General features: G+C 37.5%; 5 protein-coding genes, 1 long non-coding RNA gene, 3 other non-coding genes and 6 pseudogenes across 27 annotated transcripts in view; 8 read left to right on the top strand and 7 right to left on the bottom strand.

Moving 5' to 3' along the window:
* RIMKLB (ribosomal modification protein rimK like family member B) overlaps positions 1-10,323 on the bottom strand; it is a 36,095-nt gene extending 25,772 nt beyond the window's left edge. For 9 of the 15 annotated variants that reach the window (XR_005655269.1, XR_005655261.1, XR_005655262.1 and 6 more), the window contains exon 1: positions 9,988-10,317. The gene's annotated coding sequence lies outside the window, so the exon portion shown is untranslated. Of the gene's footprint in view, positions 1-7,734; positions 8,563-9,987 lie in introns of all 15 variants that reach the window. The other 6 variants (XM_039874267.1, XR_005655268.1, XM_039874266.1 and 3 more) reach the window with 6 other exon arrangements.
* A 6,079-nt stretch (positions 10,324-16,402) lies between these two features.
* LOC120611751 (uncharacterized) lies at positions 16,403-17,809 on the bottom strand. Its single transcript, XR_005655276.1, has 2 exons — positions 17,612-17,809; positions 16,403-17,455 (listed from the first exon to the last, which is right to left on the bottom strand). It is a non-coding gene; the product is annotated as an uncharacterized LOC120611751 (long non-coding RNA).
* Positions 17,810-18,930: 1,121 nt separating this feature from the next.
* LOC120611779 (5S ribosomal RNA) lies at positions 18,931-19,049 on the top strand. Its single transcript, XR_005655293.1, has one exon. It is a non-coding gene; the product is annotated as a 5S ribosomal RNA (ribosomal RNA).
* A 10,293-nt stretch (positions 19,050-29,342) lies between these two features.
* Positions 29,343-41,390, top strand: MFAP5 (microfibril associated protein 5). Of its 5 annotated transcripts, XM_039874260.1 has the most exons (10): positions 29,343-29,431; positions 29,579-29,715; positions 30,230-30,289; positions 31,311-31,346; positions 33,855-33,899; positions 34,224-34,256; positions 34,703-34,738; positions 37,484-37,571; positions 38,140-38,213; positions 39,465-41,390. In XM_039874260.1, the coding sequence occupies exons 3-10, from the start codon at positions 30,232-30,234 to the stop codon at positions 39,575-39,577; spliced, it is 483 nt and encodes a 160-aa protein (XP_039730194.1). In that variant the 5' UTR covers positions 29,343-29,431; positions 29,579-29,715; positions 30,230-30,231; the 3' UTR covers positions 39,578-41,390. The 5 variants fall into 5 exon arrangements, with proteins under 5 accessions (XP_039730194.1, XP_039730195.1, XP_039730197.1 ...); XM_039874261.1 differs by lacking the exons at positions 29,343-29,431; positions 34,224-34,256 and having other exon boundaries at positions 29,465-29,715; XM_039874263.1 differs by lacking the exons at positions 29,343-29,431; positions 34,224-34,256; positions 34,703-34,738 and having other exon boundaries at positions 29,469-29,715.
* A 7,788-nt stretch (positions 41,391-49,178) lies between these two features.
* LOC120611812 (uncharacterized) lies at positions 49,179-49,296 on the top strand (annotated as a pseudogene).
* Positions 49,297-56,244: 6,948 nt separating this feature from the next.
* Positions 56,245-56,363, bottom strand: LOC120611817 (uncharacterized; annotated as a pseudogene).
* Positions 56,364-62,398: 6,035 nt separating this feature from the next.
* On the top strand, positions 62,399-62,516 carry LOC120611798 (uncharacterized; annotated as a pseudogene).
* A 14,144-nt stretch (positions 62,517-76,660) lies between these two features.
* On the top strand, positions 76,661-76,778 carry LOC120611822 (uncharacterized; annotated as a pseudogene).
* A 3,518-nt stretch (positions 76,779-80,296) lies between these two features.
* On the bottom strand, positions 80,297-90,684 carry APOBEC1 (apolipoprotein B mRNA editing enzyme catalytic subunit 1). The gene is made up of 5 exons (XM_039874331.1): positions 90,492-90,684; positions 84,861-84,888; positions 83,373-83,770; positions 82,347-82,465; positions 80,297-81,895 (listed from the first exon to the last, which is right to left on the bottom strand). The coding sequence occupies exons 1-5, from the start codon at positions 90,505-90,507 to the stop codon at positions 81,746-81,748; spliced, it is 711 nt and encodes a 236-aa protein (XP_039730265.1). The 5' UTR covers positions 90,508-90,684; the 3' UTR covers positions 80,297-81,745.
* A 4,152-nt stretch (positions 90,685-94,836) lies between these two features.
* GDF3 (growth differentiation factor 3) lies at positions 94,837-100,610 on the bottom strand. Its single transcript, XM_039874330.1, has 2 exons — positions 100,090-100,610; positions 94,837-95,760 (listed from the first exon to the last, which is right to left on the bottom strand). Exons 1-2 carry the CDS (start codon positions 100,352-100,354, stop codon positions 94,931-94,933), a joined length of 1,095 nt encoding a protein of 364 aa, XP_039730264.1. The 5' UTR covers positions 100,355-100,610; the 3' UTR covers positions 94,837-94,930.
* On the bottom strand, positions 96,177-96,284 carry LOC120611770 (U6 spliceosomal RNA). Its single transcript, XR_005655284.1, has one exon. It is a non-coding gene; the product is annotated as a U6 spliceosomal RNA (small nuclear RNA).
* A 12,768-nt stretch (positions 100,611-113,378) lies between the features above and the next one.
* On the top strand, positions 113,379-113,497 carry LOC120611820 (uncharacterized; annotated as a pseudogene).
* Positions 113,498-113,584: 87 nt separating this feature from the next.
* LOC120611769 (5S ribosomal RNA) lies at positions 113,585-113,703 on the bottom strand. Its single transcript, XR_005655283.1, has one exon. It is a non-coding gene; the product is annotated as a 5S ribosomal RNA (ribosomal RNA).
* Positions 113,704-126,120: 12,417 nt separating this feature from the next.
* DPPA3 (developmental pluripotency associated 3) lies at positions 126,121-128,645 on the top strand. The gene is made up of 2 exons (XM_039874329.1): positions 126,121-126,336; positions 128,198-128,645. The coding sequence occupies exons 1-2, from the start codon at positions 126,255-126,257 to the stop codon at positions 128,467-128,469; spliced, it is 354 nt and encodes a 117-aa protein (XP_039730263.1). The 5' UTR covers positions 126,121-126,254; the 3' UTR covers positions 128,470-128,645.
* Positions 127,844-127,961, top strand: LOC120611814 (uncharacterized; annotated as a pseudogene).
* Positions 128,646-144,179: the final 15,534 nt, after the last annotated feature.

Here is a 144,179-nt window from a genome sequence, read left to right as displayed (position 1 = left end):
CACCCAATGGCCACTCCTGTTTCCATTGGAGGACTTGGGGCTGGCCATCCTTGGTGCCCAGGGCTGCTGCTGCAGTGGCTGCTTAACTTTTTAAGGCTACTCCTTTGGAATTCACATCTAACCATATCCAAGAAATGGTCATATGAAGACTCTCCAACCCCAAAGACAAGAGGCTCTGCATCATCCCTACCACCACCCTCATGGTCTGGCCAGCAATGCCTTCCTGTGGGGCAGAGGGCCTGGAAAGGACCAGCGGGCCTCCTCTGATAGCCTCCTCCTCCCCTACTATTTTAAAACATCTACTCTTCCCTTTTTCCCAGTAACATAAAGAAAAAGAAAAAACAAAAAAGTTTCTAAGCAGTCAAAAGCAAACAATAAATTTATGCAGTCCAGGAGCCCAAAAGTACACCAAAATGATAGTCCTGCATCTTAAGAAAAAAAAAGTTCAAATTATAGTCACTATTTTAATAGAGAAAAGAGTCCCCTGTAAAATAAAATGGTTCCTTTTTTTCCCCTCTGACATTTAACGGAGTAGGTTTGGTTACTCAATAAGTTATCTGTACAAGAAGAGCTTATTGAGGGTGGAGCTGAAGGTGCCAATTCATCCACATGGCTGCCATACCAGAGCCCTGCGGCACCAGGGCACCTGGGAAGAGGAAGACAGAATTAGAAGATCCTGTGATGTTGGCGTGGGAGGATTTATCTTGGGGACTTTAGGATGCTGGTTCCACGATGTAGGTATAATTATGCAAAACTAAGAATATAGGAAAGAACTGCCAAAGAATTAAAAATAAGATTTTATATGAAACTATCCACCTTGATCCTGAAAGAAAACAAACCAATGCCAACAGCAGCAACTGAGCCGTCTTGAGCATAAAAAACTCAAATACAACTCGCTGAAGTTAGTGTGAACAAAGTAGAGATCGACTATATAAAACATTGTACGTACCATAAGAAAGCTTTCAATCAAGTAAAGTATATGTAAGTTTAAAAAAAAAAGTGTTCTCCAATAGTATAAGATAAATAAAGCATTTGCAAATGTCTACATATACACTACAGTATTTCTCCTCTTAGAACGTAAACTCAGATCAACTAATTTCTACCCTCTATTTCCCAAGTATCAAGGAAAACAACGTATGTGTAAACATCAGATACCAAATAAACACTATTGATAACTACTAATGTATATTTTTTGAAATGAAGAGAAATTCAAAGAGAATTTCCTTTTATATTAGAGATAGTTTTCCCATGCAAACTTCTGGATAGGCACACCATTAAAAAAGTCACTGTCATCTTCAAATAGTCTAGGTAAGGCTAATTAAATGTGAATCATAAAGTGACTCATTCACTTTTCTTGTGAGGCCCTTTCACAATAGTAATTATTCTGGTAAAAAATCACAATCTACCATCTGAAGATTATTCAGATATCTCTTACTATTAGGAAAATTCTTTATTCCAGATAAGACACAGCATATGAACTCAGAATCAAAAGACTGAAAAAGAATAAAGGGTAGAGAAAAAAAATGAAATACTAATACACAAACTAAATTTACTCCGTTTGGCAATTCCTAGAGAATGCTTTCAATGACATCATTCTGTCTTGGATATGAAATACAGAAGTTGGAACAGGTTTATAGAAAAAAAATAACACGTGTATCTTGAGTTGTACACTCCTTCAGGCTCTTTTTCTGTGACTTTTTTCCCTTACAGCTTTCCTTCTGTACATAATCCTCAGGGCTTCATTCTTAAACCCTTCTCTCCTTTCTCTAGAAATGTCATCCTCAGCCAGGTTTCAACAATTATCATTGAAACCTGAATATCTCTCTCACCAGCAACTCTAAACTGAATTACAGATCATATTTCTATGTGCCATTAGGCATCCCTAATTAATGCCACCCACTACTACCTCGGTTGAGAAAGTAAAAATATGAATTTTTATTTTTAGTCACCACAAACATGCTCCAACACCTGGATTTCCCATTGTGATGGTTAAATTTTATGTGTCAACTTAGCTAGGCAATGGTGCCCAACTGTTTGGTCAAATAATAGTCTACATGTTACTGTGAAATACATTTTGTAAATGTGATTAAGATCTACAGTCAACTGGCTTTGAGTAAAGGAGATTAGCCTCTATAATGTGGGTGGGCCTCATCCAATCAGTTGAAGGACTAAAGAGCAAAACTAAGATTTCCCAGAGAAACTCTGCCTGAGTTACCAGCCTACTGGCCAGTCCTACAGATTTCAAATTTGCCAGTCCCACAATCGCACTAGCCAATTCCCTAAAATTAATAGCTTGTGCACGTGCACTCTCTCTCTCGTGTCATGTAACTTAATAATAAAACTGTACCTTTTAACGTCAACTTTGTGATACTTCACCTTTTAAGCAAGAATCTGTATACCAAGGCTTTTTCTCTCAGTGAGTTCTACTGTCACCAATTCTTCCCAACTGCTCCCCTAAACGCAACACATAATTTGGTATATGAAAGTTTACTCTCTTTCCTTTTCTTTACTTTATCCAAAAGTCTGTCAGAAGTAGATCTGACTTGCTGTTTAAGGTACAAAAAATAAACATTAAGATGAAAAGCTCAGAAGAGTCTCAGAAACACCCAAATAATAGTGTTATTCCAGTTACTCCATTACCCACTAATAATGTTCATCAATAAATGATCACAAAAGAATATCCCTTTGAAACCAGGTAGTTCCTATATAAATCATATCCTTTAGCTAAGATGCCACTTAAAATAATATTACTGTTTTTGTGTTCTAAGTTTATAAAATGTCATTTTCTTTACTACATTAACTTGAAGGTAGACTGGAATGCTGCGAAAGCAGCAGCAAGGGGCTGGATATTAATCAAAACTGACTACACCAGGGACAGAAAAGAAATGTATAACAGTCCTCATGGTACTCTCCTTATACTCGAAAGAGGATGCCTCAAAAACAGACCAAACATCCAATTTCTCAAAATTTGCATAACACATCCACTCATACACTCTCCTTCTTATAGCTCTTTCACCTATGATACCCTTTTTAAAAAGCTATATACATGATCATAGGTGAAAAATAAGAAGATAACGATTTTCCTAACCAAATTCAATATGGTCCCTTTACCAAAAGACTGAAAAAAAATAATGGTAAAACATGAGTGTTTACACAGAAACCGAAAAAGCAATGAAGATAAGGAAATATTTTGGAATATATAGACAAGTGCCTATAAATTCCCATTCCTACAAAGAAATACGTGCAGCATAAAGGCAAAACAATGCATTCAGGTAAAGTTAAATACATTCTCTATTTACAGTTCGCAAAATACTTTCCACATATATATTCTCATTTACTGTCATATAATTATGTGAGGAACAGACATATATTATCCTATTTTAAAGAAACAGCTTGCCCAAGATATCACAATAGTAGAGGAAAGACTAGGAGTCAGGTTTTCTGAGCTCTTTGTACTACACTTAAAGATATCGAAGAGAATCTAGATAAGAAAAATAAATTCACATTTTGAGTGGGTATATGTCCAAATACTGTGTTAGGCAGTTTATTTTTATCTTCTCGTTTAATCCTCAAAACCATCCCTGACACATTATTGTCTTTATTTGGCAAGTGAAGCTGTTCTAGAAGAAAGGTTAGTTAACTTGTCTAAATTCACATAATGAGAAGGTAGTAGAGCCCAAGTGACTTCAAGTTCCATACACCCTATGGCAGAGATCCCCAATTGCCTCACAATATCCATTTTCTATGTACTCTTTAGTAATAAGATATCTGACATTAAGCTAAGTATAATGCCATGTGTGTATCCCTTAGGCTTTCTTACAAGTAGATATGGTCATATAACTAAATCTTGGCCAATGAGAGGTGAGTGAAAGTACTACACTGCAAATTCCAGGAAGCATACTTAACTTATTTCCCATTTAGGAAAAAAAAATGTACAGCTCACTGACAGCATTAATTTAATTTTACATAAACACACTCTTTGAGAGTGAAGCAAATCTGACTAGTTTTCAATGCGAAAACAGAATATAAGAACTGTTCTTAGGATTATTTCTAAACAGAACTTGTCTCTGATCCTAATGTAACAAAAAAATGTATACATAAATCAGATTCATCAAATGAATCTCCGGCTAATGACTATTTGAGAACGATGTTAACATCACACATAGGAATACTATGTTTCCTAAGATTTGACATTTTCAGTGATCGAGAATTACTGTATTTTGTAAATGGAAATACCACTACTAAAAATAGAATGCTATAAATAAAATGGTGTCATTTGTTTCCAAAGACTGATATACTAGAGCGATGTGAAAATATAATAATAAAAGTGAGATATTTCGTGGCAAACTTTGGGGATAAGGTTAGGGCTGTAATTTGCGAGTTATCTCGGCGTAAATGCTGCAGGTGCAAGCACCACTCAAGCCCCACCAACAAGTATTCTTGGAGCAAATTGGAAATGGGTTGAGTGGTGTCCTCTTCCTTGGCCCTTCCTCCACCTTGCTACCTGGAATGTGGATGTTATGGCTTCAACTCTACCAACCAATCATCTGGATTATGAAGTCAACTCTAGGAAAAACAAAACTTCACGTTAGAAGAACTTGAATCCTTAACAGTTGTGTAGAGACATGGCCTTGGACTGCCTACTACCTCTTTGCAAGAGAAAGAAATAAACTGCTATCCTGTTTATGTCAATGATATTTGTGGATTCTTTATTATAGGCCACTGATTCTACCATATCTTGCTCAAAAACTAAAGGAAATTATTTCCTTCACATCGAGGTATGCATGTCAACAAGTAATGTTTGTAAGTGAGACTTTATTCTTATATTCTTATACTAATAAGATCATCATTTTACATTTGATCATTTTATTTTTAAGCTCCTTTTCACAACATCCCTGGAGAAGTATTTGTATATATCTCCCTCAAAAAAAGCAAACTGTTCAAAGTCAAAAATCACTTGTAATCACAGAAAACTAAGATTCTAACAAGATAACTAAGTACACAAAACTAAGCATTCAATTAAGTAATACATTCAATTAATATTTGACTGTCTACAATGCACTTTACCTAAAATACCATGGTAAACAAAACAGATGCAGTCCCAGCCCTCACAGAGCTAAAATATTATCTGATTGTTAAAACATTACGAGTAAGAAAAGATGCTCAACATCAATAATCACTAGGAAACTGCAAATCAAAACCATGAAACTATTTCGCACATAGTAGGATGGCTATCAAAAAACAGAAAATATGTGTTGGGAAGGATGTGGAGAAACTGGAAGCCTTGCAAATTGTGAGTAGGAACGTAATAAAATGGTGCAGCTGCTATAGAAAACAGTATGGTGGTTGCTCAAAAAATTAAAAATAGAATTACCATATGATCCAGCAATTCCACTTTTAGGTCCAAAAAAACTGAAGGCTGAGTCCCAAAGAGGTATTTGCACACACATGTTCATTGCAACATCACTCACAATAGTTAAAAGGTGGAAGCAACTCATGTCCATCCACAGATGAATAAATAAGCAAAATGTAGTATATACAGACTATACCTTAAAAAGGAATTAAATGCTGATACATGCTACAACATGATGAACCCTGAGGACATTATGCTCTGGTATCTAAAGGAGTCAAATTCATAGAGACAGAAAATAGAATGGTGGTTATCAGGCGCTGAGGGTTAGGGGAATGGGAAGTTATTGTTTTATGTATAGAGTTTCAGTTTTGCAAGATGAAGAGTTCCAGAGATGGATATGGTGGTGGTTGCACAACAATATGAATGTACTTAAACCATTAACCTGTGTACTTAAAAATGATTAAGATGGTAGATTTTATGTTATATGGATTTACCATAATTTAAAAAATATTGAAAAGGGGAGTGAAATGTCATGAGCAAATTAACATGCAAATTTTTACACATTTTCAATTAAAGGGTGAAAAAATGTTAAGTTTCCTGTTCCTTAGTTACTAAAATTCCCAATAGAAAGTGGTATATAAAACATATTAAGCTTAAAAACATATAGTTTTCTTTCAACAGAAGTTTATATAAAGTATCTTTAGAACATGGCACAAGATTTGAAAAATGTTCCTGAGACACAATGTACAGTACAGCTCAAAGTTCATTACATTTGACATGTTAAATGTTGGGCCAAATTTTCTTTGAACATTGAACATTACTTTGAGAAAGAGTTGGAAAGCTATTATTAATATACTCAAGCTGAAGGCTTTATATTTATAGATATAGCTAAACTGATAACTCCAAAGCATCACAGAATTCCAAGGTTGTTATTTCGGCAAACCTGCATGAGTTTTCAAGATGCAGTTCTGAAGATATATCAAGGTCTAAAATGCTATCAAATATGGGACAGCAGAGCAGTAACAGAGAACTAGTCTCATATAGCAAACCCATGTTCTATTTTGGAGAACTTATTCCTAAGAACCAGAAGCCAAGAGCAAGTATCATAAGGAGAGAGAGAGGAGGGGAAGGGGGTAGGAAAAAGAATAGATAAGGAGCTGAATAGATTGAAAACTTTTAAGTAAGAGGTAGATTTGGATTTTTCTTTTTTTAATCACAACTTGGTAATGATGTATTACCACTTTAGAAAAGTAGTAAAAATGAATTGGGCATATCAACGTTTATACAAATTTGTTTTGCTAATTCATCAATTCACAAATTGGTTCAAATTTTATATAAGAATCTAGTAGACTCCTCCCAGACAATGCTGGGGGAACTGACAAATGAAAAGTACAGATATCAATAAAATTAAACTATAAACTCAATGAAGACAATCCCTGTTTTATTCTCTGCTGTTATCTCTAGCGGGCAACACAGAACCTCACATATGACAGACAAAAGTTAAGGGTTAGGAGTTAAAGGGGTTTACTATATTAAATCATTAAGAGAGCATCAAAAAAACCATAGCTATTTTCAATATTAAATACCAGGCAAATGTGTATCCCATATGATCTAAACATGGCTGTCAAAATTGTATTTCTTATAAAAAACAACCAAAGCCTAATGCTACTTTCCATCATCACTATACAACTGATCCTGAAATAATTAGCTTTGCTAACAATTAACGGGCAAGAGGTACGATAATTTCAGTAAAAGGTGGAAAAAGATATAAACAGGGTTCCATGCAGACCAGGCTTTAAGGGAGTAGAGCTGGCGAGCTCTGTGGCTTTTGTCCTCCAAGCCAATTTTAAAAGGGGGGGTGGGCGGGGGCGGGCATTGGAAAAGAAAACATTGGCAATAACGCCATGGCATTTAGTTACTATGAAGCCAAAAGTCAGTCTTTCTTTTTTGCAAACCTAATATATACACAGATACATATGGCACATGAATCTAAAATACATTATGTACGAATATTTTTGGAGGTACTACATTATTTCTTAACAACCCTTAATATGACAAGCAGGAAAATTCCCAAGTAATGAAAGACAATTTCCCCAACATCTGTACCTAATCTCCCCTATTCAGCCTCTTGAAACGACACATGCCAGTACAGCTAACATTTAAAAATATTTTTCATTGTTCCTATCACAATCTACTCTCTCAGATTTTAAAATAACGTATCTATTACAATTTCTAAAGTCTCTTCTCATATGCTTATAACTTAATCCCATTTGCAGAGAATACTTTTTAAACTAACCTGCCATAAATTCTCTCTACAAATCCATATCACTAAAGTACCCCCCAAAACAGTTGTCAGCAAGCAACATACAATAAAAACTCACCCTCCTTACTTTATGTTTGGTTTTCTCTCACTCTTCACATGTTGTTCGTGGGTATAGAAGTTCTTCCTCCACCCATTTTCTCTCAGTTTAGGTCTCTATGCCTGCTCCCCAAGGGAAGATGATAAAGGCTACTTCCCAAAGTGTGGGACAACTGGTTCTGCTCTGTCCCCTTCCCCCAACCCCTTCCAGGGTTCATGTTGTTCAGTCTTTCAGCTCAAAGGGTGGGGAGAAGTTTTGAGAAATCAGTCCAGTGACTTACCCCAGTAGCAAATCCCAGGTGGATACAAATTGGGCAAAGGAAGAATTGGGAGATATTTTAAAGGACTTGGTTCATCCTGTGCCCCAACAAACTAATGCCTGAAGCTTGGTTGGTGTTCATTGATCATAGGAAAAAAGAATATTCACTTTAGTGTGTTTCTTCACAATATAGCTGAGAAGGGGTAGAGTTTTTAAAAGATGTTGCTGGCAATTTCCCTCTGGAGAGGAAAAGGGAACTAAATGAGAAGGAAAAATAAAAAGGATAGTTTCTTCATGTCACTCTCCCCACCACCCCCAGATGCTATCAATAGGGACTCTAAGGAAACATGAGAAAAAATTTTAAAAGCTATCCCCACAGAAACTAAGATAAGTGGAATTTTAGCTGGTAGCCAAAAGTCTAAAGGTTAGATATGCAGCTCCTTGCCCCCTGCAGGGGAAAAGGCGGGGGAAAAAAAAAAGTGGCTCTTGACTGAGTGGAGGATTGTAAGTGACTGAATTTGCTGTTCCCCTTCTTGGCTCTTTTTTCAGAATCACAGACTGCCCCCCTCCCTGAAAAGCAGACTCCAGCACCTGGTGGGGGTAAGAGAAGACAAGAGAGAAAAAAAGGGAGACAGAAAAAGATAAAAACATCAACAGCCATGTTGCCAAACTAACAACTAAATCTATGACATGAAAGAAGGAAATTAATAGCACTAACCAAGATAGAAAGGAATAAACAAGATTACCTCAAAACAAAATAGGTCTCCTCCCCTTTGACACACTAACCAAATAACGCACGGTAACCATTAGAAAAAAAAATTTAACTATGACTGTTAATATTTTAAATTAGTTTTTTGTTCTAAAATATAAACGTTAAATCTCCATAATTGGAATTTCAGAGAGTGTTTTATTCCAAATGAATATCTTAAAGTATATTGACAACGAATTGTTTAAAAAAAAAAAATACGTTTAAACTACCTAATGTTGTGAAAGAATTAAAATGAGATTTAAACATGTAAATTTTAATTAGTTATTAAAATGTCCGTAAATATAATATGACAAGCCTACAAAAAAGGAATATCTTCCATACTAAGCTTCCCGTGTACTTTCCATACAGATTGAGAATTTAATCCAACTCAGCAAAGATGTGGGAACAATTTCATAATTAATGGGAAAATAATAGCACACAAAGAATTTACATCGAAAATATATTCACCACGGTTAGTGTAACTTCACTCATAGAACAGAATTAAAGACCCATCTCTTCATAAACACAAATGGGATAAAATACTGGGATTACAAATCTGATATCAAACATAAGGATAAATCAGTAAATCTGAAATTACCCCCTTTTTGGCTTTTTTAAAGGGGAGCAGGGGGAAGTAAGAGTTGCAACAGGGTCAAATGCTTTAAAAAAAAAAAAGTCAACCAAAATAGGCAATGATATTGTCACCCTATTCTTATTCAAAGGATGTCAAAGGAAAGAGGAATCACTGTCACACTCTCTAAAATTTACACGTAAGGGGGAAAACATGGAATTAAAAACATCACGACTGCAGAAGGAACACCACATCCTCCTCCCTCGGTCACACCACAGGAATTTGTCTAATGGAAACAGGGGCAGCAGAGATTACCACACTCTTGGGGACAGGTTAGCACAGCGCATTCCCAGGGCTACCACACCCCCTCACAACAGGAAAACCGTACTTCACGCCCGAGGTCGCTGACTCTCCAACACAGTCCTCCCAGCCACAGGCACACGGCATCGTCGACCCCTCCCAGCATACCCGAGTCTAGGTTCTGCCTCGCTCCCCACCGTCACAGCTCTGAAACGACCCCCGGCCTTTCCGGGCCCGTGGCAGGAGAGCGCACAGCCGGGCCCCCACCCCGGCCGAGCCCCCCGCTCGGCGCCGAGTCCATTCGGCCGAACCCGCCCGCTGCGGGGAGCCGGGCGCGGGGCCGACACGTCCCTGCCTCACCCCCGACCCTGGGCGAGGGAAGAGAGCGGACGCTCACCTGGCTCGGGTGGCTGCTCCTTAGCTCTCGGCCAGCGGAGCCCAGCTGGGGCCTCCGGGGGAAGCGCGGGCTGCGGGGCGGGCTGACGGTCCGCGGAGAAGGGGGAGGGGGTCGGGATGCCGGGAGCCGCCTCCTTCCTCCTCCGCCACCGCGGCTCCTACAGCCAGGCCGGGCGCCCTCGCACACTCGCCCACTTTCTCACAGCCTCGCGGTCGCTCTGGCTCGCCCTCACCCCACTTCCACACACACTCGTTCCCACACGCACTCACGCCCGGCCGCTCCTCGCTCCCTCAGTCGCCCGGCGTGCGCGCGCGCGCGCGACCCCGCTTACACACAGCGCGCGCGACGCCGGCGGAGGCCGCCCCGCGCTGCCCCAGAGCGAGGCGCCGCGTGCAGAGCCCGGGCGCGCGCCGCGGCCCCGCCCTCCAGACGCGACTGCGCGGCCGACGCGGGGCGGCGGATGGTGGGGCGAGGGGCTCCGTCAGCCAGCAGGCCCCCGCAGAGTGGCTCTAACATCTGCAACGGGACCCGCCCTCTAGGCTCCCGGTCCCCGCCGGCGGCCATCGCCGACCTCTCGGGTTGCGGCGAGGCGATGGGGCGCGCGCGCTGGGAGGGAATCGGGAGCGCGAGAGCGCTTCGAGGACGCGCTTTCTCCACCCGCTTCCAAACCGTCCTCACGGAGGAAGGGAAACGGGTGGGGGTGCGAGGTTTGTTTCCGTCTCGAAACCGCGAGATGAATCCTTTCCGTTGCACACCTTCCCCGCCCTCACATTCCCTCCTCGGGCCGCATTCATCCACACTTTGAACCCTGACGCGAGCCCACCGAGCCGCTTGGACGCAGTGTCCGCGCCTCTGCCTCCCGCCCAGACCAGCCCACCTCCCGCGCAGCCTTTTGGACGGCCTCCGCCTGGAGTCCGGGAGGCAAAGATTTGGGGACAAAGATTACTATACTACTACCAATAAGGTCCTTGTCCATGGTACGAAGTATAGACAATGCTTCTGTATACCGTGAGGCAAATTTTTAAACTATATATTCTCGAAGCTTTCAAGATAGTTTTTAAAGATAGAGGGTAGTGTGGTTGGTACAGCCAGCTCTAACACTTAGAAACCAGTGTAAACCTTGGGCAGATTAGTTACTTCGTCCAAGCCTTGAAAAGAGAATATTCCAAGGTTGCTGTGAGAATAAAATGAAATTCTATATCTAAGAGCATGTGTAAATTCCAAAACTCTATATGTAAAAAAAATTATAGTCCAAAGAAGGCTAAGTATATGAATATGTTCAACTACATAACCACTCTTAAATTTTTCTAGATCATGAAGAATAAAACCAAAGGCAACCCCCGTCACGGGGCTACTTCACGTGGAAGATCATAACCAAATAACCCGAGTCCTTTATTACCACCAGAAAGCCCAGACGTGAGATAATATCATGTCCTAACCAGTTTGCCTTTTTGCGGGTCACATCCTTCACAGTCGCCTCAGCCTACAAATTCTTTTCAGTGCTCCTTTCCCAATCCTTTGGGTCTGCTTTTTCTGGACTGGATCAGATTTCTAGTTCCACTTATATATGTCATCTTCTGAATTAACTTCTCCGAATCTTAATCTGCCTAACTATAAAAGTTAACTATAAAAATATTTTATAAAGACTATAGAAATAGTTATCTACTTTCAAGGAGTATATGAATTAGAGTTTATGAAACTTAATGCCTGGCACAAAGCAAGTACCATTTCTGTGTTCACTGCTCTAATTATATGTTATGCCACTGAGAATAACCTACGATAGTGAACTATTTTCACAAAGGTCATGTTTAGAGGAACACATGTGCCATATGATATATTACCTTCAGAAGAAAGGGGGGAAAGTTTATAAAACAAATGTTTCAATTTACTTTCACTCTGGTATGCTGTCTCCTAGAACATAAAGTACAGTATTTCCAAACTAAAGACAAAGAAGAAAAGCATTTTGCAATCCAGGCAAGCTTGATCACAGAAATATTAACACTATGAGAATCTGGCAAAAGATACATAGGGAAATTGACACAAGAAAAAGGTTGCATGACGCCCAGCAGAGGACCAATAACACCTAATCTATCCTTCAATGCCCCTGGTTAAGGAACTCAATTCATGGTAACCATGCACTGTCCAGAAAAAGCGGATGGTATTGGCGAAACTACAGATAGGGATTATTAACCCACTGGCCACTTGCCTTTTAAAAAACGCTGTCATTCAATGTACTGTCACTAAAAAATTTATAATGTGTACAACAACATTTTTCACTTAAACTACTCAGAAAACTATATTTTTTTAAAAAGCCAATGATATTGCTTAGATTACTATTATTATATAACATTTACACAAATAACGATCAAATTCCTACTTCATGTTTTTGTGTGAAGTAATGAGGAAACCGAAATTATTTTTAGCATAATGGGAAAAAGCAAGGTCCAGAGACTCAGTTTCTTACACTCAATTGTAATCTTTGTGCTTTGATAGTTGATATGTTTAGGTAAGTATGGACTCACATCTCCTTTGGGTAGCAATGTATGCTCAAAAGTATTTTAAGTAGCTTGTCTTGATATAATCATGCACCACTCATTTTTAACCAGTAAATTAATATTCTTCAGGACTTTCTGGGATCAGTTGAATCTCTTCAGAAGACCTATTATAAGTAACCTAGCATCTCTGGAGTCAGATAAAATCCCAGCTTTATTTGCCAGTAGCATGGGATTGTTGCTTAACCTCGATAAGCCTGTTTTCTCATCAACAAAATGGAGATTAACTACTTCATTAAGTTACAAAGATTAATGAGGCAATTCACATATAATGTCCTACATAGTAAGTGCTCAATAAATATTGCCAATTCCTAATAGAACAAAGAGTTATAAATATTTATTGTATGTCCCTATTTGTGTGAGACCAACCATATGGTAATATCTTTGCAATGAAGTGCATACTGTGCCTAAAAACACGTCCAGATTTTTGCTCTTATTCCTAGACACATTCGAATCAATGGAGAGCTTTTTAAAACTGATAAAATCAGACTATCTGGAATTGGGATCCAGGTATCAATATTTTTTTAAAGATCTCCAGGAAATTTTAATGTGCAGCCAAGCTGAAGACCAAGGTTTAGATGAGAGATGTTAGAATAATTAACTATATATGACAGTATTGAAATGTACATGTTATCTAGACATTTCAATTAACCAGATTAGCTGGTTAGAATATGATAGCTAGATTTGCAGCAAGAAGCATTTTTAAAGTTTATTTGTAGACAATATGAAAATACTAGGGGAGAAACCACATACAAGTGAGGGTTCAATGAAAACAAAATCTCCCCCATAAAGCTGCCCAGGTCCAACCAATCCCGTGTCTCTGATTCTCCTTGTGTCACCTTAGTGGATACATACGTCAGCCAGAAAAGCATAACTCACCCATTATACACACCATCTGATGCAAATCTTTTTCTCCTGGATTTAAAGACAAGGAAAGAAGCTGGAATTTGATCAAAACTAAAGGCCTCAAAGTGGTAAAGAGGAGAATTATAAACAAGAATGAATCCAGGATTGTTATCAGTACCTAGAATAGTATTCTTTATAGGGTATCTAATGTGATTATTATAAATTCATGTGGCTGGAGATAAGGCAGTGAGTGTCATATCAAAACCTACACTAGCAAATAAGGGACAGTATGGGCAGCTGCAGTAGATCTAGCTCTCCCCACTGCTTCCTTCCCTCAAGCCAGCCGGCTAGAACCAGCCTGACAACAAACAGTTTTCACAGTTTGAATAGCTAAACACTGATCTAGCCTTTCTCCACCCACATCCCTCCTCCTTTTCCTCCAGTCCATTTCTGCACATAAAACTGTGTCCCTCTCTAAGTATGCTAAGAAAATGCCAATGCCAGACACAAAGGAAGATGGGGTGGGGAAAGGGAAGAAAGACCGCACATCGGTTGCATCAGAGAGGGAAAGGATTAAAAAAAAAAAAAAAGACTGAGGAGTGATGTAGGTTTTCTTTAACTGTTTCTGGTTGTTAGTAATACTTCTTTTTTTCCCTACTACATAGGATTAACCTGGTATGCTGGTTTAAAATGCAGTTTACTTGGCTGTCACCATGACCTTCTGAATCAGCCTGTGTATCTCCATTTTTTGAGCCAAATTCAAAGTTTATGGAATCAGCCATAAGTTTGCATTTTTAACAAGCATTCCAAGTGATTCTTACATACGTGAAAGTTTTGAGAATAGTGTCTTCAAGAGAGAATTATTTGTAAAATGCTCTTTATTTAAAGCACTCAACATTTATAAACTCATTTTAGCCTCAAGCAACCTTGTCAGGTTGAACAAATACCGTTAGTACTCTCTGACAGAAGAGAAACTTGAGATATTGGGATAAAATCATTGGTAGCAATTTCCTAGTCTCCTGATTCCTGGTTCACTGGAATACCTTAAAAATATATCAAGGGGAAGAATGGAAGAAGAGAGAATGGAATAAGTAAACGTAGAAGGGCAGTGTGCTCTCTTCTAAAAATTAGAGGAACCATCCAGTAATAAACGGATAAAAAGAAAACAAGGGCCCCCCACCCCACCCAGTGCAGGGAAACATGACTGAATTGGTAGACATTTCAACCACAAAAATGATGATATTCAAACCACACAAGGGCTGTGTAGATCCGTCACACATCTTTAGATGGCACCACCAGCACCTTGAATAATTAACAATATTTACAGACTGAATGAAAGAATGCTGGAAGCATCTTAATGAACTGCACCACCATAATTGCCCTAATTTGTTTTGCTGTCTTTTGCACATTGAAGAAGTTAGACTAGAGAGCACTGTTCATTAGTCTAAGTTCATTTAGTTATCTTTAGTGCAAAGAAACAGTGCAATTTATATCTAGTCAGTCCAAATTTTTACATGCCCTATTTCTTCATTTTGTTTTTAAATAATTCTTGCACTTTTGGTTTTCAAACCCATATTGGTCATTGAGCTAGAATTTTTTTTAATTTTCCTTTTTTTCTTATTTAACCTTTCTTCCATCAAGTCCACCTAAATCCCCAAACTACTCTTTCCTTGATGTTTCTTCTCTCTCTCAGCACCTTTGAGTTGGGGTTTCATCCTAACAGCACGATATAAAGTCAAAAGAGATAGTAGAGAGAAAGAAAGGAAAAATGAAAATCTATGTCGAATGACACAATGGAATTACTTGGCAAATTTCTAATATATTTGTTTCAGTCTTTCTTGCTTGTTTCCCAGAATTTTTCTGGACAATTGGAGCAGACAATTTAGACCAAGATAGAGGATCTGTACTACTGGCTTGCTGAGTGAATAAATGATAAATGAGGAAATTACCACAGAAATATTCGAAATATATATAGTTATGTAACTGTCCCCAGTCTTATAATAAACCTAAAACGTCTCAGAACACAGAATGTTCTCAGAGCTTTTACATATATTAAACAGTTTAATACTACTAATAACCCTACTGGGTTTGAGTATCTTCTTTTTACAAATGAGCAAACTGAGGCACAGAGAGGTTAAGTAACTTGTCCAAACTCAGACAGCTAGCAAGTAGATAAATCATTATTCAAATCCAAGCAAAGTACATGCTCTTAACCACTTCTCGTAATCCATCCAAAGACTACAAAATTGATTTTGTCTATAGTTTCCCCCCACTTCTTAGTATATAAAGTTTTATTTAGATAGCAATGCCTGCTGTTTTCCTTATGTCTCCAATACCATATACAAACATTTGAAAAATAATAGTACATATATAGTGGAATGTGTCACAAAGGATCTAAGAGTCAATTAACCAAGTATACCTATAAAGATTCAACAAAGTTATCCAAATATATAGCTTCTATTTTGATTAACAAAGTACAAATCCATTTAAGTCATAAATGAATTGCTAAAATCATAGCTATTTATCATGCTTTTTCTCAAACTTCAGATACTAACAATACAACTACTATCTTGTGGGAGACTGTGAAATGTTCTGACGTTTAAAAAGGGATCCACTGATATGTTGGGACAAAAAGGATTGAGCAGAGAAAGCAGGGTTTAATGCCTAATAGAGAGGTCAAAAGTAGGTCAGTGTCCCTGGCAGTCACAGCTGGTAGAGAGTGATGTCATCAAGAATTGGGGTGGGGGGCAGGGGAGGTGGAATTTAAGGTGGGAAAATAGCGAGACATTGATAGGGAGAACTGTAGGGCAAGAGAGGAGGAATTTACAGAGGCGGGCTTAAGGCAGCCTTTTATAGGCTGATTACAGAAACAGCTGAAGCACCACTTCCTCCTCCCCTCTCCCAGCCTGCTCTCTTCCAGGCCTCGTTCCCTACCTCTGTATCACCATCAGACCTCCTCCGCTGGAGACAAAGACACTCAAGAAAGGAATGAGAAGAAAGACAAGCCTAAAAAAGAATTATTTCGATAACAGAGAATTTTAATCAAATCCAGGGAAACATGATGGAGAGGAACAACAATGGAGGGAGACAGGTTTTAAAAACAGTACAAAGAAAAAGAGGCAAAGATGGCTAAATGAAACAAAAGACATTCATGAAAGGAGCAAAAGTAGTATTGGAAATATAATTCTAATAATTTCTAATTACTTAGGTTTAAAAAATGAAATGAGCACAAGCTAAGAAAGACATAATGGTTGAGATTTGAAATCATCAAAAATATGTAGTGTTGTGGCAACAAAGCAAAACTGGAATGCTCCCAACTAAGACTTCCCTCCCCAGCTCACATCCAACTTCAAAGTTATGCTGCCTCTGTGTTTATTCGTCTAGCTCTAGAAGTTCTCATGACGAAGTTAAATCTTCATTCCAGTTATGGGGGTCTCTATTAAATTTTGTTAATAATTATAGTAGTAACAATAACCATCCTTGGAACACAGAGATAGTGTATCTCAACACCCCCACTTTTGAAATATGCCAGGCACGTCACGTTATTTTAATCACCAAAAATAAATAAATAAATCTTGTTGAATTAATCTGATCAAAACTGAATGTCTTTCCATTATGTCCACTAGCTCTCCTAAACAAAAAAATATATTTTTTTCTCATCTAAGAACTGTTAACACTCCTTTCTAGATAATTGTTAAGTTTTTAAATACCCCTGGTGTAACCAAAACATGCCCGTAATATGCATGTCAAGATAAATCACATCTAGAAAGAAATAAGAAAGAAAAACTAGAAACTATCTCACCAATGTATCAGAAGAAATAGGGTATATAGTGCCTATCTCTGGAAATGTTGCTTTTCTTTCCCTCCTCTTAAATTTCTTCCTTTTCTAAGGGAGGAATTCCTATTGTTTATCTTCTGTTTTCTCTTTTCCCCTTTCTGCAAATCTCCTTTTTCTTTTCTCTTCTTGCAACGGCTTCTCTCTTTATTTCCATCTGATGTTGCCCCCGTATTTCCTTCTGACTTTGTTGTGTCTTGACTCAGTCAGCCAGACTTCCACTAAACTTTCAGAGCTGGAATCGGAACAGTGCATTTGGCAAAAAGTCAGTCACACATACCACACAACCACAAACAAACACTCTGACTACAAAATCCTTTCAACAATATAGTCCCATTTCTCACAGTCAGCAGTTCACGCAGACTCATAATCTGAAATAAGCAACACATACATTCACATACATTCTGCATGCACATGGCCTCTGCAGTCAGCTCACAAAGACACAATATCTGCAGAAAGATCCTGTAGGCAGCATGCACAGACTGCATTCTCCACCCCTTTCATAAGCTCTTCCTGACTGGCTCTCCCAGCTACCTCCTCCCCTCATTCTGCCTGGCAATGACTCCCCTCCTTTTCCTGCAGCTCTTGAAGTCGTAACTGCAGTGCCATCCATCACCCTCCCAACAGATTGTCAGGCAAAGCAATTGTTTCTTGAAGCTCTCTTTTTCCCCTGACTGGGAACTTGTTCTAGCCAAAGGACAGTCAGAATAGAATCTCCTCCTGGAACACAATAACGTAGGTTGGTCCCTAGTGCCCTAACTTGATTCTGCAGATTTTAATTTTGACATGGAAGGCTTGGGGAGAAGGCAGGGAAGAAGGAAAGAGAAGAGAGTGGAGGAAAAATGGAAGGAAGGAAGGAAGGAAGGAAGGAAGGAAGGAAGAAGGAAGGAAGGAAGGAAGGAAGGAAGAAGGAAGGGTGGGGGAGGCAGGAAATGGAGAAGGAGGAATGAAAGTAAAAAGAGAAACAAAGATAATAAAATTATGAAAAATTATAACAGATTCTTGAGCTTTTTGTTACCCAATAAGTTACTGAAGTGACCCCAGAAGTAGGACAGAACATTCTTTGAGAAGGTTAATAGGAGAATCAGTGATAAAGAGAATAATCTGGTAAGATTGTACATTTTGAAATTTCCTAGAAAGACTAGACATCTCAAAATCTGCCACAAAGAAGATTTAAACTAATTTGTATTTAGTGACGCATGGAGAGAAAGTACATTTGACTTTCAGTTAAAACAACAGATGATTTGTCCCAAATATTGCAGTATGAGATATACTAAAAATTTATCTGTTGTTTATCTGAAATTCAAATTTATTTGCCCATCCTGTATTTTATCTGGCAATCATGTCCTCAGGGAATTCTAATGCATGCTGAGTTTTGAGAAATACTGGTATAAAGTAAGAAAGACTACATTTACTTTAAGACCTACTAGAGGTGGTTTCAAAGTGGAGATTCTTACCCCAACCACAAGCATACCAGACTGAAATCCCCAAAGAAGGAGCTCAGGAATCTTCATTTGATATACATAGGATGGTTTTGATGTGCTAAAGTTTGATGCCCACCGACTTCCCCACAATTTTTTCATGGAACTCTCCCTAAATCTGCATTAAAAATTATTTAATTAGGACGTGGTTCCATAGTGTAGCAGTTAACACATCTGCTTTACACGCAGAAGGTCCTGGGTTCATGCCTCAGTGGAGCCACAGTCCATGGTCTATGGCCATGCTACCCTGAACAAGCCCTATCCCGTCTGATCTTGGAAGCTAAGCAGGGTCGGGCCTGGTTAGTACTTGGATGGGAGACCACCTAGGAAGACCAGGTGCTGTAGGCATAAATAATAATAATAAATAAAATAAAAATTGTTTAATTAAACAGGGAGCCATTAGATTGAGGTGGCTCTGAAGCCATGGTGGTCTACATAAGCAAACCCAAATCTAAGCCTATAAGTGACTCGAGGTTAGGAAATCAAAAGCTAAAGACAACCAATCACAAATAGCCAACTAGGCTGTAAGCTATAGCCAAACAAACAACTTCCTTGCTTTCGACTTTTGTCTATAAAAGTCTACCTCTGAGCTCCAGTGGGTCAAATGCTCCTAACTGGTTCCAATTTGGTGCTGCCCAATTCTAATAGATTTTTGTTCAAATAAACTCAAAAATTTTAACATGTCTCAGCTTATCTTTTAACAGTTCCGGTGTCAGGAGAAGGACCAGGAGAGCCCCCCGCAATGACCCCAAGAAACAACGAGCAACCAGGTGTAGGTACCGACATAACCAATTGAAAACTCTTGATTTCTTGTTGCCTCTGATAGTTTGGGGTAAGTCCCTCTTGGATCCTAGCCCCCCAGCTTTTGTTACAAGCTGACCAACTTTATTTGAGCATTTCTTTTTCGACCCAGAGTCTGATACAGTCCAACTTAGAAACCAAACTGAAAAAAAAAAAAAAAAGAAGTAAGAAGCCAAATTAGGTTGGGAGTCAGACTGAGTCTGACTTAAACTGGATTGGGTCCAATGTGAGGCCTCAGGTGAATAAAACTTTGTACTAAGGCTGAACACGCAGGTTAACTTTACAAAAGATAATTTTGAATTACAATGGCCACGGTGGGAAACTTTTAACTTGGATCCATTTTTGAGGTGCCCTAGAGAAAAGGGGGTCTTAGCCAAACACTCACTATAAAAGCAGAAGGAAAATTACGTTTTTCCCTCTACAGTTTCTAGTGACCAGAATGAAATTCTCTGGGACATCTCATTCTCTCTAGAGCCTGCAGATGAGATGGGATCCTGGGAAAACTGGCAATAAGCTGGCAAAGGGTGAGAATTCTTACCAAAGTCAGTTCTCCCAGATTTCTATTTGCGGTGCCTAGTTGAGAGAGGAAGGTAAAATTTCATGTTGCCCCTTCTGTAGGAGTCCAGAGCAAGTCACAAGATGTGCCTCTGTGGTATGCGGGCTCGAGAGAAACTTGTAGTTTCTAAAATAACTTAAATTAAGTGCCTTATCCATAATGAGATTATAAGATAATGCTTTTGGCTTACTCATAAGGGCAGGGCAAATGAACATCTGATCTTCCTGCAATGACCTTCCTTTCTGAAACCCTAAGGTGCCTCACCTCATCCTTAGCACGGTATGTACCTCATTTTAACTCTATCTGTCCATGAACTTCTCATGCATGTGGAGTTCCCATACATACGTATGTAATTAAATTTAGTTATTTTTCTCGTTAATTTCTGTCATGTAGATTTAATTATCAGATCAGCTAAAGGAACCCTGAAGTGTAGAGGAGAGCTTCTTCCTCCCCTTCCCAAGTTCAAACTCTTAAGAATTTGGTTTTGGAATACAAATTCATTATGAATTCTTTCTGTCTCAGGGACAGCTATTGCCTTCTCGTTTGTCTTATTTTTTATCCTGAGAACTTGACTTGGCCTTCTGCCTGCTTGGGCCATGTAGGTTGTCAGTTCTTGTATGTATAGGCATTTCAACTGTCAAGTTGGAAGCCCCCAAAATATGACTGGACAAAGATGTAGGCTGCATGCATTTGCAACTAGATATGGGTTATACTCAGTTTGCAGCTTGGGTGCTACTAACTGTTGCCAGCATCTCAGGAGAATTGTCTAAATCTTTCTTTTGCTGTCTTTGGGAGTGCTTCTGGATCTTGGGAGAATAGTATCTTTTGCACCCTCTATCGGGATGCCTCTGGCATTCAAGGGGCTGTTCAGTATTGCCAAAGAATATTTACTATTTGTTGTAGCTGAAACCTAACAAGATATGTGAAAAGATTTTTTTTTTTAAGGTTTGTCTATGGTCGGAAGTTGGCTCACTTGGAAGCTGGTGTTGAGAGCCTGATAGGAACTTTTTTAAAGGCATTCGTCCCTAAGCAAAATGAAACTATGTACTCAGAGGGAAAGAAAAACATTCTGAAGCCATTATGGAAGCATTTATGAAAAAAAACAAAAACAAAAAAAAACATTCCAAAGACACACAGCTCTAAAACATGGAAATCTTGATTTCCATCTTCACTGGCAACCTCTCTGATATAAAGAAACAAATTGAAAACAACGTAGTTGGAGTGGTGGGTCAGCCTCTTGATATCATTTAGGTTGCAGCCCAATTGTTGGAGGAATCAGAAACAACTGTATTTGCCTTATAAATTGAATTCTTACAAGAACGGAAATGCAGCTTTAGAAGCAATGCAAAGCCACCCATTCTTTTCACCGATCCCCAAACTTCCCTATTCATCTCAGAAGGCTTGCAGATATTATAAAAGATCTAGATTTAGGAAACAAAAACCCTTCTTGGAGAAACTTATTTCCTTTCTCTGTGGCTTTTAAATGTAAAAGTTCTACCTGGGCTTCTCTAGAAAACCAGATCCATCTCTTTGAAATACTTCTGATCAGCTGGCTACAAATCTAGGTTTCTGACCAACCCCCTCCTTGAGTTTAATAGTTTGTTAGGACAGCTCACAGAACTCAGGGGAGTCCTTATTATTACCCATTTATTATAACAGCCAAATACTAGAGATGCATAGGGCAAGGTATGAAAAACTCTACTACATACTGTATGTTTCCAACCATATATATTGTGGAAAAAGAAACACTCTGAAGCAGTAAAAAGGTCAGTCATTGTCAGGACTTAAAGTGGAGGGCAGAGCACAGAGTATTTTTAGAGCATTAAAACTAATATGATACTGTGATGATGGATGCATGTCATTATACATTTGTCAAACGCCATAGAATGTACAACAGGGTGTACAGAGAGATGCATTTGTTACAATTGATAAACCTATACTAACGCATCATTATCACCCAAAGCCCAGAATTTGCATTAGGGTTCACTTTGCTTTTGTACATTGTATAGAGGAGACTATGGGTGTATGGGGCAGGAGGAATATGGGAATTCTCTGTACTTTTCACTCAATTTAGCTATGAACATAAAACTGCTCTAAAAAATAAAATCTATTAAAAAAAAAAAAAAAGCAATGGGCTTAAGTAGGAGTACGCTTCTCCAGCCATTCTAGAATTACTTGCGATAGAATCTGCTAGGTTGGTGATGATCACTTAGGAAATCCTTAGTTTCTGTCTTACTTGCACCAATAGCTAACCTTTCCACCATCTTAAGCAGCCATTGCTACTGATGAAAATGGGTTAAATCACTTGTTTCTTTACATATCAGGGAATAAAGAAAATTCGGAATTACTTCTCCCATTAAATTCTTGATTCCCCAAATGTAGAAGTTGTCTTATTCATCTTTTTAAAATTACCAATACCTAGTGAATTGCCTGGCACTGAGAAGGCAACCAAAATATTAATTAAATACAGTCCTGAGTCATTAGGAATCTTCCACTCTGTCAGGCATAGCTCAAGAGTCATGCCATGTGAACTACATCAACAGTCAATTGGAATAGCAAATGGGATGTAGGAAAAAGCAACTAACTGAAAAACTGGACTAGAAGTTGTTTGTTGCCCTCTTGTGTCCAGTTTTAGGAAATACAGCCTCTCCCCTCCACACAACAAACACATGTGTGAGTCCCAGTGCTTGCTTTTGGGCATGCAACAGTAAACAAAGCATCTGTCCACCATGAGCCACTCATTGTGCTGGAGACAATTTGGAAAGTAATCCAAAGAGGATATTATCCAAACTGGATTATAAAGGATGATTAGAAATTAGGTGGCTGAACAATAAGGATTGTGGGAAAATAAGGATTATGTTGCAGGTGTTGCAAATAGAATATAGTATATGCAATAATATCTTAGAAGAAAGAGAGAGCTTGGACATTCTGTGGAACTGCAAGTAATTCAGTATGGCCGGAAAACAGTCTCTTAGTGGTCACTCCGGGAAGCTCAGCCTAGAGTTTGTTATTTAGCTTTCTCCCCTTCTGATTAATTGACTCTGATCTCTATAATTAAAGCCTGACTGACTCAAGGTGCCAATAGGACATCCAGATAGAAATATGCTCGTACATACTCAGATGTATAGCTCAGAAAATCGTTGTAGATTAGACTGAGGTATAGATCTGGGAGCATAAACAAATAGATGGTAAACAAAGACATGGAGTGGATGTGATTAATGAGGAAGAGAGTATAATCAAAGAGAGGATGGCTGGGGTAAGAACCTTGAAAACTACCAGCTAAGTGTAAAAATTACCAGCTAAGTGTAAACAGAAGAAGAAAAATATATAAATGAACACAGAGTGCAGCTAAGAGAAAAACAAGAGATGTAATGTCATAGATTTCAAGGGAAGAAGACATTTAACGAAGGAGAGAAATAGTCAACAGGGCCTAAGGCTGCAGAAAACAAGAGAAAAAGACTGAAATTTATAATGCTGAGCATCAAACAGGTCCTTGTGTGACAGCTTTTCTTAGAATTGTGAAGAGAGGTGAATCGGGTTTCAGGGGAAAGGCAAGATACAAATGTTCCTTGTTTGGCACTTATCTAGTCTGTTGAAAAGATTCAGTTTAACTTCACAGGCATTGTGCTAAATTAAAGATGACTACACATTTTTTGCCACTCCTCCCATCAAGAGGTGGAGTCTATTTGTCTTGCCCTTAAATTGGAAGGGGCCCTGTTGACTTATTTTGACCAATAGAACATGGTAGGAGTCGTGATGGTTGACTCCTGAGGCTGAATCTTCAGAGATCCGCAGCTTCTTCCTTTGCTTCTTGGGATGCTCCTCTCAACCCACAGCCACACTGTCAGAAGCCCAAGTGAGTCAGGTGTGGATACTACAGGGAAGAGGATCAGATTCCTGCTGGCAGGTAGCACCATCTGAATAAAGTCATTCCTGCTCTTTCAGCCAACACCGCATATAGCAGAATTACTGCCTGATCGACATACAAAAGTGTGGAAAATAATAAATTGTTGTTCTTTCAAATCAGTAAGTTTTGGTATGGTTTGTTAAAACGCTCTTAAGGAAACTGGGAATGGAAAGATATCAAAGTTTTATGATAATCAATCAGTACATAGTGTTTGAAAGAGTAGCACTGGGCTTCTGCCTCGCCATTCTCAGGACAGCTACAAAAGCTTCCTTCACTCTTCTATCAAAGAATTTTAAAGGTGTAGATGACTTCACTGAACAACAAGCAAATTCCAATTTCCCTGTGATGAAACCCAGTTCCAATTTTTATTAATCATCCAACCTTTTATTCTGTTTCTAGAATATACCAATGCCAAGTTACTAGAGAAAGAAGGTCTATCACCAAAGAAATGATTTCTATAGCTTTCCTTAGAAAACTGTATAAGCAATATACTCTATAAGCAATATAAAGGCAAAATGTTGTCTGTTTTATTTTTGCTACATTCCAAATGCCTATAACAGAATGGCTGGAGTATAGGAAGTTTCTCATGTTTGTTGAATGAATAAATGAATTTTAATTATTCATGGTAATTTGTTCAAGCAGTCACTCCAAGATATAATTTAAACTAAGCTCCAGGTTAAATTTATTTTTATTTCGTCCTAATTTATGTGGAAATGGTAAATATAAAGTTACCAAAATCTTCAAAATATTAAAATTATTAAATTCCTCATTCAGATTTTCTTCTCCAGGCAAAATAACTTAAATTCCTTTAGTTTCTTCTTACAAACTAGATTTTATAATTGTTTAATTCTATGGTCCCTTGACAGATTTTCTACATTTCAAGTAAGTCATAGTACTAAATTATATAAAGATTTGATTCATAGTATTAAAGGATCACTCTGTGATTCCACCTGAGTTCTCATGCTTTCTTCCACCCTTTCTGTTTCTCCCTCTCTCTTTATTTCCTTCTTATTTTATTGTCCATCTCTTCCTTCTCTATGCTTTCTCATGAATGTACTAATTTCAAAGGAAACCATCATATTTCTTTTTTAGCACAGTGCCTAGTATATTTTAAGTATTCCATAAACATGTTATATTAATGTTATATTATCAACTACTATTAATAATATAATAGGTAACATAATAGCTAATTTATAGTCTTATATTAATATCTTATATCAATATCATAACATTATTATATACTATATAGTTATAAATGTTATTATGTTCATATAATAGATAACATATACAGTATTGTAGTTATAGGACATATTAGTTATCTAGCAGCTTAAGACAACCCCTTTCCCAAGGTTTTTGTTCTTTAGAAATCCAAGCACAGCTTAACTGCGTACCTCTGGCTCAGGGTGTGTCACGAGCTATATAGTCAAGGTGTTGGCTGGGACTGCTGTCCTCTCAAGGCCCCACTGAGAGAGGATCCACTCCCAAGTTCATTCACACGGCTTTTGGCAGGCCTTAGGTTGCTGGCTGTTCTTGCCACATGAGCATTTCTATAGAGTAGCTCACATCATGGCAGCTGGCTTTGTTCAGAGCAAACAAGCAAGCAAGAGATTAGGAGAGAAGCCCAGAACTAGAAGCCAGAGTCTTTGTTATCTAATCTGGGAAGATACACCCCATTGTGTCTGCTGCATTCTATTTGCTAGTAGTCCCTAAATTCATCCCACACTCAAGGGGAGAGGATTATACAAGGGGATCACTCGGGGCCATTTTGCAGCCTGCCTAGGCACATATAATCTATAAAAATATAAATATGTATTAATCATATAAAGGTACTAAACTGAATAGCTATATTAGCTATTATTATTTGTTAATCATTGTATACATTTGCTAATAATAGTGTAAATATAAACTTCCCTGGGTTTTTTCTATATTTGCAAATTTCAGACTTTCTCTGTTTTTGTTTGTTTAAAGCCAGATTGGGCAGATGGAGATTTCCTAACTGTTAATGAATTTCTAGTATTTGTCCTATTTTGTTAGTGTGTAGCCCATTTTATTGGTTATTCAAAATTTTTATTGTGGGTTCCATTTCAGGAACCTTAACAGAATCTGGAACTCATATCAAGCATTTTACATGTGCATGGTCAAGAGAATGTGTGGGTGTGACAATGCAAGACCACTAGTGCTATCAGAAAATTGACACAAAGCAGAATGATGAAACAAAAGGACTAATTATTGTAGGTATAAGTTACATGTGTTTTATATGCACCGATTTTAATTACAGCCTTCCTGCTAAAATTCTTCCCTTTCTGAAATAACCATTGCCTACTTCCTTTCATTCTGTTACCCTCCTATTGCTTCAATACATTGGCCTAGTTGTTCCCCTACCTGTACTCTCAAACTACCTTCTCTAAAACTTTATCCTCTACTTCTTTGAATTTGACTCTGTTTTTAAATGTTTAACCTCGAGATAGAAAGTTACTATTTCAAATCTTCATCTCAACTCAATTCAAATAGCCCAATTTTGAGTTATGTGCTAATCATTACATCAGCTGGAGATGAGTAACACTTAGCCTTTGCAATCAGGAACTCTCGGTCTAATTTGGAATATGAACATGTAAAAGAAAGAACATAATACGATTAATGACATAAGTATAAAAATAAAGAGGTAGCTCAGTAGAGGGGAAGATTAACTCTTCAGAAGCAGAGGGGACCAAAAGTTCTCTGGGAAGAGGCAACTTCTAAGCTGGGTTTTAATGTACATATCAACATTTATTTACTGGAGTTGGGAAAAGGATATCTCAGGAAAAAAAAGGAACAGGAAGAGTCATGCACCGAGGCATGAAGAACAGTGTGTTATAGCAGGTATGGGGTAGTAAGAAGCGGGAAGTTCTCCCTGGCCCAAGTTTTCTGAGGATGTGTGTTGGCTGGCTCCTAAGTCCTGCGATGAATCCAACTTTTAGGTTTGACTGTCACTACTTTATTGCTTCATTCCACTATACACACTGCTCTCTCTCTCCCTTCCCCCTCCCCCAGTTCATATAACCCTCCTCCCTTCTTTTCCTTCCTTTTATGGAAATTTTGTGTGTGTGCATGTGTTTAGGCCCTGGATTTAATTTAGTTGGATTGGACTGTAGTAATAATGTTTCTGTACATTTGCCCAGAGGCTTTCAGCTAATGGGTGTATTCTTTACAGGCCAATAAACAGATGAATAAACCCAGTGTGCTGTCTCGAATCGCTGCCTCCGTTCCCTTTCCTTGCACTTTGCCCATCTTTGCCCATTTTGCTTGGAGACCTTTTTTGACAACTAAAATTTTCCTAGGTAACTCCAACATTAGATTGCCTTCATTAAGTCTCTTCTGCACCTGCCAGTCATTTCCATGGAGGACTTTCATACTGTTGGGGAAAGTGTTCTCCACCCACAAGAGATCCAGCCCGTGTTTGATGGGAGTTCTGTGGCCCCGAGAGTTTTTCCCCACCGTTAGCGAGAACCTCCAGAAATTACATGCCTCACATTTGTGGATGACGGTTGTTCATTTTTGACTATTGGTGGTGCTGATTATGACTTCATGTAATTCAATGATAAACTGATAGTGTAACAGAACAGAGGCTGACCAAATCACCTTGAGCAAAGTCAATCTGAGTTTCTCCAAACCTAGGGATCTAAAACAAATGAAGAGTTACACTAGAAAAAAAGGGGCCACCATAGCTGTCAAGAAGGAAAAAAATTAACTGAATTACTTTGAAAACTACATTCTTGTATGTTCATTAAGCCCAGTGAGAATTGATGGTGGTTACTGCTCTTATACCAGTTCCCGCCTTGCTTCCTCTCCTTTCTCCTTCACTCCATGCCTGCCTTCTTCTCCCCCTGCCTTGCTCTGAACATTCTGTTCCATTTTCACTGCCTTAACTTCAGACTCCCTCCCAGGACCCCAGGAGAGCGCCCCCTCCTACTGCCTGGGGAGGCTTTCCTACGCCACAGCTCCAGTTTGGCCAGCAGATTGAGGTCATTGCTCTCCCTGCCAAACGATTGGCCTGAGTTCAGTTTCTCCATCTGTCTGAGTTTCATGGAAAACATGATTGTTGCTCTAGGCTCTTTGTTATACGTCCTGCCTTAGGTCTGCTTTGCATCTGCTTTTTTTTGTTTGTTTCTCCCCCCACTCCCCACCACTCTCTGCCTTTTCTTTCCCCGATTCTCCCCAGACTGGAATCACATCTGTTTTCCAGCCTCTGCACTCTTGCTGCAGAGCAGATGGGAGAAGAGCAAGTTCTGGGCCAAGCAGATCAGGAAGAGCTGGTCTTTGTACTCAGATTTGTTCTAGGGACTGACCAGAATCCATGTATCTCAGAGGAACCAGGTGTTATTTTCTTATTTCTTATTATGTTCACTATTCTCCCTTCCTCCCAACTAGACAGCCAGCTAGTTTTCTTCCTTCTTTTCTTCCTTCTTTCCTTTCTTCCCCTCTTCCTTCCTCCTTTCCTTCCACCATTTACTCTTTTTTCTTCTAGTCTGTAATTTATTAATATTATCTGCGCTCTCTGTCTACCTTACACTCTTTTCTAATTTAGCTCATCAGAGAGATACACAATATAGACTACAGGAACTAACAGGTAACTTGAAACTTACACACTTCTAATGCACATAAGGTCAACTGCTTCTCAGATTTGAATTTCTATAATTGACGTCGATTCTCTCCAAAGTGGAGATATTTTAATAATCTACTAGGGTTTCTATGAATAAGAGTAAATACAAAGTCTTTAAAACTCTTGGAATCCCAGAAAGTGTTATCTACATATTACACGATATGAGGAAAAGTACTGGTGAAAAATAAGTCACACAGAGTAAACTTGGCTCTCAGTTTTCTCTGGGCCTTATGGCATTTTGTCTTTATGAAACCAAGATTCTTAGCATAAGCTTAAACAAAGCCAAGAGACAGAATACAGCCGGCGTGAAGCGTGGCTTCTCCACACTTCAAAAGGATTTCAAGGGTACTGTATTCATCAACTTTTTCTAACCCTAAAACAGACATGCCTCCTTTTAGACAAAACTCATATGATATCTGTGTTTACTTGGATGTGGGAATAAATAGAATTTCTAGGGGAAGAAAAAAACAAGAGTCAATGTGTGGGTCAAGAAAGAGGCAAAGAAGAGAAATGCAGGTAGACAAAGGAATTTGCTGTTAAAGAAATGAGTGTAAAAAAAGAATAAAAGTGAGAAAATGGAGAAAAAAATCAAAAATGGAAGACAGTGAGAGATAGAAACAGATTCTGGTGATGTGCAGGAAAACATTCCAAGGATGAGACTGAACTATTTAAGTAAGAAGGAACCCCAGGGAAGGGGGTGGTGCTGGAGCCAGATTTCGAGAGGGAAAATAGGCTCATGGAAGAAAGGCATACATGAGCTTGGGCCAGTCCTTCTAGGGAGCAGCAGTATCTTTCACCAGTGTGGTCACAACCTTTGGAATGAGGGTGTGAGTGACTGAAAATTCCCATCCCCCTTCTCATTTCAGCCTCATTGCACTACTCTAGCCTGGCTTTCTCTCTCTCCCGTGCTTTCTCTCTCTCTCTCTCTCTCTCTCTTGCTCTCTCCCTCGCTCTCCCTCATCTCATTGTTTCAGAAGGCCAAATTTGAAGTCCTTCCCAGGGAGTGGCCCTGTTCATCTTAATCTCCAGCCAAAGTAGGAATAGCGTGAGAAGGAGAGAGACACAGTCAGCAGCCAAAGGACTCGGTGGAAAGAGCAGAGGACCATAGACAGTGAGTTGTTTGATTGTATAAAACCCTAAATAAACAAAGGGAGTGTGTATATGTGTACGTGTGCGTGTGTGTGTATATATGCATTGAAGGGCTGGAGGGGGGCGATGGGGCATGCCATTGAACTTAGAATTGAGCAAATATCCCAACTATTCATGAAATTCAAATGAAAAAAGACACCAAGATGAGCAAATGATATAACCAAGTCACAGATATCAAAAAAGAAGATTAGACCCTAGGACAGTGTAGGGATAAACACGGACCATTTACAATATAAAACTTCCTCCAACTTGGTAGAAGAGTAATGAGATTAAGAATAATGTTGTGATCAAAGAATAGAATTTGAAGGAGAAATAAATGTTGAGCGAAAAGTAAGGAGAGAGAAAGGATTTGAGCCATATGAAGGACCAGGAAAGTTCCTGGGAAGACAAAGCTATGGGCCACAAACATCCTTCCCGGACCTGAAATGCTGATTGTCCTGACCATTACAATCTCTGCTCTCCCCTCCACCTGTCAGATATGCTGCTCTTGGAACCCAAAGTGCTGCTGTTTCTCACCGCACTCATCATTCCCTCGGGTGAGTCCCTACCTTTATTCTTTTCTCCCTAAAATGACAGCTTCTCAGCTATACATGTGTCTGGAGGTGTGTGTGAGAAAATGGAATGGAAGGATGTTGAAGGGGAAATGAGGGAGAGATGCTTGCTGTTGAATTCTAGAATTGCTATTGAAAGAGAAGGAACAGATTTTGTTAAAGAAGAAAAGGACAGGGATGTGGATAGAGATGACCTCAGACTTGAGAAAAGGTATCCTGAGAGTTATAAAACTAGGGAGAAATGATACACACGAATACATATTAACCAATAGAAGGTCACACACATAAATATTCAAGTAAACAAATACCAAAGAAAAAGAAGCTGATACACAAATCCATACACAAACATAGAGAAACCACCTAATAAGAAAATGGACCAAAATTTAAATACTGTAGGAAAACAGTGGGAAGATATACACTAACACCTAACAAACACTAGCACCAGCATACACATGAATATATTTACATGCACACCAAAACTATGTATCAAATCTACAGACAAAAGAAAAATTATCTTCACAGATTTCACAGAAGCTAGCAAGAAGATTAGCCACAGAAAATAATCCTTGGATTTCAAAAAACTCCTACTCTATTTATTTTTCTCATTCTGCCAGATACACACTGTGAGAAAATCTTTTTGCCTTGTTCAGTAGCATAGCTAGTGGGATGGCTGTGGAGACAGAAGGACAGGACACATCACAAAGAGCTGCTGGCCCTCTCTGTGGAACAGGACCTCATTCCTTCTGGTTGGGAATGAGGGCGAGAGGTCATCCTGAGTCAGGGCGTAACAGAGTAGGGGTTTGTTGTCAATAATTTGTTGACTTTCTTGAGTGCTTCCACATTTGTGTGTAGCACTAATGATCTGAGATTTTTTGTGTTGAGCTATCTAACAATAAAAGATAAAGTACAATCATTTGCCCATCATTTTCTGGTTCATCTCATGAAAAGCTTTATGGGATATGGAGCTGGAGTCACTTACATCCTTTTTCTCCCTCCTTTGGTACAGATCGGACACCTCTAGGGGTCAACAGTCAAGGAGAAGGTAGGTGAACCCTTGGTCTGGGCTCTCTTGGGGTTCTTATCAGGGTAATATAGCTGAAGGGTCAGAGTTCAAGAATCGGTAATATAACAGATATGTGTTGCCAAGGTGTGAGAAAATAAGATCTAACTCACCAGTTTCCACAGTCCTCTCATCTCTTTCATAAAACCTTCTTGTCTTTTTTTAATCTACTGAAATACTTTTCCCAAGACCTTCTCTATGCTTCTTTCCTGCTTCCACTCTCCTCTATACGTCTCTTACCTTGCTCAGAAAATGCCCACTAATCCTAACAGAAAGCATTTGCCTATCCATGTAACAGTAGAGAAACTAAAACGCAAAGACAGGATGAGAAGTCATCTCAGCACTACAGCGAAATTATGGCACAACTGAACAGAGCCCAAAAGATCTGGCTTCCAAAGGACTACTTCCTTCAGCTTAATGAAGAGAATTCCAATCAACATCTCCGCTCTGCCTCCGGACATTGAACATAATTACAATTTATCTCTTGCTTTGCCCAATCCTTGTGAGCACAGCAGTATGTAATCCATTAATGGGTCATACAGTCAAATTAGTGGGTCACAATTGGTATTCGTTAATGAGTTAGGATAGACTAAAAGTACATTGCAAGAATAAAGTATTATCTTTAAACTTGTTTCAGTTTTGTGTACACTGGGACATGATACAATTTCTTACTCTGTGTCCTGGAACAGAAGATAAAAATATAGAAATAAAGACTTCTTTTTTTTCTCTGTTGTGAGTAAATAGGTCTGAATCCCCACGTGTCTGAACTTTGATCGAGTTTCAATACTAGCAAAACTAAAAATCTGAATTTATTTCTCTGGGCTGGGTAAGGTCCAGTCCTATTTTATGACTTTGTGGTACTTTTCTACCGGAAATATTTTAAGATATGATGCACATGTCTCCTTAAGATTATTTTTCAGAGAACGTTCATGAATCCTAGGTAAGCGTTTATATGGTGGTAGTGCATAGAAAAGGTGGGTAAACGGGAATATCCAGAAAAGCAGTACTCTGCCTGAAATCCTCAGGAGACAGCTAAGAGACCCCCTCAACCCCTTTGCGCTCCCACCGCTTCACTTCTGTTTCTGTGAGTGGCCAGACTGGAATGTGGCTAAAGAGAAAGGGAAATGGGGCCAGATTGGGTCACACCCGGGAGAGGCTCTTCTCCCCACCTCACAGTCCCTGGAATGACTCAGGTCAGTGCATTTTTAAAAAATATCCTGTGGCATTGAAACAGACTTGGATTCCTTTTTTCAAAATTTGTTCTGAAAAAAGAAAGTTTATACTGAGTGTTAAAGATGAAAAGGCTCTATCGTCAGATCTGATGATCTGTCTGTTTGGAATTTTTTTTTAAAAAAAGGATGAGGTAAGCAGGGGAAATTCCCTCATAATATTTCATTGTGTCTTGCCTCTACTATAAAGATCAACAACTCTGATGTGTTTTACAAAAATGCTATTCTCACCCGATTTAAATCTGACGTTTAGACTCAGAAGTTTAAAAAAAAAAAAGTCAAAGCAAACTGCAGGGATTTGCCGACCCCTAGCGGGTAAAATAAACTATGGCCATAAGCTTTCTACAGCGAAGGCTAATTAGAGAAGGTACGTTTGCTGCTTAAATGTTAACGTTGCTTTGTTATTTTGCTTTTTGAAGTCGAGACAAGTAGTTCTAGAAGTGCTATTATTTATAGTTTCAGATACAGTTTTCTTGGTTTAGCCTAATAGATTTCACTTTAAAACCTGCACTATTTTTATGTCTTCTCTTCTTGCCTTTATTTTCCAATGATCAACTGCAAGGCATTCTCTACTAACAAGGCATTTCCCTTCCTCTCTCTTCACCCCACTTCTCACTGATCCTTATAAAATTATCGACATCACCTTTTGTGAACACTCTAATATATAAGCATATCAGCAGACTGATACCTAATTGCATCAAAATTGTAAATAGCAAAATCAGTGGTAAAGGTAATTTTCATTTTGAATAATCATTGCAAAGAGGTCCTCAATCCGCTGCATTTATTAACAAGCTCTCTGACCTTAGGTAAATTATTTATTCTCCTGATGCTCAGGTTTTTTTAATCTTTTAAAACAGGAATTTAAACAGTGCCTGGCACATAGAAAATTCAAATTAGCTAAATATATTCATTATCTGTTAGGACAATAAAATAATGTGAGTTATTCCTGCAGTCCAATGCTAAATTGGTCTCACTGAGAAAAGGGTGCCTGACGGGCATGTAGTTCATTCATTCCTCTAGATAATACAAAGGAAAAAGAATGCTCTGGGCTAGGACTGTATGGGTATATTCGTGGAAGTAGGAAAATGTGACATTTGTTTGGGTTACAGGGGAAAGGACTTAAGCTGGGGAGCAAATAATGAAAAATAAATGTGGGATACTATGTATTGGTGGCTGTGCTAGACACTTTTACTTACTGAGTGCAAGGTGGGAGGAATAAAGAGAATGCTCCAAAAATGTTTTCTGACTTTTTTCAATTTAGTCAATGTGACTCAAGCGACTCCAGAAACATTCACAGAAGATCCTAGTAAGCTACCCTTTGTTTATTTCTTTGCTTTCATACTGGGGATAGAAGGATTGAGGATGATGTCTGTACAAAGAGAAATGAAGACTAGAAAGGTTGGTGGGCACTCTGAGCTCATGTAACACCTAATTGTCTATCTTACATGCCGCTGATGCTGAAATATGCCCAATCTTCTCTCCACCACTTCTTTCTGTGATGTCTCTTATATTGGCCCCATAGTCCACATTCTTTCACCTTGACCCTTCTTTTAGATCACCATTCCATATCCTACTTCCTTTTCTACTTTTCCTACCTGCATTTTTCATTCTCTGTGTTGTATCATTGCAGATCTGGTAAATGAGCCCTCTACAGATGAAACAGGTTAAGTTTTACTACAGTTCTTTAAAAAAAACTGGCATGATTCTTATTAATATTCACAATATTTACTTCAGCTCTTGAATTAATCCTATATTTTTATTTCTGGGGATGGGATAGAGGGATTGTGGGCCTGTTGTTCAGTCACAATGGGATAAAAGGAAAGAGGCCTCCTACCCTTCTAAAAAGAGGAAAGAAAGTGGATTAATAGCTACTATAAGGCATGAATGATAAAGCTTATGGAAATTAGTATAATATTAATAGGCCAAAGAGTCTTCAAAAGATATTCACAATTATTTCAATTAACTCTATTCCATTGGACATAATACACAAACCCAGCCACCCATAGCCTTGAATTTGAGCCTCATAGCTCCATTCTCCTTTTTTTAACTCTGCCTTCCCCCTTGCCGATTCAAAGCCCTCCTCACACCTTCTGTTTTGTGCTTTTTCAGTTCTGGCTGATATTGAGCCTTCCACAGATGACCTGGGTGAGTTCAGTTCTGGGATCCCAGGGCCACTGGGGCCATTCTGGGCTTCCTCCAGAGCCCGTCATGGAAGGCAGCACAGCTAGCTGGTGAAGGATCTTAAGTAGACAGGGTTGCAGTTTATATAGCACTTTCTTCCAACAGTTAAATTTAAATTAATGACATTTTTGATCCCCTAACAAGCAGAATTGTGTGCTAGGTGTTTAATATACAAAATATTGAGACGTGATCTTCCAAAGTTTCCATGACTAGATGAGTAAAAGCATGACATATAAACAAAGAAATACATGAGAAGATAAAGGAAGACTTTCCAGAAGAAGTAATGATTGAGTTGAATCTTGAAAGAAAAATTAGAGCAAGCCAGGAAGTCAAGTGTGGGATGTGCATTCCAGCCAAGAAAATAGTGTGTTCAAAGATATAAAAGCAAAATAGAGCATGGCATATTGGGGAAACTGAGTTTTTTGAATGATTAGGGCCAAAAACTACAAAGAATAAGTGGTAGAACATGATAAAATGAGACAGAAACTAGATTATTTTTCACAAATATTTACTGAAAACCTGCTACTTAGGTGCCAGGAATATAAAGGTGAACAAAACTGATTTTCTTCTACTAGATACCTTTTGTTTAACAGAAAAGATAGACAAATGAACAGATAACTGTATTTAGTTTCACAAAATGCTGTTATCAGGATAAACAAAGGAAGCTATGAAGACTCAAAAGGAGTCCTTGACTATATCCAGTGTTGGGGCTTAGGAAAGGCTTTTCTAGATGGCACATTGACGAAGTTGCTTCTTGAAAGACAAGTAGAAATGAATCAAATGAATAGAAGAGGGGAGAGCTTTTAGGTAAAGAATGTGGGCAAAGGCTCAGGATGGAAATGAAACTCATTCAGAGAATAGTTTTTGCAAAGGAAACTTCTAATCAGATTTGTGAGTTGGAAAACCAATGAGGATGATGTTACAGTAATCCAAATAAAAGATGACGGCCTGAGCTAAGGTAGAGGTAATGAGAATTCAACGGGAGCTGTAAGGAAGAGAAGACTGTTGAGATGATGTTCAGTTTTCTATAGGGTAGATGGTGGCTATTGGATGGGTGGTAGCCCCATTCACTGAAGAACAATTTGAATCGAAGGTAAAGATAAGTAAGTTCAAGATATGTTGGATTTGAAGGAACTTTGAAAAATCAATGAAATCTTCCAAAAATGGCAATTAGGTTTATAGGTCTAGAGCTTAGAGGCATGATCTTAACAAGAAATATTAAGTTTGAGAATTCTCAGCATATAAATCTGCAATTGAAACCATGGGATAGAGACATCACCTGGCACACTTCCTATGGTGTCCTACTAACTCTTCCAATGACATTTTTACAGGTAACTCCCATGGTTAGTCTATTCCCTCAAGATTCAACTTACTCCTTAATTTGTTCTCTTCTGCAAAATTAGGCCCATTTTCAATCTGCCCCTAAGTTAGGTTCAGCTACGGCTATGCTATGACCCTTGCTATTCTTTACCAAATAATTTCAATCAAAGAATCCATGACAATGTATCTAATTTAAAGAGAAGAATATTTTTCTTGAAGAAGAGCTTCTACAGGATAAAAATCTTCTCTCTTTAGCTCTAAGGCGAAGCTCTTCTGAATATATGACTCTTTGCTTTGTGCCCCTACTCAATTTGCTATCATCAACAATGCAGATACATTTCTCAACTCTCTAGGAGAGAAAGGCAAAAATCATATTTCTCATCCCAATTTCTAAATCTCTTCAATTGCATGGATCAAAACAAATCGTTATATGGTTTTCTTTTAGAAGTTACTAAAAGAGATATTAACTCATTTGTTTCCTATCTATATGGGTGCTTCACATGGGTCTCAAGTGAGGTAACATGACAGAGAAGCAATGGCTTCTAAAATATAGTAATAACTAATAAAATTTCTGCCTTCCAACCCTGGCCAATGATAGAAATACCACTGGAGGTATGATTATGTTTTGCATGTCTTTTTCTTATGCTTTTTTTTTTCTTCCTGAGGATTCCTTACCCCTTTGTTTTTTGGGGTGTATCTAGTTTATATCCAATTCTTTCTCAAAGAATACTTTTGGTATCCTTTATTCTTCTTCCCTCTCTCTCTCTGTTTTTTTTGTTTGTTTGTTTGGTTGGTTTTTTTTTTTTTTTAAGTTCCTCTCCTAAAAGTCACGGTGAAAAGATTGGGCCACTGTCATATCATCCTGAAACAATCCTTTTCCTAAACTCCCTTTGGACTTTATTTGTGGTTAGTGGGTTGGGAAGTGACTGCAAGGACTCAATATTACTATAGATGTCATGGCTAAAATTGTTCCTCTAATGTACTGATAATTCTGATGTGGAGCTAGGGTTAAAAACTACTGGAAGAAAGAACTAGTAACCCACTTTAGAGTTCTCGTTCTTCGGAACAAGATTATCAGCACTTCAAGTTGACATTTCATATTGCCACCCATATAACCCTAGAAGGACTTTTTCCTAGAAGAACCCTCATAGATAATTTTAGCCACTTCTGTTACAGGTAGGAAAACACCTAAATTTCATTGTAGTCAATTTTCTATTACTCTGTTTTGGTGAGCAGAAAGGAAATGCCCCAACTTACAATGATCCTCTGTGGAGACTGCTTTGTATGTTTTTTCCACTCTATCTCTCCTCCTCCATAGCTTTAATATTTTTTTTATACCTCTCCTGTTTGTTATGCCTCTCCCTATTTTTTTGTATCCGGCTTCTTCAGAGTGCCGGGATGAGAAATTTGCTTGCACAAGACTCTACTCTGTGCATCGGCCAGTCAAGCAATGCGTTCATCAGTTATGTTTCACCAGGTAAAGAATCCCAGAATATCCAGAGAGCATCTTCCATAATAGTGTTTTCATATCACTAACTATGTAATGAGTACCCACTAAGGAATTTCAGTCTTTGAAGGGGCAAAAGTTTTTAGCATAACGCTCTCAGCTATTCCTAAAGGTGCCAGCTAGAACCCATAGTCTAGATTGAGGCATACAGAGAACAGGCTGACTGACAAGTCTAGGTGCTAGAGGGCAAATGAAAGTGAGGACTGGGTACTCACGAGGGAAAACACATGGATTTACCTCATAGAAAAAAAGGCTGAAATGAAAGATCCAAGTCTGAAGGTAGAAAATAGCAGGGAGGAGTATTAAGCTTGACCATGGGTGGAATATTCAAAAGTGTCTCTAAGAAGAGTAATTAATACCATCCCATCCCCTCTACGTCTGGGGGGAAGGGGCAGGGAAGAAGAAGTCTAAAGTACTTAAGGAGATCCATTAATGGGGAATACAGGAGCTGAAGAAGCATCCTAGGCCTAGGCTAGTTCTCCTTCTCAATGTTTTTTTTCTGTCTCCGTCCTTAACCATGATATTGGGACTCTGGCAGTTTACGACGTATGTACATCATCAACAATGAAATCTGCTCCCGTCTTGTCTGTAAAGAACATGAAGTTATGAAAGGTAAGATGATGTCTGTGTTTTTAGTGGAGGGAGGGACAGTTATAAAGGAGGTAAATGAGGACATAATGTTAACGGATCAAGGTCTGGCTTTGGAGTAGGGCTCTCGGTCACCCTTTAACCTCCTTCGGTCCCTGGTCTACCAAGTTACCTCAAATAAGTGATCTAAGTGAGGCAATATGCTTAATATAGAAACATAATCCTAAGAAAAGTAACCCCAGATCTCTTTCCAAGTAGATTGTAACTCCCAATCTCTCCTGCATATAGTTAGAGATTTCTGAAGCTCTGGCTGCTTTGAAGGTCATTCACTGGGGTTCTAGATGAAAAGGCCAAGTCAGTCATTACAAATAACAGAGTCTACTAGTCTGTAGCCATGTTCATAACTCTAAAAAGTTAAAATGCAAGTTAATTTGGAGACAGTATCGCTTGGAAAGGGCCTATAAATAAATTTAAAATATACTGGACATTTAGAAACTGGCTACATGATAAACAGTCCACCACTTTCAAGAACCATTTACATTGCTCATTGTGAAATTTCAGAGGTAGAGGAAGGTACAAAGATTTTATAAAAACAATTCAAAGTGTCGAAAGTGTGTGACCATTCATGGTGGGAATAAAGATACTTTTCACCTTCCCCATCGCCAGCCCCAAAAGGTGGTTGTGGTTAGTGAAGGCACCACAGACAAGCCACTTCTGACTCAGCAGCCCGCCTTGCACTGAGTTCCTGAGTAAGAGCTGTACTTAACTTCGCAGAAGGAAACTTTCTGCTTGCCCCCATAGTGTCTGTGCAAGCCACCTGCAAGGGAAGCACCTTGAGATTGAGAATGAGTATTTGGGACTCTAGGCACTTTTATGTATCTCAGGGGACTTAGTCAAGTTAGCTATGTGCACATAGTAAACACTTGAATATACACTGAGCGATTAGACCTCATTTTAGGGCTGTTGAATAAGTTCATAATTAGAAGAATGGGAAGCTAGGTACCTAAAGGAAACTAATATTTACTGACCATCTGTGCTACGTACTTTTTATACGTTATTTCATTTTAATATCACAACTAAACTATTGAGGCAAGTATTTTAATGCATATTTTACAGAAAAGTGAAGTTTAAAAAGTTAAGAAACTTTCTAGTAAGTTGTAAACAACTAGGGAGTTGCAGAGATGGGATTCTAACTCAGATCTGTCTCTCTAACCTTTTCACTCCACCATTCCACTTCCTATATTCTCATCCCACTGTGTTCTGCTTCTCTTCTAGATGAGCTTTGTCGTCAGATGGCTGGTCTGCCCCCAAGGCGACTCCAACGCTCCAACTACTTCCGACTTCCTCCCTGTGAAAATGTGCATTTGCAGAGACCCAGTGGTCTGTGATCACCAAGGAACAAGAAAGAAGAAAGAATGAGTGGGTGGAAGAGAATGCTCTAGGAAGAGAAAACTCCTGGTCCGATCATGGTCGGCTAACCCATACACAGTAGCATTTCATAAACCAAACCTTTTGCGATATTAAGCTTTTGCCCCTACTCTCTGATTTTTCACCTAGACTGATAACATTTATCTCATTTTTCAGAACTTACAATACAAAGTCTATATTATTTGCATGGTTTTACTGCTTCCCAATATCGTAGACATAGTAGATAAATGATGACCACATGGCTTATATACAAACATTCTACATATAATTTCAAGGGAAAATAAATTTAAGGTTAATAACATTTACTACTGAATCTGTCTAAGAAAGATCTTAGGGTGGAAGAAGCTATTACTGTCTATTTTGGCTAGCCACAGAAACTCATTTAGGTTCTTTTCAAGTTTTTCCAAGATTAACTCCCTATTCATCCATAAAATTATAGACCTCTTTACTCTTATTTTAACTATTTTGCTGATTGTCCTAACATTTGCCTGGAAGGTCCTCCTTATGAGAAAGATCATAATTTTTTGTATTCCTAGAAAATTCTCCACAGCCAAGAGTTATATAATACTGCCAGCGATATATAGCGACCCAAAATGTTGTTTTCTGCTAAACTCAGAAGCTGAGGCTAAAGAGAGAGGAGTATGCCAAGTATAGAACTTGGACTCATGAATCTCTGTGTGTTTTTCTGATGCAGTAGTCTAATTGGCAATTAGCGCTTGAAAGTAAGTTTCATTTGCTTATTCATTTATGGTAGTATTGGGGTTAGCCCACCTCCACGGGTTAATTAGACAACTAACGTCAAACCATATCACTGGGCTGAGTTTCCCTGATTTGTTGCTACTTCTTTCATTCTCACCGTTTACCAAAATCCATAAAGATTATTGTGCAATAGATTCTGGAATAGCCTGATTTGGGGCCTAACAAGGGGATTCAGATCAGAACTTTTAATAGACAGGCATAAAGTTTGCCTAAAAGGAAAGAGGAAAAGAAACATTTAAACAACCCACATTCTTATCCTAGGTCTAATAGTAACCAGGTAGCCTTGGATAAGTTATATTTCCTCACTAAGCTCTGGTTTAATTTTCCTATCTTTAACGTAGAAGATTAAATCTACGTTAGTTCTAAGATTTTTTTTTTTTAATTCTACGATTCTTGAAATTTAAATTCATTGTTCATGTTTCTTGGAGCCCAGGTGCACTCTAATTCACAACTATGTCTGCTTTCAAAGAGGGGAAATACACTGTATTAGGACAGCAGTCCACAATATAGTAGAACAAAAATCTCACTGTAAGTGGAAAACTATATATTATGGACCTTCCATCTGAGTAACTCTTAAAAAGCCTATGGAATTCAAGTAGGAACTAGGGGACATTAAGACAACCAGTTACTAATGACAGAATGCCACTCGGTAGGGGGTTAATTCCTTTCATATTGCTGAGGAAAAACTGAGGATTGGATTCTTGCAGTTAAGAAGCAATTTAGTTTAATGGGATTTGCACAACCGATTAGAGAAATGTTAGGAAAAGCCCCAAAGCATGTAATCTCTGCTCCATGCTCCAGTCTCTAGAAGTAAATGTATTTGTATATAGACAGACATATGAAATGCATATTGTAGCCACTGTAAGCACAGAGTTTCTAAGAATCATGTAAGAATCTCTTCATGAACCTGATCCTCCTATTTCACATTGAACGAGAGGTGACGTTCCCACCAGAAAGTACCTCAATCCCAATATTGTGTATATTGCAAATTAAACGTTTTAAAATAATTTCCAATTTCCTTCTCAGGAGAGAGGTCTTTGGTCTAGTTATTCTTTTTTTTAGTCTACGTTTAAGTAAGAAGACCTGAGTTCATGTTTTTATTCCACTCTGAAAACTAAATACCAATATTGCTCAGATTTCTCTATTCCACTATTTTCTGGCGTATCCTTCTTCATGTCACAGCTTTATTGTTGATTTTCCAACATTCCAAATTTATTTGCTCTCCTCCAGTTGTGGCCCCTTCTTGGTTAACCAGAAAATTCTTTTTTCTTTTCTGCCCGATTCAGGCCCAGTTGTCTCGCTAGGCGAAGTTTCATGCTTTATCCTTATTTGTCTTTTGCAAGATCAAATTCCTGCGTTTTGCCATTTCTCATTGTTCTTATGTTCTCTACCTCTTTTTACTTTTCTTGATATGTAAACCAACATTTCTTACTCACTCCTCAACTTTTCTTTCCTTATCTTTATAAAGTCTTATTTTCCCCTATAACTTTCCCCTAAGAACAATCCCAAGTCAAATTTTGGGGGGTTGTTTTTGGTCCCAGTTCTTTCCCTCTGTACTCTCTTCCCTATTGGTAGAATTCAATTCACCACTTTTTGTTGTTGTTGTCGTTTTTTTACCCTTGCCCCATTTCAGGTCTCCAATGTTCTAGTTTTCTTCCCTTATTCCTCCCATGAAAAAAATTTGAAAACCTTTTACTCTTTAAGGTATTAATATTATCCTTTTCCTGGTGAAAGCAAATGACAACCTTCTTAAACAAGGAACTTACATTTTGATGTGAGAGAATTATTTCAACCCAAACAATGGATCTTTAATGTTGGAATTAAAGGATTGGGTAAAAGTTAGGCAACTTGAGATAAATGCCATCTTGGTACCTTGAAGAGGTAGCAGCCTCACCTGCCTACTCATAAGGTTCACCCTTGTTTTCTCTTCCAAAATTGAGTTGCTCTTGCTCTGCGTCTAACTTTTTCCATATTTCATGCTTATGATTAAAATTCTCCTTTCTCCTTGAGTGAAAAAGTCCTGGAAATTCAAGCCTGCACTGTACTCTCTAAATATAGTTTCGTGCACACTTTCTCTGAGTCTTTTGACTTAAAGGCAGATGTGCAAACCCCAGCTGGTTTGGGCCTTACTTTTGTTGACATCAAGCAGAATAGGTTGCTAGCCACAAGCTCCGCCCTCCTCGGCTTTGAGGTGCTGTAGCAAAAGTTAAATGTTTAACCAAATACTTTACACCTGGTCAGAAGGTGCAAGCAACTTGCAATCTCTAAGTTTCTCCCTTCCTCTATACGGAAGCAGCTGTAACACAGTGAAGAAAGAAATCTGAGAAGAAACAGAAAAGACAGAAGAGCACCAGACAAGAGGGATAAGGAAATGTGCGAGTGATGACAGGTTGACATCAGTTCAGGGGAACCAGAAGATTAGAAGATGGGAATTCACTAATCTCTGTGAGAGGTTTCAGAATGTGTGGTGAAGAGGTCCTGAGAGATCTGGAGCCTCACAGGGTAGAATGGGAGTGTATCAGGAGAACCATGGAAAAGACTGTCAACTCAGGGAGGCAAAAATTTGGTTAAAAATCCAAAGTGCCAATAAAAGTTGAAACTCCTGTATCTTTTAGCATTTTTCACGAACCAAACGTCAGCGAAAGTGACTTGTTGAGTTTCTCTGTGATGGAGAGAGAAACAGGTGGCCACAAGTTTTTTTTTCTAAAAGCCAATCAAGCAAAGCCAGAAGCAGCAGTCAAATGACAACTTCTGGGCAGAATCTAAGATGGAAAAAGCAAATGTTTATATAAATAGAGGTGCAGAGCCCATAGCTTCCTGTTGACAAACGGAGCTTCGCTTCACCTCAAACTCTCAAATTTTTTTTAAATAGCTAATAATGGTCGTCTTTTTTTTTTTTTTCAATTTGTCCAATCACTTTCAATAAGATTCTAGTATTTTCCTAACCCAGGGGTCCTGCAGGGTTTTTTTTTCTCTCTCTCTCTCTGGTGTTTTCCTTTTTTCTCTCTCCCTTTCCCTTTCTTTTGTGTGTTTACCTAGCCACACATCTATGCTGTGTAGCTTTATGGAGTACGTTATTAAATTTATGTAACTATTCATGAAGATTGAATTTAGAATGATCTCATAAATTTGTGAGATCCACTTCCTCCCCTAAACCCCTGAAAAAAGGTAATAGAAGAGCTTTGAGCAAGCATACGATAATATTATAATGGAAAACAACCTGGATTGTATTTAAGGGATTGCTGGCCACTGAGGTATCAACTGTGTCATTATACACTATTTCCTAACATATTTTTCTGTCCCAAGTGGTCAAACACAGGAGTTACAATGCAGAGTAATTAGAACTGAACAGAAAAACATTGCTTCTATTTGTATAAAATTACATTCATATATCCATCCATCCATTCTTGAAAATGGATGAGATTTGTGGGAGAAGAGACATGAAGTAATATTAATACAAATAAGCTTATGGAATGTGTAATATTGACATCAAAATCAATAGGCATTGAAAAAATTACTTCAAAACTATTCATATAAAAATGTTAATATAAAAGCATGAATAACAGCTAGTTTGTTATTAAGAGAAAACAATATTTCTGTTATAATCTACAACTTGATAGTTAAACTATACTTTTATGTTGCCATTATCCTAGAGAAACAGAAAGGTCTGACACAGTGTAATAATAGGTCATTTTAACTACCATAATTTATAAATTAAATTATGACTTTAATCCACAATTAAAGTATAATTCATAAGAATCACAACGGTTCTAATGACATAGAACAGGAATAATTTCTCTTTTGCCACGTAGAAGCTAAAAAATATTGTATCATTTATGCACAGAACATCTAGATCCCAAATCAACATAGTTCTATGTATAATAAAATGTAGTTTATATCATCCTGTTCATTTTAATATAAAAGAATTGGTGTTTGTTTCAAGGCTAGTACTGACATGCCACTCACTAGTAATGTGATCTTAAGTGAATAACTTCTCAACTGTAAACCACTGGTAATACATCTGAGAATTAACAAGATCATGTTTCCAAAGGTTTTGCACCTGTAATATTATAGATATAATAAAATTACAGGACTTTTTCCTACTTAAGCTGATTGGTTTCTCCCTAACTGTTCTTGATTAGATTGGCTCTTCTCTTCTTTCCCTTTAACAAAACGAGGTGACCCTTGCTGGTTAGACAACAAATAGGCAAGTGTGGAAACCTGCAAAGGTGGGCAATGCCACCAATGCTGGCTTCTCTGCAGTCGAGTTAAATTTAATTTTTACCAGCATCCAAAACCTCTTTGACAGGGAATAATCCAGGATTAGTTTTTGTAGGTGCAGCTGGCCCATCCATCCCTGGCATGCTCAAACTTGTGGCCCTTTGGAGGATAGATAAGGTTTAGTCCCTTGAAGTCTCTAATTTAATAGGGAATTTTTATTGAGGTGAAATTCACATAACATAAAATTAACTATTTTAAAGTGTAAAATTCAGTGGCCTTTAGTACATACATTGTTGTAAATCTAGCACTTCTATCTGCTTCCAAAACTTCATCACCCCAAAAGAAAACATTATATTCATTAAAAAGCCACTTCCTATTCCCTCTCTCCCTAGACTCTGAGCACCCACTAATCGGCATTCTACCTCTCTGGATTTACCTATTCTGGATATTTTATATAAATGGAATCATACACTATGTGGCCTTTTGTGTCTTCCATAATCAGAATTTTTAAGATTATCTCTCTGGGGCATAAATTAATTATGCAACATATCCAAGATAATTGTCTCAAACTGACCTTTTTTTATGCTACAGCCATACTAACTTTAAGGAACCTGTGGATGAAGGTCTAAAATAACCAGGATGTGTGGGAGGTGGGGTCATGCTAAATAAATTAACAAAATTGCTGCACGTCCTGAACGGATTGTACTGAACGGATTGGCGGTGTTTAATTGTGCTGAAGTCATTCACTCTTCCTGTCCTCTGGTAACAAAGTGAAGAGATCTTCATTGGTACTTTTAGCCAATGTGTGGGTGGATGGGGGAGGGGAAAATATGTGGGCATCACAGGGCGGGAGAAACCCAGATCAGTTATGTACTAAAGAATTTGGAGCTGCTGATATAGTCAGGTGCCACTTAACAATGGAGGTTGGTTCAGAGAAATGTGTTGTTAGGCAATTTCATAGCATGTACAGCATGTCGCTGTACAAAGAATGCGATTAAATCAAGAGAAATGATGGAATCAAGAGATTCGATAAACACAAGATCGTATGAAGCTGCTGCCAGCTTAACACAGTATACTGTTTACAACAGACCTCTTTTTTTTTTTTGTAAATAGAAAGGGTACACTCTAAAATAACAATAAAAGTGTAGTATAGTAAATATATAAATCAGTAACAGGTATTATGTACTATATATAATTTTATGTGCTATGCTTTTATATGACCAACAGTGCAATAGGTTTGTTTACACCAGCATCACCACAAACACGTGAGGAATGCGTTGCATTGCGTCACTAGGCAATAGGAATTGTTCAGCTTCATTATAATCTCATGGGACCACATGATTGTCCCATGACTATATTTGTTTCTCAAATCTCAAGAATACTGAATTTAATTAAATTAATAGAGGCTGTGATTTAATTAGCAGTAGAAGACAGGCAATGATCAGCACAGACCCTTACAAAAAAAAGAAAGAGAGAGAGAAAACCAAGAAGGAAGAATTTACCAATATGATGCTAGGACTTCCTAGAACAGTGGGTGATCTAATTCCAATGACTGTTAGGGACAATTTAGACAGAAATACGGCATGAGAACCTCAAAACTACTCACTCACATTTTATGACTAATCAGAAAACTTTGAACCATGGAAACAGATAACTCATTGATGATCGTAATTTATATTTTTGAAATATCTTGTCTCTTAATATCTCAGCTATTATAACTTCTTATAAAAACATTGGTTCTTTATAGACTATCTTCCATACGCTAGGCCAATATGCTAAGTCACCTGTTTACATTACTTTTAACAATCCTGCAAAATATTTATTTCAATTCTTTGAGACTCAGTGTTCATGTCTGAAAATTAGGATAATAGGCCGAGATAATATATGCAACATGACTAGAAAAGAACTTGGCATAAAGTGCAGAATAAAAGTTAGCTGTAATTACTATTATTTGTTTACATTTTACACATCGGAAAAATAAAACATAGAGCATTAGACAACATAAAGAAACTTTGCTAGGAAATGGAGATAGAATTCAAATCTTTATGTGCTTAGTTACAAAACTGAACTTTTCCCACTACCCTCTGTCATATCTTATATGTGCATGATCAATGAAGCTTCTTTGGTTAATTTTCCCCTCAAAAATAACTCTTTCGCCTTTTGCCCAGCTCTAGGCTTTTGATGAATGCTTGCTTATAGTTGCTCTCTCAACCTCAGTAAGTCCTGGGCGGCTGCACAGCAGAAGTTGAGTAATTCCTGTATATGTTTAAAGGCCTCTTCCTCAACTTCTTCATACCCCAAGAGATATTCAGTAATATGGCTGGTGGTCAACTGAGAAAAACAAAAATCGGGAAATGCATAAGCTGAAGCACTCCAAAAATCACACTTTCACCCACATGGACCCCTTTTTTGGGCTCTTTCAAAAACAACAAAGTATCATATTGAACAATCTACCTGGTGTCCAAAAATAGTGCCCCGGAGTGTCAATGTCTGAGCATCTTGGCTCTCAGACACAGGAATGTATACCTTGGCCGGGTCCCAAGGGGCCTTCTGGACTCACATCCTGACCATAATGAAACCTCACCTGTGCTTCTCACGATGAAGATCGGCAGTGGTGAAGTCCAGATGTCCAAGATTTAACTCAGCCACCAGAGGCACAATTTCCAAGTCATGTTGTTTTTGTTAAAAATAAACTAATTAGGTTATCCTGGGGTTTTTCAAGAGAAGTTGGTTAGAGGAGAGGATAGTTAGTAAGAAAAACAACTTTTAAAAATAGCTAAATGAAAACCCCACAAAAATGATCTTTTTAAAAATTTCACTAACTCCAAATCCTCAGGAATGAAAAATGCTATTGTAATTATAAGATATGTATTTTTTCCTGTTTTAAAAAGGAGAAAGGTGAACAGGGAATACAGTTTTCTGAGAAATCAAGTTATTTTCTTATGCTGAACAAATCATACCTTTTCGATAACTATTTTGTTACAATTATTATGCAAATTAATTAATACTCAATTTTGTTAGAAAGTTTTCCTTAAGAAGCTTGTATGAAATATGAGTAACATCTCAATTTTATCTTGTCATCATTGTTCTGTTATGACCCATCACTCAAATCAGACTAAGCTACTCGTGGTTGTTAAAACAAAAAAGCACATCCCCACAGTTCTCCCCTTGCTCCTGTTGTTTCTGTCACCTAGAAAGAGATTGAGAAATTTTATCAAGCGTATTCCACATATGTCAGATACCATGCTTTCACATTCCCACATAGCAGCTAAGTAGATCCTCAGAATGACTTTGAGGAAAGAATTCTTTCCCAATATTATGCATTTCGTAGGTGAAAGGACAAAATCTAGGGCCCAAGTCTGTCTCCAAAGACTGTCTTCCAGGAATTCTCCACTCCATATTCTTTATTTATTAAAATATTATTTATTCATCATGGTCTCAGTCAAGCACTATATCTGTCATGAAGCATCGACTTCTATCATCTATGGCGATTTTCTTCTTCCCATGAACTCATGGCACTAAGTGTTGACACATGTCCTGTTACCGGGATTGTACAAGAGGGTAGGAAATGAGTGTTTGTAATGCTTTAGTCAGGACTAATGCTTTCTATAGAGAATCATTGTTCCCCAATTTTTTTTCCCCAATTAAACTATAAAATAAATGCTTGAGTATCGGAGGATATAATCCCTAATAACCCATGTTAGGCTGAAATTGCCCTGAAATCAATGTTTTATCTTCCACGTTTACATGGTGCCATATTAGCACCCTCACTTGTGGGCCTGCCAGATGTGGGCTTATTCTACAAACAGGGGAAAATTAAAATCGTTGGGATTTTCCATGTCATGAGGACTTTTTATATGAGAGTGGGAGAGGATAACAGGAAAAGAATTAAATGTAAACAAAACTAAAGTGCATATTATATTCCACTCCAAACAATATTTTAAAAAATACTGTTTTCCCCTAATATTTGGAAAACTTTCATGTTCTAGGATAGCATGACGTGTTTATCCTGGTTTTGCCTTACTCCCTGATGTATTGCCATGCACTCAAATTTAGGCATATTTCCAGACGTGCTCATCTTATTTAGAGAAGCATAAGGCTAGATGAACACTAATGTTTCAACTTTGAGATGCTATAATTCCACAATTTTCAAAATTGTCTTTAATTTACAGTTAATTCTTCCATATTGTCATTAAAGTTTTGCTTATTTTTAAATTTAAGCAAATCTAAATTCTTTAAGGAGCTATAATGTACATCATGTTCCCCTTCAAAGCTCAGCCTTATGCTTTCTCATAGATCTTCCATAAATAGTAAATGAATAAAGCACTTTTTGAATTGCCCCCAAAGGGGTAGAATATCAAAACAAACCCAACAGAATATTTTTGCTCTCCAGCACCTTCATTTTCAAATACTGAATATCTAAAACATATATGTTGGCAAGAATCTTTATATAGTCTATATACTGAAAAGTAAGACTTTCAAAACAAAAGATGTATCACAGGAATGCACATTGAGTATTTTGTGTTGTGTTTATTGGATTTTGCCAATACCCTATCAAATCTACTTTATAAAATGAAATAAGTCTACGGCCATGCTACCCTGAACAAGTTCAATCCTATCTGATCTCGGAAGCTAAGCAGGGTCGGACCTGGTTAGTACTTGGTGGGAGACCACCTAGGAAGACCAGGTGCTGTAGGCGTAAAAAATAAAAAAATGAAAAATAAGGGATTGTAAGCTGACAAGGTTCTTGTGATCTGTGAGGTCAACTAAGTGTTGCCTCCCTAAAAAGTAAATAAAATAAAATAAATATCTACCAATAATTGTGCTTCAGAAGCCAATTTAGAGGAATTGACTCAATAGCCACCTTTCTATATTCTCTCTCATGCTGCCTGGCCTTGCATGCTTCCCAATATGCAGCATTTTATTTCTCTATGGCTGAGGCTCATGTCCCATCATGGAATTGAGAGATGAGGAAAACATTCTGGTTAAAAATGTCACCAACAGATACTCTTGACAAAACAAAGAGCTCAAAGTCCACGTGTCAATTAGATTGAGATTTAATTACTTGTAGACCAGCCGTCTAAATTGTTTATGTGGGAGAAAAGTTATATCTTGCATAAGCTATTTATTGAGTTTGCCTGATATATGCAGCCAAGCCCTATTCTAAATGATACAGTAATACTGGGTAAACTCCATCTCTGTAACTGTGATGAAGATTTCTGAACCGATATGGCCAACTTGACTAAGATACGTGGGGTTGATTTTAACCAGCATAACAGTGTTGCACGTGTACTGATGTAAGGCTGACTTGGGATCAAATCTCAGTTCCAGCTTTTCTGCTTTCCAGCTGCCTGGTGGTAAACGCATTTGCAATTAGAAGAATGAAATCTCTCTCCAGCCAGAGGCTGAGCAGAAAGGAGGGCCCTAATCTGAGAAGTTATTGCATCTTTTAAAGCAATAGTTTCATAGTTACAGCCAGAATGTGTGTGTGTGTGTGTGTGTGTGTGTGTGTGTGTGTGTGTGTGTGTGTGTGAAGGAGCTGCCATTAAGGAGCATGAGATCCACTTCCAGCAGTTTTCAAAACAGGGATTCACAAACGTGTATGCATAATTCACACTAGACAAATGGTAGAAATAACCCGTGTCCAACAAATGAATAAACAAAATGTGGTAGATACATATAATGGAATATTATTCAACCATAGAATGGAAGTAGTTCTGATACATGCTATAACATGGATGAATCTTGAAAACATTATGCAAAGTGAAATAAGCCAGACACAAAAGAACAAATATTGTATGATTCTACACATATAAATAGGTAAATTCATAGAGACAGAAAGTAGATTAGAGGTTCCCAGGAGCCAGGAGGAGGAGGGAATAGTGAGTTATTGCTTAACTGCTGTGAAGTTTTTTGAGGAGCGGGGTGATGAAAAAGTTTTGGAAACGGATATTGGTGTTGGTCACACAGCACTGTGAATGTAATTAACTGAATTATGCACTTAAAAATGTTTAGAATTGCAAAACAAAGCAAAAGCAAACCAAACAAAAGAAGCATGTGGATCAGCAATGGGCCAGTTTTCTGATTTCTGGCTGGAATAAAAGGGCATAACTGAAAAAGAGAAATGTACAAAAGGAACTAATACGGCTTTGCATAGTCGTGTGGCACACGAACTGCAGCATCAGTGTGGGAGCCTCTCGTTGGGGCAGTTGGAAAATGTTTTCTTTTTTCTTTTTTTGGATTTAGAGATGGTATCACCTCTGAGAATTAAATTTTATCCTTTGGAAGAATGTGCGTGTGCGTGAGTGTGTGTGTGTATTATTCCCTGGACAATTGGATGAAAATATGGCAAAGGCCATCTCACGCCTGAGAGACAACTGGGAGGGATGGGATGCCACACGTCTATACCCACCATGGCTTCTGCAGAGGAAGTCAGAGCCTCCTTCCCTCCCTGCCCACCATCCGGTCATGGAACTGAGCACCAAAGGTGACTACCATCGACTATCATTGATTGTCTTTCTGGTGGCCTGAGGAATATGTTCAGAAATATAATATTTTTTTATATAATTATACTATATAGACTTGGAGAAGTGAACATCTAGAGAGGAATTGGGGTGTGGGCATGAGCCGGGCCCCTGTGGAGAGCTTAATTCTCTGGAAATCTTCTCTTAAGTTATATATATTTTTAAAAACCATAATAATCTATTAATTTATATGACTTTTCTCATGTGTATTAATTCCCTTCTGCTTCTCCAACGTTTCAGTAAAATCTGCTGTACCTTCACAATTCGATGTGGTTGTATTGGAGTAAAGTGAGAGATATCGTTATAAAGGGCAGTGAGGCTTGTCCCACATTACGTCCCGTCCGCTCCCTCCTACAGAGCCCTTGAGAGTGAAACAGCATCATGCCATCTTTCTGGGGACCCACAGTGGAACTAAGAGGAATATGCAATTTATAGAATCGGTCACTGTGAGCACAACTCAGGAGCATACAAGAGACTTTGTCCCCATAACTAGTTTTCTGTATTTGTATTTGTGTTTCCTGCTTACTTTGTATTTTAAAGTGCTTAGCACAATGCCCAACCATACTAAATACTCAAAACTATTAGCTTGGATTAATGCACGTTAGAAATTCCCCTTAATGTCCTGGGATTGATGGGGTGAGGAGAGAAGGGGTAAGGCAGATAAGGAACTCTAAATTTCTATGGTTTAACAAAGGATGGAATTAGAAAGTTTCTAGTTGGGGCATGGAATGCTGAGAAGCAGCAAGCACTCTCTTCCACAACCCAGTCATCGAAGAATCTTAGACTGAGAAGGGAGACAAGAGCTCGTCTATTACCACCTCCCAACCAGTGGTCCTTTCACTTATCCCTAGGCCAGTCAGGTCTCTTGTTATGTGATGTGCACTTTTCTTTCACAGCAAAACATCAGTTTTAATTATATATTTACATGTTCAATTACTTGATTAATGTGTCTCTCCCACTTGGATGTAAGTCCCATGAGATCCTATTGATTCTTTCATTCAATAAGATTTTCCAATGTCTACTATGTGCCAACATTGTACTAGGTACTAGCGATATCACTGTGGAGGGGCAGGGAATGACAGGGGAACAGACAAAAATCCCTCCCATGATGGACCTAAGATTCAGTGAAGATCATAGACAATAGAGTTTTTTAAGGGATAAGTGCTAAGGACAAATATAAATTAGGGAAAGGGGAATGTTTTTGGATGATGAGATATAGTTAAAATTTTAGATACCGTCACTAGAAAAGGCCTTGACTACAATAAAGTGTTTGAGTAAAGACACAACAATATAAGGGATCAAACCATTACTACATATAGGGAAAGAACATTCCAGGCAGAGGACTCAGCAAGTTTAAAGGCAGAGGCAAGAGTGTGTGTTCTTTGTGTAAGCAAGGAAGAGAGTCGAAGATGAGCTCAGACAGGTAAAGCAGGAGCAGATGGCAGAGGGTCTCGTGAACCACTGTAAGGATGTTGGCTATTATTGAGAGGATGAGGAGTCACTGAGAGTTTTGACAGAGTTTTGACGTGACCTAAAATGTTTCAAAAAGGATTACTGATTGTTGTGTGGAGACTAGACTAACTGAAGAAGGGTGGAAGCAGGAAGACCAGTTGGGAGGCTAAACGCCATACATACTGTAGGTTGCTTGGACTTGGAGGTGATGGAAAGTGGTTTGGTATCTAGATTTACTTTGTAAGCAAAGTTAACAGGATTTGCTAATGGATTGGGCATGGGATTTAAAAGGAAGAGAGCAATCAAGGAAGACTGCCAGGTTGGCCTGAGCAATGGAAAGAAATGGCATTGCTACTGAGGTAAGGAAGATGATAAGAGAAGCAGGTTATGTGCTGGGAGAAGAAACAGGTGTTCAATTTTAGGCATGTTTAAGATGTCTATCGAACTTTCAAGTGGAGATGCTGAGGCAGAAGTTGGATACACTTGCCTTGAATCCAAGGGAGAGGTCCAAGTGAGAACCACAGATTTGGGAATCAATGTGTAGTGGTATTTAATGCCTTGAGTCAGGCAGAGAGCAGGGACCCTAACTGCTTTGCTCACCATTGTACGCCCAGCACCCGGCAGTTTCTATCATGTAGTAGGTAATAAGTTTCTATTGAATGAATAAATAGAATGCCTAAGGAGTAAGATAGAGGAGAATCAAAATCTTTAATAGACTACATTGTATGAGGATAGGAACTTCACGCCCCTCATTTAAAAGCCCAACCTGTTTTCCAAGTTCAACGCAGTCATTTAGATGCTGATTCTGTCTGATGAAATAAACACATTTTTATTGTTTGAGATGCTACCGCTTCTGACTTCAAATTAATATTTAGCTTTTGTGAGAAAGATGGCTTATGCAAAAGTTACTCTTGTGTGTAATTATCTAGTCTTCTGGCAATTCTTGTAACATAATCAGAAAGAAAAAAAGAATCAGTGGCTTGAGAGGCAAAATTTCTATGTCCTAAGTCTTACATAACTGACTGAGTTTATTTGCTCAGTCACAAAGCAGGAGCTGTTGGCACTGGTCTCTACTAAGATTCAGAGATATTGTGTAATTGAAGGAATAGATGCTTTTAGCTCCGGGAACAAAAGACACTATTTAAATAAACATTACTATTATTTGCTTTTAATATTAAAGGTCTTACTTGTTACTATGATTATAGTTGACAAAGTATCTACTACTACAGTCTCCTTCCTTATCTTTGTTGCCTGTGGAGCATGAACTGGGTTTTTAGAGAAGCAGCTCTAAAGGAAACTATACATTAAGCAGAGGGCCATCAATCATTTTACTCATGTGACTCTGCCTATGACAACCCCACCCATCTTCACTGGACCCAAACAGGAGGAAGGCTATTGGGGTACCTGGTGGTGGTGATGCTATGGGGGGAGGAGCCCAAAAGAATAAGCTCAAATTTGAATGTATGGGACCAATGAACTCTCAGTCAGTGAAGCAGCAGTGCTTGAATCAAGCTTTCCTTGGCCTAAGACGTTCAGGGAGCCACAAAAGACACCCTGGAATCCACTATGGACAGGTAAAGAGGCAGTCTCCTCATGGGTGACTGCACTGGCTTTTCTCTCAGAGCAAACCTGAGTAATGAGATTGGTACTTATTCTTTTCTCTCCTATAACTATCTGATTCACAAGATCTGCCTGGTCAATATGCACATTTATTTCTCTGGATCTGTGTCATCTTCTGTTCAGATTTTACATGCTGTCTGCCTAATTCTCTTTCTCCTTTTCATATTCAAAAGAACTTTAATATACCATGCATTGACTTGTCCTGAGATCTGTACTGCAGTTGGAACTAGTGTGTGGTAATATTAACATAGCAAATGTTTAGAGACTCAAATCATGAAAAGGAATAGCGATGCTATACTAAAAACAATAGTGGTGATTGTAATAATAATTTCATAAATACTCATCTATAAAAACCACTTAAAGGTAAAATTTTCCTAGGGAGAATTTACTGAATAATTTAGTTAGGTAGTAAGGAAATGGTTTTATTAAATGGCAATATTCAAAATTAATTGCTTGGAAGTCACTATAACTGTGTCTATTATAAGGGGAAAATTTAGTCAAGCAAGTTATTGAATGTTGTATGTTGAGCAGTTAATGGTGTTTTTACTCTTTACCTAGTCTTTCAATTTCTTTAGACATGGCCAAACTTACTTTTTAAATGTGTTCTATAAGATTTTCACAATGTCTTCATATGAAGTTTATGTCAGTTAAGCTACTATTTCAGAACTTATTCTATTCCTACTTTTCTCCATTACTACCAATGTATGAGAATGATACCTAATCCATATACTTTATCTCAATTTAATTCTTTTACAAAGAATTTACACTAGAGTTAAGATTTTTAATGGTAGAGTAAATGTTCTTCAGAAAACTTTCCTAAGGGCAGAAATGTTGAATGTCTTCACCATTTCAATGAGATTTTGAAAACTAATCCGAGGTATAAGTCAGAGGTAAAGGGCTCCGTGGAGACACTTGTATAATGAAATGCAAAACAGTAGTAAAATCAGTGTTGAAATTCAGAGAAAGACAAATTTAAAAAAGGAGGAAAGATGCAATTCAACAGGAGAAAAAGGGAAATATATAATTATCATTAAGGAAGATAATAGCTGCAGAGAGCATTAGCGATGGCACACGGCCGGAGAGGTTGACTTGGTCACGATTATTTTTAACCCATTTGTCTCTGATTAGCAGTGCTGGGGATGCAGCTAGTGTTCTGGCTGAGGGAGCACAGCTGTTCAGACAGCTGTCAACCTGTAGGTATGAAAAATTGCCTCTGCAAGTCCTTTGTATCCAGAAGAGAAACCAAGAGAAGAGCAAGGTGCTAGAAACAGGCTTCTAGCTACAGCTGAAGAGAAGTGATGAATCAAGAAAGTTAATTAACAGGTTACAGTCATGCAATTCACTTCATTGAGACTAGTAACTTCCGACAGAAACCGTAAAGAACTATTGAATATTCATGTGGAGTAGGAAATAACAGTCCCTATGTATTCCGTTACCTATGTCATTTTCTATAATTTTCAGAACACTTTTTCTTCCTCATGGTAGCAGGACCCCGCCACACCTCCTGCAGTGCATGACATAGTTACCCACTTCCCCACCCTTTCTCATCCATACAGCCCAGAAGAGGAGGTTAAATGTAAAAAAAAAAAGTTGGTACGAGATGATGCTTAATTTGTTTAAAACTGACTGGGCCCCAGAGAGAATTTTTTCTTTCTCTTCATTATTAAGCACATGTTATATATTCAATTTACATATGCTATGGGTTATTATACCTAAGTATGTAACAATAGTAATAGTAATCATGGCAGTGCTATGATGATTACCATAATAAATTACTGTCCTTTTAAAATAACACCAATTATTATTAGGTCCTTGTTAGCATCCATTTCCGATTCCTACTAAATATGCATTTGTAATTCTACAATAATATGATTGGCTAATTTTTATATTATTTGACATATATAATGTATATATTGGTGATAGATCTAGTTTTCTGCCTCGAATTTTACTTGATTTTTATTTATTTATTTTTTAGATGAGGCAACCCTTGGTTGACCTCACAGATTGCAAGGACCTTGTCAGCTTACAATCCCTTATTTTTTATTTTTTTATGCCTATAGCACCTGGTCTTTCTAGGTGGTCTCCCATCCAAGTACTAACCAGGCCCAACCCTTCTTAGCTTCCGAGATCAGACTGCATTGGGCTTGTTCAGGGTGGCATGGCCATAGACTGCCTCAGGATTTAAAGTGTATTCCAATAAGCTTAATGCGTGTGAAGCGAGACATGTAAATTGAGACAGCTGTAAAAAGCTCTTGTCCTTGATTATCTACTTAATAATGTTGATATTTGGGTACTTAACTTTTAAATTTAGGGTCCATCACATGTATCACAATATTAAAATATCAGTTCTCAACCTGTGTCCACACAAAGACTGGTACATGAATATTTGCAGGAGCCTTATTCACAATAGCCCCAAAGTGGAAACAAACCACGTGTCCATCAACAGGTAAATGAAAAAAATGTGCTCTATCCATGCAATGAAATGCTGTGCGGTAATAAGGAACTAACTACTGATATAAGCAACATCATGAATGAATTTCAAAGTCATTGTGCTAAGTGAAGGAAGTGAAGGAAGTCAGACACAAAGGAAGAGATAACGTATGATTTATATGAAATTCTGGGACACGAGAAGTAATTTGTAGTTACAGAAAACAGATTAATGGTTGCCTGGGAGATGGAAAGAACTGACTGAAAAGATGGATGAGGAAACTTTGAGGGAGGGGGTGCCCTGGAAATGTTCTGTATCCTGATTGCGGTTGCAGTTTGGGGTGTTTACATCTACCAATATTCATAGAATTGTACATTTTAAATGGGTGAAGTATGTAAATTATACCTCAATGTAAAAAAAAAAAAAATGAAAAAAGTTTCAATTCTCTTGCCAGCAAACCGTATTCAAATCCTTGACTAGGTGTTATTTTTACAAATTATTTGCACTTCTGCCCACTGCCATTAGGTGGCAGAATTATCGCTACAAATTAGATAAATACATTTTTTGAAAAGACTAGGGACAAAAATCTGAGACACTATTAGTGCTTTGAGATCAACCACACTGTATAGCTTGTGTTATGTTCACAACAGCAAAGAAACGTGCCTTAGCAGAGAATATTTCCACAAATTCAATTCAATGCAGTGCTTATTCTTTGCAAGACACTGGGCTAGGAGCTGGGAAACACAGGAGAGGACCAGGCCCTGTATGTGAATATACCATAATATTTAGATCACATTGCTGAGTTAAAAGAGCAGAACACAAAATTACACATGAAATCAGTATAATCAAAATCACGTAAACATATGCTCATAAAGACTAGAAGAAGAAACAAGTTTTAACAGTAATTGTCATTAGACATTGTGTCTTACAATGAAACACATAACATTCCTAATTTTAAAATTCTTTAATATTTTAAATTTTGTAACTTTCTACTTTTTTGTTTTTTTTCAAATTGACAACAGTCACGTCTTACTCTTACACCGTTAAAAAATATATTACTCATAGAGTGACATTTTCTGCCTCAAGTCACAGAAATGGGAAGACAGAGCTATCAGCAATCCATTGATAACAAAGGAGGAAGGCTTTGAGAGAGAGAAGCTGGAGAACAATGAGAAACTACAGGAGGGGTTTTGTTGCTGTTATTTGATTTTGCCTGGCAATTTTTCGATAGCGATTGTGGGAAAGGTCCCACGAGAAGAGTGGAAACTGTGGTTAGGCTTTGAAAGATGTGTAGTTTTTACCCAATGGAAAAAAGGTAGGGAAGCACTTAGTCAGGAGAAGCGCCATCAGCAAGACCCCTGGAAAGAAAAAGGAAAGAGGATTGGTGCCAGAGGGGGCAAGTACTAGGAAAGGAGGCTAGAAACGTAGATCGATGTCCAAATGTAAAAACTGGCCTACGTACCTCATTAAAGAATTGGGAGTTTAGCCTGTGAGCTGAGCGGAATCCTTAGGGGTTTTTCAGTGTGGGAAAGACATGGTCACATCTGGATTTTGGTGAGATCACTCTGGTACAGCTTGGACTGAAGCCAAGAACAGGACAGAGCAGGTACAAATTCAAGAGATGCTTGAAGGGTAGGATCAATAAATTTAGATCATTAATATGAGTGAAGAAGGAGAAGAATCGAAGATGATCCAGCGCCGTTGGCCTGTTTATCTGACATGGAAAAGTCAGGAGGAGAGGCAGGATGGTCAGGACAGAGGGCAGTTTAAAATCTGTTTTGACCATATTAAATTTGAAGTATATATTGAGCATTTAGGTAGAGAGTGCTGGGGAAACCTGAAAATATATTTATGGGACTGAGGAACAAGTTTGTCATTCTAAGTTATCAGCATCTAGAAGACAGCTGTGGGAGGAGACTGTCCTGTGAGCTTGTATGGCTTTGGGGTTCTCGCTATTTCTGTTGGTCTTTAGAATAAGCATGGAAAGGGATTTATGATGGATTCCAAGTTCAGTAGGTCTCAGGCTTCCAGCAAAGGAAGCAGGAGCATCTCTGGTTTGGCCCAAGTAATTATAGATTTAAAAACAGCTGAAGGAAATCCAGGCGTGATCAGAGAATAAGCTGTGCTCCTGCATTTTTCTCCCCCTCTCACCCACAGCCTCCTGATGAAGAAGAGTAAGTTTCTTTACCATTTTAAAAACGTCCGCTGGGCTAAGGGTCGTCATGAGACCTACTTGTGCTATGTGGTGAAGCGGCGAGACAGTGCTACCTCCTTTTCATTGGACTTCGGTCACCTTCGAAACCAGGTATCAACATTTGCTTCCCAGGCAATTAAAAGCTAAACCGTGGGTCCTTTTAGAGCCATTTATCTGTTGATGGTACTACCTTCATTCTGTTTTGTGTGTGTCCCCACTAGATTCCTCAAATCTTTTCTTACTTTTTTACATGTCCATAATAAATATGCCCCAAAGGATGTCATTTTATGTCCTCCCTAACATGCCGGGCACCTTCATGCCACACCTTGCTTCAATGCCAAGGATAACTGCCCCCAAACTTTCCTCCCCTTTCCCCAACATCCGAATTGCCTTTGAGATTAAGGAAGAAATCAAAGGTAAAAGCCTTCTGATTTGGGAGAGTCTTATTAGCTCATTCAAGCTAAATTTTAAATGTGAAAAACAAGTTGTGTCTCTAGAATTTTTTTTAATTAAGGAAGAAAAATTTAAGAAAAATGTTGACTCGATTCAGTTTTCCAAATGGTTTCTCTTCCCTCCTGCTCATACAGACAAGCCATTGAGTACATATAGCACGATGAGACCCAGAAAACAGAAGCCTCAATGGGTCAATTAATTAGATCAATCTTCTAGCATGTAGAAGATCAGAGAATTGCATTTCCAAGAAACTTCTTCACCAAAATCCAGATGGTTTACATAAGCTTCTGCCAATGAGTGTTTCCTCTCTCATAACGTGTGGTGACATCTGGTCTTGGTGGAACACGGCGGGTGGGATGATATTGTCTGGCTCATTGTTTGGTGCTTCTTTTACTATTCGATTTTCTTTGCCTCCATTTGTTTTATGTAAATTATGTCACTGCAGCTGTCTTAGGTACTACTCTCTTTCCCATTTGGTGATATGACACATTCTAACTATAGAAGGCTTTGCTGTTACCAACCCTTCACTTCCCTCTCATGTAATCCTCACAGCACTAGGCTATTTTACGGATAAGATTAGAAGACTCAGGAATGGAGTAACTTGTTTAAGTCACATGAGGGACGATGCCAGGAAATAGAACCTAGGACTTCGGATTCTGAGATTCGTGACTTCTCTGCAATGCTAAGTGGACTTGCTATAGCTCACTACTCCGATTATCATTACAATCACAGGGGTCAGACGATGAGCACACATTATTTAATTGCTCTTAGTCCATAGCAGTGCCTACTACTTCTCTGACAGTCCTCACCTGTAAGCCTCACCATAAGCAATCTTACCTCTTCTAGCCCTTCCAAACATAAATGTTCCTACTTCCACCTAGTGGCCCAGTGTATTTCTACGATGTTACATCACCAGGCACTTCCAAGCCATTTTCCTCCTCAAAGGCTCAAAAAGTAACTTCACAAATTAATTCTCTGCTGAGATAGTGTGATGCCAAACCATCCAAACTCAACTCTTTCATCCTCCCCATTCCTCAGAAAATCCATAGCCGTTCTTCCTCTCCAGAGCCAAGGGTGCAAAGAGTTTTGGCTTACCACTGTGCCTCCAGGCAGTTGCTTACCCTTTCAGTGACATAAAGACAAAACTGCAGACGACCTAAAAAAAGATAACTGTGGGAGGGAGATGGGTTAATGGCTGCAAAGCTACCGGCACCACAACACAGGTCAGGAAACATCAGCTGAGTCCTCCACTCTCTCCCCAGTCAGGCTGCCACGTGGAATTGCTCTTCCTCCGCTACATCTCTGACTGGGACCTGGATCCTGGCCGGTGCTACCGTGTTACCTGGTTCACGTCTTGGAGTCCTTGCTACGATTGTGCCCGGCACGTGGCTGACTTTCTGAGAGGGAATCCCAACCTCAGTCTGAGGATCTTCACCGCACGCCTCTACTTCTGCGATGGCTTCAAGGCTGAGCCCGAGGGGCTGCGGCGGCTGCACCGCGCCGGGGTCCAAATCGCCATCATGACCTTCAAAGGTGCAAGAGGGACCTTTCTGCTGACTCTGAGCAGCAGCTCTCCTTTGGGATTACGAACCACACTGAGGAGTCAGGAGAGAAATCCAAGGGGTGGGGTGGGGGAGAGTTCTAGTTCACTTTTGGAGCCCAAAATTATCAGCTAGAATTGGAGAAAAAGAATTGATGGCTTAGACACAAGGCTTTGGGGTAAATGAGAATTAAAAAGGGAACAGGCATTTCTTTCTTTCCTCTAGATTTGAGACCGGAGCTATCTAACCACGCCCTATTCCCCATCCCCTCTTTTAAAGATTATTTTTATTGCTGGAATACTTTTGTGGAAAACCATGAAAAAACTTTCAAAGCTTGGGAGGGGCTGCATGAAAACTCAGTTCGCCTCTCCAGACAGCTTCGACGCATCCTTTTGGTAAGGGGCTCATTGCTTATTTCCTTTCTCCAAAGTCTTTTCCTGGAGCTACTTATGTTCCCTTTTCTTACATTTCTTACATTCCCATTTTTGTGCGTTTGTGTATTTATCACTCATTTTTCCTCCGATGAAAACCTTATTTTCTCTGTCTTTTTTGTCGTCCCTTCTCCTTCGACTGAGTCTGCTCTTCTGCTGTTTCACAATTCAGAGCCCTCTGCCAGGATGCTTTTCCCTCCTGCCCCCTTTCCTCACTCACACGTCTTTGTTTTGCGAGACTCTCAGGATTTATTTCCCTCCCGGTAGAATTCCTTCGTCTCCTCTTCCTATCTCTTCTTCCTTCCTCCCAGCGTAGTTTCTTCCACGTTACAAAGTCATCCACTCAATTTATTTCTCTTTCTCTGCAGCCCCTATATGAGGTCGATGACTTACGAGATGCGTTTCGTACTTTGGGACTTTGATACCAACCTCCAAGAATGTCACATGCAATGAAATATCTCTGAAGATAGTGGGTAAAAGAACGATCCTTCAAGAGTTCTATCTTTTCCTCAACTCTCAATTTCTTAAGAGTTTGGAGAAATAATATTTATATATATGACTTTAAATATATATATTGAAAATAGAGAAGGAACACAGACCCAGCAGGGTAATGCTGCAACTGGTGCCGTTTATAATGCAACAATGCCCCCTTCTGGGAAACTACGGAACTGCAGGGTCTGGGAACGGAGAAAGCCGAAGGTCAATCTGCAAAAGTTCGGTGAGAGGGTCAGATGTTTTCATAATCAGTATCTTTTATTATTTGATGCATTCTGAATTTTCAGTGATATCAGTGATAAATTTTTCTACTCCTTTCCTGTGGGGTTCACTTTCAAATGAACAAACTTCCTTCAGACTATGATTTATATTACCTCCTGATGAGAGAATTTGGGTGATTGTAACCCCAAGCTATCTCTTCAGAGCATTCATATCCAAACATATGCTGTGTTTTAATTATCTGAAGCATGTCTTTATGTTTTTACACGAGAGGATTTTTTTCTTGGTTTGGAATATGCATGGTCGCCTTCAAGTTATTTTATAATAAAGGATCTTAAAGTGAATATGAGGATTGTGAAGATGACACCCATGAGTAGATGCTTCCAGTAACATCTAGAAACGCACATCTTTTTAAAGTAGTCCATAGTTTAGAAACCACAACCAGTCTACAGCCATTCCACCCTGACCACACCTGATCTTGTCTGATCTCGGAAGCTAAGTGGGTTAGGCCTGGTTAGTACTTGGATGGGAGACCACCTAGGAAGACCAGGTGCTGTAGGCAATTAAAAGAAAAGAAAGAAACCACAACCAAAACTTCACATTTGATAACGAATGTTTGGAAGGGAGTGGCTTGAATATCATTGACAAGAGAAAAATCTATTCTCTGCTATGGGTTTTTTAACCTCAGCAATGTTAACCAGGTCATGATTTTCTACTTTTTGTATATATGATGCTTCTCTCAAAGAAATGTCCACTATATAAGACAGTGTAACAGAAGAGAGGGAAGGACGACAGAGCATTGCGAAGAAATAATGTTTTATCCAGCAAAATGTAGGGAAATAACATGGCAGAGAATGCCTATCTGTCCCTAACAACTATCTTTGACTGTGAAAAAAATATTCAGAATAATCATATCACTGTGCAGTTATTACCCAGCAACCCTTGTAATGCAGATGACCAGATCCACAAGTTGAATGCACAATTGTGTTGTTTTAATCTTATTGTATATAAGTTGGTGAGAGTTAAATATTAAAAATCCTTATTTCATGTATCCATTCATATTTTATGTTATGCTACATGGTGTCTACTTTTGTTATAATTTCCTTTTCAGTTATATTGAAATGGATTCCTTAATGTCTTATAAATTTATACCCTTAGAAATGATTCTAATAACAAAGTATATAATTGTTACATAGTATAACATTGTCATAATATTGCTATGAAATCATTTTTAGTATATTTTTCTCACAGCAAATTTGATTCTGGCTTATTTAGATCAACTGAATAAATGATAAATAATTTTGGAAGTTTTGGAGATGAAATGCTGAATAAAGTAATTCTAAAAAGGATTTATAAAAAGTTAAGTTAAAAAGTCAATATGCTGGAATAGACTTGAGAGTCCAGATATTAGCCCCTTTGTCTATGTTCAATTGATTTCTGACAAGGGTGCCAAGACCATTCAATGGGAGAAAGAATAGTCTTTTCAACAAATGGTGATGGGATAACTGGATATCCATATGTCAAAGGACTGATTTGGGCCTCTTCCACATACCATATACAAAAATTAACTCAAAATTTATCAAATATCTAAATGTAAAAGTTAAAACTATAAAAACCTTAGAAAGAAATATAGGTAGAAGTCTTCATGCTAGGATATGATAACGGTCTTCTAAATGGCACCAGAAGCACAAGCAACAAGAAAAAAATAGAGAAATTAGACTTCATCAAAAACTTTTGTGCATCAAAGAAAGTGAAAAGTCAACTCACAGAATGGGGAAAAAACTGTTTACAAATAACATACTGATAAAAATTTAGTATCCAGGTTACATAAAGAACTCTTAGATCTTATAACAAAAGACAACCAAAATTAAGAATGGCCAAAAGACTTAGACATTTCTCCACGAAGATTTACAGATGGCTAACAAGTGCATAAAAAAATGCTCAACATCCTTAGTCATTAGGGGAATGCAAAGCAAAAACACAATGACATACCTCTCAAAACTACTAGCAGACAAAAAGTAAAAACACTCAAATGTCTATCAACTGATGAATGGATAAACAAATGTAGTATATCTATACAATGGTATTTTATTCAGTCATAAAAAGGAATGAAGGATTCATATACTGAAACATGCTACAACATGGATAAATCTTAAAATCATTGTGCTAAGTGAAAGAATCCAGACCACCCCCCCAAAAAAGCCACATATTATATGATTCCATTTATATGAAATGTCCAAAATAGGTAAATCCACAGAGACAGAAAGATTAGTGGTTGCCAGGGGCTGGAAGGAGAAGGGAATGTAGTAACTACTTAATAAGATGGAGTTTCTTTTGGGGATGATGAAAATGGTCTGGAATTCAATAGTGGTAATGGTTGCAAAACATTGTGATAGTACTGAAAACCACTGAATCGTATACTTTCAAGTGTTATGTGAATTTAATCTCATTTTTTAAAAAGTCCATGACTTTGGAGTCAGGCCACCCTGAATTCAAGTTCTGGTTGCATACAACAATGGGCAAGGTATTTAACCTGGGTAAAGCCTTAATTTCTCATCTGTAAAATGGGTATGGATAGTGTTAACTTTTCATGTACAGATAGTCCCTGATTTATAATTTTTTGACTTATGGTTTTCCATCTTTATGATGGTGCAAAAGTGATATGCAATTCAGTAGAAACTGTACTTCAAATTCTGAACGTTCATCTTTCTCTGGGCTAGCAATATGCATTATGATACTCTTTCATGATTCTGGGCAGCTCCCACTCAACCACGCAATTACAAGGATAAACAACCGATATTCTACAGTGTACTGTGTTGCCAGCGTTTTTTTAATATTGTGTTCTGAGCACATTTAAGGTAGGCTAAGCTACAATATTGGATAGGTTAGGTGTATTAAAAATATTTTCAACTTAAGATAGTATTTTCAACTTACAATGGGCTTATCGGGATATAATCCCATAAGTCTAGGAGCAACTTATTTTTGGTATTAAATTCCCAGATAATACAAAGCTAGCACTATCATAGTGAATAGCAGTGCCATTCTCTGTCTACATAAGAGAAACCTAGAAATCATCCCTGACATCACCTCCTATCCCCATATCCAGTCCTATAGACATAGTGTACGGGACGTCGCAATGGATCTGAGGCACCCCAAAATACCAAATACCCACCTCTCTTGGCTAAAATGAATGACTGCTACTTCTTAGATTTATTGACCTACCCGATCATAGAACTGACCCCTTTCCCTTGCCATATCTAATCTAAAGCAAATCCCCATTTTCTTAGACCCTCCCCCAAATCACCAAACCAAAACCTTAATTCTATAATTGAATTAATAGTCATGAAGTGTCTCAGTAAGAGAAACACCCTCTAATTGAGACACTTCATGCTTCCCCAGGTGTTCTTTTACTGCAAGAGTAATAAATCCAACATGTTCAACTATAGGTGTGTTCTTCGTGTGGTTTTTGGCTGAAGGTTGTTGACACACCTTAGTTGGAGCTATTAACATCTCTTGTTTAGTCCATGGAGTCTTGTTTAGTAATGGAGTTCACTAATTTTTATTACATTTTACTTAGAATCATTCTATGGTGGTGATGATAATGGTTTTAAAGAAAATTTTATAAGCAATAGATGCCTCATCTGCTGTTCATTCATTTGTTCTTCCTAATATTTACTAAGTATATAGCATTGTGACCAACAAGTGAAGACCTTTATAGAGCTATCAAATATTTATTTTACTTAAGATGAAAGAATTTAATATCTAAGACAGGCTGGAAATTCAGGCTAACAACATGGTTGCTTACCCCTCAGAGATTCCACAGCTCCGAGAACTACAGATTCCAGGTTGATTCTGTTAGTAAGAACTGACCCATGGGCCCTTTTATATGCTTGATTTGTCAATAGGAGATTCCCAAGTATTCTCAGCAACCAAATTTTAGTTACCAGATTTATACAGATGGAATCTGGCACCCCCTACCATGTTGCAGCTAACTCCTTGATGAGATTCAACTAATCACCTCACTAATTGATTTGATTGTGAATTCTTTCCATAGTTTTGACTACAATAGAGTTGTCATTCTAAAGTCCGGAATTTGAATAATGATGCAATTGCAATGAAGTTTGAGAAGTTGCTGTACAACTTAATGACTAATAAGTGTTAACAATGATGCTTTGGATTTCTAGAAAGAAGAGAAGATTGCTGTGGGTTGACTGAATCAAGAAAAGATTGAAAGAGGAGGTTGAAATTTACCTGGACTTGTACAAAATGTTAAAGAAATACATTAATATGTTTCCCAAAATTCCTGTGGATAGAGTGATAAATGGCTCAGTTGTCAATTTATGAACTTGGTAAAAGTATTTTAAAGATTAATGATACCACTGTGATTAAATAGTAATCCCATATATGTTTGGTGAGAGAGTTAACTAATATTGTATTTTAAATATATATAATCTTTAATCCAGTCATTCCACAACTAGGAATCTAAAGAAATATCTTTAATATAGGTACCCAAGTTTACATATACAAGGGTATTCATTCCAACATTATAGTAGAGAGAAACTGAAAGTCAATACTGGGATGGTAAACATATTATAGAACTGTCACACTTAGTATGAGTATGCCACAACTTAAAAGGGATCATGTAAAGTTACATATACGGAGAGACTTAGAAAATATTCCAAACATATTACGAAGTGAAAAAAATTGTTTTAAAACTTTGCATAGCTTGATCTTATTTATGCTTTAATGTGTGTTATCTATAGACAGAGATTTTTAAACATAAACATTCATATACATATACCTATATGCTTAGCTAAATAAAGGGCTGAAGAGAGAAAATCCAAATTATTAACAGTGGTTATCTTCAGAGACAAAAATTGGGCAGGAGGAAGAAGGCGGAGAAAAGGGAAATTTTTTACTTCATATACTTCTATAAAAAAGTGTAACTTGTAAATTAAAATTAAAGAAAAGAAAATACCATTTAAAACTTAGAAGTCAATGGGAATTTCTTATTTTACATTCTCCAGTGTTTACTTCCTAGCTATTCCACAGCTTTAAAGAGTTGAGAAAATTTCAGTAAAATAAGTCTAGCAAGGGGATGGCATGGGTCTTTGCCTAAAAACTTCCTTCCTACAACCAAGGATTTATGAAACACTTTGAGGGATGGGCACTCTGCAGGAAAGACAGTTTATAAGCCAGGATTCAAACAGAGAAAGAAAAGCCAGTAAGAGATGTATATTAAGGAATTGGCTTACCTGATCGCAGGAGCTGGCAAAACGAGTCCAAAACCTGCAGTGTGGGCTGTCAGAAAGAGCAGGCTAGAACTGCGGGACACAAGTCCTCAGAGGGAACTTCTCTGTGGAGAACAGCCTCAGCTCTGTTCTTAAATCCTTTAAAGTAATTCGATCAGGCCCACCCACATTATGGAGAATACGTACAGTCAATTGAGCTTTAGACAGAACTACAAAATACCCCAGAGCAACACCTAGATTAGCCTTTTGATGAATAACTGGGGCCTAGCCAAGTTGACACAGAAAACACATATCACAGAGAGTTAAAATTTTTGAGCGCAGACTGTATGCTTGTTACGTGCTACTTGCTTTTCATGCTTTACTTCGCCCAGTCATTACAAGCTAACCCCCAGATAGAGTTAAACTTCAGTGCATCTGACTCTCAAATCTTAGTCGCAGATAACAGAACTCAATTTACTAATAAAGAAAAAAAAAAGGTTTATTTTATAGCCACATATAGATAGTAAGTGGAAAAGTGAGATGGTTTCACTAAGTGATTGAGATGATTCTAAGGACTGGCGATTTTTTGCTGTTTCTTTTTGAGAGACCACATGGCCACTGTCCTAACTCTTATGTCTCTTTTTCTTCCTAAGGGTTCTCTCTGTTCACCTCCCTTATTAACTCACTCCCCCGCTTACTCAAAGTTTCTGTTCCATAACACCTTAACTAGCATACAATCCATCATGGATGCTCCTACTGTCTATTTTTTATTCTTTATCCTTATGACTAATTCGCAATTTTTTCAAATTCCCTAAAGAAGGACAATTTAATTGGCCCAGCTAAGCTTTTGGGCCATTCAAAATATGTTACTATTGAGGTGGTATCAATGGGAATTAGAAATGAGAGGCATGAAACAGTTTTAGAGGCTTAATTTGAGGAGGTAAATGACTAGATACAAAGGTTGCAAAAGGGGAGAGTGAATTAAATATAAATCGCTTGTTTCTCTGCTGACTAAAACTATGCTCCTTGATGAAAGTTGTACTTGAGAGAAATATATTACATCTGAACCCCTAGATCTTACCCAGGAGCCCAAGTCCCTTTCCTAACAGGCTGTCTTTCCTATTCCTGGTCCCATAGTCAGGGCAACTTGCGCACATGTGCCTAACAGCACTTAAACTCTGAACTCAAAGCCCACACATAAACTTGTGTTTCTCACCATCACCCCAGGGCTTCTTGGGCTTATTTCTGTCCTATCTGTCTTCTAAACTCTAGGCTCATTGAATTATCTCAATGCTAATCTCTTATTTTAGTTTTTCTATCTGTCTGTCTATCCCTGAAATTTGCTTCTTGGTTCTCCTCTACTAAGCTGAGCTTAGCCCTTCAGTTTCTGGTAAAAGCTGTTGATTTGGGTAGGAACAGAACTTTGTGTCAAAACTCTATGAAATCTAATTTCACTTTCTCATGACTATGAGTGGCCAGACTGCCCACATCTCCCTCAAGCAGAGGAAGAGGAGTCATTTGTGTCTGTATCATATATCTTTTGAGCACCTACTATTCTATTGAATGCCATGGTAGGTGCTGGTCCTACAAAGTTAATGAGAAACAGTCTTTCCCCTTAAAAAGCTCCAACGAGGGGGAGACCAATAACCCACAACACACAATTTGATACAAGTACACAGCCATCTGCATGGAAGAGGTCATTTTAATTAGTTTGATGGTTCAAAGAAGGCTTTGTAGAGCATACTATTTTTTTATATAAATAACATTAATGAAAGTATTATGTACATAGAGAAAAGTGCATGAATCATAAGTGACAGTTTGAGAACTTTTGTAAATATATGGCAAACGCTAAGATCAAGAAATAGAACATTACTAGCATTCCAGAAGCTCCTCTCTTGCCTCCTCCCAGTCCTCTTGCTTAAATTAAAAGAAGTTAGTAGTGAAAAGTGGGAAGGAAACACTTGACAGAGAGAATAGCACGTTTGAAGATTGAGAGGTTTAAAGTAGCTCGCACAAGATTTAAGGAGACCTAAGCAACTGTGGTGGGAAGAAAGGAGGGTGGTTGGAGAAAAAGCTGATCTCCTAAATCAGCAGAGGCCTGATCATGAAAAATCTTGCATGGAGTAGAATTTAATTTTTAAACTGAAGGCTATGGACAATGCCTGAAAGGGTTTTATTTTAAAGGGGGAATAACTTGATCCAATTTGCATTTTAGAAACATTCTGGCCACAGTGTGGGGGACGAATTAGAGGACCAACAGGAGACTGAAAGTTTTCCTAAAATACTATTATAATTAGACCAGGATAAAAGGGATAAAAGCTTTAAGGTAGGACTAGAGTCACAGTAAAGGAAAGAGCCAATGAATACTAGGGCGTAGCATCTACCTTTGGTTAATTAGTTGTGGAAGAAGTTGTAGATGAGGATAACTCCTAGGTTTTTACTTTGAAGAATGACTTGATGGGAATCCCATTACCAAGAGATAAAATAGAGGAAGGGAAAAAAGAATAAGGCAATAAAGACACTGAGTTAATCCAGGGGCATGTTAAAGCAGATAAATGGTGGTATATAAAAGTCTAGGTTGGAAACAATAGATCTAGTAGTCATCAGCCTCATTTATTAAATGAACCCATGCAGGTATATGCAGTCCCAATGGAAGAAAATGTACAGAATGAGAATGATAGAGAACTGAGGAGCACAGACATGTAATGTATAGTGTGGGATGCAAAAGGAGAATCTACCGACGAGGCTCAGAAGAAACATCCAGATAAAAAAGGGAAACCAAGGGAGTAGCATAAATGAATGCAAAGAAGCAAGGACTTTTCGGAAAGAGGGAGATAAGACAACAAGGGCTTTGGTGGAATTGGCAGAGGCATTAGGTTGAAAAATAAATGGGCAGTAAAGAATTGGGGATGGATAGCAACAATCAGAAATTGGTTTTTCATGAAGTTTGACCATGTATAAGAGAGAATTATAGGATTCGTATTGTTTTATTTGTCCATTATTGTCTTAGAAGATTGTCTGAATATAATAGGCCCTGGATACATGTTGTGCTGACTGAGCATCTTAAACTGGGCTACAAGTTTTAATTCTGAGATTGCTTGCAACCAGGCCATAATTTCTCTCTCCTGGGAGGCCACAAAGAGTAAATATCTGCTGATTCTATGGAGGGCAGGGCAGCTGCATCTGTTCTGTGGTGTATCAGGTCACTTGATGTCAGGGAATTATATAGTCCATTAGTCAAAGTGAATTTGTATGGTCTTACTGAGGGAGGGGTAGTAAGATACCCATCAAAAGGTAAGGGTAACCACAGCTCATCACTCCCGAAAAAATGTGAAGGTAGATTAAGGACATCGGGCAATTTGATAGACTAGGTTATGCCTGGAGTCTGAGCTATCCTCGGGCTTATGAGTTTTTCAAGGGTCTAAAAACATATTTGAGACGTAAAAGCAACTAAACACCTCTAAAATACGCAGCTCCCCATTGCCAAATGCCTGCAAAATCAAAGCAAATGTTTAATTAAACGTCAACAGATACCAATTCACTGCCCGTTGTAACTTAATTTATGTGTGAATTTAATGCTACATATAGACAATTGATGAGTAGTAAGTTCCCTGTATTATCTATATTTAATTTTCTTCTGTATAATATAATGTTTCAACACCTTAAGAAAATCTTTCTGTCTGGGAAGAGGAGGCTGAGCCTTCTGGGGCTAGTCAGTTCTTGGAGATAGCAAGGACTCAGCATGCCCTCAATATGCAAAGAAACCATTCCAGAGCAACCTCTCCTCTATTTGCCTGTACACCCACCCCCAGGAGGCAATTTTCCTCTCCCTTAATTATCCTACATCCAAGTACTAGGCAACTAGGGACCATCCCAATAGGTTAGAGCTCAGTGAAATAATTTAAACTAACTAATCTTAAACTGTTTACTCTTTCTCCCTGGAAACCTCAATAAAGGCTCTGGCCTAAACCTTCTGTTTCCTCCTGTCTTCCACCTCCCGATCACTCTCCCATGTATCCCTGTGTGGCATGCTGTGCCTCCTGTCTTTAGTACCTGTGAGTATAATACACATTTCTTAAGTAACTCTCTCTTCTCTTGTGGCTGTACCCCACTCCCACCTCCTACCAAGGAAGGATTACCTCAGGCCTATAGATCTTTGAATAGTGCCTCGCTATCTCCTTGATCCATCGCTAGAGATTTTATCTTATGCATTCTTCTTTCCCAAGGCCGTGAGTGCATGTAGTTGGTGAACCTGAGAATGCCTTCACCTGTCGCCTAGGTCATACACTGCACTGGGTACTCCCTTTAACCCCTGAGAGGGTCTCTTGTTTTATCAAAGATAGATGGAGAGCCTTTGTCATTCTCAAATTTAACATTTTCTGGTTGAAGAGGAACAGAATATCCCACCCAGAAATATGCCACTTTAGTGTGTTGATTATTTTGAATTAAAAGTTCCTAACCTTCTGGTGTAAAAAACACACTGTGACTCTCCTTTGTTTCCCTGAATGCAGGGGATAAATTCCCCGTGTAAAAGCATCTTCCCTGTATCAGGAGGGTAGAAGGCCTCCTTATTGTCCACTGGACACAGAATTTAGGGCCTGGTAACCTTATTTCTTCATCAATTTACTTCCCAAAGCCCAAATTCCATTTGTCTTGTCGATTATTCACAAATTTATTGTTTCTTTGTGTTGGTCACTTCTTTGAGTAACATATTTTTATGAGGCTCTCATTTGTACAAAATATATTTTTCTCCTGTTAATCTGTGTATGAATTTAATTATTAGACCAGCCATAGAATTTAGGAGGGAAGAGAGAATTTTCTTCCACTCCTATATGGGTTTTATTATTTCCTTAGAAAACTAAATTTCTATGATATTCAATACTTTTTTATTTTGTTTGTGCATAAACTTTTTAGGCCATAAAGAATGCTAACAGCCCAGAATCTGTGTTTCATTGTTCTTTATTTATCATATAGGGGGTAACTTCTGTTTCTTTGTGAAACAAAAGAAGTCTTGAAATGATATATAAAACTTTACTAAAAGTTGATATATAAAACTTTACTAAACTTTACCTTCTGGTATGAGAATATTCATAGGAAACATGTGACTCTCCATGGAAATGTGATTTGGGTTTACAGCTAGGAAAATGTACAAACATTTTCATATTCAGGGACTTGGGTATTCAGGAAGATATAGGGTAATTTTTCTTATATCTTATGATGAGTGGAAGGAATGATCTATGTAATAAATGAATGCAATACTTCAGGGGTGAGTGGGAAATATTACAATATAATAAGCTTATGACTTAACCTTATTGGAAAGAAAAGTTATCAGACAACTCAAGTTTCCCTAATCACAGCTTTGACACATGGAGAGGGTTAAATCTAAAAAGGCCTTTGATAGCAATTTGAGTTTCTTTCTCATGAGGTATTAGTGTACCGAATTTGACATAGAAGGATCCTGAGTCTCAATTATTCTCTTCTTAGACTTGGCAATAGAATTTTGTTGACAAGTCAAGGCTTCTACACCTGAGAAAATCTGGTTAGGGTCCACTGAGAAATAGTAAAGATTAGTGATTGAGACATGGCACCTCTAAGTGTGAGATAGAAAGATCAGACTATAATGAGAAAAAAGGACACATTTATACTTGGGTATTCAGGAAGATATAGGGTAATTTTTCCTATTATTTTAAGACTTAGATTCCTTTACCTCCCCCGCTTACCTGGATATATAATCTCTCCTACAGTTTTCATTTTATGCTATCATTCTAGAAAGCACAGTTCAAGTCGTCTACTTGACGACCAGTCAGAAACTGGGAAAATATTTGTGGCATTTATCTGTCAGAGAATATGGCTGATGTACCAGCATTACCTTCACAGAAATTCCATTGAATAATTCACTCCTCCTCTAAGAGTACACCATACTGCAGCAGCTATGGCTTTAGCCTAGCAACTTGCTCATATGTACTATCATAAGCCCAGGAAGAGCTACAGACTATCCACCAACTTTTCTAAGATACTGGAAAAGTTATAGCATAAAGTGAATGCGTCGCATATCAAGAAATAACCTAAGCTAGAGATATTGACTGGTTTGTTCCTTGATATGTCTCTCCTACCTCCAGCACAAACTGGAAGACTGTCCCTTTTCTTTTTTTAAGCTAGTTAAAGTGGTAGAGTTAATAAACTCTTTAGATTCTCATCTCTAACAACCACTCTATATTCAAGCATACCCTTCCTGGATCTTCTAACTCATAACCCAGCATCCAGCTCTAATAAAAAAATTTTTAAAAAGAGATACTTGAGGAAGTACTGGCCTTCCTCTGACTCCTTAGCCATCTCTATTACTTGTTGCAGTGGGAAGAGCGTGTGACTCAGAGATGTGTTCTAAGTGCTTTTACTCCATAGCTGGGTGTACAAAAGTTGTACCTAGGTTCCATTCCATACAGGTGTCCAAGTTGAGGGTTGTCTGCTTTATTCCTCGCTCTGTAAGCCATAACAACTCACTAATACATGCATCCACAGAGATAATCACCAAATATTGCCAATGCCACCAAAATCTGGGAAGAGTAAGACTGTAGTTCCTATTGATTTCATAAAAACATTCAGAATCCTGGCAGGAACACATGGCACAATTTAACCATTGATAGGATGAGGATAGGGTAAAAGAGAGCCAAATAAGACAATGTCCTGGGACTAGTAACAACTCCGAAGTTGTCCCAACTCTTGACCAAGAGGCCAGGAGCCGGTATGATTTCGAGGAGCTAGGACAACTTGGGACAGAACTTGTCTGAAGTCACACATCACCGGGGAGGTAGGCACAGAGGCTGGCTAGTTTGATGCATAGCAAACTGTTCTAATCTTTGAACCATGAAATCTGCACAGCACAAACAACCACCTCTGAGTGCTAATCAAATAAAACCTACCCTTAGGGTTTTAAAGCTGCCATGGTCCGTGAACTTTGGTTTCTTTTTCCTTCTAATTTACATCCCATGGGGGCTTCATGTACTCTTTATCATAAATGGGAACCAAATTCAAAATTAAGCTAAGAGAGATAAAGTATATTGAAATCAGTAAGCTACAGAAGTTTGTGAAGAACTTCATAAAGACTAGTGAAAATGAACCAGAGTCTTGAAAATACAAAATCAGTCAATGATAAAATGATAAAATCAGAAGGAACCTGTGATTATCTACTTGGAGTACAAATTTTGATATTTTTTGTCCTAAGAAGTTTTCAATGACTATTTCTAATGTAATGTTTTCAGTTTTATACAAAGACATTTCATAAGCATATATTACAAAGTAAATATGGCAATAACTTATACAGCAATGGAGACTTGAGCTCAGAATTCCATCTTGTTTTCCAGGTTGGCTCAGCTCTCCCATAATTTTAATTTATTCAAGTTACTGTGACTCTTTCTTTGGCACAATGCCTGGCGTTTTCATTCAGGCTTTTCTTGACATTGACAATTCTCAATTATAAAACAAGATGATCCAGTTACTCTCATATGAAAGGTTGTAATTATCTCTGATAATTGAAGAACCTCAGTTTGAGAAACACTTTCTTGGCCAGGTTCAGAGAGCACCAGTTCTCAGCAAGTATAGGGTCTCAGTGAAGCGACCCTCAGTGACTGCCATTAAAACTAGAAACATAAATAGCATCCTTTTTATTAGATTGCGGACAGGTTAAAATTCATTATCCGGGTCTGTACACAGGTAGACACATCTGTGTGTTTACTTGCTCTGAGTTCTGGGACAAGGAGTTTATTGACTCATTTGTCTCCAGTATTGTCTCTGATTTCTATGGTGCCTCTTTAATCTTTAGTAACAATCTTGTTAGGCAATGAAGCAGAGCTGTCCAAGTACACAGAAACTTGTTCTCTCTCAGAAAGCGCATTTTATATTTAAAGTGAGGAACAGATCTTTCATGACAAGAGGTCAGATGTTTAAAATATTAGATCAGAAAATAAGTCACCAAAGAAAAAATAAGTCACCATTAGGGTACTGATTCCCAGTATAATTAAAGGACATTTCGTTATATTAACTAGCAGAACAAAGGTCCACAGCTTGCTTCCTCCACAGGACATTTTTGAATTGTAAAATATGGAGGAAAATAGATCTGATAAGTAAAAAAAAAAAAAGTTGTAAGAAATGCTCTTTTTGTCACAAACAACTACTTCCTCTTGGTGAGACAGTATAGTGCCATGACAAGGAGCTTAAACTCTGGAGGCAGAGTGGTTTAAAACTTAGTAGCTATGTACCTTCAGTCAAATCCTTTGAACCTTCTGTGCCTCAGTTTTCTCATTTATAAATTGTAAATGAAAATAATGTTTACTTGATGGAACAGTTAAGATTCAATAGGTTCACACAGATGAACCACTTTTAAGAGAACCTGGTACCTAATGAGTACCACTGTCTGTTTCTCATTTTTATCATTTCTACCCATTCAACCAGCGCATATAATCAAGTATCTATAAAATTTAATTGCTCCTATTTGTTTACAGGCTGCTTCTACTAATTATAATGAATCTTGTAGGTTTCCCAAGCACCATGATATATTTTGAAGAAAAACCATCTAATCTATAACTTTGGAGCTCAAGAAAAAAAAAGTCAGGATTAGAGACATAGTTGCAAAATAATGAATAATAATAACTACCATTTATTGTGTGCTTAGTATATTCTATCCAAGCTGTTTTAAATACTTTACATGTATTATCTCATTGGATTGTCATAGCAATCCTATACGACAGGTACTTTATTATCCACATTTTATAGAAGAGGGAACTGAAGCACAAATATGAAGCAATTTGTCCCAGATCATACAGCAGAAAGTAACTGCTAGATTTTGAACAGTCTGGAGATTCCAGTCTATTCTCTTAACTACCAGAAATTGTATTATCATTTAATATTTATATGTTATAGTTTGGGCTGATATTCAGCCATGCAGCCAGTACAAGAGAGTACAGCCAGAATGGTTGTCTAATTGGTTGATGTCCTGTTCTGATTTCTTTGGTACTTGGATAATATCAGTTGTTGATTAAGTATGACTATGACTCCTGATTATAGGTGGTAGTTGAAGCCATGGAAATGGACGCGATCTCCTGGGAAATGTTTTATACAGTATGAAAAAACTAGAATTTGAGCACCACGAAAGCAAAGATAGAGTCTGTTTTATTCATTGCTATATTCCCAGTTTGGATTTACTTGATTTATTGACTGACCAATGAACGAATGAATGAGAGGTAAAATCTTGTAAAACACTGATATTTCCAGGATGAACAAAGTAAGTAAAGCTTAAGAAGAACACTAAAATGGGATCCAGGAGACAATATGTCATCAATGTCAAAGGTTTCAAGAATAATGTGGTCAAACACATGAACGCTGCAAATAGGTAAAGAAATATAAAGATGGAAGAGAGCCCAGCAGTATCCTTAGCAAAGGTTTTCCAAAGAGTTGAGGAGCAGAAGATAAGGATTTAGAGTCTACGGCCATGCTGCCCTGAATGTGCCCAATCTCATCTGATCTTGAAAGCTAAGCAGGGACGGGCCTGGTTAGTACTCGGATGGGAGACAACCTAGGAAGACCAAGTGCTGTTAGGCATTAAAAAAAAAGAAGAAGAAAATAAGGATACAGAATAATGAGTGTGCACTGTTATTTCGAGAACCTTTACTGGGAAAAAAACAGACACGTGAGAGTAACACATAATTGGAGAGTAAAGGGAGGGCTGCCCTTTCTTATCTGGCATGTGGAATTTCATTAATGACATTTTACGAATTCTGATAGATCTTTAGGAACTCCACAGAATTATTCTAAACTTCATCTAGTAAGAGAAAAATGTGAGAACACCAATTCTGAAAAAGAATACCGGCGATGGGGCTTACCTCTTCGTTACTTCCCTTCCTTCTTTCTACTTTTCTGCTCTAACTCAGCCACAGACTTCCTTAGTTACACCCTCGGTGATGTTATCACTCCTAGCTATTTTGCTTTTAAAATAGTTAATCCATCCTGTTTCTGACCATAACATACTATTCTTCAAGCTTGATTGTTTAAATACACCCACTACACATATTTAATGATCTTATCAAGATTTCCAATTCATTGGCTTTCCAACTTTTTCCAACCCACCAGCTCCTTTTTTCATTTTCTTTCTTAATCAGCTCAGAGACTTATACTAATCTGAAGCTTTTTTGCCTCTCATTCTTTTTGTGGCTCCTATCTGCCAAAATCCGAAACCTAGCTAAAGCTAAACATCAGCATTCTCCATGCCTGCACATTAGCAGCTCAGTGCAACTGAAGAATGTCACATGAAAGAGCAGATTAAAGACTATAAATTTATAACCACCATCCCAAATGGGCCTTTATAATCATGTAGCACAGTCAGTCTACTCGACTTTTCTTTTCAACTCACTCTCCTCACCTTGAGTGGGAGCGATGGAGATGGATAAATATATTTATACTCTGGTAGAGAGGAAAGTCTTTCTAAGCATTGTCGAATGAAAAAAAAAAGTAAGACAATTTAGTAACAAGTTCGATGTCCTTCATTCAAGGGAAAACAATTTATGAATTGGGGAGTACAGTGTCTCACAAGCAGCAGAATACTTTTTCCGAGGGATGTTTGGGCAAGGGCAGGTTTTATAGAGCATTTGAAGCAGCAACATGAAAACAGACATGATTGGCTCAGAGGTCTGGGATTTCCTTAGAAGGCTAGCAGGTTTTATTTGCAACGCAGGCTAAAGTTGAGTGGGAGAATTGCGATTGGTGTATGTTAGGTTTATTTGACAGTGAGATATTTCCCTTAAATAAGTACAGGCTGACTTAGGTTTTGACCTTGTGAGTCCCTCCTTTTTGTGAGTCCCTGAATTAGACTCTGGAACCAATTCCACTCTAGGGGGAGGGGATTCTCCCCGACACCATCAAGTAATACTTGGGACACCAACTGGGTATCCCACAACCCAGCACAATTCTGACTCTTTCTACCTGTAGATAGCACCAGACTCCTCAGGTTAAGGGTTCAGTCCCACAAGAGTGTCCCCCCTGCCCCGCCTTCAGACACCATTTGCAAGCCCAGGTCACTATCTGTGCTTCTGAATGACCAGGTACAAATGGAGTTTCCAACAACCCCGTCAATTTAAGATGACAATCACAAGTCCAGGTTGTCACCTGCACTTCTGATCAACTAGCTGTAAATCAGAGGTTCCTATGACTGCCTCCTTGGGATTAATTTGCTAGAGCAGCTCACGGAACTCAAAAAAACATTTTACTTACTATATCATTGGTTTAGTATAAAAAGAAATAACTCAGGTACAACCACATAGAAGAGAGGTACAGGGAAAGGTATGAGGAAAGGGTGTGAAGCTTTCATACCCTCTCAAGGTATGCTACTGTCTCTGCATCTCCAGATGTTCACTAACCCAGAAGCTCTCTGAAGCCCATCATTTTAGGTTTTTATAGAGACTTCATTCCGTAGGCATGATTTATTAAATCATTAGCCATTGGCAATCGATTCACCTTCCAACTCATCTCCCTCCCCAGCAGGTTGAGGGGTGAGACTGAAAGTTCTAACCCTTCAATCACATGGCGAGTTCCCCCAGGAAATAGCCCCCTTCTCTAGGAGAACTAGGGGTATTCCAAAACTTACTGGTGGGTCAAGTATAAAAAACCTGGATCTCCCTTTGTTAGCATCCTGAGATTTTTTTTTCTTTTATCTTCTGTGTCAAATTACTAGTGTTCAGGATTCCAAGCATTCCTCTTTTTTGGTTTAGTTCTTCATTTTGGTGTAGCAAACCCTCCAGTTGCTTCCTGAGAAAGCATGGAAAGTAATTTCTTTTTTTTTTTTGATACCTTGCATGTGGAAAATGTCTCTATTCCCCATTCATACTAGATAGTTTGGCTGCATATAAAAGTAAGCTGAGAAACATTTTACCATGAGAATTTTAAAGGCATGGGTCAAATATCTTCTAGATTTCAACGTTGATCTTGACAAGTCTGACAGTGGTATTTTTATATTTTGTAAGTAACATTTTTTTCCCTCTCAGAAAGCTTTTAGGATTTTATTTTTAAAACCGTGTAAAATTTCATGTGGAGATGGGCAATAATGTGAGTCTTTTTTCATCTAGTGAGCTGGACATTAGATGTATTCTCACATTCAGTTTGTAAAATCACACTGAATCATGGCTGGCCAGTGTGACCAATAGAACACTGCAGAAAAATTAATATATGATTTGAAGACTAAGTCATTAAAGACATAACAATTTCCACTTTGGTCTCTCTAAGACCATTTACTCTGTAGGGAGCCTGTTGCAATGTCATGAAGATATTTAAGCAGCCCTGTGGAGAAGACTACATAGGAATAAACTAAGACCACCCACTAGCATCCACTTGCCAGCCACGTGAGTGTGCCATCTGGGAAGCACATTCTCTGGCATTAGTCAAGCCTTAAGATGACTGCAGCCCTGGCTGACAGCTTGACTGTAAGGTTATTTGTGAAACAGCAGTAGATAAAATGATCTGTGATATTGCCGTTTGTAAAAATTTCTACATTTGTTTGTTTCAATTTCTTTCCCCCTCCAGCTTTATTGAGATATAACTGACACATAACATTATGTAAGTTTATGGTATACAACAAAATGATTTGATATATGTATATTGAAAAGTGATAAGATGAGTTAACATATTCATTGCCTCACATAGTTACGATTTTTGTGTGTATGGTAAGAACATTTAAGATCTACTCTCAGCAAATTTCAAGTATATGATACAGTATTATTAACTATAATTACCGTGCTGTGCATTACATCCCTAGAACTTATTCATCATAAAACTGAAAGTTTGTACCCTTTGACCACTTTCACCTCTGCCCCTGGAAACCACTAATCAGCTCTCTATTTCTATGGGTTGGATTTTTTCCACATAGAAGTAAGAAGATATATATAATTTATATATATATATAATTTATTTATATATATATATATAATTTATTATTTATATATATATATATATATATATATATATATATATATATATATTATTTATTTATTTATATATCACATCTTCCTTACTCATTTATCCATTGATGGAAACTTAGGTTGTTTTCATATCTCAGGTATTATAAATAATGCAGTGAGCAGGGAAGTGAAGATATCTCTTCTAGATGATGATTTCCTTTTCTTCAGATGTATACTCAGGAGTGAGACTATTGAATCATATAGTAGTTCTACTTCTAATTTTTTTGAGGAACCTTTATACTGTATTTTACAGTAACCATACCAACTTGCATTCATATCAACTGTGTACAAGGATTCTCTTTTTTCCACATTCTCGCCAACGCTTGTCATCTCTTGTCTTTTTGATGATAGAAATTCTAACATGTATGAGATACTATCTCATAATTTTGATTGCATTTTTCTGGTATTTAGTGATGTTGACCAAATCACTGTTAGCCATTTGAATATCTTCTTTAAAAAAATATATCTATGCAGGTCCTTTGCCCATTTTTAAATCAGATTATTTGGTGTTTCTTTTTGCTGTTGAGTTGTACAAGTTCATTATACATTTGGATAGTCACCCTTTATCAGTTATACAGTTTACAGATATTTTCTTCCAGTTCATAGGTTGCTTTTTTATTTTGTTGATTGTTTCTTTTGCTGTGCAGAAGCCTTTCAATTTGATTTAGTCTTATTTGATTATTTTTGCTTTTGTTGATTGTACTTTAGGTGTTATGTGCATAAAATTATTGCTAAGACTAAGGTCAAGGAGCTTTATTTTTATGTTTTCATCTAAGAATTTTATGGTTTCAGGTCTCACATTTAAATCTTTAGACCATGTTGAATTAATTTCTGTGAGTGGTATAAGATAAGGATCCCATTTTATTCTTTTGTATGTAAATATTAGGTTTCCAACACCATTTATTGAAGAGACTACCTTTTCTCAGTTGAGAATTCTTGGTTTTCTTACCATATATTAGTTGATCCTATATGCATAGGTTTATTTCTGGGTTCTCTATTCTGTCCCACAGGTAGGTCTGTTTTTATGCCAGTACCGTACTGTTTTGATTACTATAGCTTTGTAATATAGTTTGAAAACAGGAAATGTGATGCCTCCAGCTTTGGTCTTCCTCCTTAGGATTGCTTTGACTATCTAGGGTCTTTTGTGGTTCCATATGAATTTTAGAATTGTTGAAGTTTTTTTCTTTTTGAAAAATGCCATTGAAATCTTGATAGGTATTGTATTGGATCTATAAATGGCTTTAGTAGTATGAATATTAATTCTTCCAATCCATGAACATAGGATACCTTTCACTTATTTGTGTCTTCTTCAATTATTTTCATTAATATCTTATAGTTTTCAGTGTACAGATCTTTCACCTCCTTGATTAAACCGATTCTTATGTATTTTACTGTTTTCGATGCTATTGTAAATAAGACAGTCTTCTTTACTTAATTTTCAGATAACTTATTGTTTGTGTATGAAAACACAAAGTGAAATTTCCTAAATTCTAATGGCACTCACTCTTTAGTGAATAATCATTTCCTGTTCTTGAAACAATACACACAAAGAATCATTCTATTCATCTCCAAGTCACAGGAACTTGTATCAACCCTGTAGCTAAAAGGATATGGGCTGGAATCATTTGGTAATGGCACTTTTTAAGAATAAGTGTAAACAATGTAAGCTGTTTCTGACATCTTCTTGAAATCATTACGCAGGGAGGGAGATTCTAGAATAAAAAAGAAGTTTGGATAATGTTTTTCTTAATACTATTATCGCCACAAACATTTTAAAACAACAGTTGAAGACCATTGAACTACTCTCAAGAGAATACAAATGGGACACCTAAATTTTTCAAAGAATGATATACACTAATATGGGAAAAGAGAATATTTGCAATTTTATAAAGCCAATATATGTTGTGATAATAACAATAATGAAATCTAATTAATATGGATTCCACATATATCTTAGACCAGTTTATTATTTCTTTTTCCTACTTATTTTCCACAAAGAGATTACCTTATTCTTATTTTTTTTTTAAGATAGGTCAAGCAGTTAAATAACTAAATCTCAATATAATTGATAAATAGTGAGGAAACTGTGTGTCAAAATTATCAGGAAAGAAGTTTAAAGAAGGATGCTTCTTTATGCATCAGAATCTTTGTCAAATAACTTACTAAAATTATGCAGTGGAGTTCCAATGCATACAGCTTCATCCACAAAGGAGGGTATCTTGGCCAGTGAGCTTCTTTCCCAGGTGGGTAGTTGACAAAATTCCTCCAGCAGTGATCATACTCTAAGGAAACACAGTACATGGTTCATTTACTAAATACAACAGAAAGTTGCTTTATAAAAGCTCAGCTTTAACATGGACAGTGGACTAGTGGTTACCAGAGAGGAGGGGGGAGGAGGGAGGTAGACAGGGGGAAAATTTTTTTAATAATTTCTTCAATTAAAGAATAAATAAACAAATGAATAAATAATTTTTTTTTTTTTTTTTAAAGAAGAAGTTACTGGCTGGGGCGTGGCTACCCACCATGACCTGCCCAGTTAGGAATTTATGATCAGATCACTCTGCGAGGTTTCTGTCCATGGAACCCCTTTTTTTTGTTCACAAGGAGGACACAGCCATGTGAAACTCTTGAGAAGGGCATACCTGGGGGTTCTGAGATGGGGACTAACGTAAGAAAGAAGGTCAAAGTGAGTGGAATATGGTAAAGGAGGGATAGAAGGGAGGGACTGTGATGAAACAGTGTGACATAGGCAAGACCTGGCTTTAATCCTATTGCTTCTTCACTTTCTCATGGCATTTTATATCTTCAGGGCATGTTGACAAAGTTGTTTTCTAAATAAATAAATAATTCAAAAAAAAAAAGTCCAACTTTAAAAATACCATATATAAAGCCCTCTGATCTCTTTGCTGCAGGAGCTGGGCTAGACTCCCCCAGAATCTCTAAAAAAATAACAACAACAAAGCAGTTCATTTGAGGATGGCAGAGAAGCCATAGTGGCAAAATGGAGAAAAGAGTCATATTTTTTATACTTTCCCTGCAATGAATTTCAGACCTGGTCCTTTTTCACATTATTTTGATTGTTTTACTTCTGAGATTTCCACTCTAGGATAAATCTGTCTCCTGGCCTAGAAACATGCCACCATTACAATCTCTCATAAATGCTTAAGATTCTTGGTTTATTGTTTTCACCTGAGGCTCTCATGATCTGGATAGTCACACCACTGTTAATGAGGTCCCTGAGTCCTTGACGGTTTTGTTGATCCATGTGTTGAAAAAGCCGTGATACAAAAATAACTAAAGTCACAGTAGGTCGTTGGCTCAAAAATTCTCTAATAGCCTTGGAGCATTCCCAGCAGGGACTCCAAGACAAGAACCAGATGATGGAGCAGCTGACAGATGAGCAAAAGTGTCTTTCTGAAGTAAATTTTTCTATAAAATTGAGTTCAACATGCTTGGTGGTGTTTTTGCTTGAGTTTCGCCAGATCTTGTGGCTCGTGCCCCATTGAATTTCATAGAGCAAACAGGCCTCTTTACGGAGTTCTCTGGGATCAAAGAAGACTTCAAATTCCCAGGGTTCGATCCTTCTCCTGAAATATAAAAACACTCTCACATTGTCATGCAATCTTGAGAAAAAACTTAGAAATAATTTCATGTCCCCGTCTTCTATCAGGCAGATCTAAAACATAAAGTCTTGGGAAACTTTTTTTTTTCCACTTCTATGTCTTAAAGTTATCTGTGCTGGTCCACTTGAATTATCAGAGTTTCTATTACAACACAATGAAGAGATTTTTCTCAACTCACGTTACTACTCTCTCTATACCACTGCCTGTTAGTCTCAAATTCAGATATAAATGTGTCCTTTTTTTCTCATATAGTCTAATCTTTCTATCTCACACTTAGAGGCGCCATGTCCCAATCATTAATGTTTACTATTTCTCAGTGGACCCTAACAAGATTTTCTCAGATGTAGAAGCCTTGACTTGTCAACAAAATTCTATTGCCAAGTCTAAGAAGAGAGTAATTGAGACTCAAGATTCTTCTACATTAAATTCTGTACACTTAAACCTTATGAGAAAGAAACTCAAATTGCTCTCAATGGCCTCTTAAGATTTAACCCTCTCCATATGTCAAAGCTGTGATTAGAGAAACTCAGGGTTGTGCTGATGACTCTTCCTTCCAATGAGGTTAAGTCAAAAGTTTATTACATTGTAATATTTCCCACTCACCCCTGAAGTATTGCATTCATTTATTACATAGATTATTCCTTCCATTCATCGTAAGATAATATGTTTCTTGACAAAAGTCCTGCTGTTATAATAATGTCTGGAAAATGTGCATGTAATATAAAATAGAAAGATGAAATCGAAGTGACAAATGAGTTTCCTGGACCTTTCACTAATGACTATAAAAACATGCGATTTAAAGAGAGAAGAGCAATAGTAAGATAATAACAGAACAAAGCTGAAAGGTAATTTTTTAAACAGAAACAAAAAGACATAGCAACAAAGATATAGAAAACAATAATTATAGAAGAAGAAGTTGAAAAAGGAAAAAAGAAAAATTGGGGGCATGGTAAAAGAGGAAAGGAACAATGAAGAAAGCTATAGTTCTCTAGTTCTTAAACACCCACTTATTCTTGGTTGAATTAAATGCACAATGTGATAGTACCATTCTTACCTCAAGGTGGGATCTCCAGTTGAAGGACCTGTTGACCAAGAGATGAGTATGTCAAATAACACCCACATACAAATTGAGCTGCTAAGAAAAAATGCTCTATTCTTCTAAAAAAAAACAAACATATCAGAAAATGGAGTTAAAATATTCTCTCCTGAATTAATTGGATTGGTCTAGTTTATGGCATCAAGAAAAACAAGATTTTAAAAAGGGCTATGCTGAAATCTATTTGCCCAATCTCAAACCAGGTAATCCTTCTTAAGGTTCCAACAGGCATAAGTGCAATGGAAAAGTCACTTCTCAGAGGCTCTTAGATATGATTCCTATATGCCCCTACAGTATGTCATATTTCCTTAATCATAGTAATTATGTAATTATGATTGCCTATTTACATGCCTATACTACCACTGAATTGTAAATTATGTGAGATATGGATTACGTATCTCTTGTTCCAGACCTATCACACTGCCTGAAAAATGTTGTTTAGTAATAGATACTTATTGAATAAATGACTGAATAAACTTCACCATACAGTTATATACGCACACACACACATATATATATATATTGAGAGAGAGAGAGAGAGAGAGAGAGAGAGAGAGAGAGAGAAACTGGATTTCTCATACATTGCTACTAGGAATATAAATTGGTACAGCCACTCTGGGAAACTGGCAGTTTTTTAGAAAGAAAAAACAAACAAACAAAGAATGTAACTATCATATAACCTAGCAATTGCACTCCTAGGCATTTACCTCAGAGAAAGGAAAACTTAGGTTCATACAAAAGCCTGTACATGGATGTTCATATCAGCTTTATGACATCTAAAAACTGGAATGAGCCCAGGCATCCTTCGACAGGTCAATGGTTGAATAATTTATGGTATATCTATACCATGAAATACTACTCAGCAATAAAAAAGAACAAGCTATTGATATATGCAACACTTAGATGAAATTCCAGGGGATTATACAGAGTCAGGGACAAAAGCCAATCTCAAAAGGTTACATACTCTATGATTCCATTTATAAAGCATTGTGAAATGATAAAATTTTGGAAATAAGGACAAATCAGTTGTTATCAAGGGTTAGGGATGGGGTGGAGCAAGAGGGAGGAGGGTTTGGTTATAAAAGGTTAATAAAAGGGATCTGTACTGTTGGAATTGTTCAGATCTGGTTGCGGTAGAAGATACACAAACCTATACAGGTGACAAAATCACATAAAGCTAAATATACACACAAATGAGCACAAGTGAAACTGGAGAAATCTGAATAAAAGGATGGATTATGTCAATGTTAATATCCTGGTTGTAATATTATTCTACAGTTTTCCAAAATGTAATTATTGAGGAGAACTGAGCAAAATACACAAAGAGTTTATTTCCTAAAGCCATATGTTTTAAGCTATGATTATAATCCCATTGTTACTGAAGGCATTGACAGCAAAATCCTGCTACGTAAAAGATCTCAAGGGTGGCAAACTTCTTCCTCTGAATCCTGTTAATCTGGAGAAAGCATCACTGCTCTTAAGAAAAGAACAAAACAACAGGAGCAGCAGCTGAACTGGGAGCTGGGAACTAGATGTTGATGTGGTGTGACTCAGTCACTCCAGTTCTCAATGCACGATGTTAGGGAATGGGATAGCATCCTCCTTTATCTATGGGGGATACGTTCCGAGACTCCAGTGGGTGCCTGAAGCCACAGATAGTGTCAAACCCTACATATACTATGTTATTTTCCTGTGCATACATACCTATGATAAAGTTTAATTTATAAATTAAATTAAGTAATTTATAAATTAAGCACAGTAAGACATTAACAATAATAAGTAATAATAAAATAGAGCAATTATAACAATATATTGTAATAAAAGTTATGTAAATGTGGTCTCAAAATATTTTATTGTACTATATTCACCTTTTTACATAAAGGAGTCACTTTATGGCTTCTCTTTGGCATATTCAAATAGCCAGCATCATTACTCTTGAGTTTTGGCCATTATTAAGTAAAATAAGGATTACTTGAACACAAGCACTGTGATACCATAACAGTCAATCTGATAACCAAGACAGCTGCTGAGTACTAACGAGAGGGGAGAGTATACAACATGGAGACACTGGACGAAGGGGTGATTCACATTCTGGGTGGGACAGAGCAGGAAGACACAAGATTTATTCTTGACTCAAAATGGTGTTCAATTTAAAACTTATGAATTGTTTACTTCTGGATTTTTCATTTAATATTTTCAAACCACAGATGACTGCAGGTGACTGAAACCATGGAAAGTGAAACCGTGGATCAGAGGGAACTAGTGTAATCCTGATTCCCGCCCTTAGTCAAAGGACTCGTCGGAGTAACCAAGAACCTGCTTGGTGCCTGTGCCTTCCAATTTGCTATCACACAGGGGCGAAATACCCAGAACAGCCAAGAAGCGGGTACTAGTGACAAACAGATTAGTCACCCCCAGAACTTGGCAAACTATAGTGTGTCAGGGGATCACTTACATATCCTTTCAATAAAAGTTAATTGAGAGTCTACTAAACATTAGGTATTCTTCTAAGTACAGGAACAAGGAACAAAACAAATCTCTATCTTCATGTTCATGGAGTTTATATTTCAAATAGAGAGAGACAATAAGTAAATAAATACATATATTAAGTCAGTAGTGACAAGTACTACGAAAAGTATTATAAGGAAATCAAAGGTGATGGTGAGAAAGGCTAGCTTTCAGAGTTTGGTCAGGGAAGGTCTTTTCAAAGAGGCATATTTAAGCAGAGCCATGAATGTAAAGTGAAGCAAGACACATCAAGACAGAGCATGCTAAGAAGAAGGACAGCAAGTGCAAAGGACCTAAGTTGAAAAGATCATGACATGTTCAAGGAAGAGCAAGAAGTAGGCTTGCTGGGGCAGAGTGATCAAAATATACAATGACAGGAGATGAGCTTGACCATATAGGGCCTGCTAAGCCATTGATTTTATTCTAAGTGTAACAGGAAGCCATTAAAGAATGTAAGAATGATTCAAGTAAAAATCTGGATTTTAGAGGCTGTGCCTCTCAAGACTCAGAGCTTTGGGGATGAAATGGGCACTGACCTGGTTTGGATTCAGAATGGTCATGGTGCTGAATTCCAAAACTTGGAGAGCAGAAAGGCAATCCATTCGTTTTTAGCGGGGGAACATAGGCATTTATTTTGGCAACAAGAACCCATGTTAAGGATGTACACTCTGGTTATTTAGAAGCTAAAGTCTGTCTGGGGTGGCAGGAGAAAAGGATCACACATCAAAAGTCTCAGTTACCATCTTCAATTTCTCTTTTCCAAGAAAGCAGAGATCCATGGAGTTTGAGACACAGAACATAAGGTTTCCTCACATGATGCCACTTCTCAGTGGGTCAGAGAGAAATAAAAAGTCACTCCTACCTCTGAGGGCGAAGTGGCTGTGGAAGATGCTCAGTCCTCCCTCCTGGCCAAATCTTAATTCTGAGGTGCTATTTTTGCACCAGGAAGAGTCACAATATCTGGGAGACACTTCCTCCAAAACAGGAGGTACTCTGCCCAAGGCTCTGTGTATGTGCACATGTGTGTGTGGGGTCCAGAATGATGTGCCATGGAGGCATAAAAATTACTTTGAACTGAAGATATTTGAAAATAGACTTTTCCCCCCTGAAACTCCTTCTTTTCCTAAAAGCAGAGCCTCTCAAAGAACTCAAAAGAAATAGAACCCAAAGAATTCAATTATCACAAACCCATCCCCAGGGGAGATTGACTCAGCACTGGCAACAGCCACCCAAACAGAAATTGTCACTGAACTGTTATATCTCCAATCTGTTCTCCTAAGGGCCTATCTGTGTTTCCTAAAAGTCATTTGTTTCTTGATAAGTATCTTTTCTCCCCTCTCCTTCCTGCATTAAGAGGTTGCTTTGTTCCCCGTGAGTGCTCTTTTCTATCTCTGCTTCTCCCAGTAAAATGGTATATAAGCCCAAATTCTAATTGCCTCCCTGAGTCACATTGTGAGCTGCTGTATGTAATTTTGTCTTTTCTTTCGCTAATTTGCCTGTTGTCAGTTTAATTAGCAGATCCCCAAAAACCGAACCTAAGAGAATAGATGAAAAGTGTTTTCTCCCCAACAGTGTGTGTGTGTGTGTGATATGTCTGTTTGTACATTTGTACTAGATGATAGAGAGGTGGCAGGAAGTGAAGTTGTGCATGGCACTTTCCAGGAGATGGAAAAAGGTTCTAGCTGGGATGTGGGACTAAAAAGAGAGTCAGATATCCAGGAAAGAGGACAGAGTCAGGAAACACTATCCTAAGTGTGACTTGGAGAATAAACCTCTCATCCTTAAAAGAAGAAACAGGGAATGTGAGTGTCAGAAGGAGGAGAAAAGGGATGTCCGACACCTTGGAATGGACACCGCTCAAACCTCAATCCAAATCTGTGTCCTTGAACTAGTTGATATGCCCTGAGGTAGGCCTTACAGAAACAGAGGTCATGAGAAGGTCATATTGATGACAGGAGGACACTTCCTCTGAAGGAGATGAAGCGACACCAAGAACTTCAGAAAGATAGTGCAATATACTCTCAGTATCTATCCCTGGGATGCAAGGCAAAGACACCAGCCACATGAATTGGGTTGGTTTGAGGAATAAAACACACCACCTTCAGAGGAAAGTCCAGGGAATTTATTCAACTGAATAACGTATTTAGTTTTTCCCCCCAAATGCCACTCACACGAGAATTTTAATAGAGGGAAAAGATAATGGAGAAAAAATATTGTCTCTTAAAACCCTAGACTGGTATCTGTATTATCTCCCATCACGTCATGCTCACATTCTTGCAATAGTCTTCTAACTGGTCACCTTGCTTCCCATCTTTTCTGTTTCCAATCCAAAAGGCATCAAATGCCAAGTAAATGTGTCTAATGTCATTTCAGTCATCTCTATGCTATTCACAAGTTCTTCAGAGATTTTCTCTTACCGAAAAGATCGATCTCAATTTCCTTAGGCTGATAGTAAAGGCTCTCTATAATATCTCTTCAAATTTGCTTCCTAATCTCACTGAAGATTAGTTCCACAAACTCTTGTCTAGTTTACCCGGTTTACTCAGTATATGTCAAACACAATCTTTGTAAATTCTCTCAAAGTCTGTGTGTCAACCAACCTGGAATCTCCTCTTTGCCAAACTAAATCCTACCTTTGTAGGATCCAGCTCAAATCCCACCTTATCTGAAAATTATTTCCTTTCACAGCCTAAAGTGTTCTCCTTTCCCATGAATTTTTCCAAAGTTAAGTAACTAAGCCTTAAATGATTAACATGCCCTTGTATAATCACTTCTCTTGCTATCTTAAACTGTTGTTTAACCATTGTATATTTTACTTAATTTTTTACTATGGTGAAATGAGCATTGATTTAGTGTCATTTGATCAAAATCATTTGTGGATGTGAAAGTAAATAATAAGAATAATAATAGTAATAGATCTTATTTTAAAATAATATTAATATACTAACAAATAGGAAAGTTGGAAAATGCCCAAGGACACAAGCACAAACAAAACATACACATACAAACACACACACATAGAGTTTCTGCATTTTGAAGAATATGGAGCTTGCCAGGTGCCCCCCACCCTAATCCACTTACCTTTGTCAGAAGCCATGGTGCTTGTGTCACTGGACTTTTTGCCCTCCAGTTTTATATTGTGCTGATTGCTCTTGCCAGCTACATTGTTTCTTAAGGTGTGACCACTGCCTCCTGCTTGGGCAGAGGATGACTCATTCCTGAGTCTCAGGTCGTTATTGGGTATCTGGACTACACAAACAGGTAGCAGATTAAGAGAAAAGTTGGAGTGGGATTTGCATCTGTGTGGTGCAGAAAACTTACGGTGAAAATAATCCTGTAGAGTAATTGAATATATCCAAATTACAAAGTTCTTCCATGATAACATCTGAATTTAGGAACCTTTCCCTTTTCTTTAAATTAAGGTTAAGATAAGACTTACCCATCATTGTTTGTTGATGAGAATAAAGGCAGAATAAAGAGAAGAGAGAATTGAACTGTTTCTGCAACCTGAAAGTTTCCATTGTTACCCAGTGAAGACACTGTGGACTTTTTCTTTAGCTATTATTCATTTATTTCGAACTTCCTCTTATTTTGCTCTTTGACCCAAATCCTGTTGGAAAGGGGAGGGACACTGATAAAAGCAAAATCAGAAGGACTTCGGCCTCTAAGTCAAGTAATTAGTATACAAATCGTAGGTCATCTCTCTCTCTTCTTTAAGCTAAGGTTAAGTGTATAACCAAGTCCATGTATGCTTTTTTATCCTCCTTGAAAAGATGAATATTACATATACTCCCCATTGCCATTGACCCTGTTGTCTGAACCCTGGATCAAGCTCCTCTGTATTTCAGTACACACTCTCAGAATCGAGGTCACTCTCAACACCTAAATTTCCTTTTGGGGTCTCAAAACTAGAGGCCCTGAACTTTGAATCTCAAATTCTATAAACGCAACATCTGAGCCCTAAATATAAGATTTTCCTTAATTATGAAAGTCCATTATTATGCTGAGTGAAATAAGTCAGAGAAAGATAAATACCATGTGATTTCACTTATATGCAGAATCTAAGGAACAAAAAATAACAAACTAATAAAAAACAGACTCACAAATACAGAGGACAATCTGATGATGACCAGAAGGGAGAGGGATTGAGGAGCTGGGAGAAGGGGTGAAAGGTTAAAGAAATACAAATTAGTAGTTGATAGATGGTCACTGGGATGGGGAACACAGCCCAGGGAATGCAGTCAGTGTTAATGTAATGACTAGGTGGAAAGCCAGAAGAGAGAAAGAACAATCATCTTTATAAACCATAGTTAAAATATCTGCAATCAGGGCCCGGAAACTGAATTGAAGAAAGGAATAGCGTAGGGCCGAAGGAAGCCGAAGGAAATGAAGGAAGGAATGGTACGGAAAATAGAATGAAATTTTGGCCGAATAATGCGAAGAAATGGAAACAGCGAGTTAAGTTAAAGCGGTTATATATATGTTAGAGCATATATATATATGTTGTTGTTGTTGCCGTTGTTGAATGGTGTGCCGCAGGCGAATGGAAATGGAATGTGAAATGGTGTCGGTACGGTGGCCGGTACGAATGAAATGTGAATGGTACAGCCGAATGATGCGGTTGTTGTTTGTCGGTTTGCGCCAGCGCCACACAGAAAAGAAAAGAAAGGAAAGAAAGAAAGAAAGAAAGAAAGAAAGAAAGAAAGAAAGAAAGAAAGAAAGAGAAAAGAAAGAAAGACAGACAGACAAGCTGGAGCCTCCACAAGATGAAGCAGTTGTTTGGAGTGGCAGGTGAGAGTTTTGAAGAAAGGGTTGAAGAACCACATCATAAACAAAGATCTTTCAGAAGCCAAGAGTTCCAAAGTTAGGCATAAGTGGTAGGTAAAACAATGACCCCTCAAAGATGTTCACCTCCTAATCCCTAGAACCTCTAAGTTCGTTACCTTATGAAGCCAAAAGTGACTTTGCAGATATGATTAAGGTAAGGATCTTGAGGTAGGGAGATGATCCCAAATCATCTGGGTAGTCCCAGTCTAATCACACAGACCCTTATAAGAGAAAGGCAAAAAAGCCAGTCAGAGGACGGGTGAAGATGGAAGCAGAGATCTGAGTGATGTGTTTACTAGCTGCAAGGGGGCCATGATTCAAGGAATGAGGACAGCCTCTAAGAAGCTGGAAGAGGCAAGGAAATCAGTCCTTCCCTAAAGCCTTGTGAAGGAAAGTTGCCTTGATGACATCTTGATTTTAGCCCATTGAGATCCTATTTCGTACTTCTGATCTCCATAACTGTAGGATAATTTATGTTGTTTTATATCATTAAGTTTATGATAATTTCTTACAGCAGCTAAAGGAAACTAATACATTGGAACACACTCACGAGAGGCACATATGCAATAGTTAAGGTGGTCTATAAAGTGAGTTTGTTTTTATTAGAATTCCTATTCAATGATCGGTCCATCTTCTGTTTTGGAAAACTCATGATAGACTGTCATGACATTTCATTATTTATAAAAGAGATCAACAATAAGTCAGTGTCCTAGTCCTGGAAATTCATCAATTTAAACAAATGTATACATATATTTATGTAACCATTCCACAACTGGGATGTTTGAGATTCTCATCACCCCAAAAAATACCGTGTCTGTTTGCAATCAATCTTCCTAGCCCCAGACCCAGGCAACCACTGCTATTTCTGTCACTATAAATTACTTTGGACAGTTTTATAGTTTCATACAATGGAGTCACACAATGTTTTTGCTAAGTAAAACTGATCTACAAGATTCGATGTATCAGAGGGTCATTTCTTTTTTCATTTCTGGGTAGAATTCCATTATATGGGTCTTTGTTTAATCATTCACCCACTGATGGACTTTGGGTTATTTCCAATTTAGGGTTTTTATATATAAAGGTGATATAACATTTGTGTACAATTCTTTATGGAAACATATGTTTCTTTTTCCCTTCTTGGGTAAAATAACCTGAGAGTGGAATTGCTGGAACAAACATAAGTAAATATTTAACTTTTAAGAAAACGCTAAATTGTTGTATTAGTTTACAGTCTCACCAGGAGTATGTGAGTTCCAGCTTTCCGACATCTTCATCAACACTTGGTAATGTCAGCCTTTTTAGTCGCAGCCATTTTTGTGGTTGTGTGGTTGTGTTTAATTGTGATTTTTAATTGGCATTTTCCTGGTGATTAATGATGTGTGCTTATTAGTTATTTATATATCTTCTTTTCTGAAGTCTGAGTATTTTGCCCATTTTTTATTAGGTTGTCTGTCTCATTACTGAGTTGTAAGAGTTCTTTATACATTATGCATATGATTCTTTCGTAATATCTGTGTGTGTGTGTGTGTGTGTGTTTCTCAGTATCTGGTTTGCTTTTCATTTCTTCAATCGTGTCTTTTGAAGAACAGAAATCCTCAATTTTAATGAAGCTTAATTTATCAATTTGATTTTTTTGTGGTTAATGTTTTTCAGATCTTGTCTATAAAATGTTTACTTACTCAAAAGACATAAAGATGTTTTAAATTAGATTTTAATCTGATTTTAAGTAAGAAATAAGCCCTGAGAAAAAAGTCCCTTCAAAGGAATTGAATATTACAAAAGAGTTCATATATACTCATAAATGAGTACATACGAGCGGGGTCATAACAAGGACAAAAAAGAAAAAAACCTGACTCAAGAGAAATGTGTTCTTTACAAGTTATAGGCAAAATATTTTATGTTTATGTGTATCACTTTCCAGGGGAGAGTATACATTTTATCAGGTTCTCAGTAGGACATATGATCCTCCTGATATGAGGAACCATATATGTTTTAATAAATTTTCTTTTCCCTCTTTTAATCAGCAGTAGGCAGAAAAGCAATACAATAAGCGATACAACTGTCAATAAATAAAATTTTCCACTTTAGTTCTTCTAACAAGAGAGGAAAGTGACCCCATACTTCCTGATATAACCCATAGGACCCTACTATATGTAGAGTGTTGTATTTGAAGCTCATGTGAATTTTACATTTTACACCATAGTAACATGTATGTTTGTTTTAATATCAATATATTTTATATTAATTATAGAAATCAATTTATACTTTTAACTCTTTAATGCCATGTCTGAAGTTTTCTAAGGAGATAGGGCCAATGATCTATGAACAAAGAGCCATAACATTGTTCCACCATGAAAACTGCAAATAACACATTGTTCAAGGATAAACATTTTCTTAAGTAAAGTATATATATAAATAATCATATATAATACAGCCATTAAATTATGTAGATTTTGGTGATTTGACAAAAAATTCCTATGATCATTAAGATTGTGTGTGTGTGTGTGAGAGAGAGAGAGAGAGAGAGAGAGAGAGAGATTCGGTACATCATTATTCATGATAGATTTTCCAGGAAGACAAATTATAAACATAAATGTACTGATATTTCAGACCCAATGGGTTGTAAATCAAATAGGTAGTTTTATTAAAACCTTTACCCCAAGAACACTCCTTCCATTCCTTCTCCTGACCGCCTACCCACATCCACATTCATCAACTACCATGTCTTCATAATGTCGTAGAATGACGTTGTCATCATTGTCTTGATAAAGCATGGAAATGGGGGATAGCTTGGTGGGAATGCAGACAGCCTGGGGAATTGCTGGGTCAACCACGTGCATCAGTGCTTGCATGAAAGCATAATTGGAGCTGTTGAGGGAGGTGGTCATTGAGAAAGGACAATCTCCATGGCAATAATTTGCCATGAACCCCTTGGGGGCAATGATCCACTTGTGCCAACCCAGGTCTCGGAAGTTGATGAATAGCTGGTGACGATGGCAGAGGTTCTTGCAAGAAGCATAAGGGGCAGGGATGGCTGCCCTCCTTTTGCGGGAAGAAGGGTGGCACTGCTCAGGATTGAGGGTCACCACCAGCAGGGAAGCATGAAGAGAACGTCTCAGACTGGCACAGATGTCCTCAAGCTGAAAATTCACCCCAGCGTCTCTGTCTCCTTTGACCAGCATCTCTAGGAACAAACCTAAGTTCTTCTGGTGGTTATCATTCCAGTCCTTAGCTACATCCAACAGGTTGAAGTAAAGAACACCTTGAGGCCACGGTACTGACTGCAATATAAACATTTTACCTGGCTTAGGGATGAACCGGCCCCACACATGAGGCTCCTGAACCAGAGACAGAGCCAATTCCATTTCTGGTCCCAGGTTATAGTAAGTGTTGGGCCCCAAGTCCAGACCCAGCTGGGCCATTGTTAACTGCTTCTTATCTTTAATTGCAGACAGATTAAAGTAGAGGAGCTTCTGTAGGCAAGAGGAAGCTTGAGAAAAGTTCTCGGAGTAAAGAAAGAATCCTAGATGGGAACAGAGAGACACAAGCCTCACCATAATATATTTTACTTCATATCCATATACATGATGTAAATGTCAAATGTTACAAGTATAGTCACATACACAAAATAAGGGCAGAAAATAATCACTTATACTCAAACTCTACCATTTTAGAGGATTTATTTATTTATCTCACTCCTCATTTAAGGCCAAAGTTTCTCTTTTTTTTAACTTATTTGCTAATTATAGTTGACGTACAATATTATATTAGTCAACTGTATAACATAGTGACTAGACATTTATCTTAAGAAATGATCACCCTGATAAGTCTAATACCCATCTGGCATCATACATAGTTATTGCAATATTATTTACTATATTCTCTATACTGTTGTACTTTACATCTTCATGACTAATTTTATTACTTCTTAATTCCCTTAAAAATATGAGTTAGTTCACAAATTTGCATGTCATCCTCGCAAAGAGGCCATTCTAATCTTCTCTGTATCATTCTAATTTTTAGTATATGTGCTACCAAAATGAGCACAGACCAGAGGTTCTTATCTTTATATCCACAGGTCCCTAAGGTGTCCTGGACAGACTTTACAAGGTCCATCATGGTCACGGATGGGAAAAATAATTACATCTTTATTTTTAGTAAACTCTAAATTAAATTTAACATTTCCTTCAATTATGAGTATAGGCAACAAAGCCCAATAATATTATCGGGGCCTATGACACTGCTACTAGTAAAAATCACAGATATGTTTATACAAGTTGTTAAGTTGTTGCAAATATATTAAAATAACACTTAGGCTCACACTACTTGAATTTATCATAGTTATAGTCCCTTCCCTGGGTCTTATTTGTTACTTCAATAAAGCACCATATATGTTACCGTATACACATTTGTTTTTAAAATATTTTTATAAATGTATTTCAATATTTAATTGATTTCTTTTGAAATTCTAAATATTTTATTCAAGGGTGTAAACCATTATTCTGAGAAGGGGTCCATCGGCTTCAAAGGGACAGATGGCACAAAACATTTAAGAACATCTTAGGCTGTCAGGTGTTGCTGGCCAAAATGTAACTACTTCGATTGTCTTCAAAACAAACTCCTCTTAACCAGCCAAGACTGGCCCTCCAGAAATTCCTTATTTTTTATCCTTCGGTAATTCCTTACCTAAAGCCTGCTCTCATCAATGTCAACAATGTCTAATCCTGTATCTCTGAACATTTCATCCCCCACCTCACTGAATAGTGAGGTGCAATGTGACTCTTCGGTTTCTTCAAATGGACCCCCTTCTCTGTATCTCTTGAAGTTGTAGGTGTAGTCTCCCTATTTTCAAAGCCAGTTTCTCTACTTGGATTTTCAAGCCTCACCTACTCTTCTAGGAAAAGACCCAATAGAGTATATTTTCACCTTTTTTTTTAACTTTCAATTTCTCCCTGTCCACAAATAATTTCTTTGGCCTGACACCATCATTATGATCGGTAGGATGGCTCCACCCTAAGACGGGATTTCCTAAGGTCGTTCAGTTCGTGGAGAAATGACAACAGAAACCCAAATCTTCTAACCAACCCACCACAATGCCTCTTCTCATTTTTTAAAATAACAAAATTAAAAGGCATTTAAAATTATCCAGTTTTCTCTTCAGTCCTACTCTATTATCTCTCCCTTTCTTTTCACTGACCATCTTTTCAAAAAAAAACAATTAGTCTGTGTTTGCTGTCCCTACTTCTTACCTCATACCCTTCTGTTATTTCCCAACCCTTTTACTCTTACTACTCCACTGAAACAGCTTCTTCGTTACCGTCAGATGCAGGGATGTTTTCACAGAACTTACCCTTCTCAACCTCTCTGAACAATTGATCTCTCCTGTTTGAGGTTCTAATTCTAATATATTGGTCTCCTTTTTCACTTATATCACTAAATCATGTTCCTTAGGCATGGGGGCGGCGGGGAAGCCATAATGGAAAAGATAGACAGATTTTAAAGCAAGAAAAAAAAAAAACTTCTATATTCAAAAACCATTACTAACAAAATCAAAAACACAAAAAATAACTGACAATACTGGTAACATATCTGATGAGTTAAAACTCATGAGTATAAAGAGCTTTTGAAATGATTAAGAGGCCTTACAAATCATTAAGAAAAAGAAGAATTCTCAATAGGAAAAGTGTCATAATGTATAAATAGGCAACTATTTGAAAAATAAAGATAAATGATTCGTTATTCATTTTAAAATGCATCATTCTGCCTTATTAAAAAATAAAATTAAAATAATGATATTTGTTCTGCTATTAGATGAATAAAAATTAAAAGCAAAAACTGGCGTTATCTTGTGGGCATCCAGTGTAGCATGGATAAGCACATTGTCATATATTACTGGAATAAAATATACAGCAATGAGAATGAACTACAAATATACACAGGTTTATCCTCACAAATATAATGTTGAATGAAAGAAGCCAGACACAAAAAAGGATACATTCCACATTTCCATTTATATGAAGTTCAAAAACAGGTAAAACTACTATGTAATGTTAGATATCAGGATAGAAGTTACCTGTGCAAGGGATTAGTGATTAACCAGAGGTGGCACGAAGGATCCTCTGGGGTGCTAGTCGTGTTGTCTCTTGATCTGAGTGCTGGATAGTCTGTGAAAATTTGTTGCGTTGTTCTCTATGATTTATGCACTTTTCTAGATGTATGTTATACTTCGATAAGTTTCTATTTTAAAAAAGATTTTTGTCAATTGTATGTAAGAATTCTCATACAATTATGGTGGTGTAAAAATTTTGGAGGATGTATGTTATATATCAAAAGTATAAATGTGCCTACTCTTTGATACAGCAAGCCTCTTCTAAGAATTTATCCTAGGGAAACAGAAAAAGTGCACACACACACACACACACACACGCACACACACATACACAAATGGATATAAAGCTGCACTATTTATGATATGTCCATGCCCATCAACAGGGCATCAGTTACATAAATTTTAGCATGTTTATATAATGAAATATCATGCAACCATTAAAACGAGGATAAGTTGACTATTCGTTCGGACTTGTAAGAGATGTCCATAACATTAAAGGAATGTATAGTATGATCCCATTAAAAAAAATGTTCCAAGTTTATATTATACCTATGCAAATAAGAAAAGTCTGGAAGAAAATATATCAACTGTTCATAGTTGTTTTCTCCAGGGGGAAGTTTAGGGAGGAATGGTGGTGAGATTATGTTCTACCCCTCCCCGCCCTCAAAATTTGTTAGGGTTATGATCATCACAAAAATCAAAGATTTTTCCATCAGGGAGGGAGAGAAGTAATCTCAGCTGTTTTCTACTCTCTCCAAGGAAAACTCTTCAAACTTTCTTTTCTTATCTCTTAACCTTCCTCCAGAAATTTTCCCTGAACTCCCACCCCCAAGGACCTGAGCCTCTAACATAATACTGAGCACAGAATAAATATGGAACTCATCTGTTTGTCTACTTCCCTTCTATAAACTCTTAAAGAGTAGATTTTATCTTTAATTTCTGTATTCTCATGGCCCTACACAGTTCCCGGGACACAATGGATATCAACTAAATGCTTTTTGGACAAATAAGTATTTAAATCTTAATCTCAAATTGCTTTAAAACTAACCAATCAGGGCTCTCAGTTCTGTCTCTGAACCACCTGGGAGGCTAATAGAAATGCAGATTACAACAACCACCTCTGACTTAAATAAGAATGGGATGGGAGAATGAAGGGTAGGAACTGGGCTGAAGAATCAGCTTTTTAACAACTGACTTGGGTAATTTTGGTGGGTTGTCAGTTTGGCAAAGTATTAAATGGCACTCACTTAGATCTTTATATAAAGGGTATGTATGACAATGGCATATATTATTGTTCAGTATCCGTAAACCAAGAGTAGCCTTTTCCATCTAATGAAGGTAAAGCTAGTCTCATGGGCAAACTAAGGTCAAAATTTTTGTCCCCTGCTTGCCATACCAAAGGCACTAGGATGCGTAAATTGTGCGCTAAAGAGTGGGAGACAGAGCCCCAATTCCACCTTCACCTCTCCTAAACTGCAGCACAAAGTTGTTGGTTCAGAAAAAAACCTATTTTGAATCCTGACTTTGTTCACACACTAGCTGTATAATCTTGAATAGGTTACAGGTTATCTACTACTGTCTGAGCCTTCCTCTCAGAATCGTTGTTGGGATTAAATGAGATAAAATATATAAAATACCAGCGCAAGTCCTGCTATCTATGAACCCCTCAGTAACTGTTACTGCCCTTTATTTCCTTTCTTCCAATGCCAGATTTTCCTCTAGAAAACACTCCAATATCCTTACCTTGATCTGGAAGAAGTCGAAGTACGTTCCCACGGACTCCCAGCTCCTTTACGTAGCATAAGTCTTGAGAGACCCCAGTGGTGGCTGCTGCCTCTTGATCCTGGAAAATTTTCTTCATGATATAAGGCACAGGTTGGAATTTCTGTGGAGAAGGAACCTTGTCCAAGCCCAGAAATTTAAGAAAGACATGTTCTCGAAATTGTAATGTCTGGCCCAAGGCCGCAGTTAGGAGGCTGAGAGCCAAGACTGGCAGGGAAGGAAGCATGGCCTCTGAGCTGAGACGGAGCTGGCTAGTCAGACTGAAGAGAGCTCTAGCTCTTGACTCCTCCACAATCCAAGTGCTGCTAATTTATCTGATGTAAGATAATCAAGTGTGAATTGCTCTCTTCCCAGCTCCTCAAAGGCAATTGGATGTGAAAAGACAAAACTTTTTTCTCTTTCCTAGCTCTACTGTTCCAGAAAAAAAAGTTCACAAAGCAAAGATAGCCAGTGCATGGACCTAACTCTACAACAACCTGAGCTTTGTCCACAGTACACAGAGTGGAAAGGAAACAGGCATTTATTCATCTCACAAACATTTATTAAGCATCTGTGAAGTGCAAGGTGCTGAGATAGGTGCTAGGAACATAGTAATAAGTAATCCAAGTCTTGTCATTCGTAATCTGATTAGACAAATGCAGAGGTAGAGTTCCATTAGACTATAACCTCAGCCATGTGGAAAACCACACCAGAGAGAAAGAACAAAAGAAAGTTTAATCTATACCCTTTGTCAGTTTTCAGCTCTAGAGGGACTGAATTTCTTTTCATCTAACTTTGCCCTTCCTGATTAAAAGTCAAAACTCAGACTTACTGAATTCATTCTTGTTTCATTACATATTAGCTATGTAACATTGGGCATGACACCCAACCTACCCAAATTTTTGTCTTCTCAACAAGAAATAAAAACTAACCTTTTAATTTGCCATAGGAATCTGATAAGATGATGTGTTTAAAGTGCTCAGCACAATGCCTGCCAAATGGTAAACACACAAAGTCTTCTCAGAGGAGATAGTTTCAAAGTTTAAGTAGACATTTTTCAGTAAAGCAATCAGACATTCAAGACATATGAAAAGGCATGGAGGTTATTGAAAAGTTTAAGTAGGGTAGCATATATCAATTTTAGTTTTTGTTTTTTTGTTTTATTTTGTTTTGACCAAACTATTACAAGATTTTCAGTGCTATAGAAGAATTAGCTTATCTGTTGCCAAATTAATTTTCAAGCTTTTTGAGAACAGGGACTTTATCATTTTACATTATTTTTTACCACCTGTAATAAGAACTCATTTCTCTCAAAGGAAAAACAAAATGTATATAACATATAATAGTTTCCCATCATCTGCAGGATAAAATTTAAACTCCTTAGCTTATCATTTAAGGACTTTCTTGGTTTGGCACCAGCCTCACTCCTACCTCCCACCAATATTAGTGTTAATGTTCTAATGATATTGATGTATTGTAGTTCTTTTATGAGCTCATTTCATCTCAGAGACTTTGCACAAATTTCAATGGTCACTTCTACTACAAAGACTTCCTCGACTCTCCAAAATAGATTTAGATGCTTCTTCTTTCTCCCACCGAGCCTTGAGTGGGCACCCATTATAGCACTTATCACAGTGCATTTCATTGTGTTTTGCCCATGTTCCTTCCAGTTAATACAGTCATTGGGGATTGGAATCATGACTTTCTTTTTCTCTAGTATTTCCACTGTCGAGGAAAGTAGACATTCAATAAACATATATGCAATAAATCAGTGAATGAATAAATTGGTGCTATTTCCAGAGGTCTCACTCTTCTAGAAAGTCAAGTTTTCTCTATTCCCATTTCTCCTATTTCTGCCTCCTTGCATCCTAGTTAATACTTTTAATCTACAATCCCTACCTGTTTTCAACAGTAAGGTGGGTTGTATTTTGATTTTCTTTATTTAACTTTCCTGACTTAAAGTCAGAAATCAGACTAACTGGTTTAAATTCTGGTTCCACTACTTATTAGTGTAATCATGGGCAAGTCATTCATGAGAATTAAACATTCTTTGCTAAAGTAGGAAGAGGATCTGATGAGGTAATGCATATACAATGCTCAGGACAACATCTGCCAAATAGTAAGCACTAAATAAAGGCTGATATTAATTATTATTATATATTACAGCGGAGTATGATCAAGGGAGAGAAAGCAGTAATTCAAAGTGTACAGTCATCTAATACGGCAGAAAAAGCACCAGATCAGGAGTCAGGAGATCTGAGTTTATTAAGGCTCCTCCCATAGCTATATAATTTGGGGCAATTCACTCGGTCTTTTATGATACATGCCCAGGCATGGAAATTTTTTTAAATAGAAGAATTTGAATGTCATTAAGGGCTAACCTACTTTGGCCTCCCTTTCTTTACCTAAAATCACAGAGTTGAATTTGATTTTCTTTAAATCCTTCTACAAACAAAAATATTGTAATTCTGGACTTTCAGCCCAAAATAGAAAATCAAGAGTGAGGCAATATGGCTGAATAGTATAGAACTGGTCCCAAAGTCATGAACTTAGTTCAAAATTCTAGCTCTATCTTGCTGTGGGGTCCTGCACAAATTGCTTTTTCTAATCTTTGGTTTTCTAATCAATAAAATGAGAAATACATTAGTCCAGAAGAGTAATTGTGACCATAAGCATGAAAAATATTCACCTTCAATAATAAGAAAAAAAGAAATTTCTTTGTCTATCCAATTAGCAAGATGAAAAAAGGACAATAGTTTGTGTAGATGAAGAAACAAGGAAACAAGCATTTTTATATTCAGCTCTGGGGTATACATTAATATAACTTATCTAGAGGAAAAATTGGCACATATATTAAAAGTTTTAAACTATTTGCTTCCTTTTTATAGAAGTTACCTAGAGTAGTCAAATTCATAGTAACAGAAAGTAAAATGATGGTTGTCAGTGTTTGGGGGAAAAGAGAATGGGAAATGGGGAATTATTGTTTTATGAATACAGAGTTTCTGTTTTGCAAGATAAAAACAGTTCTGGAGATCAATGATGGTGATGATAGCACAATGTGAATGTACTTAATGTCACTCAATTGCATACTTAAGAATGATTAAGATGATAAAGTTTATGTTATGTGCATTTTGCCATAATTTTTAAAAAGAAATTTTAAAAATACTCATGTCTGTAATATTATTTTACAGTGATTCCACTTCTGTAATATTATTTTAAGCCACTAGAATATAAGCTACAAAATGGCAGGGGCAAATGATGGATACTTGATAAACATTTGTTGAGTAATTTAACTAATGGGAGTGAACAAAGTATTACACACAGATTCATTTTAATATTATTTATTATAAAGAAAACTTGTAAATAACCTAATTGTATAATAATAAATACATTATAGAACATCCATAAGTAAGATTATTACTTGGCCATAAAGAATATTGTAAAAGAAGTTTTAATAACATGAAAACTTATCCATAAATATTATTAAGTGAAAAAAATACAGATTTTGAAACAATATAGAAAATAATTCAATTTTATAAAAATATTCACACAAAAAAATCTGGAACGGTTGATACCAAAACATTAACAATGACTATTTATCAGTAATTTTTTTGTAAATTTCTATATTTTTTAAATTTTTAATAATTATTTATTATTTTGATCATCATTCAGAAAAGTTAAACAAAACAATATAGTCATGACCACTGAAGCACAATGTGATTTGGATGCTTCTGCCAGTCAGTGAACAGATATTTATTGAGTGTCTTTAAAACTATTCTAAGTACTAGAATGTGGCCAGAGCCACAGGTAAAGAATTGGATAAACTTACATTAAGAACTAAGGGGTAAGAAGTTATGGTTCATAATCCTCAACCATTAAAAAAAATGAAATCTTACCAGTTGCAATGACATGGATGGACCTAGAAGTTATTATGATAAATGAAATGTCAGACAGAAAGATAAATACCATATAATTTCACTTATATGCAGAATCCAAGGAACAAAAGGAACAAACTAATCAAAACAGACTCACAAATATAAAGGACAATCTGGTGATGGCCAGAGGGGATGGAGGTTGGGGAGCTGGGAGAAAGGGGTGAAGGGTTAAAGAAGTACAAATTAGTACTTGATAGATAGTCATGGGGATGGGGAGCACAGCATAGGGATTGCAGTAAGCATTAATGTAATGGATAGGTGGAGAGCCAGAGGAGAGAAAGAGCAATTAGGGGGATCACTTTATAAATGTATAAATGTCTAATCAATGTACTGTATACTTGAACCTAATACAATTATTTTTTTAAAAAAAAAGAACTAAGGGGAACTTAAAACATGTAATGAAGCTTCTCCAACACTGACACTGTCCCCACTCACACTCTCTTATTGATACAAGTCCCTTTTCCTCTAATAAAAAGACCTTCAACTTTTTTTTTTTTTTAACATTTTCTACTCAGTTGAATCATGGACACAGTTTTCATCATCTGTAAACATGATAAGAAGCCATAGCCATAGTGCAATCATAGAAATAAAAGTTGAGAAGAACCTAGGAATTAAGGAAAAGTCATTGAGAGTTTCCATACTAATTATAACTCATGCCTTGGTGACCATTCGCGTCTCTGACTAGCTTTTAGAGAAGCGAGGAATGAGCACAGGCAATGAAAGATTACCCAAACGGGTAGAGTAAGAATTTGCTGAGGGCACATGCAAAGCCAATACACTAAAAATAGATTTTTAGAAAGAAAATTTTAAAAATTAGGGTAGAGGAGGGAGGGGGGAGGGAGACAGTAGAAGGGTTCAAATATGTGGTGACAGAAAGAAATCTAACTATGGAAGATGAACATACAATGTAAATAGATATATGCCTTAACTGTTAAAATGTATAGCTGACACATTAGATTTTGTTAACCGATGTCACCATAAAAAATAAATTAATTAATTTTAAAAAATTGATGTAAATAGCAAGAGGAAAAATGGAAATATTTTTACTTTCTTAGATGTATTTTACTATTAAGTATATTATTTATTTATAATTATGTTTAGTGAATGGGTGAATGGCAAGAATTATATTCTAAGCAGGGGTAATAAGAGGATGTTGAACTAATAAAACCCAGAAAGTACACAGGGTTAATGTTTGTAATATATCTTACATCCTGTAAGAGCTCATCTTTGCTATTTAATAGCCTGAGTAGTTTATCATTTTGCCAAAAATAAAAATGAAATAATAATGAATAAAACCACTTAGAATCACATTAATGACTAATAATATTACTTTGTATTAATGTACCATTTAATGTATCATTTAGAAATTTTTCTTTTAATCTTTAGACATTAAACAATGTCTTTAGCTGCATTTTATGACATGCCAATTAAACTTTACCTATATTTCATATTATGTTCATATTAAGTTATTAAGTCTAATTATCAATTCAATATACATAAAAACTGTTAAGAGTCTTAATTCTTTTGGATCAACTGTTTTTAGATAATGTATCAGTTTATATCCCTAGCAGTAGTAAATGAGAGTTTAGTTTTAATAACTTTGGCTAGTCTTGGATATCTTCTTTCCTTCTTTCACTTCTTAAGATGAAATGTAAATGATAAATCATATCTTAATTTGGACTTCTTTGATTACTAAGGTTGATTTTTGAAGCTATTTGTATATTCCCCTAGAAATGTACATTGCTGTTATTCACACCCTTTTGGGCTATAGCAAATACACCTCTTACTTTAAAAGAAGCATTTTCAGTAATGTTCAGCATCAGGTAATCAGAAACCCCACTGGCAGGGTTTTGCACCTCCCATGTGATGATCACAAATTGAGGTGTTGATGTTCTGCTGAGATTTCTAGACACTACCACCTCGAATAAGCACCACTCAGTCTTAAATTACCTGAAACAAAAGCTACTCAAAGCGTGGTCCATAGACTTTCATGCTTACCTGCAAATTGTTTGTAACTTGAGGACAACAGTGCAAAAAATGAATGTAAGTGTTAAGGAATGATTAAGCAATTTGACAGTGTAATGTATGTCAGATGGATCTATTACTTTTTAAATGGGGCTTGTATTTTATATGTTTTAAAATTTCAATTTTTAAAAAATTATATCTTATAAATGGTTTGGTCCATGCTTGTAGATTAAAACAAGCTGAACCTTTACCATAAACAGGTTAAGAAGCACTATTTTAAAATATTTTTTGACTCAATGTTAGTTTCCAATTGCTGCTGTAAAAAATTACCACAAATTTAGTGCCTTAAAACAACACAAATTATTATTTTACAGTTCTGGAGATCAGAAGACCAAAATATATCTTATGAGTTAAAATCAAGGCACAAGTAGAGCTAGTATTTTGTTTTTTGTTTTGTTTTGTTTTTGCAGGCTCTAGGGGAAAATTTGTTTCTTTGCCTTTTTCAGATTCTTGTGGATGCCTGAATTTCTCTCCTAGTAATCTCTTCCTTTATTTTTAAAGCCAGCAAGATAGCATCTTAAAATATTTCTGACTCTGATCTTCCACTTGTAAGGACCTTTCTGATTACATCACTTCTATACAAGATAATCTTCCCATCCTAAGAACCTCAGTTTAATCAGACCGATAAAGTCCATGTGCCACATAAGGTAACATATTCACAGGTTTAGGGTTTAGGATATGGACATCTTTTGGGGGGGTGCTACTTAGCCTTCTAGTTTCAGCCTCCAAAGTCTCATTCTTAAATCCTCCTTCAGAGATCAATAGGGGTTCCTGATTACACCAGACAGACTTGTTTCCCACAAATACACATGTTAAACCATGGCTCAAGTGGCAAGTAATTAAATGATTACTGGATATAAACACAAATAAAAATCCTCCTGGATATAAACACAAATAAAAATCCTCTGTTGGTTTTCATGAGTTTTAGCTGTTTCAGGTGCCACCAATCAATCATCTAAAATCACTTTATCTGTTTGACTATCTGGAAAAGGTTGATAAATAATACTATAGGAAGATATCGTGCCACCACCATGTAACCCAAAGCCAAAAAGTTGTGGAACTCTATCAGAATTTGCCAAATTTTATCATGTTTTGTGCATGTGCATGGGTGTGTGCTTGTGTGTGTGTGTCGATTACTAAAAACAACTTTTTATGTTTTATTACCCACCACCATTTGTTATCACTAGTAACATCTCTCCGTGGCACAATGTTGTACTTTGCATATCCACACCATTCAACTTCTTTCTGACACAGCTACCAAGAGTCATTTTTGCCCTTAGCTGTGATTCCATTCATTGTGATTCCTTTTAGTTTGAAGTTTTTGTTTTTCAAGGACCAGCAGACACAAAATAAGGTTGTAATTCTAAGCTGACATTAAGATTTTTTTTGTACAATTTTCATAATTACAAACAATGCTAGAGTAAACGTTATACAAATCATTTCATATGTTTGACTTTTGTGCCAATGCCTAAAAGTGGGATATTTATCAAAAGATTCGCACTTGTTTTATAAATCCTGTGTAAGACTTATATTTTGACATATAATCTAAAATGTTCTTCTAAAAGGTTGTACAGCTCTTTTGCTCAGGCCCCTGGTGCTGGCAGGATGACAAGTATTGAGGTCTTTGTACTTCCAGGAAGCTCTAGAACCACCGATGAAATCAGGAGTGGCATGATAAACAGTACAAGAAAGCTCATTTGGGCACAGCCCTGAAGGCCAACACTTTTAAGGAGCTGTTTCCCATGCAAAGGGAACCATGTGGAGAAAGTAGGGGTTGAAGCCGAACAGTCGAATTCTGCCATCAGGAAGTGCGTTAGCGTCCAGCTAGTGAAGAAAAGGAAAAAAAAAATCACAGCCTCTGCACCCACTGATGTTTTTTTTTTTTAATTTTATTGAGGAAAATGATAAAGTTCTGATTGCTGGATTTGGTCTCAAAGGCCCGCTGTTGGTGGCATTCCTGGAGCCTGCTTGAAGGTTGTCAAAGTAGCCAGTGTCTCTCTTTTGGCCTTATTCCAAGGCAAGGAAGAAAGACTGAGGTCATAAGTTCTGATGGTGAAAACAGAGTAGGAAATTTTCATATGCCTCCCAAATAATAATAAGAAGAAATAAAAATAAAAGGTTGTACAATTTACATCCTGGAGTAGGCATATGATCTTGCCCCCAAGTAATCTCCCAGTCATGCTATCCAAGAAGTCATAGGACAGAAAGGCTCATAAACCAAATTAAGATACTCAAACCACATTTACAAAATCAACTGGAAACATAGTAAGAATCAAGATGATAGAGATGGAGTAGGTTAACACACCTAAAATGGGGCACAAAGTAGGATGGAAGGACCATATTACCTGACGCCTGGATTACTCGATATTCATATGTCTCGTCTCTCATTCTTCCTCTCTGTCTTTTCTACTAATGGTGTGGGTATGAGGACCAGAGTGGAGCTTTGAGCAAGGGGATTCAGCAAATGCCTGGACCCAATATATACTTGCTCTGTCAGAAAGATACAAGGGCAAGTATACCTGCCCACAGCTATGGCTACCACTTAGCCTATTGGGGCAGAGCTCAAATTGGAACAGAATGGAACCATAATGGGTGTCACCAATGGGTTACCAATTTGAGATTGACATAGCTATCAGCCTAGAGTTGGCACAATTTCTACGTATACTTGATCTTTCAACTATGACACATTTGTTTGTTCCATCATATATTCCATTTATTCTATGACTTTTAATATGGTTTACAGGTTACTAATTTACTTGATATTTAGCACGTCTAATATCTCAATTCTGCCAATGTCTTACAAGCCTCTTGTTTATCATGCACATTAATACTTCTTATAAGTCTTGTCCGTATCTCATAAGATATTATGTCATATACTTAAGTTATATACTGTAAGCTATTTAAAAGTTGCTATCTGGTGATGGGGTTCAGGACATGCTACCCCAAAATATGGCAACTTGGCATAGCGAATATTTTATACTGAAGGAATTTGAGAAACAGCAGAAGCAAGAAGGTCACTCTGACCTTCCCCCATCTTCCCCTAAAAACAGGTCATAAAACCCTCATGTAAAAAGTGCCCTCCCTGTACCTGGAGGAAAGGAGCATCCTTATCTCCAAAGACAAAGGGACGCCAAGAAGAATCTGAACAAACAGGACTTGCTAAGTTCCTCCACACCCCCCCCCCGCCCCATTACTGACACTTACCTCATACTCCTTAACCTGTCAGATATCAGCCATCAACTTTAGCATAAAAATACTCAAGTCTAACTATTTCTTCTGGTCTTCATTTCCTTATGGAGTCTCCTGTGTCACGTAAAGTTTATATTAAACAAATTTGTATGTTTTTCTCCTGTTAATCTGTCATTGACAGTGTAATTCTCAGACTCAATCAGACTTTAAGAGTTTAAGAAAACTTATTCTTCCCCTGCACTGGACTTAACACTGCTTACTGGTTCATCCATTCTATTTGTTTTTATTTTTTCCTATAACACAAGTCAATATTCTCAAATAATATAGCACTCATTGATGATCTTTCTAACAGTACATTTAAGTACCATTTCCCCCCACCACACATACTGACACTCCTTCACTAATCTTCCTTTTATTAGGGTTTTTTTTCTCTAATCCATTAGGGAGAAAAACATAATTGTTTTTATTTAAATTTATTGAACTTTTAACATTCACATATATTTCATGACTATTTGAACTTCTTTTAGAAATTCCTTTACCTATTTTTCACTCAGATTATTCATCTCTTAAAGTTTAAATTGAGGAATAATTAACAAGTCCTTTGGATATTAAGAACTTCCATCTGTCATATATGTCAAAATTTTTCCCCAGTTTAAATTAGTCTTTCAACAATGTTTAAAATCGTTTTTGCCATCACAAATGTTTAACTTTTTTTTTGGTTAAGTTTTGTAAACTTTTATGGTGTTTGATTTTTGCTTCATGCTTAGACAAGACTTTCCCCAATGTAATAATACAGATTGCCTCCCATATTTTCTTTCTAATGTATAGCTTGATCTAATGTGACATTAGGCAAGTTAATTAACAGCTCTGTGATTCAATTTTTTTATAATCTGTAAAAAAATGTGGGTGATAAAAATACGTACTCATAAGGTTATGAGAAGTAAATGTGTTGCTCTGTGTAAAATGCTTAGAATAGTGCATGACACTTAAATGCACAATCAATATTCACTGTCGTTACCCCTGCGTCAATCACACAATCTGACCACTTCAAGCATCCTACTTGCGTTCTTGAAAGTCAATGTTGTTTGAAATATATTCAAACCATAGAAAAGAGGAAAATAAAAAGAACCTCCCCTGCAAAGATATCTATCTGCTGTTAGCAGAATCGTGATTATTTCTCCTATATTTATATTCCTCTGGCAATAAATATACAAATACATACAGACACAGGTAATTATTATTTGATTTATATAAAAATGGAGTTATACTATATATTGCTCTGTCTCAAATTTTATTACTTAACATCTCTCAGATAGTTCTACCCAAATATTTACTTCCTTCTCTTTAATGGCAATATCTTATTTAATTCAATAATTTACTTAGCTGTTTCTATTTTTAGATTACAAAAGTCTTTGTTTATTAACAGAGACCTCAAGTAGGTTTTGCTTGCATGGGAATCATACTGCATTTCCAAGGCTCGGTCCTCTCCCACTCTCCTAACCCATTTCCTTCTTTCCTCAAATTTCTAACATCTCCTCTCCCATCCTTACTCTCAACTTGCTTTCTATTTCTCTGAGAAAACTGAATCAATCAAGAGAACTTCCAAAGTCTACCATAAGCACATCAACCCTTTTACCCACAAATGTACCCATACACTGTGCCTTCCTGTTACTGCAAATGAAATATCTAAAGCTAGTCTCTTTGCTTGTGTCCTGATTCCATCCCTCTTGCTTATTCCGAGTCATCACTCAGCAACGTTCTCTCTTCAATCTTATCCATTTTTCCCTCTTTACTGGATCTTTCCTAGAAGTATTCAAACATGCTGTTCTTTTTCCCATCTTAAATATATTTTTTAATTCTTTTAACTCCACTTCACACAATACCTGCTAATTCATTTCTGTTCCCCTCTGCCGAAAACTTCTTAAAGTTGTTGATCATATTTATTGTCTCTGGTTCTTATTCTTTCATTCTACAACACCTGGCTCTAGGCCAGGTCACCAATGACATTCACTCAGTTCTCAACTTCCATCTTGCTTTACCCTTCAGCAGCATTTGACATGATCAATCACTCCTTACTTTCTACACTTACTTAGCTTCCAGGATAGTCCCCTCTCTTGGTTCTCCACCTATCTCGCTGGTCACTCATTCTCAGGCTCCTTTTCTCACTGGCCTCTTAGAGTTAGGGTGTCCCAGGCCTCAGACCTCAGGTTTTTTTCTCTCTCTAACTACATTCACTTCCTTGATAAGCTCGTCTAGTTTATTGCTTCAAATTTCATATATATGTTGATGATTTTCAAATTTTATATCTAGCTCAGACTTCTGAATCCTAGAACTCTTTACTTAGCTGTTTACTCATCTCCTCTTGGGTGTTTAAAAAGCAATATAAATATAAATATTTATATTCTCCCAAATGGAATTCCTGATCAATGTATCCTACCTTTCTGCATCACGACCTGCAGGCTTATCTACCTCGACTAATGCCAATTCTGTCCTTCCTGTTGTTCAGGACAAAGCCTTGGAATTATCCTTGACTCCTTTCTTTCTCTCATACCCACGTTCAATTCATCAGGAAATTCTACTGGCTCTATCTTCAAAATATTTTCAGAATCTGTATTCTGCCGCTACCACCCTAATCTGAAACACTGTTATTTCTCATCTGACTTAAGTTGTACCCTCTAAACTCATCTCTGCTTCCAACCTTGGCCCATCCTCATCCTCGCTAATCTATTCTCAACACATCAGCTAAATTCTTTAAAAATGTCATCAGTCAACTCATTCTGCTCAAAACCCTCCACTGGATCTCGAGTTCACTCAGAGGAAAAGTCAGTGTCTACAACATCCTATCCTTTCCCTGCTCACTCTGCTCCAGCCACAATGGTTTTGCTGCTACTTCAATTCTTCATGTACTTGCTGTTCCTTCTGTCAAGATTCTCACATACATAAATATTTATCATGTGAGTACTGTCTTTTCTGAGTCTGGCCTAGAACTTAATTTGAGAACATGTTTTTCTTTTATATTTTATAAAATGACAGTGAGAGTAAATGGTGGTATTTTTTCATTAATGCTCTTACTGGGAAAAAAATATTTGTAATTTTTTCTTTTATGGAAGGAAATGAAAAATGCTATTGTCTGAGAACCACTGAGACTTTGCCTAAGAACAAAGTCTGAGAATCACTAACTTAGACTACTTGGTATTACCAAGTTTCTCTTTCATAATTAGGATGGATTTTAAAAATTAAGACTATTTAATCTTATCGAAGAAATTGTTACCTTTTGCCTATAAATTTATACTCAGAATAGTTTCACAATCAGAATAGCCTGTCTTAAAGTATTAGACATATGCAAAAGCTAATCCAGAAATAAAAATAACCATAAGCAATAGCAATAAAATATTATATACTCTAGACAGGGTAAACAAAATTATAAAATAAAAAGTATTTAGCACAGATTAAAATAACTGTAGATTAAAATTAGGTGAAAATAAAATATTATTACATGATAGAACTTTATATTTATTTTATTTAAATTATGATTAAGAAACTGGTTCTTCAATGACAATTCAAATTTTAAATAAATGTCTGCAAACAATTTCTCTTCTGGATAATGGATTTCTGAATCTTTTTGGTTTCTCCAAAGGCAAGGATAATAAAATATTAATGCTTAAATTTCTAAGTTGGACAACTAAAAGACTATCCTTTTAGTAGTCTATCTAAAAGACTACCCTTAATGTCTGGGCCTAGAGCAAAGATAACAAAAAGTCTTCCTTTCCCCTAAGGGTATACATTTTTAGTTGATAAGGATTGGTGGGTCATGTGTATTGCCTTGAATAACAATGTTTTGTAAGTCTTGCATTCTTAGATAACAAATCCTTCAAAGTATTCTTGTTTCAGGTCAGATGACAATAGAAAAGACTTTGCTCATGACCTTTCCTTTTAGGATTAACCTCTTTGACCTCTTTGGATTCAGGAGTTCCAAGTTTCTTTACTATTTAAAAATTAGTGGCAGAAGTTACAAGTTTTTAAGGGAGAGGAAAAGAACAAAAACCAAAATAATCTTGAAAACAAATGCACTCATTCTTTCTGAATACTTGTGATTTATCATATATAAGAATATAAAATATAGTCTACAGCCATGCTACCCTGCACATGCCCAATCTCGTCTGATCTCCAAAGCTAGGCAGGGTCAGGCCTGGTTAATACTTGGATGGGAGACCACTTAGGAAGACCGGGTGCTGTAGGCATTAAAAAAAAAAAAAGGTCAGTACAATGAAGTTGGGCGCTAGAGAACATTTATCTATTTATTTATTTATTTCCTTTTTTCTTTTTTATGCCTACAGCACCTGGTCTTCCCAGGTGGTCTCCCATCCAAGTACTAACCAGGCCTGACCCTGCTTAGCTACCAAGATCAGACAGGATCGGGCTTGTTCAGGGTAGCATGGCCATAGACTAGAGAACATTTAAATTATCTCCTTGAAAGGGTTTTTTGTTTGAATGGTGTAACTACAAACCCTTATATGTATTGTTAACTGGTTCTTTAACCCATTTAGATCAAACTCATAATGTTTTCTGTACCATTAATATGATTTCTAATAAGATCTTCAAATCAATATTTTCCCCAAAATGTTTCTGACATAACAGGATATAAGCTGAATTAGTTTCCTATTGCTACCATAACAAATTATCACAATCGTGGTGGTAGTTTATAATCTTAGAGTCATTTTGGAGATCACAAGCCCAAAAGGGGTCTCATCGGTCTGAAATCAAGGCATCAAATAGGCAGTGTTCTCTCTGGAGCCTCTAGAGAAGAATCTGTTTCCTTGCCTTTCCCAGCTTCTAAAAATTGTCCTCATCCCTTGGCTCATGGCTCCTCACCACTTTGCCTTTTCTGTCTCTGCTTCTGTTGTTATATAGCCTTTTTCTCTATCTGACCCTTCAACCTCCCTAAGAACTGTTGTGATAATCTTGGGCCCGCCTGGATAATCCAGGATAATCTCCTGATCTCAGAGTTCTTAAATCTGTCCAAGTAAGAACAGCCAAACCTGTAGAGAATTTTTACAAAAATTTATTTGAGCCAGAGGATCCACCTGGAAGAAAGAGCTCAACAGACTGAGAAAAATGCTTCTGAGAATGGCAGTTTGCAGTTTCTTCTACGCATTTGGAATTAAGGAGGGCAGGTAAAGAAGTTTCAAGAAAGTAGGAGAAGACAAGGCAGGGGCTAGATTACAAAATCGTGTTAATGAGAATATGTGCTGTCTTGAGGTGGTTACTTTGAAAAGGAGGCATTTCAAAAGGGTATTAACCTAGATTCACAGAAACAATGGACAGGGCTTGCTTAAGGCAAAGATAAGCCTTTTACTGAAGAAGGTATAAGCCTAGGGTGTGACTACCCACCCAGTTAGGAATTTATAATCTACCCGCCCAGTTAGGAATTTATAATCTATCACCCTTTGAAGTTACTTGCCCTAGAACCCTTTTTCATCCACAAATCATATCTACAAAGTCTCATTTGCCATGTAAGTTAACATATCCATAGGTTCTAGTGATGAGTATGTGGACATCTTTAGAGGGCCATTTATTCACCACATGTAATTTCTGAAAACCTTTTGTTTTGCAAAATTACACATGGGCATATGCACACACACATACACACAGTGATTATGGGGACTATATGGCTAAGGAGCAAAATGCAGTCAAAATCTCCACACAACTCCACACAAAACTCCACAAAAACTCCACACAACACAGCAATTTCTAATGCAAATATACTAGCACTGTTAGAGAAAGATATACAAAATTCCTAATAAAGGTGAAGGTAGCTTTATGAAAGAGAGCATAGAGTGGCCGCTGACTTCCTTTGTGGGGACAAAACTCAAAGGTCAAACTGCCAGGAGCTGGAGCCTGGAGGGAGCAGGCATTACACACTTTGCTATCAGAAACCGTTACTTTGTTGTGTTAAGAAAAAACTGTATATGAAGCAATTTGATTTATATTTTTTTCAGACACCATTCCCTTATTTTTTGTTTGCATATGAGCTATCTCCCCTTTGGAGGGACTTTTTCCCCACCTTTCTAATAGATTTATTTTTTAGAATAGCTTTAGATTTACAGAAAAACTGAGAATATAATAGTTACCATATGCTCCGAACCACATTTCCCCTATACTTATCTTACATTAGTCTGATACATTTGGTAAAATTAATAAACCAATGTTAATACATTATTATCAAGTGTCATAGTTTATTTATATTTCCTTAGTTTTTTTCTTAATGTCCTTTATCAATGTAAGAAATATTCAATCCTGCAAAGAATTTTTATGAGTTGAGCCAAACTGACAACTATGTGAGGAGCAAGATCTCAAATGCTCTGGAGAATAAGAGTTTTGCAGCTTCTTTTATGCATTCGAAATTAAGGAGAGAACATAAGGATGGTTATATGAAGGTAGGAATTGGAATACAGAATAGTTAACAAGATTACTGCTCTCTTAGGGTTACGACCCCATTCAAGGGGTATTACTTTTGGTATTTCAAAGGTGTGTTAACCTACATGCACAAGAACAATGGACAGGGGTGGTTTAAAACCTTTCACTAAAGAAGTTGTAGGCCTGGAGTGTGACTACCCACCCTGACATGCCCAGTTAGGAATTTATGGTCAGATCCCCCTGTGAGGTTACTTTCCATACAACCCCTTTTTTCCTCCAAGGTCTGAACTGGAGGTTCTCTTTAAAAAGCAGCCATGGAAGTAAGTCTGAGAAACCACAGGCACAAATGCTTAAGGCATCTCTTTGATCTCTGGGCTCCGGATTTCCAGAGCCACTTAGGCTGACCACCCCCAGCATTACCTACCATACAATTTTGTTGAACCCTACAGATAGACAAAGAAAACAAGCCTTTCCTGAAATATCACACTTAAGCAAAAGTGGGAATGCTGACAATATTTGCTACTCTGTGCTGATAAACATAATTGACTAGTTAACGAGTTACTTTATGACTCCAGCTAGCTTTATTCAAACCTCAAACTTTGGGAAATCTGTTACTCATATTTCCCTCGCCCCTTGGGAACCGTGTACAGCACGCTGCTCTCTAGCGGATTGTCATATTGTAAAGTCCTCATTAAATGTTTTCCATTAAGCTATGAAATAATTGGTAATAGAGGCAGAGCTCCACCCCTGGAAGAACTGAGTCTTCATTGTGGAATTTCAAGAACTAAGGTAGATTCCCCAGAAAGGAAGGCAATTGTAGTGGGGGCGAGGGGGACTTTGCCAGATAAGAGTTCTCAGGGAGGACCAGATTCAAGATAGAGCTGCTCCTGGCTGCAACCCTGGACCCACTGGACCCTCAGGTACCTGCAGCCAGCTGCTCCTCCACCCTGCCTGTGGGGCTTCAGTGGCCAAAATTCAGGGCGGATGGCCTTGGAAGCCTGGGGGCAACATCCTGCAGGAACAGCACCAAGCACTGCTCACTTCCAGCATGAAGGACACTAGGGTTAGGGTGGGCCTGCGGGAGTGGAGGGACGCAGGCCCAGGAGGGCAGCCCCGCCAGAAGCCCAGACAGGGCCAGAGAGCAGCGTGGGGAGCGCGAGTCATTCATTAAACCAGCATCTGGGAGAATGTTTCAAAATTGCAGCAGTCCTCTATACCTCTCTTGGGAATCCTTCTCACCACAGGACCCTATCTATGTTTTAGATCAATGATTTGTTATTGCCTGTCCCCACCAGAGTGAATGCTCCTTGAGATCAAGATTTTGATTTTGCCTATGGCTATCTCAGCCTGACTTGAAGCCAGCAGGCACAATCCAAAGAAAAAATTTCTGAGCTAGAGAAGGCACCTGGAGAGAAAAGGTGGAGTCAGTAGATAAAAAATTAGTCAAGAGTCCCAGGTCATCACTTTACACCTCTGGGGCAGATTAGAATTTTAAAAGTACATTCACTAGATCATAAAGCCTTTACCCCGCCTTCAGTCTCTGACAGGTTAAGCCATTTCACTGTTTAAGATTCTTGAAAGGTAAATTTGGCTAGAATGTCAGTCTCACAGAAGCTAGTGAAAAGTTAAGACATCTAATTTCATCTGACGTTTTAACACTTCTTTGTGTTTTGTTCCTGTCTCTCGTCCCTGACATTTCTTGATGGGAAAAAGTTGATAGAAAACCTACGCAGATTCCTAGTCCAGTCTATCCTGCATGGATTCCAACAGCCCCTTCCCAGAATGAATCTGGGGACTTGAGGGTTCTGTGCTGGCAGTTTTCACTCTTACAGATTTTCTCTTTGCCTTCCTGTTTTGTCACTGGAGGGAATATGCCCCATCCTCTTCTTCTGATCTGAGGAGGTTTACTTAATTATAGTCCTCCTTCAAGGGCTGGAAATTAATACAAAGAATCTGTTGTCTAGAAGGGAGTTATATGGCTTATCTATCTTCCTAGAAATTTTCTTCCCTAGTCATCTGGGAATACTGGGGATCAAAGTTGAGCAAACTCCTAGAGTGGGTCCATGGAGGTCTAGTCACAGCTTGGAGCTTTTCCTAGATCTTTGGGTCCAGACAGAAAGGTGCCATTCAAGGCTTCCACATTGCTTCAAGTAGGTCTGAAAAGAACTTTAGCACAATTAGAGCAGACTTCCAATAAGTGGTAGGTGGAACTGGACTAGAAATTCGATTCCTACCTCCTTTTAGCCTGTTGAATAAACCCATCTGCCAGCCCATTTAAAAATAAAGGAACCATTGACTGAAAGAATTAGGTGGGTGGGTATTGAGATTAAATAAGACATGATATGGTTCCTATTCTATTCTCTCACTAAAACCTCCTATGAGTCTACTGAAAATGTTAAATAGCCTGTCTTTTCTAGTTGTATCTCTTTGAGGTTGTCTAAAATCTCCCGGATTTGTGAGCTGAACCTGTGTGTTCTAGGGCATTCTCCCCCAACACACTGAAAAATTTTAAGTTAACTGGGATGGTTCCTTAATATTTTTCTTGCCAAGCACTTCTTCAGCCTCTTGTGCCTGTCACACTTTGTCTTCCACTGAGGGGAGTGGAGAACAACACGTAGAACACGTAGCAAATCATTAGGGCACTAAAAGACTAAATCGTATGCAACTAGATGGTAAATAGGTTCTGAAGATCTAACACACAGCATTGGGAATACAGTTAACAATATGAACCAATTGTATTATTAACTTCAAAGTGGTTAACAGACCAGATCTTAATCGTTCTCACCACAAAAAATAAATTACCTGTTATGATAGCAGTATTAGCCAACACTATGAAAGTAATCGTATTGCAATATATAAATGTATCAAATGAACGTTATACACATTAAATTTATATGTTATATGTCAATTATCTCAAAAAAAATTAAAATTACATCATCCCCTTAAAAAAGAGTAAATCATGCAGAGTTCAAGTAATTGATATTACTTGACATGTTTTGTAATTGTGATGTTAATTTGCTTTAAATCTTATAAATGGAATTATAAATTTATGAGCAAATTAAGTTTGATAAATTGGTTTCTCTTTTCTTTCCGTTTAATTAAATAAACTATTCCTTTGAAATATCAACAGTTCTTGATGTCTGGAAGAGAGCCCCAACATTTGAGAGAATTCAGATCCTTAAATGAGTTGGAACAGCTTCCCAGCTGCTCTCTTTCTTATAAACTAAAATTAATTTTAGATTGTGATAAAGAATATACAGCATTTATTTAAGCAAAAGGAGCTGCAGCCCAGGAGACAAAAATTCGGGTAGCAACCTAAATTGTGCTCCACCAAGACAAAGGGGAGATCATCTTTTACAGTGAAATTTCCACCCAAGTTCCTAATTAGGTCTCTTTTATGTAAATGAGGTGTCCAAATTGTGCAGTTCTGATTGGACAGAGCAGGTCTCCACCTGTTGGTAGAAAGACCACACCAGGGTTTCCCCCATAGTGGTTGACTCAGACTGTGTGAATAATTGAGGCATAGTGCAGGAAGCCAAGAGTTCAGTTTGAGGTTCTTCCTGTTATATAGCGTATGTAAGAAACCCCTGTCAGCAAATGGCCATTAAGCTCTTATTATTTATAAAATTTGGGCCCCTGGTTGACTATGGGAAGTTCATCTCAGCAGGTAAATTTCTTCTTAGGGTTCACATCGAATGACTCTACTTAGAGTCCTCGCTCTTATGCCCCCTTCCCTAGCTCTATTTTATAATCCTAGCTAGTACTAATTACTACCAAGAGATAATGTTTTTTCTCAAATTTTCAACAATACAAAACATAAATGGTCTGCATGAGGTGCGCCACATCTTAATACGTCTGAGATTCCCCTGGATGTCTATAATGTTAAAAATAAGGCAACAAGCCCAAAATGGAGGTGCTTATGCTAAGCCCCACCCCACCGAACAGAGATTTAATTACAGTTCCATCTCTCCCAGAAGTGGAATCTTAAACCAGTCAATCAGGAATCACTAGATTGGCACGAGTTAGGTAATGTGCTCAATAGACCCCTGTCATCCCCTAAAGGAAAGTGACCTTGCCAAAACCAATCCACTCCCTGCCTAGTACAACTTCCTCGTCGTGTTCCCTTCTGCCTGTAACAGCCTTTCATTTTGTATGGCTCCTCAGAGTTCCTCTCTATCTGCTAGATTGGATGCTGCCCGATTAATCAATCATTGAATAAAACTAATCAGATCATTAAAAATTGCTCAATAGAATATTGTTTTTTAACAATTGTCTGGGTAGAGATGCTGAACTTACGTACTGACTCATTCGACAAGCACATGTTTCATGTCCATCATACTGTAATGTGTTAGGCACTAGAGATAACATGAATTCAATGGGTTAGCTGATCTAAAATCTCATGTACTGTATGTATCTATTTTAAAGCTCTTAATATTTATTGTCAATATTTTTTCAAAAACTTTGTTCACAGCCAACAGCTATAGGAAAGGCTAATTACACAACACTTCTTTCCTAGCATCATCTATTCTTAAATTACCATGAAATAGTTTAGAGGAAATTTTAATTAGGCCTTTAAAATTCAAGTAAAAGTGAACGGTTTTACATGTTCCTTTACTTGTACCTCCTCAGATGAGAAGACTTTGCTCATTTTTTTATTCATCAAATAGATTTTTATTAATTACTATTATTTTGTACTTTATCATATTTGCTTCAGTTTTTTGTACTGTATTATTTGTCTTTTAAACTTACCTTGCTTCTTGATCTTGTATAATAAAATCTGGCAGTACTTTTCTTTGTAATTATTTTGTTCTCTACCACACTTTGAAGTCTATCTCCTCAAACCTTCCATACTCTCCAAGGTCCTCACCTCTTCTAGCCCGCTAACTGTGGAAAATATTCAGTTCTATTTCTTATTGTTTTTTTCTAAGGATTTTTTTTAATTAGCCATTTAATCTATGTAAAATCCGTTTCACAGTGGGAGAAGAAATAAAATAGAAATTGATTTATTTCTCCCATATTTTTAAAAGGCTCTCAAAATTGAACTGATATATTTTTATTATAATTCTTTTATCATGTACCATTAAATCCTTTTTCATTGCAGTCACTCCTTTTATTATTCCAGTAGCTTCAATTACATATATTTGAATTTTTTTCCCTCCTCTTTAATCTCCCCTCTCCTCCCCCCCCGCCACCCCCGATTTTCACCCCTGACCTATGGATGCTGCCATTTCCCCTTAAGAACTGGATCTCTGAAGGCGGGGCATCTCCTCCCACATGGTCGTAGGGTTGCACCCAGGGCCCGGTGCACTTGGGGTATGGTCAGTGCCTCCACCTGGGGTGCAAACCCAGAACCTTCTGCATGTAAAGCAGATGTGCTAACCACTACATTATGGAGCCACCCCCCATATATTTGAATTTTTAACCTTTAAATGCCTTCATTTCTGGTGAAAACTAAGAAGTAAACAATTATGAACTATCTTTTATATTAGTATTCTGTGGCTTTGCAAATTTATAAATTTTTTTATAATTTCTAAAAACGTGCATTTTCATTAAAAAACACATTTTTAATAACAACATAAAAACGTTTACTGATAGACCAGCTTTTTTTGATGTGCCAAATTTAATAACAAAAGGGTCACTAGGTAGCTAAATCCTCTCTTTGTCATTCATTTATTTATACCCTCTCTCCACCCCTTAAATCCTTTGCACCCTCATAAATTTGAGTAGAGACAAGGTGGGTTGTACAAAGGGGTCAAAAGCAGTCCTTGGGGACCTTCTAATTGCTTCAGGAGCCTCACCTCTTTGTTCTGTAAAAACCATCTGGATGCAGCTTCTTTATATCCTTAGTTATAGGAATCCTGTCCAGCTAGTCTTCAGGTGGTCCTCAGTGATGGCTATTCTATAATTTAGTTGTAATTTTGAAATGATCACGATAGGAGGCAAGCTCAGGGTTTACCTGCTACCCCATCTTGACTCCACTCCCTCTCCTCTTTTCTGTTGTTAAACTCTTAATCGAATCATTTTCATTACTCACCCAGACTCCTGCAATACAGTATTCTCCATGTTGATTTCCCTACACTCATTTTGGCTCTTCTATACTTTAGACTACTTTTTCCCCCTTAGAAAAAAAAAGTTATATTGCCTATTCTGTAAAGTAGCAAGTAGATCTAGATTTGTCAAGACAAGACTCTGTCCCAACTGCTGTCTTCTGCCCTCCCCATTTTCTTTTTCCCAGAAACACCTACTTGAAACATTTTTTGGCTGATTGTTTTTATGGTATTTATCTCTGCATTTCAAAATAGCAAGGTTATAATGGTAGTTCTGGATATTTGTTTGGTTTTAGGCTTTATTATTGACATAATACAGATTTGCTTCTTTTTCTCCCCTACCGCATACTCATATATTTCCAATCCCCTCATCCTTCCAATTTGGTTATTTTCCATTTTAGGTAGATCAACATTCCTGGTGTAGACCAAAAAAAAAGAGGGAGTTTCTATGGAAAGTAGCCTTACAGGGAGATCTGATCATAAATTCCTAACTGGGCATGTCATAGTGGGTAGCCATGCCCCAGGCCTACAACTTCCTTAGAAAAGGGTTTTAAGCTACCCCTGTCCATTGTTCTTGTGTATGTAGGTTAACAGACCTTTGAAATACCTTCATACTCAAAGGGGGTATTAACCCTGAAAAGAACAAGTATTCTTGTTAACTATCCTATAATTTGATCCCTGCCTTGTTTCTCCCACTTCCATGTAATCTTCTTCCCTCCTTAATTTCAAATGCATCTAAGAAGCTGCATAAACTCTCAAGGTTTAAGAAAAAGATGAAAAACTATAACTACAAGAAGGTGTGGGATGTAGGTTGGTGGAGTTCAAATTTGCTTAACCAGGACAGAAGCTGAGCCAAAAGCAACAGAAGGTAAAAATACTGAGAGGATAGTTGAGAAACACAATTCTTAAATATGCTTAAAAGGATCAAATTTTTAAAATCTTAAAAATTTATAACACCTTTCTAGTTACCATTTTTTCCTTTATAGTATAAAAGATGAGATTAAAAAGCCAGACAAAAGGAATGAAGCAACTTGAAAAAACAGACTAAAAGAACTTCAAGAAAACTATTGTTAATTCTCCAGAGATTAAAGAAATCATAATAGTTTTGAAATAAATGGGATGCTCTTTTTAAAAAACTCAGAGGACAAAAATAAAGAGTACATGGAAATTAGAAGTTTGATATTAAAAACAAAAAAAGGGAGGGTTGAAAATAAAATCAAAGCTATTCCCTTAATAAGTAAAGCATAATCACAAACAGATGTAAAATAGAGAAAATACGATGAGAACCTAAAATCAAGAAATATAATGGCTTCAGACTTCTTAACACTGAATGCCAGAAAATCATGGAGAAATAACTTTCATTTCTGAAGGAAAATGATTTTCAACCTAAAATTCTGTACTCAGCCAACCTTGAGCAAGTGTGGAACATATTGAGACATTCAGTTTCTCAAAAATGTCACTACCTACATAGAGTCCTTTGTCTTGTGGGAAATTAACCTGATACAAGAACACTACCAGGTAAGTTATTCCAAAGGTCATGAAACAGAAAGGCTCACAGATCATATTTTAAAACTCATCACTCAGTATTTAAAGTCAATTTAAAACACACAGGAAAACGCTAAGTGAAAGGAATGAGGTATGCCAAACCTAGACTTAGTTTCAGGACTTCCAGAAATGGAATCTTAAACCAATGAGGAATATATCCTCAACCAGTTAGGTAATCTGCCTGGTAGACCCCAGATATGCCATAAAGGAAAGTAACTTTGCAATAAATAATTTCTTTTTTTTTTGACTAGTACAACTTCCTTATCCCTACTCCCTTCTGCCTATAAAACCTCTTTCCTTGCATAGCTCTACGGAGCTCTTTAAATCTGTTAGATCGGATGCTGCCTGCTTCATGAATCACTGAATAAAGTCAGTAAGATCTTTTAAATTTAGCTAGTTGAATTTTGTTTTTTTTTTTAAGAATACAATACAAGCTGGGTGGAAGGATCTTACTTCCCAAGTTAAGGGATATGCAGTTATAGGGTTCAAGATACCCTAAAATATTGGCACATTGAATATTTTAAGCCGAAAGAGTTTGAGAAAAGAGCTGAAGCTGGAAAGTCTCTTGTATCTTTCTCAGACCTTCCTCCCACCCTTCTCCCTCCCCCACCCCCCCAGGTAGGTCATAAAACCTTCAGATGCAAGGGGCCCTCCCTTTGCCTGTAAGACAGAAGCATCCTTATCTCCAAGACAAGGACACTGAGGACACTGAAGAGAACCTGAATGAACTGGTCTTGCTCAGTTTCTCAGTTTTCTATATTTAAGTACTCTTTGTCTTATTATGTCTTGCTACGACTTTCAATTCAGCATCAAACCTAGCATAAAAATATTCAGGTTTAATCATTTCTTCAGGTCTTCGTTCTCTAACAAAGACTCCTATCTCACATAAAACTTACGTTTTAAAAATGTGTATGTTTTTCCCCTGCTAATCCATCTTTGTCAGTTTAATTTTCAGATCCAGCTAGGGACCTTAACAGGGTCAAAAAACAAAATGTTTTTCTTACCTACACAGTGTTCATATGTCCTGTATCTCTACTGCTTCATCTTTCCTCATGGATAGGGTAGTTAGTTATGAGGACCGGCGTTGAGATAGCAATGACACACGGATTCTACTAATGACATAGGCCTGGCCTTCGCTGTAGATTGCCAATTTGTGAATAACCATAAATCGTATTTGCATTTTTAGGGCAGAGCATGTGGGCCCCAAATGGGACAATAATGAGTGATTCATATTACCACAGGTGATATGATCATGACTTGTTCTTGCCATTTTTTTCTTTCTGTAAGTAGTAACTGCTGTTTTGTTTTTATCTTGCAGGTTACTGTTTTACTTACTGTATATTTAAACAAGTTATAAATTCTGCCTGTCTCATGTGCTACTTGTTTACTCAAAATCCACACTTACTATGAGTTTCACCTGTCTCATAAGATATGAGTTTATTGTCTATGCTTAACACTTCTATCCCAGTTCTTTTTTCCACTACAGAAATGAATATTCTCAAAAAACACTGTAAATGCACATTATACCCTTTACCAGTGTCAGTGTAAGAAAGTTCCAAACCTGTAGAGAATATTTACAAGTTTATTTGAGCCCAACTGATGACATGTGCTGGGAGCAAGATCTCAAATGCTCTGGAGAGTCTACATCAGTCATTCTCACTGTCTCACCTATTATTACTCTTAAACCTCCTGCAATCTGATTTTTGCCCTGACTTTTCCAATGGAAGTCTCAGAGACTTTAGGAGAGGGTCCCAGGGCAAAAGAGTGAACAGCTGAGCATCGAACAACAGGAGTAGAAAGTTAAGGAGACCCTTCTTAAACTTTAGCACACATCAGAATCACCGGAGAACCTTTTTAAAATAAGTGGATGCCTCAGTTTTTGATTCAGGAGGTCTGAGATGCAGCTCGCTAATTTCCAATTGTATCTAACAAGTTACCAGGTGCTGTTGGAGGCCACACTTTTGAGAACCACTTAAATAAAGTGTTGTGATATAACATATGTTTATGGCTACTCCTCATGCCCTACAAAAATATTTCTTGATCATAACTTCAACTCCTGCTTTTTACTAAAAGAAAGATTGCTTTTGAGTATTTTCTCATAGTTTCCAGCTAAAAGGGGAATGGGGGAGGTTGCATATTGACTAAGAGATGGGAAAAAGATTGGGGCAGCTGGGGACTAATTCTACTTCCCATAGAAGATCAGCAGTTAATGTGGATGCTCTGTACTCGAATTCAATACAAGTATTTGGGTGGGGGCGGGGTGAGTAGCAATTTACAAATTTAATTCAGTTCCTTACAAATGTTAAATGCATTTAAATTAGTCCATAAAACTAAAATTAAAGATCCAAAATACACATGCACAAAATATCAAGCTAATCTGCTGTTCGTAACAAACACAGATTTCTCCTCTACCTTTCCTTACCAGCAGACTTCTCCTTACAAACACCCAAAGGTTTAAGATGAGTCAGGCTAGGAAAACTTGGAGCTTAATTGGGAGTTAATCCAAAACTGGGGGGGAAACTGCCCTTGTCCTCTCTGTATCAGAACCTTTAAGTCCAGTTCACAAACTAGTAGCCATCTCCAGAAGTAAAGTTTGAAAAACACTGACTCTTAAGACACAACCACAGGGCCTGTTCATAAATTTTCCAGCCGACTTGACAGAGGGCATGATTATTTTAATGCAGAACACATGAAGAATTCTCCTAATAGTCCACTAATAGGACTACTCCCACCCGCCTCATTCCTTATCGTCAGCATTTACATTAAAATGGACTGGCTGATTGGCTTATCTGTAGTGTTTAAGAGGAAACCAGACCTCAACTTTTAGGTTAGCTCTTTCTTCCACTGAGCTTAGTTGAAGTTGGGCTTTTCCCTTGCTTTTTCTGAGCTACACGGTTCTTGCCAGGGTACTTGGGCAGCAAATTCAGAGTTTTGAGCATCACCTTCCACTAGAAACCTTTGGGCAAACTTGGAGGAGCTTCCAGCTGTGATGAGACTTCCAATGGACTCACCCCAGAAGCTTAACCCAACCCCGACCCTGGAGTCTTCTCAGAAGCCCAGTGAAGATTCAGGTAAGACAGACAGTGCCCTTCTTGACCACAGGGGTTTTGGGGTGTGAAGGGACTGTCTTTTCTTATAGACTCCATCTTTTAAAGAATACAGTTAAATAGTCCCCTCCAGTCGGGGGGAAAAAAACAGCCCAAAGGAAAAAAAATAAAGGATTTAACTGTTGCTTGCTTACTACTATGCTCAGGAATACTTCAATATTTTAAGTCCAGTTTCTGGGGGAGAGCCACTGGATTTCTTCTAGAACCAGGGCTCATAGCGTCTCGTGACCAGTATTTCCGCCAGGAATGGTAAAAACGGACAAAATACAAGAAACCTAAACTTCGATTTAACTTAAAGTTTTTCTTAATCGGCAACATTTTCGGGATGGGCTTTCCAGCTAAATTTACCCTTTAGGAATGTTAATAAACAGGGAAATGGCTCTTCAGGAAATTGAAGGAAGGGGTGGGTTTATAAAAGCTGGTGAATGTGCTGTGTAGTTAATTACTAGGACTTAACTTTACAAGGGCCGCTTTCTTAGAAGCTGTGCTCCAGGAATAGTGCGGGTTGGGTCTCCGCTGCCCCGCGTACTTTTCCGTGGGGTAACTTTTTGGAGCCGCACCCAATACCAGGCTTGGCCATGGAGATAGTTTGAAACTTTATTAATCTTACTAGCGGTGGGGGCGCGTGGTGAAAGGTCTGGAACCAACACCCCCAACTACCCACTGGGCAGCTAGTAAGCTGGGTCGGGTGCGTGCTGACGTCGTCTATTCTGCCCTCTCCTCCTCCTCCACACCCCCAAGGTCCAGACTGCCTTCCTTGAATCTTGAGGAAAACACCCTGGTTGATAAATACTAGGAGGAAAAATTAATGGAAGAGAATATCTGTATAATATACCCAGTTTCTCCACCCTAATACCTGACAATGCCACAACCAGGGATGTTTATTTCCATGTGTTCAAGTTCACAAGTTGAATGGATCTCGACTCAGTATATACTCTCCCATATAGGGAAAACGAATGTTAACTGATTTAGTCTATGAGATAGGAGGGTGGGAGATATGCGTAAGGGTTCAGATGAGAAGAGGCAAGAGTAAGTGGTTGATTTCTCATAACACTGAGATAGAGTGGAAAGGTTTAGTACCATGAAAAAGCTGAGTATAACAAGAGGATCACAGCAGCTTCCACGAACTAGTTCTGCTTAAGGATAGGGATTTGGGGAGAGACTTGTAATTGGGCTTTCTGTGTATGTTTCACAGGCGTGGGTTTTTTCCAGAAAATAACAGATTTATAATTGCTATAAAGCTGAACTGTTGAAACTTGTTCACTGACATATTTTGACTTTTAATGCTTTATATCCCTCATTTATATTAAATTCACATGCAAATGAAAGTGAAAAAACTGCCTACCTGATTTTTGTCCCATGTTTTTCCACTTATGATCACATACTTAGCTACTTTTTGACCCCATGAAAAAATGACATTCAGAACTACCAATAACAGGAAAAAGAATTTTTGAGAATGAAGTATTTCCCAGTCTACACCATGCCCCCCTGAACACGCCCGATCTCATGTGATCTCTGAAGCTAAGCAGGGTCAGACCTGGTTAGTACTTGGTTGGGAGACCACCTAGGAAAACCAGGTGCTGTAGGCAAGATATGTTTCCCATATTGGTGGCCTCTTAAGCACCTTCTCATTGTATGCTCTCAACACATGCTGTGTGCTAGACTAGCACAGTATGAAAGGCACAGGGTTTATGTGATCCTCCACCCTGAGGAACTTCTCATTGTCCATTGTTCACTTGTTTAAAAGCTAATCAGGTTTGAGCCTGAGACTAGTTACTTTGGGTTGATGCAACTCACCCTAATGAGTCTTAATTTTCTCTTTCAGCTGGCTCTCAAGCTGTCTCAGAAGTACTGGCAAAGAACCTTAGTAACTTGACTCTCAACCCCAGTACCAAATTCCCTTTCCTTCTCCCAGAATGTTCACCCCAACAGCAGAATAGAGAGAAGGACTTACAGGGGCTAGGGCTGGGTCTGGGTCAAGGCATACTCTACAGGAGGAGACGTGGAGTAAGGACACTGGCAACTGCTCGGAAAGAAAGGATGCAAAGGATGCTGCAAATTATTAGGTACCGCACGCAGTCTCTGGTGAGTTTGTGATCTGGGCCGACAGCGGGGCTCACCTGGGGGAGGGAAGGAGGGAGTGCTCATAAATTAATATGTAAATAGTGATGAGCATCAGTCATTCAACTGCACTGATGAATGCAGGATGTAAATAACACATTTTTTAAGATTCTCCAATATCTCTCATGGCAGATGTATAATAGTAATCCAACTTTTTCTTAGTAGTTTTTAATAAAAGTATTTTTTTCCTATGAAGCTTCGAAAAGACCCGCAGGAGAGGAAAATTGAGGTAAATAGAATTTTCTTACTATACATGTGGATGGGTAGCTAGCTGGTTTGTTTCCTTGTTTTGTTTTTTTGAGGGGGGAGGGGAATTGGCTTGGACTTTCTGAATCTCCAGGAACTATGAAGAAATCAGTTCATGTTTGTACTGTTAGAAAATTTTTTAAGAGCAGTTTTAGGTTCGCAGCAAAATTAAGCAGAAAAGAGCTCCCATAGACCTTACCCCTTGACTCCACATGCTCACAGCTTCATCCACTATCATCGCATACCAGAGTGACACGTTGTATCATTATCACCTGAAGTCTGTAAAGTTTACTCAGTGTTATGTTTGTACTTTTTACATGCTGTGAGAAACATGCTCGTGACAAACTGTAGTGTTAGACAAACACCTGAACACAATGTCCGGCAGCAGAATGAGTTACATCTAAGGCATTGAGAAAACTGACACTCAAATATATTATTATTGATTGACCATCAGCAGCTGTTAGCATTACAAAATGACTCACATTCTGTCATTCTTTGGTACCCATACATTTCAACCTTGCCTCCTTTTCTCTTTTCCCCAAAAGTTTTGTTTTTTGACTTTTTTAGTGTGCCATATTCCAAAGGCTACTCTAGTAGGTTTGAGGGTTGGTACATCTCTGGGGTGCAAATTAATCATTTAATTTTATTAACCCAATTTCCATTTCATTATTTTTTAGATTGAATCAAGATTCAGAAGATTTAGGTGCAGCTGTCATTATTGCCTATATCATGGAGATCCTTCTGATAATATCAGCATGGAGAATAATTATGACATGGAATCGATTTAGCCACAAACCTTATTTTTCTGTGTGGTTTTTTGTTTTTTTTTTCCCCTTGCTAGTAGTTTTAGGATCATTAGGCAGCAGTTTGAGAAAGCTATTCTATGCTAGATAGACTGTATCAGAACTTTGATAATCTGATATAGTTCTGTAATTTTTTTTTCTTGTATCCCTAATCTACCTTGATACCAGTAACTTATAAGGAATCTATGTAATTTGCATTCAAATGACTTCAATGTACTTGAGCTCCACTTTTTTTTTTTTTTTGACCCAAAGCAGCACTAACAGTCTTGGGTATTGTATTGTAGATGTGTCTTAGAAGCCTGAAGTCAGTAAGATGAAACCCAACATTAAGAATTAGAAGCAAGTAACTTGTGGAAGGAATGTAAAAAAAGAAAACATTGGGTGGTTTGGCTCAAGCATAGTTAGGGCAGGGTGCTTTAACTAGATTCTCTGGTTTTCAAAAATTTGAATTGTAACTTTTTTTTGGTGTGCTATTTCAATTTTTAGTAGCAAATAAATATGTATAGGATCTTATTAAAATTTGAAGCATGTTTGAGTACCTTTTAAAAATTGTTCTTTATTCTTAGTCTTCGTTTTATACTTGCTTTTGCTAGCAATGAACAATTATCCTTATCCTCATCACATTCCTAGGATATAAGTATCTGCAATTCTAATTTTGTGATATTTTCCTATTGGGAAGGAACTTTATGCATTTGGATAAGGTTAGAAAACACAAGCACAGATTGGCACATTCCTGGAAGAAATGTCAAAATGAGGGGAGGTAGGAGGGAAGTAGAGCTTAATAGGAGGTTGGTGATAGGAGGGAATTGAATATGACAGTAGTATATGATACTAAGGAAGGATGCCATCTAATGGTTCTTTAGGTTATTTTCATGACCCATCAGCTTCCTGAATTTCTTTGGGATTCAAAAGCTATGAAAAATGTGTCATCTACCTTCCAATTGTCATGTGTTTAAAATGTTCTGTTCACTCAGGTACCCAATTCTTTTTCCCTTAAGGGCAGCTGGAAACCTGGGGTTAAAGAAATAAAAATGCCATCCTGATAATGTAGATAAATAAGGAACAATAACCTGTTGATATTCAGGATGTAGTTGAGACAAGCACAAACCTGGAGGATTGGTTGCAACAGATGGTAAAGAAGTTAACAGTGATGTCATACTGCCATGTTAGGTCTTCAGAGGTTATTTTAAAACTACTGTAACCGTGGCCCACCACCATGGGTAAACGGGGTAGGCAGTCATGAGGTTTTGTCAAATTTGCAAGTTCCTAGGAGCACAGCCATCTTGACTATATTCTATATGAATTTGAAAATCACTACTTTTTTAAAAAGCCAACTTATTTTATGTTGTGATTATGTTAAATTTATAAAATGAGATTTGATAATCTAAGAATGGGAATGAACCAAATACATTTTACATGGTCCTTTAGTGTCCTTCAGATGTATTTAAATGTTTTCTAAATAGTTTTACATTTTTTATATGCCTTGGCTCATGCCTTGGCTCATTTAATTCTCAAACTCAGAAAGCTTGCTACTTCTAGGATCCTCACTTTATAGAAAACTGAAGCAGAAATAACTTCTTCAAGGCTACACAAAAGAGGCAGGTCAGTACTTTAAGCCAATATTCTGTTTTGTACCTCATATCTTTAGTTTGAGTTATTTCCATAATTTTGAACTGGTGGCACTATCAGAAAGCTGATTATTTTCCTTTGCCTATAATTTTCAAGATTAGGCCAATGAGCTGTACATACCTCACCTAAACACCCCAATTGTTAATATTAGCCACATTTACTTAACACTTTACTGAGGGGTAAATCTCAGATAAGCTTTCTTCCCTAAAAAGTTCAGTTTTTATCTTATATTCTCACACAATCAGAAGGATCAATTTTAAGAAATTTATAAAAGATTGTATACCTTGGGCAGATTATATTCAACCTTTCTGAATCACTGCGTGACTTAAACAGCAAAAGTTTGGGTGATTCGCCCCCCACCTCATTTCGTCACATGTCAGCCACATCTGTGGAAGCTAGGAAGATCTGCATTTTCTTTCTAGTGGTTACCTTTATAACTTGAAGCTCATAGTGTCTATTTTCCTAATGTGAACATTTTTTCCCCTCTTCACACTTGTTTCTTCTACCTCTTAGTTAATTGATGGTGTTCAGCTTTGTAGTGTTCAACTGAATTTGAAATAGCTTTTATACCCCAACTATATGTGAAATAATTTGTACATCTCATCTCTTCCATTTTTGTCATGTACATTATTAGATCAATACTACTCTGTTAGTATGCATGCTTTTTTTTTTTAAATGTCTACAGCACCTTGTCTTCCTAGGTGGTCTCCCATACACGTATTAACCAGGCCTGACCCTGCTTAGCTTCTGAGATCAGGCACTTTTTAGTTTGTTTCTCCAAATAATATTTAATATTCATTGCCACCTCTTTTGCTATAGTTAGTTAATCAACTCCAGCTCTCTGGCTTGTTTTCTAGTACTTTCTTCAGAAAGGACTCCGTATGCCCTGAGTTCTTTCACGGCCAAAACTTTCTATACGGCTTGTCTCCTTTTCCTCAAGGATATTGTAAAAACTGTTCTAGTGTTGTAAATGTGGAATGATAAAATCTGAGGCAAGCTCGCCTACCTCGCATTGTCTGTTATTTTGCCTGACTGCTCTATAGTCTTTCATTGAACATCATTAAGTTTGCAAATAGCCCTTTGTCTTGATCATTGAGTCATTTCCTTTTGGAACATGGACTGTTCCGGTTAAGTTTCTTTTAGTGATTTTTTTTAACTTCAGGATTGTTCCAGCTTTTGTTTTCTCGGGGGAGTCAAATTATGTGTATTTGGGTGTTTAGCTTATATTTCTTACTCTAATCCTTTTACGATTACTTCACTCCTGTTACTCTGCCTTCTGTCTTCCTTTTACTGAGTTCCATAGTTTCTCTCTTGCGCTTCACATTTTCTCATCTTTGCGGACTATTGGTAGCTCACGTTTCCTTTATTCCTGTGCTCTTGGAATCTCCCCTTGGTTCCCAATATCTTTAGAGTTAGTGGTCCTTTGGGGTTTTGCATAATTTTGGCTGACGCCATTTTTGCTTACTATTGTTTACCCTTATTTAAAAATCACATTTGGTATTTATTAGAGGGCAGTATTTGGTAGTGGTTAAAATGCAGACACCTGAGCTCTGCTGCTTACTAGGTGTATGACCTTGGCTAAATCACCTTTGTTATTTTTGTATTCCTATAAATATTTTTGAGCTTAATTCTAGGACACAAATTACTTGGAAACAGTTTGCTCCCATAGGCTTTTTTAGATAGGATCAGAGCAGCTTCTAGTCTAGGGTTAATCCCCACAACTGAGATAAAGCCTTTCTGAGTACCCATGAGTTATATGCTGCTTTTTTTTTTGTCATTCTGGCTGGTGAGAACAGGCACTATTTCTGACCTCATGAGCACTGTACTGTTTCCTCTTAATCCCTGGCTAGGGTGGTCCTTTCTCCAGCCCTTGGTAGCTTCCTCACACACATGAACTGACCACATAGCTTAAGGCTCAAGGGCAGCGACAACATGGATGGGACTAGGACAGACTCATGGACATGGGCAATAGGTTAATGGTCACAAGGGGAAGAGGGGAGAAGGTGGGGTAAAAGGGATTAAATACATGGTGACAAATCTAACTGGGCAGTGAACACAATGCAATATATATGCCTTACTGAAACTTACTGGATTTCATTAACCAACATCAGCATAATAAAGACTCTGGCAGAACTAGACCCTCTGCAGATTTCCAGAGCCTTTCCCCCTGCATTCTGCCCATCTTGGGCTCCCTGGACTCCCAGCAGCATTTCCCACCTCAGACAACTGGGTTCATTTGGAAACTTTAGGCCACAGGCTGGGACAATTCTAGGGTTTGCCCCCTGTCAGGGATCAATGTCCTTCATTGCCTGATATCCATAGTGGTGAAACGGTGAAACCTGTTATTCCATATATTTTTTACTGTTTTTTCATTGTTTCAGGTTGGATAAGTTTGGTCCCAGTTATTCCAGCTTGGCCGAAAAGTCCTTATCAGCATATCTTAATTTGGACAAGCCACATTTCAAGCTCGGCCATTTGTGGCTTGTGGCTCTCAGACAGTGTCGGACTAGACAGACTGGGACTCTAGATGAAGTTGAAAGCCATGAACTGACAGTAATTCCTCAGTGTGACATGGTTTTCTCAGCTCTGAACAAGTAGTAGTAGAGACTAGCATTCGTTTGTCTGGGGTGTAAGATTTGCTAGGCAGGTGGGCTGGAAAGACCGATGCAAAATAAGTAATGCTACTGGTGAAAGGTTCTGATGGTCAACTTGGATCCAAACCAGGTAAGGAAATAAGACAAGTCTGGAAGACATGAAGGTGATACGGAGCTAAAGAGGACATGAGGTTGACAGGATGACAGAAGGATCCTGCAACATGAATTTGGAGGTGGCTCAAGGGTTCCAATTCCTTAAATATGACATTTCTGTGTTCATCTATGTAAAATACTGAAAGATAACACCCATCCAGAGGTGAAAAAATAGATCTTGTGTTTCTCTGGCTAAAGAGTCTTAGAAGCAATTCTTAAAATTGGTGAATAATTCAAAGGAGAAGTGTCTCCGACATTTAATATCAAAGGGAAATCTTGCAAAAATGCTAATACCTAATTTTCTGAATTTCCTCAAACTTGTTTAGATACCTGACTGCTCGATACCAACCCAGTAAGTGTTAGGTTAGGGGATATGTTTGAGTATGTTTTCCTTCCCTTAGAAAAGAGTATAATATCTGAATAGGCCTAATAACAACATGACCTGCAGTAGGTAATACATGTGCTTTTCAAGCCTGTTTCTCCATATTACATGCCCAATAGAAGTTATATGAGATTTCTTTTTCTAACAGTTTTTTGTTTTTTTTTTTTACTTGCGTGGATCCAAGAATTTCACCTCTAGTGAAATACAAATGTCTTCACTGTATTTCTCTTAATTACTAACTGCAGCCCTATTATTCCTAGCTGTGATATTCAGGAGGCTCCGGCCTGTTCTGAACACTTTCAAAGTAAACGCTTTGGGCCCTGGGAACACTTAGGCCCATCAGAGGAGGCGCCCAGTGGCCAGTGGTGGGGATGAGTGGTGGCTCCTCTCTGTCTCGCTGCCCATCTGCTCCCAAGGTCCAACTAAGAGCTTTTTAATTGCAGCAACTTTAATATTCACAATTGGAGCTGGAATTACCAAGGCTGCTGACACCAGACTTGCCCACCAATAGAGACTTTTTGAAGGATTTAAAGGAGACCCATTCTAATTACAGGGCCTCAGAATCCTGTATTGTCATTTTTCGTAACTATGTCCCTCTCCCCTCCCACTACCTTCCTGCTTGGGAGCGAGTGGTTTGCCCCTTCCTTGCTCTAGTGTGGTAGCCATTTCTCAGGCCCCCTTTCCTCAGCTGAACAGATTCCCCATCACCCATGGTCACCACAGCAGGAGAAAAAATTCCAAAAGGCCTGAGGGGAAAAAAACATTCTCAGTAACTCATTTAATGTGGTAGAATTTTTATTTTATTTTTATATTCAAATTTTCTACAATGAAATGAAATAAAGAGGAATGCAAACTTTACATTAAAGGCATTTGATAACGTGTTGGTAGATTTAAATCCTACCACTCCTAGGAAATCCTGAGCCTAAGGGAGGACAAGTTTTTTTTGTTGTTGTCGTTCCCCAGTGACTATATTTTAAAACAATGGAGTTTTTATTGTGGTAAAAACAATGGAAACAAACAGCACATTCCCTGTGGTTGGGACAGGAGGAGTGTGACAGTCATGGAAATGTGACTCGCTGATTCACATAATTGCTCATTCCTATGAATAATGAACTTATACTTTTGAATTAACTCTGATGACTTACTTAGTGAGGACAACTGCAAAGATTGCATTGAGCCAAAAAGAATATGCCCAAGTTGCCTACTTTGACTTAGTGTTTAAAAATAGGTTGGAGTCACAACAATGAATATACTTAACACTACTGAACTAAATACTAAAAATTAACATAGTACATTTTATGTGTTTTTTAGCACAAAATATTTTTTATTTTAGAAAGGAAATGAGATGACAACACTATAAAGAAAACCAGAGTCAAAATTTAGTTCTTTAAAATGACTAATAAAATTCCAGAATGACTTAATTATATGTATGTAAGGCACAAATTATGATTTTAGGAATGGAAACATATATGACATTTCTATTCATTTTACAAGCTTAAAAAATATAAGAGCTGTCACAGTTGATGGGTAGTAACTTAATCAAGATGGCTGCGGAGTCTGCTGGACCATAAGTACTGCTTCACGCAGGCAGTTTAAAAATAAAGTTCCAGAGAAACAAAAGCTATTTCAGGAGGATAACAGAATTCCAGTGCATCTAAGGGTGGGGCAGCTGACGCCCTCCCCTATTGAGCTACCATGATTCTTACCGTTGGTGGAATAGCATATGCCGTATATCAACTGTCTCCAGCCTCACTTCCCAAGAAGCAGGATTGACTTTAGTTTATCCTCCCAGCAATCAATCATTTGGTTCAATTTAATTCAGCTCTCTATGGACCAGTAAGCTGATAAATATAACTGAATTCTTCTTGGGGGAATGATATTTATTGAATTGTACTAACTCAATAAAGCAGCCTTCACCATAAAAAAAATATACAAGAGAAACTCACGCCTGTGAGAATGACTTACCAAAAAGACAAGAGGCAAATTCTGGTGGGGATGTGGAGAAAAGGGAATCCTCATTCACTGTTGGTGAGAATGTAAATTGGTGCAGCCACTATGTAAAAATAGAACTACCATGTGATCCAGCAATCCCACTTCTAGGTATATACCCAAAGGGAATAAACTCACTACCTCCAAAAGGCATCTGCACTCCCATGTTCATTGCAGCATGGTTTGCAATAGGCAAGATATGAAACAACCTGAGTCAATTGACAGATGAATAGATAAAGAAAATGTGAGACAAACATGTAGTTGTACACGTGAAAATTATTCAGTTATTAAAAAGAAAATCCTTCCATTTGCAACAACATGGATCGACCTTGAGGGCATTATGCTAAGTGAAATAAATCAGAGAAAGACAAATGTATGATCTCACTTATATATATGGATGTGGACTCTAACAATGAACATCTCAGAAACAGTAGAATTACGGTTGCCAGGAACTGGGGGTGAGAGAAATGGGAAGTTGTTGGTCGAACAGTACAAACTTTCACTTTTAAGATGAGTAAGTTCTGGGGATCTAATGTACAGCATGGTAACTATAGTTAACAATACCCTATTGTATACTAAAAGTTACTAAGAGAGTAGAACTTTAATGTTCTCATCATAACAAAATGGTAATTATGTGAGGTGAAGGATGTAACTGACCTTACTGTGGTAAACATTTTGCAATATATACATGTATCAAGTCATCACATTGTACACCTTAAACATACAGATGTTATATGTCAATTTTATCTCAGTAAAGTTGAAAAATAAGAGAATATTGTGTAAATCCTTACCCTGATAACTTTGAAAACAAAAATGAAAACATTTCTAGGAAATCACAAAATACCAATAATGCCTGATGATGGAAAAAACCTTTAGAGTTATATAGTATTTTTTATTGACTCTGAGTAAAACCGTGTCACAAAGGAAAACAATAAGTTGGAGTATTATTAATATAACAGCAGCTGCGGACTTAAAATTCGAACAAACACTGAGCCACAAATGCTACTCAATCAGTCCTCAAACCGGGAAGATTCTGATGAAACAGCAGCAGCAGGAAGCACGTGGTTACCGTTGACTGCTGTGTACGACTAAAATGTGAAGGATGAAGTGCCGTTCCTCTTCCTGGCAGCAGATGGAGCCTTTGGAACACGTACGACTTGCTAGAGAAAAAAAAAAAAAAAAAAGGTAAATGCATCTTAAGAGATTCTTCTATGATGGACTTAAAAGACTCATGCTAGGGGGCCTTCGTGATTGAAATTGACAAAGTTCCTGACTCTAATGCGTCTAACCTGGTAAAAAATTTTAAGTTCTTGTAGGTGGAGCTCCCAGGCACGCGAAAACTAGAGTAAGTTGTACGTACTGCGAAGAAGCAGGAATTCTTAGGTTTCAGGATCTACATCCTGGAGTTGACAGAGAGGCTTAAATGGCCAAGTGAAAATGCAATTTTTAATTAAAGAGAAATCCTCCCACACCACCTCCACCAGTGCTGCAAATTATCCATGAGATGAGGACTAAATTGTGCAGAAGAGAATGAAAATATCTGCTTTAAGGGAAGGATAATCATCTGATCAAGATCTGCATTTGAGTTGTGTAAAATTTCAAATATGTGTATCTAACAGAGACATTTGGGTTTTGTTTTGTTATTTTTCCTTTATATGAACCATTTTGTCACATCATTCATTATTAACAGAATAGTGGCATGTGATCTAATTATAAAAACACCCTCATCCAACACACACATGCACACGCACGCACACACACATCGATTACAGTTAAGCACAAAGTGATGGACATGTATGTAGTCACAGCTCTCTGGTAGTGACTGTCTGGAAACAATATCAATAGTTTTTTGTTTTGTTTTGTTTTGTTTTAAGTAGGAGAGTCATTTGATATTGAACACTTTCTAGTGGTGGTTCCAGGAAAGTTTTTTTAAAACTTAGAGACCTTTTCATGTGTTACTTTTTGTACATTAAATATTATCATGCCCATTATACAGATGTCAAAATCGGGAATTAGAAAAATTAAATGTTTGAGTTAAGTCACATAGCTAGGAATTGGAGAAACTAAAACTAGATCTGTTAAAAATTATGCTAGACAGACTTACTCTTTGGGCCAACCTCTAAAATGTGTGTTTGAAAGTCAGATTGTGGAGTGTGTGGACCCTATTTTTTCTAGGTGAGGAATGTGCTGATACCACAAGATCTTATCGCATCCTGTGTCGATTAAGCTCTGCCAAGAATCCTCCTCAGAACTTAGAAGGGTGTTTCTTTTCTTCAGTTGCCACCTTCTACCAGCTGAAAAATGTCTCCACCTTTTCTAATCATGGAACCAAATAGAGAAGCCATTTTTAAGTGTTAAAAACCTAGCTGATCTGGATGAAAGGGAGTAGAGGGGACAGTTGAGGGAATCGGAATTCTAGGCAGAGGCTTGGGTGCAGCATGAGCCAGGAAAGTAATATTTAATACCATTAGAGCACTGGTTCTCAGCTAGGAACAGCTCTTCCCCAGGGGACATCTGGCAATATCTGAAAAGATTCTGGGTAATTTTTTTTGGCAGGGGGGTGGATGTTACTGGCGTACAGTGGGTAGGAGAAGGACAGGGACTAGGATGGGGCAAGGAAAGCAAGGGTAAATGGAAGGAGCTCTTAAAAATTTCAGTATTCAAGATAAATGTTTTAAAGTGTTATTTTTAAAAATCAAAATTAATGCAAAAAAATCCATGATGGTTTGAAGAGGATGTGAAGAAAAAGGAACCCTCATACACTGCTGGTGGGACTGCAAATTGGTACAGCCACTATGGAAAACAGTATGGAGGTGCCTCAAAAAACTCAGAATTGATCTACCATAAGTGTCCTACGATACATGATTGGCTAAAGAAGCAGTGGTACATATCTACAATGGAATATTACTCAGCCATAAGAAGAGATGAAATACTGCCATTTGCAACAACATGGATGGACCTCGAGATAATCATGCTAAGCAAAATAAGCCAGACAGAAAAGGTTGAAATGAAATCACATGATATCATTTATATGTGAGGTATAAACCTAAAAGCAACAAATGAACAGGACAAACAGAGACTCGTGGACATAGACAATGGACTAGTGGTTACCAGGGGGGAGGTGAGGGGAGAAGGGGAAAATTGTAGAAAAATAAAATATTAAAAAAAAAATCCATGTGGATATCAAAATTTTAAATAAAACCAGGATCAGTAACAATGCTGAGCAGAGGCATAGTGGAGCCTGAGGCAGAAGGAAAAACCAGAAATACTGATTCTGTCTTTAATGAATTTTAGTTCATTAAGCTTGTAAATGATATAAAATGTTGAGGGAGTCAAAAGAATGTCCTTCTATTGGAATTTGTTCGATGTTTTTCTCATGGTAAATTTGATTGTAGGTTTTGGGGAAGAAAACCAGAGATAAAGTGCCATTTTTGTCACATTATACCTAGGGCACATATTATTAACATGTTCATTGCTGTTAATATTGATCTTGATTACCTGGCTGAGGTAGTGTTTGTCAGGTTTCTCCACTGTAAAGTTACTCTTTTTTCCTCCTTTGTACTGTTCTTTTTGAAAGAAAGTCACTACACAGCCCACATTTAAGGAGTTGGCGGTAATGCTCCACCTTAAGTTTTTATACATACTATCTGGTATTCAGTTGAAAACAACTAAACATAGAAAAAGACAAGAATTGAACTAAAACAAATAAAATCCAAGTCCAGAGGTTAGCATTATTATAAGCAGACTTAAAATACCTATTATTAATTATTTAAATATCAGATGAAAAAGTGCAGCAGAAGACTAGAAACTACAAAAAATTAATTTAGAATTGAAAAATAAGAACTCAGTAGATGAGTTTCACAGTAGATTAAATATCTGAATAAGAATTAGTTAACTGAAAGATGGATGAGAAAAAAAATATCTATACTGAAGAACTCAGAGACAAAAAGGTAGGAAATGCAGAAAAGGGCATAAGCAGCATATATGGGTCACTGTAAAAAGGTCTAACGGATGTAATTGAGTCCCAGAAAGAGAACTGAAAGAAAATAAAACAACAGTAATTTTTGAAAATGGCTAAGAATTTTCCAAAACTGAAGAATGACATCAAAACACTGAGTCAAGATGTTTCACAAACCATTGGGATTATAAAACAAAACCAAAACAGAAAAACAACCAAAAACCCCAGAAACTATCTTGAATCAAGCAGAGCACACCAAAAAATGAGAAGCAAAAGTACAGAAGACTATGAAGGGTAAAGATGATCTGAAGGACGTTGACTTTTAATTATTTGATATAGCAGTTTGGGAGATGATAGATTAGATATATATAAATGGATAGATAGATGGATGGATGGATACATAGATAAATATAAAGATAGATATGTGGATATTTTATGCTTTTTTATTGAATATTGTTTTTCAATGAATAGCAGTGAAAGAAAACTCTCATATGCTGCTTTAATTATCAGTACCAATTAAGTGTGTATAAATTAAACATCAGATATATTTAATTTTTGTCTTTGTTTAAAAGACTCATGTCTTGGCAAATATAGGTTCCACAAGGAACAATTTGAAAGCCACAGCAATTTTTGCTTATCACATTCTGAAGCTATAAGATTTGGAGCTTCCTTGATAATGAGTCGATAACTCTTATAGAGGCTTGAGCTGAAAGCTTTATTGGTGGTATTTAGGACTGAAACAAAGGAAGAAACCTTCTAGGATAGTATTGGAAAAGCACTTGGATGTCTAATGCAAACAGAAATATCAAAGGATAAAAATAGAGACATCAGAAAGGAACTCAGAAGCAACTACACTCCAAGCCTTAATGGGAGAATTATCCTGATCCACTCATGTTCAACACCCACCAATAACCCTAAACTAATTTTTTAATCATATTTACTTTAGGGTCAACCTTAATACCTACCTTAATATTTCCCCAACCCAACCCCATCAAAACCTGCACCTTAGCCAGTGGCCATCCACCCAGTGAGTGTTACTTGATAAACAAAATTATTTTGGAGGACAGCTGTACCTATCAAAATGTAAAACATGCGTGCTATTTGAGGAAACAATGTTACTTTCAGAAAATTGTCTTAAACACACGCAAAAGGATTTGTCTTTCAAGTATTTTCATTTCGGCATAATTTGTAATAGGAATATTTTAACAACAAAATCTTTTTAGATCATGGAATTATCTTCTGACCTTATAGAAATTAGACTTCAGAATTCACTAGAAAGTTATATACACATTTGTATTTCTTTTTTCTTTTTTCTTTTTTTTTTAGTTATGTATAAATGCTTTCAAGAAATAAAGCTAATTGGCATTAAAAATTTCCCTCTAACTTACCATCACTTGCACTCACATACTCCTCCTTTTATCCTACTACAATGGTCCTAACTATTGGGGAACAGCATTTGTGCACGAGATCCCGTCCCCTCTTGCTCGGTCAAGTGTGTTCCTCCAGCAATTCCCCTTTGCTCCTTCATCGATTTTTTTCCTTTCTGTGTTTCATATCCAGGAGCATCAACATTGCTCCCATTTTCCCAATTCTAAATAAACCTCTTCATACTACTTTCACCATCAGCAATTTCTCCGTCTTTGCTCTTCTTTGTAGCAGATTCCTCAGAAAAGTACAGTATTTCTTGCTCACAGTATAGAACATTCTAGGTTAGGTGGCTTTCCACATGACAAAGAACTAGGCTTCTTCTATCATGTATACAACTTCCATTCTCTAGGTCTTGAGTCTTCTCCGTTCAATAATAGATAAACCTGATAAAGAGAGAAAGGGTTGTGCATGGGATAGTTTTTAGAGCCAGAATTGGAAGTGGAGCCTGTCATTTCCACTCACATTTTATTGGCCAGAATTCAATCACATGATCATCCTTTACTGCAAGGAAAGCTGGGAAATGTAGTGTAGCTGTATGCCTCCAAAGAAGAAGAAAACACATATACTGGTGAATATTAGCAACAGGTCTTTTATCTCTGTCATCCAGGCTACTTTTAAAAGGGCAAGACCCTTTTGTTAGCAACAATTTTGCATACTTTTTCACAATCTCTAAACTTCTGACCCCTCAACTTTTTTTCTACCCTTTAGTACCCTCTTGTAGTGCTCCCCTCCTTAATCCTGATCCAAAATTACAATCACTCTTGCAAACACTTAAATATCCTGGCCTTCCTCTTTCAGGCATTTCTGCTATATAAGAATCCATCCATGGGACTCAATTATGTTTTTTTTTATTTCAGTCACGTCTAATAAATAATAAATTCAAAGAAATAAAAAGTATCCAAGATACCAAAAAAAAAAAAAAATTCATCCACCCAGATCAGGCTGTAATCCCATCAATTCAGTGGTCAGTCTTGACTATTATTTATTGTGAGACCACCAGGAATTACATTTGTCCTAATGCTATATAAACTAGACATCAATCGTTGCCAATAATACTACTTTATATTATTACCAAGACTATTTAAGTTCCATTTTACAGAAAATATAGGGAAAATATAAGAAACAAGTTACATGACATCAAGAAGAAGTAATCAGAAAAATCCGAGAGAGGTATTCTAATGGATCCAATCTCTTTAGCATATAATGTCATGACAAGAAGACTATTCTAGGTTAAAAGAGACTTAAAGGATGTTATAAAGAAATGTAATTCATGGTTTTGGATTAGATACTGGATTGGGTGTTGGAGCTGCTGGACCAGGGGTTTTAAGCAAGACCAAGCTCTAGTCAGAAGGCAAGAACCTTCTTCAAGACTGAAGAGGAGTCTGATTTCTCATTTTTTCCTAACTTGCTAAAACAGAATATTTCAGATGAGTTTGGAGAAGAAACTAGAATGGTTGTTGAAGAACCACTAGATTCCTGCAGCTTCCATGAAGAACTCCATTCCTCGGTCGACTGAAGCAGACATAGGCAGAATAGTCATCTATTAAATTAACCCTCACAAACTACCCTGCGAGATGAGAATTCACTCCCCTCTGCCATCCCACTAGCCACCATCTAACCGAGGTCTTTTTTTTTTTTTTCCTATCTGGTCATCTCTATCCCTGAATATATCTTCCTTATTGTTGTATATTTAGGTTTTATGACAGTATATACCCATTAGTTTTGTTTGGTTCTTCAGCTTCTCATTCTTGAGACTGAGTCATAGTCACATTGGCTTTCCTCTGACCCAATCTTAAGAAATATGACTTCGGAAGTCAGGACAAGATCTTGTCTAGCCAATGCTGATGCCATGTAAGATTTTGGCAAAGGTCTCCGTCTTTTCCTGGCATTATCATGACTTCGATTCTCTCTTTCTCTAAAGAGATGGCACCAAGAGTCAGCCATAGGAAAAGAAAAGGTCTGCCTATTCCAGTGGTTCTCAAATTTCGATACACATTGGTGTTACTGGAAGGAACTTTAAAAAGTACTGAGCCCTGGGCTCCACCCCCAGAAAGTCTGATTTAATCGATCTGGGGTGTGTTTTGGACATCAGGATTTTTTAAAGCTCCTCAAGTGAATCCAGTTGTTGAGAGCCAGTGGTTTTCAAGCTTTTAAGAAGCACCTAGAGATCTTGTCAAAATGCAAATATTTCTTCAGTAGGTGTTGGGTAGGACCCGATTTTGAGATTTAGTCTCATTAGGAATACAATTACATCACTTTCTAGAACCAACTGGGAAAAAAATTTTAAATAAATTAGAGTTTTAATGGCCTACTATCAGATATCCTCAGATGGCTCTAGAATCCTGCAGTAATAGCATGTTTGTGTGCTAATGGGGAAGATCTGGGACTGAGGGGAAAATTGATGATGCAATAGAGAGCAGTGAGAATTCCCAGAGTAATGTCCTTGAGTAGTTAGAGAGGGTAAGATCAAAGACAAAACAGGAAGCATTAGCCTCCGAAAGGAG

This window comes from Pteropus medius, unplaced genomic scaffold (assembly GCF_902729225.1).
Source record: "Pteropus medius unplaced genomic scaffold, Ma_sr-lr_union100, whole genome shotgun sequence".
Lineage (NCBI taxonomy): Eukaryota > Metazoa > Chordata > Mammalia > Chiroptera > Pteropodidae > Pteropus > Pteropus medius.
This window is presented reverse-complemented; position numbering and strand designations above follow the sequence as displayed.

Excerpts from the sequence above, each read along its gene's own strand:
- MFAP5 (XM_039874260.1), top strand. The coding sequence starts at position 30,232 with ATGCTGCTCTTGGAACCCAAAGTGCTGCTGTTTCTCACCGCACTCATC. Across the intron at positions 37,572-38,139 it reads CATCAGTTATGTTTCACCAG|TTTACGACGTATGTACATCA; the intron begins GTAAAGAATCCC and ends GGACTCTGGCAG. Across the intron at positions 38,214-39,464 it reads AGAACATGAAGTTATGAAAG|ATGAGCTTTGTCGTCAGATG; the intron begins GTAAGATGATGT and ends CTTCTCTTCTAG.
- APOBEC1 (XM_039874331.1), bottom strand. Across the intron at positions 82,466-83,372 it reads CCAGATCATGAGAGCCTCAG|AGTATGATCACTGCTGGAGG; the intron begins GTGAAAACAATA and ends GTGTTTCCTTAG. Across the intron at positions 81,896-82,346 it reads AACTCCACTGCATAATTTTA|AATCTCCCTCCCTGCGTAAT; the intron begins GTAAGTTATTTG and ends TTTTTATTCTAG.
- GDF3 (XM_039874330.1), bottom strand. The coding sequence starts at position 100,354 with ATGCTTCCTTCCCTGCCAGTCTTGGCTCTCAGCCTCCTAACTGCGGCC. Across the intron at positions 95,761-100,089 it reads TCGACTTCTTCCAGATCAAG|GATTCTTTCTTTACTCCGAG; the intron begins GTAAGGATATTG and ends GTTCCCATCTAG.
- DPPA3 (XM_039874329.1), top strand. The coding sequence starts at position 126,255 with ATGAGACTTCCAATGGACTCACCCCAGAAGCTTAACCCAACCCCGACC. Across the intron at positions 126,337-128,197 it reads GAAGCCCAGTGAAGATTCAG|CTGGCTCTCAAGCTGTCTCA; the intron begins GTAAGACAGACA and ends TTTCTCTTTCAG.